Source organism: Vigna unguiculata, chromosome 7 (genome assembly GCF_037176805.1).
Source record: "Vigna unguiculata cultivar grain cowpea cultivar isolate G323 ecotype 2 chromosome 7, ASM3717680v1, whole genome shotgun sequence".
Classification (NCBI taxonomy): domain Eukaryota; kingdom Viridiplantae; phylum Streptophyta; class Magnoliopsida; order Fabales; family Fabaceae; genus Vigna; species Vigna unguiculata.
In genome coordinates this window covers 35932205-36076383 of record NC_140798.1, presented here as the reverse complement: position 1 = coordinate 36076383, position 144179 = coordinate 35932205, and the positions used below count along the sequence as shown (strand labels likewise).

The 144179-nt window shown below is 30.3% G+C and overlaps 6 protein-coding genes and 2 pseudogenes across 13 annotated transcripts; 3 read left to right on the top strand and 5 right to left on the bottom strand.

Moving 5' to 3' along the window:
* Positions 1 to 26781: 26781 nt before the first annotated feature.
* Positions 26782 to 36025, bottom strand: LOC114175315 (uncharacterized; annotated as a pseudogene). The gene is made up of 12 exons (XR_014996616.1): positions 35797 to 36025; positions 34425 to 34490; positions 34268 to 34324; positions 30138 to 33587; positions 29930 to 30056; positions 29560 to 29841; positions 29376 to 29480; positions 28830 to 29298; positions 28717 to 28739; positions 28542 to 28600; positions 27598 to 27741; positions 26782 to 26995 (listed from the first exon to the last, which is right to left on the bottom strand). The product of XR_014996616.1 is annotated as an uncharacterized LOC114175315 (transcript).
* A 12211-nt stretch (positions 36026 to 48236) lies between these two features.
* LOC114189786 (auxin-induced protein 22B-like) lies at positions 48237 to 49807 on the top strand. Its single transcript, XM_028078472.2, has 4 exons — positions 48237 to 48636; positions 48727 to 48917; positions 49039 to 49138; positions 49234 to 49807. The coding sequence occupies exons 1-4, from the start codon at positions 48428 to 48430 to the stop codon at positions 49307 to 49309; spliced, it is 576 nt and encodes a 191-aa protein (XP_027934273.1). The 5' UTR covers positions 48237 to 48427; the 3' UTR covers positions 49310 to 49807.
* Positions 49808 to 55736: 5929 nt separating this feature from the next.
* LOC114191597 (Glycosyl hydrolase family 47 protein) lies at positions 55737 to 68357 on the bottom strand. The gene is made up of 16 exons (XM_028080867.2): positions 67888 to 68357; positions 67702 to 67794; positions 67479 to 67565; positions 66613 to 66703; positions 64922 to 64977; positions 64561 to 64633; positions 63550 to 63659; positions 61154 to 61204; positions 59760 to 59848; positions 59544 to 59625; positions 59335 to 59448; positions 58262 to 58341; positions 57883 to 58018; positions 57281 to 57351; positions 56943 to 57192; positions 55737 to 56463 (listed from the first exon to the last, which is right to left on the bottom strand). Exons 1-16 carry the CDS (start codon positions 68119 to 68121, stop codon positions 56236 to 56238), a joined length of 1845 nt encoding a protein of 614 aa, XP_027936668.1. The 5' UTR covers positions 68122 to 68357; the 3' UTR covers positions 55737 to 56235.
* A 3079-nt stretch (positions 68358 to 71436) lies between these two features.
* On the bottom strand, positions 71437 to 74778 carry LOC114192340 (uncharacterized). 2 transcript variants are annotated; one of them, XM_028082033.2, is made up of 7 exons: positions 74532 to 74778; positions 74195 to 74455; positions 73947 to 74085; positions 73605 to 73719; positions 73238 to 73301; positions 72858 to 73124; positions 71437 to 71651 (listed from the first exon to the last, which is right to left on the bottom strand). In XM_028082033.2, the coding sequence occupies exons 1-7, from the start codon at positions 74670 to 74672 to the stop codon at positions 71646 to 71648; spliced, it is 993 nt and encodes a 330-aa protein (XP_027937834.1). In that variant the 5' UTR covers positions 74673 to 74778; the 3' UTR covers positions 71437 to 71645. The 2 variants fall into 2 exon arrangements, with proteins under 2 accessions (XP_027937834.1, XP_027937835.1); XM_028082034.2 differs by having other exon boundaries at positions 72858 to 73118.
* An 889-nt stretch (positions 74779 to 75667) lies between these two features.
* On the bottom strand, positions 75668 to 90540 carry LOC114191641 (ion channel POLLUX-like protein, putative (DUF1012)). Of its 5 annotated transcripts, XM_028080940.2 has the most exons (24): positions 90281 to 90533; positions 90040 to 90116; positions 88180 to 88301; positions 87349 to 87635; positions 86670 to 86741; positions 86425 to 86500; positions 86215 to 86313; positions 85985 to 86139; positions 85791 to 85895; positions 84766 to 84852; positions 83793 to 83877; positions 83574 to 83721; positions 82606 to 82682; positions 82439 to 82519; positions 80456 to 80635; positions 80242 to 80355; positions 77391 to 77486; positions 77175 to 77298; positions 77033 to 77109; positions 76874 to 76921; positions 76724 to 76793; positions 76573 to 76646; positions 76124 to 76234; positions 75668 to 76041 (listed from the first exon to the last, which is right to left on the bottom strand). In XM_028080940.2, exons 1-24 carry the CDS (start codon positions 90364 to 90366, stop codon positions 75934 to 75936), a joined length of 2559 nt encoding a protein of 852 aa, XP_027936741.1. In that variant the 5' UTR covers positions 90367 to 90533; the 3' UTR covers positions 75668 to 75933. The 5 variants fall into 5 exon arrangements, with proteins under 5 accessions (XP_027936741.1, XP_027936742.1, XP_027936744.1 ...); XM_028080941.1 differs by lacking the exon at positions 76874 to 76921 and having other exon boundaries at positions 90281 to 90540; XM_028080943.2 differs by lacking the exons at positions 90040 to 90116; positions 90281 to 90533 and adding an exon at positions 89965 to 89989.
* A 5725-nt stretch (positions 90541 to 96265) lies between these two features.
* On the top strand, positions 96266 to 98856 carry LOC146884841 (uncharacterized; annotated as a pseudogene).
* A 17874-nt stretch (positions 98857 to 116730) lies between these two features.
* On the bottom strand, positions 116731 to 118348 carry LOC114192003 (CBL-interacting serine/threonine-protein kinase 4-like). The gene has a single exon (XM_028081505.2). The coding sequence runs from the start codon at positions 118280 to 118282 to the stop codon at positions 116951 to 116953; it is 1332 nt and encodes a 443-aa protein (XP_027937306.2). The 5' UTR covers positions 118283 to 118348; the 3' UTR covers positions 116731 to 116950.
* Positions 118349 to 138504: 20156 nt separating this feature from the next.
* On the top strand, positions 138505 to 143482 carry LOC114190867 (U-box domain-containing protein 44-like). 2 transcript variants are annotated; one of them, XM_028079928.2, is made up of 4 exons: positions 138505 to 138717; positions 139436 to 140770; positions 141122 to 141434; positions 141790 to 143482. In XM_028079928.2, exons 2-4 carry the CDS (start codon positions 139541 to 139543, stop codon positions 143280 to 143282), a joined length of 3036 nt encoding a protein of 1011 aa, XP_027935729.1. In that variant the 5' UTR covers positions 138505 to 138717; positions 139436 to 139540; the 3' UTR covers positions 143283 to 143482. The 2 variants fall into 2 exon arrangements, with proteins under 2 accessions (XP_027935729.1, XP_027935730.1); XM_028079929.2 differs by lacking the exon at positions 138505 to 138717 and adding an exon at positions 138758 to 138848.
* The last annotated feature ends 697 nt before the right edge of the window (positions 143483 to 144179 follow it).

Below are 144179 nucleotides of genomic sequence, written 5' to 3'. Positions count from 1 at the left end.
GATCGATTTATCACGTAACAGGCAGTTTTAACTGCTTCTGCCCAAAAAGACTTGGTCAATCCTGCCGTACTCTGCATAGCTCTTGTCTTCTTCTCTAGGAGAGTTCTATTCATTCGCTCTGCCACACCATTCTGTTGAGGAGTATGCGGCACAGAAAATTGTCTTATAATACCCTTTTGCTTGCAGAATGCCAAAAAATCTCCATCTACATATTCTCCTCCATTGTCTGTCCTCAAGCACTTGATTCTTTTCCCAGTTTCAAGCTCTACTCATGCTTAGAATTCCTTGAATACTGGAAACACATCTGACTTTCTCTTGATAGGGTACACCCACAATCTCCTGGAGTAATCATCAATGAACGACACAAAATATTTTGCACCTCCTAGGGATACCTCTGGTGATTCCCACACATCAGAATGAACCAAGTCTAGTATGTTTTTACTTCTAGTAGTGCATCTAGCAAACTTCAATCTGTGTTGCTTACTTATCACACAGTGCTCGCAGAAAGGTAAATCAACCTCTTTGAGCCCGGGTAAGAGATCACGTTCCACAAGAATCTGCAACCCTCGCTCTGATATATGTCCAAGTCTCCGATGCCACATCATCACTGCTTCTTCTTGACTCATCGATGCAAGTGTTGCATTAGATTCTTGTAATGTATCTCCCATAAGCACGTACAAATTCGCCATGATCTTCTGAGCTTTCATGACTTACTAGATCTCTCCTCTTCTTTGTAGAATATCTTCGTCCTCCGAGGTATTTGCCATACAACCTTGTGAGGTTGATGCCTCAGAGTTCTTTCCTCCATTCTTCAAATGCCAACAATCTTTCTTAACATGCCCTCTTTTGTCACAATGGTAGCATTTGAGATGCTTCTTACTTTGACATCTATCATGAGACTGACTCCCACTAGATCCACGTTCTGTTGATCTACCTTTTGTCATCACCAAAGCTTCTATTTGCCTTGCACTTTCCACCATATTCTCTTTGTTCTTTCGCCTGGATTCTTCTTCAAGAACAGCTTCGGCAACATCCTCAAAGTGTAAGAGGTCAACAACGTTGTAATTTGTAAGGTTGATGACAAGCTGATCATACGAATCAGGTAAACTCTGTAGTAGAAGCTCCGCACGTTCATTTTCAATTATGTTGAAATCTGTCGCTGAAAGTTGGGCAAACAATGTATTTAGATTGTTGATGTGGTATGTCACCGATGTGGACTCACTCATTCGAAGAGTATAGAGTTTTCTCTTCAAGAATATTCTTGTGTGAAGTGACTTAACATCGTATAGGCTTGTGAGAGTATCCCAAATCTCCTTCGCTGTAGTCTTCTCCGCAATGCTGGATAAAACCGCATCTGCCAATGCTAAGTGAAAATTTGCTATAGCATTGTTATCTATTTCCTTCCACTTTTTATTTGTAATGCCCACAGGTTTTTCTTCAATTGCTTCTAGACAATTGTCCTTTCTCAAAATTGCCTTCATCTTCAGTTTCCACAATGAGAAATTTTTCCCATTGAACCTCTCTATCTCGTATCTTGTTGTCATGGCTTTAAAACCGACTTATGCACTTATCACTATGAATAATACTGTCTACTGGAACAATGGAGGCAGAACGTGAACCAGTGCACCAGGTAATTCCCAGGAAAGAGAGGTGGGTCACTAATGGACACGCTTAAGTACCAAGTCTTTCCTAGCCAGAATTTTCCTAGACATGCACTTTCACACTATCACACTTTATCCACTATCACAGTACTATTCTAATGACAATAGCAGCGGAATATAATCATACGAACCAACAGCTCTATACCACTGTTGGGTATCAGAGTACTAGCACAAGTACTCACAACTAAAATACAAGATGAAAATAAAGGAACAAAAATAGATAATAGGCAACGAATATAATTTATTCAAGAAAAGGAAAAATTACATATCATTCTCTCTAATCCCAAGGAGAAAACAATGACAACCTCTCTCTTGGAAATAGAAGAAACTAACCCAAGGAGAAAACAATGACAACCTCTCTCTTGGAAATAGAAGAAACTAATACAAGGAGAACCTTAAAGGAGAAACTAACCTTCTCTCTTAGAGGAGAAACTACTATTCTCTCTTAATTCTTCTCTCAAGCAAATAAAGCAAAAAGGAATAGAAAGGGAGAGACTTTGGGACGATTTCCTAAGGAAACACTGGGCTCCTTTTATAACATTAAAAGTAAGCCCCAAAGTAAGTTCCCATCGATGTGGGACTTCTTTTCTCACAAAATATTTGAATTTAAAGGAATAAATAATATCATATTTAAGAATATTAAATCTGATGTTCAAAAAGTATTTATCTTAGTATAAATCAAAAGTTGGGTTTTAATCGTAAATTAATATTGGAAAACAACATTCTCATACTCAAAATGGTGTTTAACCTAATTTTATGTTTACAAATAATGCACTTATGAGTATGTAAGATAGTTTAAACATATTTGTTATGTATGATGAGATATAAAGACTATGTTTAGTGCCGTGGAGTATCCGATATTAATATATGCATAACTCTAAATTTTGAAAGTTGTCTTAAAGAAAGTAGAAATATTATGTGTATGGATTTCGATAACTAACCATTTTCTAGGTTGCAATTTTGAGAAAAACCAACAACCGTCAGTTACAAATACAATGCTAACACATCTAATGTTGGAAAACAATAAATAGTATAAGTGCTTCATCTTTTTTGAGGGGTAAAGATTATGTGAACAAAGAAACTAAGAGTCTTCCTATATTGTAATGAAAGAATAAAATAGCCAAAAAATGAATATTTATTATATTGTGTTGAGTTTTTCTTGAGGACAACTAAAAAGTGTTTTACTATATTGTATTTTCTTTTTTGTGTTGATCTTATTATATATGGGTTGGGGTAATCAATTATCCTCATTAATATAATGGTATAATAACTGATTTGATACCCCAACTTTTTTCTTAAGTTCAATTTGGTACCCAAACTTTTGGTTTGTTCAATTTAGTATCCTAATTTTCTAAAGAGATTCAATTTGCTTCTCTCCGTTAAGTTGAAGTTAACACCGTGTCCGTACAGGACACGTGTCAAGCCATGAAATTTTTAATTTTTTTTAAAATTTTTTTTTTAAAAATTAATTTTTTTTTCAAAAATTTTTTTTTTTTCAAAAAATTTAAAATCTGCCATGTGTCAGTTTATCATCGTGCCATGTGGCAGCTTACAATCATGACACGTGGCAGTGTAATAGTTGTTTTCAATTTAGTACCCAATTTAAATTTTTGGTTCAATTTAGTACCCAATTTTGTAGAATGATCCAATTTCGTCCTCTTCCATTTGAGACCAAATTAGTAAATAAGCTTAATTATAATCTATATATACATGTTACAATAACGTTCTCTAATATATACATCAAATCATTTCACCTAAATACTTAAATTATTTTATTTTTTTACATTTTAACCTTTGTAATTTTTTATACATGAAATTTTTTACACTCATAAAAAATAAAATAATTTGAATATTTAGGTGTAGTGATTTGATGCATAAATTCAAAACAATTATTTTAACATGTTTATATAAGTTATAATTAAGCTTATTTACTAATTTGGTCTCAAATGGGAGAGGACGAAATTGGATCATTTTAAAAAATTTGGGTACTAAATTGAACCAAAAATTTAAATTAGGGTACTAAATTGAAAACAACTATTACACTGCCACATGTCATGATTGTAAGCTGCCACATGGCACGATGATAAACTGACACGTGGCAGTTTTTAAATTTTTTGAAAAAAAATAATTATTTAAAAAAAATTAAAACAAAAATAAAAATTCCATGGGTACCAAATTGAACCTAACGAAAAAGTTGAGGTACCAAATCAGTAATTATACCTTAATATAATTGTTTTTGCTAATAAAGAAAAGTACTTCATCACTACTATCTATTTTTTTCTTTTTTATCCACGATATTAGTATTTAGTTAGTGAAAAAATTTCAATCCATTTATTATTGTATATATATGAGTTTTTTATCCACGATGTTATAGTTGTTAATTAGTATTTGTTAGTGAAGAAAGTTAAATACATTTATCAGCGCGCACACACACACACATATATATATATATATATATATATATATATATATATATATATATATATATATATATATATATATATATTACAGGTACTTACTATATCTAAAGAATGATGTGAGAATTTATCCAATTTTACACAATTTATGTAAATGATGCAATTTTACACTCAATTTACGTAAATGCACAAATAATTTAAAATTTCTTAAGGTGGGTAAATCAAATTCTGTTATGGTAGCACGATTTTTTTTTAAATATATTTTATAATAGAACAATTTTAAATTAAAAGTGAAATCGTTTTAACATACGAAAACTAATCAACTTTTAATATTTTATAACGGAAATAACGAATCTTTAACACGACAACTCCCAATTTCCAAAGATATTGATTTTAGGTGAAATTGTGACTAAGCAGTAAAAATTGATATTTAAATTGTAAAATGATAAAATTTTACCATTTTATATAATATGTACAAGTCAGATTTCATTACACAACGTAATATAATAAAATTATTAAACAAAATCTTAAAAACGTGTAAATCGTTGTTTTTTTTTCAAATATTGTATTACATGTTCATATTTTTTAGTGAGTAAATTCAACTTAAATTAAACATAAACTTAACTAAAAGTTAATGTAAATAAAATTTTACATTGTTATATGGATTTGTAGTCACACAATCACATTTTACCTCAATTAAAATTTAATATAATTATAGTTTTTTAGTTTTACAACCACAATTTTGTATGGAAAATTATACTTTGACTTTCATGTTTTATTCTCTGACATGATTTAGTGTGGCTTATTCATTCCTTCAAAAAAAAATATAGTGGTACATTAATCAATGATCCACATTAAGTCACCTTAGAAAATAAAGGATGATAAAAAAAAAATAAGAATCATAATATCATTGTCCATTTTGTATAAATCTAAAACATAATAACATTAGTATTTATTAATTACAAGTATATATTAATTCTCGTGTAAAGAAACATAATAACTTGTTTTTTATTATTTCTTGTATAAAATAAAATTTATATCAATATTATTTATGAAAACCGATAACAAAATTGATTCTTTTTTAACAAATGCATTTTCTACTCTTAATTTCATATCTTAATCTTATTTTATATGTTAATATTGTTGAATTTGTTAATAATTTTATTTTTATAGAATAGCATTTTCATATAAATAGTTTTAACTGCATTTTCTACTCTTAGTTTATATCTTAATATTATTTTGTTGAATTTTCAATCCCATTCAACAAAATCATTCTATCAAATATAAAATTATCAAAACTAAACCAGAGTTGCACAACTAAAAGCATGCATAAGTAGAGAAAAATAAGTTATATTAAAATCATAGAATGTTTTCACAAATTCAACTAATGATTTCTAGTGTTCCATTGATGTCACTTAAAATTAAATATTGTTTACTTTTAATCTAAGTTATACATAACTTGCACAATGTTTACATTTTTACACATATCATCTTATGTAGACTACTTACTTAATTGAGTCTAAAATTATCTTATCATGGGACGATGTGACTTATTCACTAATAAATTTTAAATTTTCTGTCTATTTATACATATTGAATTTAAAAATGCACGTGGTTACAAATGACATATAAAGGTCAAATATAGAAAAAAAAAAACAAAAAGAAAAGTTTGATACTGTTTCATCATCTATATAGTTGTTGAAGTTTTTTTTTTATTTTCACTTTCTAAGGTTTGGAAGAAAGCGGGAGGGGCAAAATAATCTTGTTGGGTAAAATACAGAATCCAAATTATTGTAAAAAATGAGATGGTCTACGGCTTGGAAAAACCAGCTAAACTCAATTTAATTGTGTTTTCATTATATCTCTTTTATTTCACATGGTATATATTGCTCATAAAATTATTAATTTGTTTTTTCTTTTTTTTTCATTTCTCCTAAATAAGCACCATATCTATTGTTTATTGTATTTATTTAAAACAGAAGATGATAACAAAAAAAAATTGCTATTATAGTTTATTAAAAAAATATAAAAGAATTAATCTTTGAAATTAAAATTTAGATTTATGAGTATATAAAAAGTATTTACATTTAGTGCGCATTACTAGTATAATTTTAAAATTTTAATTTTACTCTTTAAAGTAAAAAAATACAACAAAAGTATAAAACTGAATGGTTAATTATTTATTATTTAAAAATAGTATTTATAAAAATATTTATGATATACTTCTAAATATTTTATTTATGTGGAAAATAAGACTATACACTTGTTTATTTATTTACTTTTTTAAAATATGTATTGATTTTTATTAATTTTTAAAATTTTAGTTTTATGTTTAATATTTTAGCACTGTACATTAGATTTATAATTCATTAGGTAGAATATATAATTAGGGATAAATTTTTTTTTTCTGATTTTTAAGAAAATGTTTTGTATTGGTGTATGTGATATTTGATTCTTAAATTAATTATATGGGTAATATTTTATTTTTTAAAATTATATGTAAACAGAACAAGGATGAATATATTTGTTCAGTTCTTGCTTTTATTTTATAGTACTAAAAATGTTTAATTTATTAAACAAAAAAATTACATATTAACTTTTCTTTGATTTTTAGTTATGTAATTTATTTCTATTGCACACATTTGATATTTATTTATTTATTTAATTATTATTTAATACTTTGATTTAATATTTATACAATTATATTCTTTTATATTTGACATTAGGAAAAAAAAAGTATTGCTTGACATTGAATACTTTATTTTATCATATTTTCTTTGCTAAGACTTCAATTTTCCGTGAAAAATTATTATTTGAAATGGTATGAAAGGAGGTATAAATGTGGGTATAAATAACTCACTATCTAATGTTAAACGAAATGAATATAAGAAAAAAAAATTGTATACTTATTTTTCAATTAGGGTGAAAATAAAAATAAAGCAAAAGTTTCATATTTATTGAATTTGAGGATAAATATAATTTTTTGTTTTGTGTAAGGCCCCTTTTTATTCTGCTTCATTTTAAGGGCTGTCCTATAGTAGTGGGCCAAAAAGGGCTGGCCCATGGGATAAAAGCCTCTCGTGTTGCCCTAATTTTTCACGCTCCATTCACTTTCAGAAACCAATCGTCACCCCCTTGCTCTCACAGGACGCTCTGCTAGGATTTCTTCCCAAGCTTTCTCGAACTAGCTTCGAACCAGTTCCTACTCTACGTAAGTGCCCCTTTTCTAGATCATATGAGTTCCAATGCTTTCCTTTGTATTTTCACAGTTAGGGTTTCGTATTAATCCGCCCTTGTCCTGTGTACCTCTTGTTTTCAGCTCTTTAGTGCGTTCTGAGGGCTGCAGTGCTCGTGTCGTGTCGTCAAGGCTTTGGTTGACCGTGTTTCTAGGTAGGGAAGCTAGAACCCACTTGTGTACTTTGTTTTTGCTGCTGTTTTACTTTCGTGCTGAGAGTCTTTGGCTGGTTTGATGTTCTGAATGCGTGTAATGGTTTGATGTGTTGTATTGGACTGGTGGGTGCGACTGTTTCAGGAAAACAGTGGCGACACCTTTTAATCTCGCCCAAGCGAGCCAATCTCGCCTAGGCGAGATGAACAGGGAGCTCGCCCAGGACTTTTGCACGAAAGGTCACCCAGGCGACCAACTCGGCTTTTTGAGCGAGCGAGCATCTCGTCCAGGCAAGAGGGGTCTCACCTAAGCGAGATCCCGTGTGTGCTCCTGCTGCCTTTTTTGAGCCCTCGCCTAGGCGAAGGGGGCTTGCCTGGGTGAGAACGTCTCGCCTGGGTGAGAACGTCTCGCCTGAGCGAGACCCTCCAGCCTGAGCGAGGTGCTGAGCGAGACAGTGCCATGTGAGATTGTTTTCTTGGCTTGGTATGGGTAATGCTTGCTTGGTTTTGGGTTTTGTGCTAAAGGTTTGATATGAATGAGTATGATTGAGTGATGCAAGTCATGAATTATGAATAATGGGTTGACATGAGTTTCGCATGAGATTGTAATGAAATGGTTGGTATAAAAGAGGCATGATAACGATATGATTTGGAAATCCTTGGTACATGGATGGTTTATGATGAGATGAAATGAGTTGGGTCTGGAACATGAAAGGCATTGGCTTTAAAGGTTGGTACAATTAACGTATACATGCATGGTGAATATCATTTTGGCTACGTGATTGTGTTTTGTATGTGTCAGTGCATAATTCCCTGGGGTCTCTAGGTGAGACTTCCAGGGTCGCGCTTCAATGGTCGGGACGTAATTCCATGGCCCCTGTTAGTGGGTGTCCATGGTGGTGCCTCATCTGTATAACTAGGTAAGGATTCAAGGTAAGGTTGCATCCTGACACTCTGAGGAGTCAGTTAGTCTCACCTAGAGCGGACTGACTCCTGTGGTGAGAGTAGCAGGAGGCCTGAAATTCATTAAGGGCTAACCTTGTGGTGAGGGAAAATTGATCCATCGTAACACTTGTAACACATAGCTTGGGGGTGAGCAGCTCGGGGGTGAGCAGAGGTATCCACCACAAGTGCAAGCATCCGCTGAATCCGACTAAGTTATACGTATCCGAATGAGTCGAGTCGAGTCGTAGTGTATTGATTGAAGGGTCCTAACATGTTTGGTTGTTGTATGGATATTAGATGGTGAAATTATGTTTGAATGTATGACGAGAATGTTGTTGGCTCTAGCTTACCCTGTTTATTGTATGGTTGTCTTGTATGTGGCTCTTCTTTCTTGCGATGATCATCAATGTAATTGATGGGAGCAGATGGGCGAGGTTCTTGTGGTCAGCAAGGGAGTGGAGATTCCGCTGCTTAGCCATCGGGGCTGGATTTTATTTTCCTGCATGGTTTTTGTTAGGGCTATGGCCCATGTTTTGTTTTACGCCTTGCTACTCTTTTCCGTTTTGTTAGACTTGTATCTAGTTTCCTGTTGGCATCGTGGTGTGCCCAAGGTCGTGGGGGTTGTGTTAAAGACCCTAGGACTACGCTACAATACTATTATTGTGTGACGTTTCCTTTATTTTCGCATAATATTTAAATGGGACGTTACATTTTGAATATGAAAATAAATATATTTAAACTCACATTAAATAAATTATTTAAAAATGATATAGATAAATCAACATTGTAGATTATTTTAGTCAATTTTATTTAAAAATAAAAGAAATATTCATTATTTCAAAATTTATTTTAAAATTAAATATTAAATATTAAATAGTTTATATATATATATATATATATATATATATATATATATTACATATTTAAAAATTGTTGTCAACAAAAGATACTAAAATTACGATGTGTAATTATATATACATATGATATCTTAACTAGAGCTGTCAAAATGGGTTGAACCCGCGAGCCAATCCGGTTCACCATGGGTTCGGACTGAGTTGGGTTGAATTTTTTTTACAAATTTTAATACGGGTTGATTTTTGACCCGGCTCATCCGGGTTAAACTCGTGGTGAGCCGGGTTGGCTCACCAACCTGCAGATAAAAGGGTTACACAAGTATTTTTTATTTTTTTTAAGTTGGGTTTTACATTTGGGTCATGTTAGGTTGTTTTTTTTATCCAACACATAAATAATTTGTATTTTTTTTTGTTTGTATTTGGATTCTATTAAAGTTTATTTAGATTTTAATTAGAACTACAATTTAGTTTTGACTAAAAAAAAATAAAAAATAATATATTTTTTAATTAAGTGAACCCGTGAGCTAATCTGTTTAATCCGCCAACCCGTGGTAGATCGAGTCGGGTTCAAAATTTGTTGACTCTTTAAAAAGTAAACCAGGTTGAATTGGCTTACTAAATCATCAACTCGTGATGGATCGAGTCGGGTCAAGCCAGATTATTTGTTTTTACATCTCTCATCTTAACATAGGATTATAGTGTAAGGTATATATTTATATAGAAAAAGTACTAACAACTTTTAAAAGGTACGGCCATCCTTTACTATATTTCCTTCCTTTTTCTTATCCCACTCAATTCAGCAACAATTTATAAATCTAAATACAAATTTTTGCACTTTCCTTTAAATTAGTTGAAAAAAGCAAAAATTGTGGTATTAAAAAAAAAGGTAAAAGATATTATTTTTTTGAGTTAGTCCAGCCAGAACACAACCTGCAAGACTGGAATACATGTCAATTTAAGAAAGAGCTATTTTTTGTTGATAAATTTTTTTTAATAAACTTTTTTATTTAGGTAAAAAAAATTATTTTATTATTTTATTTTAATTAAAAAATAAAAATTTAAGTTTGTTAATTTCATTTTTAAAAAAATTTGTTAAGTTTGCAAATCTTTTCTTATCAAAAATAATTTTCCTTTAAAATATCATATCTGACTAAAAAGTATGTTAATGACCACGTGGTCAATAACATACTACTGTTTAATCCATATAAAAAAGAAAAACTTATTACCAATCTTCTCTATCCAGGAAACATCCAAATGCATTAACAACTGCATTTATGATATGTCGGTTGAGTCATACAAACCTCAATTTCAACCTTATGAGGGGAACACTTAAAACCTTTTGTCCACCGTAGGATACAGTGAAGCAACATCTGATGGAGATCATCTATTACGAATATTATAAATGATATCAATCCAACGGTCAATTTTTCTTGCGCACGTGGACCACCTACCAATAATAAAATGGTAAGTAAGTGGTCCATTCTAGCGTTCACCTTTTCATTTACTATTTATTCTAACTTTTTGGAGAATATACCAAAATGAATTTAATAACCCTACCAAAATAAAATTAGATTAAATTAAAAATGAAATCAAACTCATAAAATGATTTTTTTTAAAGGACAAATTAAGTTTATTCTGTGGATGATGAATTGAAGTAGTAAAGCGATGTATTGTAATTTGCAAACACGATTTGTCATGATTGATTAATTGAAAGATTTGAAAGTAATAGCCCATTATAGAGGAGCCCGGTCCAACATGGGAGGACAGTTTTGATAGACATGTCTGTTTCTTCGGAAATCTCATTAAAATCTATAATATGTTTATCATCTATGTCCTTTTCACCAAACCTAGTCACCACACTTCTTATAAATATATATATATATATACAAGAGTTTCTCTTAGAGCCCTGTGTACTAAAAAGTTAATTAGTGTTGTTAATGGTGCCTAAAGTTTCAGTTTTATGGGTAGCTACTATAGCTTTACTATTCAATTAAAGTGATGTTAACTATTCAACTATTTATCACTTTCTATTATTTCATTCTCAAACTTACTCAAAGTATTTCAAAATTTGAATTTTCTAAGCAGTTAATGTGAAGTCCTTCAAACATTATTATTATATGCAAAGTTCATTGAAAATGTAAAATTGGTAAAATATAAGAAACCCACTCTAGTTTTAGGTGACGAGCACAATTCATTTTTTTTATGAATTTAAGGAAGGGTGATAATATATTTCTTTAATATTTTTACTAGGGTTTGATTTAAAATGCAGTAAGGGTAAAACAAGTTTATACGAGTATTTAGATTTATTCGATAATTTTATCATGTTATATGAAAATAAAATAAATTTTTGTTACATATTTATATACAAATATTTGTATAAATTAGTCTCCTGAGTCAACAATAATTAATAATGAAACTCGTACATACGAATGAGACTAAAGTGGAGTATATACGTCTAGGCACATCAATAGTTCGATTAAATGAGTAATTAAAAAAACTAAAATCTTTGTCTATTTAAACACGGATTTATTTAGCTCACTTCATTTCTAACTCGTGTGTTACATGTCTTCACTTTTTGTGTTAGTATGAGTTATATTGTAGAACATTTATTTGTATACTTTTTTATTGCAGAGGAATTGTTTAAATATTAATACTGAAATATTATTTATTTTAAAATATCTAATGATAAAATTGATTTTTTGATCTTTGAAAGACTTCATTCTCCGACGGCCATTTCACTTTCATCACAACACCAATACAGATGTAGCTTCATTCATATATATATATATATATATATATATATATATATATATATATATATATATATATATATATATAATTCATCATATTTCACCGATCCAATCTTTCGTTTCTGTTGTTGGTGTTGAGTTATGGGTTTGGATTATCACATTTTTTGTGGAGTTTGTCGTTTAGACATAGAGAATGAGTGGTGATGATTGAGTTAAGGGTTAGCTTGTGGAGTTTGTGAAGATTGTCATGTAAGGTGAGTTGATTAAACAATTTTTTCGAATTTTAAGTACATCTCCATTGCACTTTGAACTAGAATTGCTTTGAGTATAGGTTTTGTAGTTGATTAGTTGATGGGTTTTATTTTTGGATTAGAATTTGAATTTTGTATTGTAAGGACCGTCGGCCGATTGAGATCACTTTCAATAAGATTTCTTTGAGGAAGTGTGACACGATCCTTCTCTTATATTGTTCACCGGTTATTCTTGTTATTGTATCGGTCAGTCGATCACTGACTGATCGATCACTAAAAGGAATCATTTTTAAGTTCAAGTTGCAATGTTCGACATATATCACTACGATGTGTTGATCACTTCAGAGATTATGAAGATATGTGCAATGTCGATCGGCCACCAGTCGATTTCTCCTCCCACTGCCAACAGTTGGACTGTCCTTAGAATTTCATTTTATCAATGCCCTCCAATGCGATTAAGGTACAACGCCGTCCGACAAGTATAATCGAACAAACATCATATTAAATGTAGCAACTTCGTAATTATTGTAAACATGTTAGTAATCATGTTTAAAAAATGATTAGGCCAACCTTTATCAGAGACTCATGTAGAAAATTATAGATACATATAAAAAGTATGTTTGTTGGGATTCTTCTCTCGCATTTATTACAATATTTATTATTTTAGCTAGAACGAACTCTAATTGACTTAAGTATTAAAGCATCTTTAATAGGTATATCAATTAATAGAAGAACCAAACAAACTAAAAAAATATGGCTAAATAGACGAGTTAAGTAATGAGCCGAAGACTAAACAAATTATTTCTATATTATTTCTATAGACGTTTAGTCCCTAGAAACAAATTTCAATTATCATTCAAAAGCAAGTATTTAGTACAAATAAACACAGACTTTTTTATTTATCCATTATACCATCAACTGTTAAATTTATTTATTTTTAAATATCACCGCTTGTGGATAAACCGATGCTAGGATTAAATTTATTTTTAGAAACATATTAACGAGCTCGATTTTGCCGACCCTACCTTAAGTTAATTAATTAGTTTTCTTTTGTCTAGGTGGGTAAATTTGACGCTAAAAGTGTAGGTTTTCCTAACCAACATCAAACACCATTAATTTCTAGGTGTGGAGGGTCGGTTTTTGGCCGACTCAAAAGCTGACACTATTCATAACTAACATCAATTTTTCTTTATTGACATTAGTTTTTTCAGAGATGTTTCTTATACTTTTTCTTATAGTATTGTATAAACTTTAATAAATAAAAAGTGTTTAAAAATTGAGTTACAAATAATGGTTATATAAGAGACTATAACAATCTTTTCACCATTTCTAGATCCATATATACAATATATAATTTTTAATGTCCATATACTTACCACTGTATGAACATTTTAATTCATGTCCGTTGATTCGCAGCTAGCATTTTAATTAAATAAAAGCGTTTTTTGATATTTTAGTTATATATAAAAAGTTAGATCACTGACCGATAATGTTCTTTAATTAGAAAAATGAAAAAAAAAAACGAAATACAATGTTGTATTTACTAGGTCATTAAAGTTGTGAGCTGTTGATACATTTTTCTTTCTTAGCAATGTTCCTCAACCAACAAAGAAAACCAACTCTACAATAATACAATCACGAAGATAAAGATGTTTAAATGACAGTATTAAATAATTTCAAAATTTCATTTTTGAATGAAAACAAGATAATTAGATCTATGAGGTATTAGTCAATATATCTCTTTTTACCATACAAAAAATATATAAATATGAGAATATTTTGGATACTCCAACTTTCCGTATAATTATATACATAAAAAATATTAAAATTAACAATTAAAAAAATAAAGGAATCGTTACCAAAGTTCTTGACTTTACACTGTGTTTGGATGGAGTGTTTTACTGTGCATGGAGACGGATTAGCGGGTGACGAAATGTGATGACGAAATACAAGTAACTTCTGAGATACTCCACTCGCAAAATACATGGAAGGGAAAATCAAGTCATTTATGATAATTTACCAACTTAACCTTTTACAATTTAACATTTCCACGCAAGTTTTTAACCTTTTTTCCTTATGCACGTTGTCCAAACGCAAGATTTCCTGGTAAAAATTTTAACATTTTCCAATTTTAAGTAAAAATAAAATTTTCATTTTAAAGTAATTTTCATTAATTACTTTTAAATTTACTACACAAATTATTCCATGGAGAATTTGGTAAACATCCGATATTCTCTACTAAAACATTTGTTTAATCTATGGTACACATCACATTATATACAAATTTTTAAAAACTTTCATATCAAATTTACTTAATTACCCTATCTTTTTCCTAGTACAAGCAACGAAACTTCACATCTTTTTTCTCTCAAATCCACTCTCTCATTCATCTTCCAATCCAAACACACCCTTATGTGTGTATTTTTTTTTTTTTTTAAATTTAGGGATGAAAGTGAGTGAATTTAAAAATAAAGTTTGTGAGTGATTTGAATGATGTGATAGATGAAAAATAAATTTTTAATAGATAAAAATGTAAGATTATAATTTTGGCCATATAATTAAAATTAATATATTATTATTATCATTATTTTTTAATTTTTGTTATTATATCATAATATTATATATATATATATATATAAATTTTTATATTATATATATATATATATATATAAATTATAGGAATCGGTTCCATAATTAAAAATTCTTCCCACTCCCAAAATCTAACAATAATAAGAATAATAATAATAATAATAATAATAATAATAATAATAATATTATTATTATTATTATTATTATTATTATTATTGTACCCTCCTAGATGGAGAAGATCTCCAATAAACCGAGATATTCAATAGGTCAAGGAATCGGCCGAAAATTCAAGTCAGAAAACACGTTTCCACAGAGTCGAGGTCATTGCAAGAAGCCAAAAAGATGTCTTCATAGGACCGACGTCACTGAGGGTAGTTAGTTGATGGTTCAAGATTTGCGAGAATGTCACCCTAGGACTGACCTCCATGTAGGAAGCTAAGATTGAGAGGAGAATATTCGATAATATAAAAGAGAATCTTGGAGAAAAATCTAATCTACATTTGATAAATATAAAACAGATTAGGAGATATTATTATTATTATTTACTAATTATCTTTTGATTAGATTATGTGAGAATATTTGATTATATATATTTACAAAAATTGTATCCGACTTGCTTATAAATAAGAGTGTTACTCCCAAAATCAAAGAGGAAATTATTTTGGCCTAAGAAAATCATTAGTTAAGGTTAAAATACTTCATTATTTTTATCTTCTCTCTAAGTTTATTTTACAATTTTTTTTACCAAAACAATTATGTATATACATGAATGTTCACATGAACTAAAAAAAATGTCAAAAAAGTATGACACACAAGAATGATGCACGTGAAAAATGAAAGTATGATTTTAATGAGGGTGATTTCGTCATTCAAGCACTATCACCTTCAAATCATTCATGAGAAGTGAGGTGGAAAAAATAAAACATTTCTCAAATTCATTCTTTCTCGAATTTGGATTATTTACCGGATTTTTTTTACTTTTTCTCTCACCTTGGAATCCCTCAAAACGAACACGAAAAATCTATGCTTCTACCTCAAAAAATAAAAATAAAAATAAATCTATGCTTCACAGTGAAATCCACACAAGAGAGAACAATGTAAGAGATATTCTACTAAGGATGTTTACACAAAGGAATCTCTCTTCAAAACAATGAGATAAGTTTAAAATTGATTTTATAAAGAAAAGAAGAAAAATAAAAGAAAGGGAAAGAACGCACGAATGGGATTAGATGCATAGACGTGCATGGATGGAGACCAAAAGGACAAGGAAACAGAAATAAAGTGGGTTGGGTGTTGGAATTGGGTAAGTGTGTGTCTCTTTCTGTACCTACCCTCATCACATTCCCACCCTTTTTCTCTACTTTACCTTCATCATTTTCACTCATCACATTGCTCTTACAGTAACACTATTCAATTCCTAATAATATTTTATTTTTATAAAAATACGTCAAAACAAAAAACTAAAAACAATATTTTCGCTTAAAAAACACAGTGACAAATATTGTATTGTGTGCATGCAATTAATTAATAGTGCGCGTATATATATATATATATATATATATATATATATATATATATATATATATATATATATATATATATATAACATATTTCTTTATTTAAATTTCGCAAACTAGTTGAATTTTTAACGAATGGATATGAGAAATACACCTGCAAATTTTGATTGAGAGGAATTGAATTATAGAAGGAGGGGGGAAAGTGTTTGATGTAAAACAAAATGGTGGGATCAGTCTCTTGGAAATGTCATTAGTCATTTTGGTCGGATATCATATCATTATGAAATTATTGCTATGTCTCCAAACACTGTTAATTTCAAACCCATTTCAATCACCTAATCCAATGCATTTCCCACTTGCATAACATTCATTGAATGCTAATTCCAAATACACTACCTTTAAATCTACCCTCTTCTTTTTTTTTTACCGTAGCAAAAAATTTATAACTTTTACATTTATTATCTAAAGATACACGTCACCGATTATTTGTTATAACTAGTTAATACATAATTATTAAAATCTTTTTTTAAGATATATAATTTTAGTGTATATACATATGATGCCGTTTTGTAGCATTAACTGCAGAAGTACTTGGATGTAATGGAGCCACGATGTCATGTTGGTTATCGTTTGTTTTTGTTGTGAAAGTTCCACAAATAATGTTGTTTTGCATTAAAGTTTATTACTATTAAACATCACCTTCGTTTTAATTAGCTTTGTCTCTTGTCTCCAAAGTTATGTGACTTAAGCCGTTAAGCGACCATTATCAATTATGAATCTCCCAACATGTTTGACTTAATTCCGGGAGTTAAAGCAAGGTCCCAGATATGTTTCATGTTTATACGAGAAACACAATTCATTCATGCACGCATATTCAACAAACACACGGATAAGATAATTAATATGTACCACTTAGATAAACAAAAATATATATAACTAATCAAGTACTTAACTATGACACATGTCCATCTAGAGAAATACAAGAAAATAGTGGAAAGAAAATATCTTATTCAGAGATTAGTCAAACTTCTTAGCAGAGATCGATTATAGATCAAATTTGATAAAAGATCCGAGAGGTTAAAGTTAAATGAACACTTTAAATATAAACTCATCAAGGAATCATTTTTCTTTTTAAATATTATAACTCACTTTAAATTGTCTAAAATATACATGAAATGAGATAGCGAAGCGTGCAAACATGTCTTTACCAAGTTTCAACTCAATTTTTGTATATATATTTTTTTATCAGTAAAGAATAAAATTAAATTAGCAGAACACTTGAGGGGTGCTCTAACCTTATACAAAAAACATGTATGATTTGATGCATTAGTTTAGCATCATAACATCACTAGCCACAACCCAACCAAAACACTTGGTTACAGTCTATATAAGCATTATGATCCACAACCAAAAGGACCATAAGTGAGCATCTATATCATGTTAGAATTATGGTGCTTGATTTAGTCCCACATCGCTTAGAATAGTGAGATGTGGTTCTCTATTTTACTATATAAGAGACTCTATGTAAAGCTTTTAGATACACCAAAAATACAAATACTTCCTAGTGTAGTCGTGGACGTAGGCATACACATTGTAGCCGAACCACGTTAAATTCTCTGTGTCTATTTTTCTCTCCTTTATTCTTTCCTTTATTGCCTTGTTCCTAACAATTGGTATCAAGAGCCATTTTTCTTAGTATGCTCTGTGGTTGCAGCATTGTCTGATCTTCCACATCAGAAAAGATTTGGTTTCTATTTTTTCTTCTTGGGGATCTCAGTTTAGAGAAGTAGTGGGAGCTTTGGTCAAAGGCAGCAGAAGCTTTGGTCAAAGGCAGCAGAAGCTTTGGTCAAAGGCAGCAGAAGCTTTGGTCAAAGGCAGCAGGAGCTTTGGTCAAAGGCAGCAGGAGCTTTGGTCAAAAGCCGCAGGAGCTTTGGTCAAAAGCCGCAGGAGCTTTGGTCAAAAGCCGCAGCAGGAGCTTTGGTCAAAAGCCGCAGCAGGAGCTTTGGTCAAAAGCAGCAGGAGCTTTCGTCAAAGCAGCAAGAGCAATGGCATTGGAAGAAGGGAAGGTGAGGATTGAGAAGTTTGATGGCAGTGACTTCGGGTTCTGGAAGATGCAGATAGAGGACTACCTGTATCAGAAGAAGTTGTATCTACCCTTAACAGGGCAGAAGCCAACTGACATGGAGCAGGCGGAATGGGATTTGTTAGATCGGCAGACACTCGGTGTGATCCGGTTGACATTAGCCAAGAATGTTGCGTTCAACATCATGAACGAGAACACAACCGTAGATTTGATGAAGGCATTGTCAAATATGTATGAGAAGCCATCTGCAGCCAATAAAGTGTATTTGATTCGCAGGCTAGTCAACCTAAAAATGGGTGAAGGTAACTCGATTACTAATCATATTAGTGAATTCAATACAATTATTGCGCAGTTGACATCAGTGCAGATAACATTTGATGATGAGGTGAAAGCATTAATTTTATTATCATCTCTTCCGGAAAGTTGGAGTGCAACTGTTACTGCAGTTAGCAATTCTGCAAGTAATAGTAAGTTGAAGCTTGATAACATTCGTGACCTGATCTTAAGCGAAGATGTTCGCAGGAAAAGTTCAGGGGAATCTTCCAGTTCTAGTTCCGGTTCAGCATTGAGTACTGAAACTAGAGGAAGAAGTAGCCAGAAAGGTCAAAACCAAGGCCGAGGCAGATCAAAGTCTAGAGAGAAATCAAAACCAAAATTCCGGAAGGATATCACTTGTTGGAATTGTCAGAAAAGGGGTCACTTTACAAGTCAATGTAGGGCTCCAAGGAAGAACAACAACAAGAGGCAAGATGATGATCAATCAGCAAATGCAGCAACTGATGAAATTGAAGATGCACTATTATGTAGTCTAGATAGTTCTATTGATTCATGGATTATGGATTCAGGTGCGTCATTTCATACTACACCTTCTTTAGAACTATTATCTAACTATGTTCCAGGAAAGATTGGGAAGGTCTACCTTGCAGATGGAAAATCTCTTGATATTATAGGAAGAGGTGATATCAATATCAGAACCTCTAATGGAAGTGTGTGGACTTTGAAGAATGTCAGACATATTCCAGCCTTAAAGAGAAACTTAATATCTATAGGGCAGTTGGATGATGAGGGGCATTACACCACCTTTGGAGATGGACACTGGAAAGTAATGAAAGGTAATCTTGTTGTTGCTCGTGGAAAGAAGCGAGGATCTCTTTACATGATTGCAGATGAGGATATGATATCAGTTGCAGAAGTTGGCAACAGTTCCTCTTTGTGGCATCAGAGACTTGGGCATATGAGTGAGAAAGGAATGAAGCTCATGGTCTCAAAAGGTAAAATACCTAACTTGAAGCATGTTGACGTTGGACCTTGCGAACATTGTATCTTTGGAAAGCAGAAAAAGGTTAGCTTCTCCAAAACAAGTAAGTCATCTAAAGTTGAAAGACTTGCACTAGTGCATACAGATGTTTGGGGGCCAGCTCCAGTGAAATCTCTTGGAGGTTCACAGTATTACGTAACCTTCATTGATGACTCTACAAGAAAGGTATGGGTTTATTTTCTTAAAAATAAATCTGATGTGTTTTCTGTGTTTAAAAGGTGGAAACAGGAGGTTGAGACTCAAACAGGTTTAAAGATTAAATGTTTGAAGTCTGATAATGGTGGAGAATATGACAGTAATCAATTCAAGGAGTTTTGTTCAGAGAATGGGATCAGAATGATCAAGACGATTCCAGGAACACCAGAACAAAACGGTGTGGCAGAAAGAATGAACAGAACCTTGAATGAGAGAGCAAGATGTATGAGAATCCAGTCAGGATTACCCAAGGTATTTTGGGCAGATGCAATAAGCACAGCAGCCTATCTCATAAACAGAGGACCATCAGTTCCTTTAGGCTATCAGTTACCTGAAGAAGTATGGTCTGGAAATGAGGTAAACCTTTCACATCTGAAAGTTTTTGGTTGTGCTTCATATATTTTGTTGAACTCTAATAGTAGAGATAAATTGGACCCTAAGGCAAAGCGATGCTATTTCATTGGCTATGGATCTGACATGTATGGCTACAGGTTTTGGGATGACCAAAACAAGAAAATTATCAGAAGTAGAAATGTTACTTTTAATGAAAACATGTTCTATAAGGACAGGACTGCAGAATTTGCAGATGCAAATAAAAAGCCAGAGCAGGTATCATTAGAAGAAGTTTCAGAAAGTGATGTAGCCAACAGAAGGCAGAATATAGATGTAGAGCCTGAGTCAGAGCCCGAGTCAGAGTTTGGGTCAGAACCTGAACAGATAGTAGAGTCAGTAACTCCTGAATTACCGACTAGAAGGTCTAGCAGAACCATTGTAGCACCACAAAGGTACTCCCCTTCATTGCATTACTTGTTGTTGACTGATGCTGGTGAGCCAGAGCATTTTGCTGAGGCTATGCAGGGAGGTGAATCTATTAAGTGGGAGCTAGCAATGGAAGATGAGATAAAGTCTCTTCAGAAGAATAAGACATGGTCTTTAACCAAGCTTCCAGAAGGAAAGAAGGTTTTGCAAAACAGGTGGGTCTATCGGTTAAAAGAAGAACCAGATGGCAGCAAACGATATAAGGCCAGACTCGTAGTGAAAGGGTTCCAACAGAGACAAGGAATTGACTTCACAGAAATTTTCTCTCCTGTTGTCAAGATGACTACCATCAGAGTTATCTTGAGTATAGTAGCTGCAGAAAATCTTCATCTGGAGCAGTTAGATGTGAAAACTGCATTCCTACATGGAGATCTTGAGGAAGAAATCTTTATGGCACAACCAAAAGGTTTTGAAGTACAAGGCAAAGAGAATCTTGTATGCAAGCTTCATAAAAGTTTGTATGGGTTGAAACAAGCACCGCGACAATGGTATAAGAAGTTTAATGAGTTTATGAGAAACTCAGGATTTCACAGATGTGAAGAAGATCATTGTTGTTATGTGAAGAAATATGTTGATAGTTATATCATTCTTGCCTTGTATGTTGATGACATGTTGATTGCTGGTGCTAATATGGCAGAAATTGACAGGTTGAAGAAACAATTGTCAGAAAATTTTGAAATGAAGGATCTTGGTCCAGCCAAGCAAATTCTTGGTATGAGAATTTCCAGGGATAGATCTAAAGGTATTCTAAATTTATCTCAGGAAAAATATATTGAAAAATTGCTTAGCAGGTTCAATGTTGGAAATGCTAAAACCAGGAATACACCTTTGGGAACTCACTTAAAGTTCTCGAAAAGGCAATCTTCTCAGACAGAGGAAGAAGAAAATCACATGTCTAAAGTGCCATATGCATCTGCAGTAGGGAGTTTGATGTATGCTATGGTTTGCACCAGACCTGATATAGCACATGCAGTGGGAGTTGTGAGCAGGTTTCTATCCAATCCCGGAAAGGAGCATTGGGAAGGCGTGAAGTGGATATTGAGATATTTGAAGGGCACTTCAAAGATGCATTTGTCCTTTAAAAAAAGTAATCTCACTTTACAGGGGTTTTCTGATGCAGATTTGGGAGGTGATTTGGATGGTAGAAAGAGCACAACAGGTTATATTTTTACGTTGGGTGGCACGGCTATCAGTTGGAAGTCCAAACTTCAAGGAAGAGTCTCCCTTTCAACCACTGAAGCAGAATATATAGCTATCTCAGAAACAGCAAAAGAGATGATATGGTTGAAGAATCTTCTAAAAGAATTAGGAAAAGGGCAAGATGAACCTTCATTGTTCAGTGACAGTCAAAGTGCCATTTGTCTTGCTAAAAATCCAATTCTTCACTCTAGATGCAAACACATTGAATTGAAGTATCATTTTATCAGAAACTTGATAAATGATGGAGATTTGATTTTATTGAAGATTCCAGGTGCAGAGAATCCAGCTGATATGTTGACCAAGACTGTCACAACAACTAAGTTGAGGCTTTGCATTGCCTCAACTGGCCTTCGAGAAGATTGATGATGAAGGCACTACACTAGGTGGTAATGTAAATCAAACCCCAAGTGGGAGAATTGTTAGAATTATGGTGCTTGATTTAGTCCCACATCGCTTAGAATAGTGAGATGTGGTTCTCTATTTTACTATATAAGAGACTCTATGTAAAGCTTTTAGATACACCAAAAATACAAATACTTCCTAGTGTAGTCGTGGACGTAGGCATACACATTGTAGCCGAACCACGTTAAATTCTCTGTGTCTATTTTTCTCTCCTTTATTCTTTCCTTTATTGCCTTGTTCCTAACATATCAGATCACCTAACATAATATATACCAAACGCTAACAAAAACCAATTCTTTTTGATGCAAAATAATATTGCAGATTGTATATAACGCTGAAAGCATGAGCTTTGGATTCCCTGGCCAAAAAAATATATGCAGAAATTTAGCCTTGACAGAAGTCTTGCTAGTGTCCTGGTCTGTCTGTTTTCATCCTCTCACACAACATCCACCGGCTTTCCTTCAAGCTGTTTTATGGCTTCCTCCATCTTGTTTATTGATTTGCCTTTTTACTTTAGTTTATGTAGTCTTCTTTCTATCCTTCACTTAAGAATCCTAGCTCTCTTAAACACATATCCTTCATTTGTTTGCCTGAAGCACTTAAACACACAACAATTATCATATCAAAGAGATTTTAAGCAAGTATAAGGGGATAGACACCAATCACTATATGAGAACTTTACAGATGAAAATTTGTGTTTCATCCATACCCATGCATTTACCTGTGCAAGACCAAATATCTCAATAGGGTCTACTTTTTCATCGATTTTTGTATATAAGATTGAACATTTTCATTTTGACAAAATACTACTCAATTTCTTCAAGAATATTTTTTTTTATACTTTTACCCTGAAATATCCCGGTGTGTTAGAAACCATATAACAATACCTTAGTATTTTTTTATTAGCAAAGAATTATATAATTATACAAAAATATTTGAGATGCTCTAGGTTTAATTTTTCTGAGAGACAACATCAATGAAACCTGAGCCCAACCACATAAGGCATTGACATCACTCTCAACCCAAAATCTTAAGACAATGAGTTTATAGGTCTTTGTCCTTATATAGTGGTGCTCTACTTTATCATTACTATCCAATATGAGACTTAGACTCACACTTGAATTCCCAATAGAATATACATATATTGGAGGGGCCAAAATAATATAATTCTTTTATCATTAGATTGTTGGATCATTAGTATACTGTTTCAAAGGTTAGTTCCACTAACTGAATAATTTGTTCATTAGAATAATGTTGTGAAGAAATATAATCTATTTTGTTTCCATCTTCACGAATAACTTCACTTTTATTACTTTTGAATAACACCAACACAATAACCCATCTTTGTTTACGGTTTCAATTTTAATGAAAAAACATTGTCTGTCTTAATAAATTTAATGAAAATGATCAAATTGTATCAGTTTCTCAAAATTCAGAACCAAATTGAAACTAAAAAAATTGGAGAACCAACTTAACACTTTTGAAGTAAAATAATAACCAAAAGGGCAATTAAATTAAATATTTAGTAAGATGTTTTGTATGTCCTTTCTTGTTGTCATGTTAGTTTTACACAAATTGTACTCATCCATTTTTTTTTGAAGAAAAAGGGAGTTACATATAAACTCATTATTTTTTCTTTCATTTTTCATTTGTCCTATTTCTTTAATGAAGAAAAAAAAAGTAATTCTCTTTTATTTTACTTGATAATGAAATATTAATTTAATAGTTAACATTGTTTCTTTTATCTCATGAGCCTTTGGTATTTTCATTTTTTATGAATATAGAAGAAAAATAATGTATTATGTATTTTTTCATAATCGATTTTTAATTGTGACTCACCTATAATATATTTTTTCTTTAATATTTATGCCTCTCAATTTTTTATTAAGTTGTGATAAGTTATTTTTAATATTATGTAAAAAAAAGATATATTGATGAAGAATGAAATAATAGATTCATTATTCAAAAGTGATAAAAGAAAAGCTATTGGTGAAGATGGAAACAAGATAGATTATACTTCATCACAACTTTATACTAATAAACAAATTATTCAGTTAGAGGAATCAATTTTTGAAACATTATACTAATTAATAATCCAACAATCTACGGATTAAATAATATTATTTTGACCTCTCCAAAACTTGTGGTTAAGATCCGTCACTGGAGATGAAATTAAAATAATTGTTTTACTTGATATTTTATGATTTAAAAGTTGTATATTCATGGTATGATTGAGCTTGAAGATTAAAGTATAAGTCCGAAAATTTTTGTTTTTGATGTTTTGCTTGTGTGCTATTATATTGAAGAAAACATCTTCGTACTCAATATATTTCTACTTAGTCTATACTAATTTTGTTCCTTTACTTATTCACCACTTACATTTTTACAAATTCTCTCCATCTCAAAACTACTTCATACATTTTTTTTTTTGTTAACCATACTAATCCATACCCTAAATCACAACTTATGTTTTTTCATGTAAATACTTATAGTATCGCCTAATGGGCTAATTGATTTCGACCATATATTTTAAATCGACAGTCATAAATTCATAAATTTTACTTATATTGACTTAATATAAATGTAATTCATTAATATAAATCTTAATATATATTGCCCACGTTAATAAATTATAAAATTGCTAAGTAAACTTTCAAACCTCGAAATCTCGTGAAGTAAGGATCATATATACCTCCAACATTATAAATTAAACTAATTATTTTGTAATACTTTTTGTCAAATTTCGGCTATATTTTTTTTGGGCTTCTAAATATTTCAAGACCTATATATTTTTACGTTTTTAAAATTAAATTTTACCTTTTTGGTGCACCCTTCGAAAAGTTAACCTACTCCTCCTTCTTCATTTAAATTATTTATTTATTTATTTTCTAAATAAACCTTACAAATAAGCATTTTTTTTTGTTTTTTTTAATTATCAATTTGTAATGATAATTTAAATATAGGTTAAAAATATTCGGTTGGTCCTTATATTTATTCAAAAATCTTAAATAGGTTCTAATATTCTGATTGGTCACAATTGAGTTTTTATTTTTGAAAATATGTAACAATTAGGTTATTTTTCGTTAGTAATACACTAACAACGTTATATATGTATTACGGGTCAGTTCATAATTTTTTTGATTATTTTTGATTATTTTAATTTCTTTTAAATTGTTTTGTCATGTATCAAGTTAACATCGTGACACATGTCAAGTCATTGTCTGAATCTAAATTTTATCCCTATATTTATTATTTTTAATTCAATTCAGTTGTATTTTTTTTAAATCGAGCAATATCATCATTCTACATGTTGATATCACATCTAATTTTTATATAAATGTTATACTAAGATTTTTATTAAAATTGATATTTTTATTAAATATTTTTAACAAAATTAAGCTTATTTAAATTTCTATTTTATATTGGACTTTATTTAAATTTTGCTTTAAAATTTTAAATGTATTATTTGTGTTGATATTTTATTACATCAAACTTTGATATTATTATTTTTTATTTGAATTTATATTTTAAATAATTATAAATTTATATTTCAAATATTTATAAACATTATATGGCAATAATTTATATACAAATGATAGAGTTTGCTTAAAAATAACAATTTTATAAATTCAAATGTAAAATTTTGAAATAATTTTATAACGATTTAAAATACATACACTACTAGAATTTTCTCTATTTCATGGGAAATTTCTTGCAGATTTTTTACAAAAATTTGCAGGAAAAGTGTTTCCTGCCAATTTTCTTATAAATTTTGATCGGTAGGTAATACCTTCGTGGGTAATTAGTTATTGGGGAATTTCAAAATTCGCAGGAAATTTCTTGCAAATTTTTTTATGAAAAATATTCACAATAATTTTTCCTGCAAAAAAATCAATCTAAAAAATCGCAAGTACTTTTTCTTGCAAATTTACATTTCGCAAGTAATTTATTACTAAAAAAATTGCAGGTAATTTTTTTGCAAAAATGAATTTATATGTATATTTTTCTACCAATAATTTTGTAAGAAAATTCGCAAGAAACTTTTTATAAATTTTAAAAAATATATAATTTTTGTTTTCATATTATTTTAATTGACAAAATAATTTGTAAAAAAAATATTTATTTTATTATTATCAATACCATATATTAATTAAATACTTTCTACGTCTATTTAGCTTTTTGACCAAATAAATGATCCTGAATAACATAATTCATGAAAAGTTAATAAATTTTTACATAAGCTATTTCAAATCTTTAAAATATTCTTCAAAATATATCAAACAAATTGCAATAATTTCAAAAATGACATTATAACTTTATTCCTGCAAAATTACCTACGAGCATCATGAATATATAAAAGATTAAGCTCAAATGATCAACAATGTAGACAAAATAATGCAGAAAACAATTTTATTAATTTGAGCTTTAGAAATTAAAAACATAAAATAAAAGTAAGGCTCTCAAAAGGTCATAATATCTTTGTTTAAAGGAACTTTTCCAAGAAGCAACATATAATACTTTAATCTTTTCCAAGAAGCAACAAATTGGTCCTTGCCATCTGCATCAGACTGTGCAAATCTTGGAGAGAAGAATCCATGCCTATCATTCTGACAAATTAGTTTCATTCACAACAATAGTTAGACAAGAGTATAATTAAATTAAATCAAAAGCTAAATTGTAAGGTTCTCTAAATGGTCTACAGAGCCCAAGCATGTCTAAAGAAAAAAAAAATAGCTAAATGCACCTTCTAGATACAAAACAATAAATGTACAAGTAAAAGTCAGATGCACATCCAAAGTAGTTATGTACAAATATTCTAAAATCAACATCAAAACATTACTCATTATGACATAGGGTCAAAGAAAGTAGCTTTTAGAAAAATCATAATCAACATTAGATGCTACGAAAATATTATAATAGTTCATCATTAATCATTCGTGGTATAAACATAAAAGATATAAGTAAATGAAAAGAAATATTGAAATGAGCATAAAAACAAAGCTATTGAATGATTAAGGTAAACAAATTTGGAAGATGATATGAAAAATGAGTGACAAATGGTTACTTTTTCCTTCTCTCAATCATTGTGTCTAATACACGCCCAGAAACACAAAAAATAGTCAAAAGAACAGATCATACATGTAATAATCAAAATCAAATAAATCAAGACTAGTAATCAAGACCAGTAATCAAGGAAAGCATTTCATACAGGAAACATAGTTTTTTAAGGTTGCCTAATTCTTCTGGAATGAGACCAATAATTTTGTTCGAGTAAAGATCCAAGCTCACCAAGTTTGTCAAACTCCCAAGCTCAATTGGGATTTTCCCAGTTATATTATTACTATAAAGTTCCCTGTCAAAAGAAAGATATTCAGATTTGGGCAGAGAAAGATCCGGTGAATAACTAAAAGTTGCATGAATCATCTGAATCAATGCTATGACGGGTTAGAATATATAATAAAATTTAATATGATAAAAATTTGTGTGCTATGCAAACACATAAATCATCTTGAAGTCAAATAGTATCCTTTCACATCATCTATAGATGAAAGATGTTCTACTTTAACTGTAGATAATACAACAACATTTGATTGATGTATAACTTTCTAACTAATAGCACAACTACAAAGAATAAAGATATCCAAGAAAGAGATCTTTAATCAAGATGAATACCATAATCTAAATCAGTGCACACCAACCTTCTTAGCTCTATCTTTAGTCTTATATATCTTTACTCCATGCAACAGAAGCTAAATTAGGTTTAGTACATTCCATAACATACTTAAGGTTGTCGACTACTCTAGTATAAGGAATATGATTCACACTTCTTCACTCCCATCCTTTGTAGGAAAGGTCTGAAGCTAATAATGTGCAAGAAAAAGTGTAAAAATATTTACTCTCAAGAAAATTTTTAGCATATTGCTTTTTTGATAAGAATACTCTTCATGCTTGACTGACTCTGTGAGTCTTCAAACCAAGAATTTTCAAAGTTGAACCTAGTTCTTTCATTTCAAAACATATAATTAACATAAAGAAAAGACGGGAATAATATGAAAATAAACTTTGAATATAAACAGTAGTCAAACAAATCAAATAAGTCCCCACTATTATTCAAAGAAATTTGAAATGAATATCCAAGTAAATTGAAACTACCATTTGAGTAACCTGCAATAATATCAATACTCCAAATTTGCCTCCAATATTTCAATAACCTGCAATAGTCATAAACAAATTCAAATGTCATAAAATTTAATAATTTGCATAATAATAATAATAATTAAATGACTTTTAAAACTTTCTTGTACTACCAATTGCATCAAATTTGTACCTATAATCAAAACCTTGTATTCTCTGCAAATTCAAATGAAATATAATAAGTAATACAATAAATAACAAAATTAACTTAATATACTAAGTACAAAATAAAATAATAATTATCACCATCTTCTGTATGGTCACTATCGTTGTCATCCTCATCCTCATTGGTATGTGGAGATGATAAAGATTGATGAGAAGAGGATGCCACATATCCTAAATGTTGCATTAAAGCTATTACTTGATTTTTTGTCTCAGTCAACTCTTTTCTCATTTCTATTTTATCTTTTCTTTGTTTTTGCAACTCTCTTTTCATTTCTACCTTTTCTTCTTCTTGTCTTTGTAATGATTCATTTAATGCTTGAATCTGACTTCTTAAAGCATCAACTTCCTCAAAATGTAACTGTTGACTTGAGGTTGAAATAAACATTCTACCCACAGATCCAAGACCAAATACCCTTCCCTTTTTCTTACCAACTGAGTCAATCCATATATCCCAATCAGATGGATTTTCGTGAATGGATTGTTCACCATCACTAGCATTCTCCATATTGCCTTGAGATGTTAACTCACGTTTTCTTTGTTCAAATTTGTCCTGCAAATGAAAAGTACTTAATGAAAACAAAGACATTAATAACTCAATAAAAACAAAGTAAACAATTGAAAACTTACAAAGGCCAATTTTGCATGAAGACCAACCCAACTTTGGTCCTTTTTTCTTCGATGCGTACGAAAATAAAACTCAGTTAATGATGGATTTGCTCCTTTCTCCTCCTTCTATAATTGATAAAGAAATTTCTTTAATATAATTAATTTTGGAATCTAAATTATAAAAATGATAATAAAATAATATTACCATTCTCTTCCAATGCAAACGATGAGGAATAAATCCACCAGTGTGAAGAGATGCACCATCCATAGCTACACGGTTTCTTTTATTTGTTTCAGACTTACTTTTAAAGCTTGAGGACTTCCAATATGCCTTTAGTTGTGCTCACACATCCTCTCCCATCCATATTGGCTTCTTCTCTAGATCCTTCCGTGCTTCTTGCATTAATTGAGACATTTTAGATGCACCTCTTTTTTCAAAGTTACGTCGCACAATGTCATTATATTGAGGTGGCCATGAAAATTTTGACTAAATTATAACAAATGAAAACCAATTATTAGACACATTTCCAACAAATATATAGAACCCTTTTATTCAAAGTTTGAAATTTAATTACTTTGAACATATCAAACCACGACTCCCTTTGCTCTTTTGATAGCTTTTTCCATGATGGTTTTCCCTCCTCCAAGTTAGTGCGAATGATTGAAGCAATTGAACTAAGTACCAACTTATGTTGATCAAACCTATGTAAAACCAAAAAAATTGAAACAAAATCACAAACCCAAACAACAAAAATGTATATGCTAAGAAATTAAATTACTCACCCATCCGCCTCTGGGAGTATTGAGACTTTATTTTTGTTATTGTCTCCACTGATGTGGCTAGATGAAGAAGATGGATCTTCATTAACCATTGGAAAATCGCACATTTGATGGACTTGAATATGAATAGATGGAGGCCGAGATATAGGTGGAGGTGGTTGAGGGCCATATCTAGGTGGAGGAGGTGGAGGTTTAGATAAAGATGGAAGAGGTGGAGGGCCATATCTAGGTGGAGGTGGTGGAGGAGGTGGAGGTCGAGATGAAGATGGAAGAGGTGGAGGGCCATATCTAGGTGGAGGTGGTGGAGGTGGTGGAGGAGGTGGAGGTCGAGATGAAGATGGAAGAGGTGGAGGGCCATATCTAGGTGGAGGTGGTGGAGGAGGTGGAGGTCGAGATAAAGATGGAAGAGGTGGAGGGCCATACTTCAGTGAAGGAGGTAAAGGTTGAGACAAAGAGAAAGGAAGAGGTCGAGATATAGGTGGATGAGGTGAAGAGCCATACGTAGGTGGAGGTGGTGGAGGTTGAGATAAAGATGGAAGACGAGGTCGAGATATAGGTGAAAGAGGTGGAGGGCCATATTTAGGTGGAGGTGGTGGAGGGTCATATTTAGGTGGAGGTGGTGGAGGAGAAGGAGGTGGTGAAGGAGAAAAAGGTGGAGGTCGGAATGGAGATCGAAATGGAGATCTAAATGGTAATGGAGGTCGAGATACTTGGTTGGAATAAGCTTCCAAGCTAGTTGATGGTATGATATATGGTATATGAATTTGTGCAGTTTTTTTTCCTCTCAACTTTCCAATTGATTGCATTGGTCTCTTGGAATCTGACATCTTTTCAAAAAACAAAACTGCAATACTACATTACTAACACCATGATATCAACAATGGATAACAACTACAAACATGAAACTATAAGTAAGTATCATAACTGTAATACTAAAATAATACCATTCATGTAAACATATAATAAAAGACTATTATAATTCTAAACACATTTAAAAGAATTAAAAAAATTATGTCTTAATCTTCCTCTTCCTCTTGCATGGAATCTTCTTCTTCTTCCTCCTCTTCATCTTCTTTTTCCTCCCATTCTTCATCTTCATCTCCATCCTCATTTTCTTCTTCTTCCTCTTCATAGTCATTGTCCATTAAATAATTTGCATGCATTATATCCAAGTCAACCTCTTCACCATCAATCCCATCATCTTGTAGGTGATCAACTAGGTCATCCTCAATTGTTCCATTAACTTGGGATTCATTCACTTGATAAGCAACTTCTAAAGTATGTCTATCATCAACAACCCCCCTTGGCTTTGTCTTGATAACTACCAACCAATCAACCTTATCCTTTTGTCGCCCAGGATAAGATGAGTAGTAAACTTGGGATGCCATTTTTGGAAAAATAAAAGGATCAAATTTTTCATATTTTCTCGTTTTTCTAACTTCTACAATCTTATATTGCTTGTGTGTTCTCATCCCATGAATTGAAGGATCAAACCAATCACAGTAAAATAAAACTATTTTTTTTTCTGATTCACTTGGCCATTCCAATTCTAAAATATCTGTAAGAATACCATAATAATCACTCAAAATATCACCATGTCCAATTCCATTTACACATACCCCACTATTATATGTTGTTTTGCCTTTACCCCATGTTGTTGTATGAAATTTGTATCCATTGACAAAATAAATTGGCCACGACTTTGCTAGTCTTAAAGGTCCTTTTGCCAAGTCATAGAGGTCAGGACTCTGCAACCAATGGTTGCAAATACACATCAATTTTAGCTTTTGGATTGTGTGGGCCTGGAATGATCAAAGTCAAGAACATATAAGGAGTCATCATACATAGTTCCGGGGGGAGATTATATGGTGTGACAATTACTGGCCAACAAGAATACGGTATTGCTGATTGGCTAAATGGAGTGAATCCATCAGCACACAAGCCAAGTCTAACATTTCGGGGTTCTGAGGCAAATTCAGGATACAATTGATCAAATTGTTTCCAAGCTTCTCCATCTGAAGGATGACACAACACACCTAGCCTACGATTTTCATAATGCCACCTCATATGCTATGCAGATGTTGTAGAAGCATACAATCTTTGTAGTCTAGGAATGAGGGGCAAGTAATGCAATCTCTTATACGGAACATCTTTATATTTTTTCTTGCATTCGTTGTGTGCTTTATATCGAGGCTTTCTACAAAACTTGCATTCTTTCAAAGTATTATCCTCTTTGTAATACAACATACAACCATTCATGCAACAATCTATTTTTATTCTTGATAATCCAAGCCCCGCTACAATTTTCTTTGTTTCCCTAAAATTATAAGGAATGACATTATCAGGGTGGTTTGACTCTTTCATAAATTTCATCACATCATTGAAGCAAGCTTGTGACATATTATGTTTGGATTTTATACTCAACATCGTAATAGCAGTAGACAACTCTGAAGTATTCTTACATCCTGGCCACAATGGTTGTTGAGCTGAATTTAACATTTCATAAAATTTGGCAGCTTCCATATTTGGAAGTTCCTCTTCATTTTGTATAAAACATTGCTCTCGATTAAGACCAGCAGCATCAAACACCATGTCTTGATGTCTATTAACATCTTGAGGACCCCATTGTTGACTACTACCTAACATGGAATGCATATCAACATTAGTATGTTGGATTCTCTCTCCATGGCATGTCCAACACCAATATCTAGGTATAAATCCTTTTCGAAGAATGTGAACATTTACTTCATCTGGAATTAAAAATCTCTCATTTTTACATTCCTTGCATGGACATCATATTTTTCCTTCACTCAAATTTGGTTGTCGACAAGCAAAAGCCATAAACTCTTCAAGGCCACTTAAAAACTCATTTGTGTATGCCTCTCGACTAGGAAGAAGCCTATTATACATCCATTCTCGATGTGTAGACATTTCCCTGCTTAGCTTGACAAAAGCCTATATAACATGATTCGACAAACTATGTGATGAGTGATTTTTTAGTAATGTATAAAGCCCAAACATGTCTAAAGCAAAAATATGAAATTGAGAACTACAAGCTAACATCAAATGTAACAAGATATTTGAAAGCACATCCAAGGAGCAGTTAAATATAAAATTAATAGATTTGACAAGACATTTGACAAGTTAATAAATTTTAAGAAAGAAAAACTCATATAACTAGCAAGAAAAACAATCCGTTGTTATTTGCATCAACAAAATGTTGAATTAGCATCACTACTTAAATCATTAGAAGCTTTATTTTAATTTATGTAATAGTGGATTGGAACATTTAAGTGTCTGCACTGCAATAGAGTGGGACATGGTAGACTTACAATAATATTCGAAGAAAACAACCAACCTATGAGAATTCCAAGAGGTTTCCAGCCAAGCTTTAACTGTCAATATTTATATATGCTACCACTGTTGCTTGACGCCCAAATCCTATTGTAAACCCTGAACATCAACATATACAAGCAAAAGTCACAGTGTCAAGCAACTTTAACTATACCGAAGAGGAGAAAAACAAATAGAAAATAACCCTAAAGTACTATAAACTAAACATACAATTCAGAGAAACAGAGACCTTTGTATTAAGGAGCCAATAAAATTTTATTCTCAAATAGAGCATCATTATTGACGAACACAACACACACAACAATAAAACTGCAAAAAATTCAAACTTGTATCAAGGAGAATCCAATAATATGCAGATCATTATACATGGTGCAAATCCCCTGTTTAACATAATTTATTTGAATAACTACAAGTTGATAAGATTATTGGTATCATCTAGTTTAGGCCATAATTTCTCGATAGTTGTTAACAATCTAAGCAAAACTTATTGCCAAAGTTGAAAACAAAACTGTTTCTTTCAATTCTCATAATGAAATTTAAAACTTGCGAGTGAGCTTAGTAGGTGTATAATATATATTTTTAAAATCTACAACGTATTTAAATATATTTAATTTTATTTATTTTTAAATAAAATAATTCCAGTTTAGTAAATTTTAGTTTCTTTTATTGATATAAACATGTTTTAATTGCTATACTAAATTTAAGTAATTATTTAAATATTAAATCATTATCAAAAATTTAAAAATAAATATTAATATCTTGTACAACATTTGGCATACCTGATCATCAACTTCTGCATAAATTGAGCTTGTTATCCACCAAAATGGTCTTCGAACCTAACCATGATAGTTTTTCGATTTATTTCGCTAAGGTGAATAAAAATAAAATTTTCATGTGCATAAAACAAAACCAACTTTAAAAATATATGGTCCTTACCCTAAAGAGCTCATTCCCCAAGTCGTCAGTTATCTGTGCAACAAAAGGTCGCCTTAGACGAAGCAACTGCAACACGAAGGTTGAAATGGAATGAAAAAAAATTCATAATACATACATGAAAAGCACACACAAATCAAACCAAGACACATTGCATAACTTGCAAATGCATCCATTGGACTACTCCTTCCAGACCCCAAACAATGCACAAAGTGCCCAAATATGAACCCCAACACAACTTTAGAAATAACTCCTTTGGACAAACAAAGAACTTACTAATGGACACCAAGTTGATCACTCTCATGTAAAAGTTAGCAAATAAGATGACCCTTTCATAATCCAAAACTAGACTAGTCATGTTAAAAGAGTGTTTTCATTCCACATATTGTAAGACATGATTCTAATCATTCATGTTACAATTTAGAGTAAGTGTCAATAGGAATGTGTTGTAATAGGATATTTGGTGAACTAATATTCAAACAAGGTGTGTTTTTGCTCGTAATTTGTCTGTGTCTGTTAATACTACTTGAACTTATTATTTGTTGAATCTGATTTGGGAAATGAAGATTTGAATGAAAGATATAGGTTGGGAGGTGGATTTGCCAAATGTCATCAAGACAGATAATGTGATGCCCGTTTCCCTTTGGAATTTTTGAAATATGAATTGTATTTCTGAACCATATAAGGGACAACAAGTAAGGTTTCAGGGACTTGACTGAACAACTTCTCAGGGTGAATGTTGACCTGAAACTCTTCGGCAGCAGCGAAGTTGCCAGATTCGGTGCAATTCAATAAATAGGAATCAAAGAAGCTGCAAGTCAAAATGTCAAATGACAAGAAAGAAAGAAAAAAAAATTGATAGCTATAGAGTTTAATTAGCAAGATCAATTTGGAAGAAACAATTGAGATGACAATTACTAAACTGAAATCAGGACAAGAGTAAATATTAACAAGTGTCTAATAAAGTAGCTAAGGAAAACAAAAATGACACTCGTTATAACTTAATTTTTGCACCTTATAATACATAGTTTAAATATTATTAGATTATTTCAGTTTCACCAAATGTTCACATCTTTCAATTTCAGTTTCAGTTTATAACTCAAAAGGCGTGTTCTCCGATGACTCGCCGTAGTGATAACTCCTAGTGAGCCCAAACGACTCGTCGTCGCACTCCATGAACGTGTGAAACTCGTCCTCGAGGCGGAACATCGAGTGTTGGACCATCCGGTGAGAGATTTAGGTTAGAAATATTTCAAACGAAAATGAAAATGGAAAAGATTGTGTGCGAGAGGCTTAAAAAATGATAACCAAAAATGTAAAACGGCCACTCCACCGGGAGAGGGAAACTGAAAGTAGAAGTTTATAAAACCCTAACCTAAACAAGACAGGGAGGTCGTCGCTACCTCGGTGCTAGAGGCATATCTGGCGATGAAGGTGGAAAATTGGCAGTTGGAGACGATGCTGTTGAAGATGCTGTGACAGGGAAACGACAATGGCTGCTGTGCGGTGGTCAAGCCAGAGGAGATTGTGAAATTGTGAACCGCGAAAATGGCAGTACGAGAAATTGAGTGGAAGAACAATATCCTAATTAAATATTACAAATAGAAAACGTTTGAATGGGTTCTGTTGGTACGAGAAATTTTATTACTCACGTTTGAATGATTTTAATGTCTAAGAAAACGTTAACTATTATAGCTGCTTTTTTTTTAATTCGACAACATTTTCAAAATAATTTATTAAAAAACATTTGTTGATTATTTTTATAAGAAAATTTACATAATTTATAAAGAATAAAAAATCGAATAAAAAATAACATTACAGTAAAATTGGGAAGAACTTCATGCCAAAACAATTGGTAAAAATATTGACAATTTTTTTTTACAAATTATGATTCACAAATAAATTTACAAATAATCAATAAAATTGTGGTAAATTTAGCAAGAATTTTATGCTTAAAAAAATTGGTAAAAAAGTTGACAAAAATTTATTACAAATAAATTTGCAAGTAATTTTTTTTTAAATCTTAAAAAAAGTGGTAGGAAGTATTTTAAAAAAAAAATCCTAAAAAAAGTGGAGGAAATACAAAGTTTTCTAACAATAATGTTGCTGCAAAATTTTTTTGTAAGAAAAATTATATCATAAGCATACACGTAAGTAAATTGGCAAGTAATTACTTGCGGATAATTTTTATAAGAAAATTTGCATCTATTTTATGTGAAAAAAGTTTGTGTCACAAAATCTGCAAATATTTTTCTGCAAATTATATTTTGTATGAAAAGTCAAATGAATTTCCTGCCAAAAAATTTTCTAAACAAAATACACATCAATTTCTTACCAAAAAAAATTTATGAAAAAATATGCAGGTATAGAGCATTTTTCTAGTAGTGATATATTTAAAATTTTTAAAAAATTAAATAAATTTTAATATAAAATATAAATTTAAATAAACTTAGCAGTGTTAAAAATGTTTAATTAAAATATAAATTTTAATAAAAGTATTATAATATACTTTTATTATAATATTTTATATATAAAAATTAAATTTGGTCTCAATTCCGAAAAGAATCAATTTAAAAATTGAAATTGAGATTAATTTAGATCAATATAACAAATACATAAATTAAATTGATATTTAGATGATGACTCAACACATGACGTGATGCTGATTTTACACGTGACAAAAAATTAAAAAAAAATAAAATTAAAGTAACAAATTAAAATAATATTTAGAAAATCACAAGCTGGCACGCATATTTTATGCTGTTAATACAATATTAACAAAAATGACATAATTTTTACACAATTTCGAAAATAAGACCTAATTAAGATTAATCAATGACCTACTTGACGATGTTGCTTTAAATCTACTACAAAGTAAGTATTTGAAAATGTTGCTTTGAAACATCTAAAAAAACTCTTTCATTGTATTGTTACTAAAATTTGAAATTACAAAAAAAAAAAAAAAACCTTTCTTTCTTTTACTATACATGAGAGAACTGAACCCTCCCTCTCCAATATCATCTTTTTACCATCTATGAAGAATCAATATACAGGAGATGTAGCCCAAGAAAAGAAAAGTGGTGAGACTGGAGAAGAAAAAAAAAATGAATAAATAGCAACAGTTTCAATTTATTTCTTAAAAAGGTGATGCAATATATATTTACATCATAAAACACTTTCATGATTTTGAAATTTTACCAACATCAACTTTTCACTTTCAGAAACAAAGTATATAATATTTGAAGAGTTTTGTTTGGACACATAACTTTATGATTGAGATGATAGGAATGATGAGTGACAGTGGATGATGTTTAATGTTGGTATAATTTTTTAGTATTTAATTTAAAGTGTGACCCAGTTGATTTGGTTCACTTTTTTGGATTAAAGCAGAGGGAAGAAAACAGAAGTAGCCAGCCACCATGGAATGAGTCACCGACTTGTGACTTTTACTTGTAACCAACAAATACAGCTTAAACATTCTGTACAGGTCCTCATTGTCTGGGTTCCTAGGCTTGCAATGCCAGGACTTTGTTCTTTTGGTTTCATTAAACAACAACACCTGTCATGTTTGTTCCAAACGCTATGATAAATTCTTATTCTCTCTATTCAATGAATCAGTAAAACGATAATATACTGCTCATAAGGATAATCTAAAAGAACAACAAATTTTACAATTAATAAATTAGTTGATATGTCTGAAAAGAACAACAAACTCACAACATACATTTTTTTACATATCCCAAATCTTTCTCTGTGTGCTGCATGATTGACTTTGTTTTGTACTGTAACGTAGTCAATAAAAACTTCTCTTAGCATAAAATAATAGTGGGGAGATATAAAAATTGAATGAGACATATATTATGTTTTGTTGTAGTTTTTCAAAAACTTCTATTAGCATAAAATAATAGTGAAGAGAATTTTGTGTAATCCAAAGTAAGATTTTTATAGTACAAAGGTTATTCAGAATGTTAAATTTTAATGTTAGGCCTTGGAATAACAAATTGAGTGCTTGTGATTGTAGTAGTGACCACATACCTTTTGGTTTCTTTGGTGGTGAACATATCAACTATCCCTTGTTTTTTACTAGCTAAATATAACCTCCTTCTCCTTGGTTGAATTCCTATAACTTTTTTATGATTATGTATACATATTGATACCCTTATTTATTTATTTATATATATATATATATATATAATATGAATTAATAGTTAGTACTATTTTATTATGCATATATACATAAATTATGGTAGACATGACATATTATTAACATAATAGTATTATATGGTTAGCAATTAATTTTATACTTTGTGTAAATTATCAAATCTAAGAGTTGGTAATGTGGGTCAATTTGTTTCATTTGGACTTGTTTCATATTCGACATGCTAAAATTAATCAACTATTGACTTGCAATTTTATACTTATTTAAAAATATAACAAAGTTCACTAATGATTTTTTAAACCCAAATTTAAATATATTATAGAATAAATAATTTTATACAAATATAAAAATCATAAGAAAATTAAAGATAATTATTTACTTATAATTATTAAATAATGAATATTACTAAATATTTTTATTTATTATTTTACCAGCATTATATATATATATATATATATATATATATATATATATATTTAAATATGAATATAAATTTTATTATTATAAAAAATCATACTAAAGTACATGAAATAAAATTTACATTCATACTTATAAATATATAATATTTATAACATAAGGAATAAAAATATTTAATTATATTCAATTTTACACAACATTCAAAAGTTAAAAAGAAAAAAAAAATGTCAATTGTGAATACCAACTCACATTTTGGCTAATACAAAACCCGTTCCACAGTTTCATTTCTAATCAAATTCCAAAATTTGTATAAAACAATATATTGAGAAAAATCAATTCCGATCAAAATATCTTGATAGATTAATCTTTTAAGTTTCAATTATCAAATGATTATATCATCTTACCTAATAAAATGATATATAAGAAACATCTTAACATGATTATATAACTTGTACATTAGTGTACCAAACCAAATAAGTGATTAATTAGCAGCCAATAATATGCATCTTCTGCCTAAAGATATTAAATGTTGTGAAGATTGTTTCACTCTTCTTTCTTCTCTTTTCATTATATGATATCATTTCTCACCTTTTATCGAGCACTACAACTGAATATAACGTGTGTCGTGTGTCTAACGCGGTAGATACATACACACGTATACACGTAAGTTCAAAATTTAATATTGATATTATAATCATACGGATTTAATATATAAATTTTATTAACATCATACTAAATCTTATTTATACGTCATGTATAATTAAATTAACTTCAAAAATATTTTCTGTTGTTCTTACTTAAATTCTTGGAGGAGTTTATAAACTCAAAATTCTATCCATATATCTTGGAATCTGTTCTTATCAAAATTGTATATCCCACACAGTCGATTTTGAATTCTACAATTTGGGCCGAGTACTGTTAAAATAATGATAAGATTAAGAATATGAATACCCTAATGTTAGTGATATATTAGGGTTTAAAATTTGTTACAATAATTTAACATTAAAAAATGTTGACAATGACAATGGTTTAGCTAATAATGCAATGGGAGGAAACAAGAGTATTTCATGTGAGATAGGTCTTCCAATCCTTCATTTTCCGCAAGTCTGTAAGCTGCCAAACACAATAAATTAGAATCTTTGTTAGCCACTAGTACTGCATTGCAAGCCATTACTCATTAAACCAAACAATTTCAGATGAACATCCTCATAGTCCTACACATTAGACCATGACATTAATTTTCCAACCACTATTACATGACTCGACGATACTATCTTAAATAGAGATATTTTATAATTCCAGACATTCCCTTTTCACATTCCATGGTGGTAATGCCTTCCTCAACTCTCATAATAAATGTTTTTTCATGATCCGTATTACAAATATGTGCAGGCGAAAGTAACATTGATTTGTGGAATCAGATCGAATCCAAACCGCAGAAAATGATGCAAGAAGCAATCTATATGTGTGATTGGAATCATTAGTTGAGCATCACTATCTGAGTTCTGTTTTGAATTGTTCATATGCCAAGTGCCAAACACCACACGTCTCCTGTAGATATATTGCCAGCTTATAATACACAGCCATGTTGTTGGATTTCATGCCACAAATTCTAGCTTCATTCATTAATCACCGATAGTGACAAAAATCCGACACACCCAGCATCGAGAACCAAATAACTATGGTTCACAGCAACCAATGTTACAGATTGGATATATAATATAAACCCGTACTCTAGACGTATGAGCTTTTGTTCATGCTGATGATGTCACATGTTGAAACTGTACTTGAGAAAGTAGATCTTTGTGGTCATGTTATTGTAAATGAAAGATGGTAATAAATTTTAGGGCAGAAATGTGAAATGGAAAATGAAAAAGATAATTTTGTATTAGAAATGGTCCCATGGGTGTTTGACTAAATTGTGGTGATGAAAGAAGGATCTGATTTTCTGACACCTTTTGGTTTTGATTTTGTAAGGGAGAGTTAGTGGTCCTCTCATCTGAGGCGTTGTCGAGGTGGTACTCATGCATAAGCAGTAATGGTGAAGCATGAAATGGTCCTCCCCTCCAACTGTAAAAAGGTTTCGCCCGCTTTGTCCAGACATTCCAAAAATTTGCACCAGATTCATTTCTTCTGTGTTTTTTAGATGACTCATATTTTCTTTAATATAAAAATATAGCTTCAGTGGACAGTTTTTTTTTTTCTTTACTTTTTTTTTTTCTATTTATTGTTTTTGAACGCCTTTAATTTAAACCTGATTATTTAAATGCTTCGTAGAAGTCAACAAAACAAAAATAGAATTCGGTCACTTGGAAAATTCTTTTATGATGATAAATGTTTATGTTTTTGGTATGTGAGCGTGTATAAATATCTTTTTTTTTCATTATATTTTATTTATTTATTATTTCAAAATAAATAATAATTAAGACAGTGAATTCTGTGAGATGGGTATAAGATATTGTATCTTGATAAGAATTAAGTAATTATGTTGTGAAAAGGGATAAAAAAATAATTATTACATGTGAATATATGTAAGTAAAATCTGTTATTTATATTAAATTGATATTTTTAATGAATTAAATACGAAAATTTGTTTATCCACTTATTGATAGAATGAGTACATGCATCATGATATTATTCGATCCACAAATAATTCACTACTCGCTAATAATTATATTTTAAAATTTAAATGATAAAAATAAAATTATTAGTATAAAAATATTAATTATTAAAAGTTGTTTAAATCATATATTTCTGTTTTTTTATTTAGACTTATAAAATCAAAGTTATTTTGTAACATATTAACTTTTTAAAATTTATATCTTTATACAACTCATTTAAATTTATTTTTTTAAAAAAATTAAATGTATTTATATTAATATTTTATTAAGTAATTTTATTTAAATAAATCTTAAAAATAATTTTTAAAACCAAATTTAAATTTTAAAAAAATATTTTTAAATAATTTTGTTTAAAATTTATATTTTTGCATATTCCTTATGTATTCAAAAACAACCTTTTAAGACAAAGTATATAACAAGGAGTCACTATTTATATCTGAAGCAACTCATTATCATATGTAATTGTAAATAGGATAAACTTTTTGAAACACCTTCAACTTTGTCATAAGAATTTAACTTAAACATTTATCGCATGCCATCATCACTTTGGTAAAATCATGTGTGTGTTTTTCTTTTTGGATGTAGTTGATCTTTATTTATACCAATTTCATCGTCAATAAATACACATCTCCATAAAATTTGGACAAAGTTTAATTAAAGTCAGCAATTCATCACACACATCACTTCTAAATTTTGGCTTTAATATTTGAAATTATATAATTATTATTTTATTTGAAAACTTTAGTTTGTCAAATTTGTGTACTTGTTTGAAAAGTTTTAATTTAAAATGACATTTAGAATATTAACCCTTACAATTCACTTAAGTAAATAGACTTGGAAGTTTATTCTAAAAATCAAACTTAAGTCTTGTAAATTTAACAATATATTGACTTAATGCTAATTAAATTAATATACACTAACACAAAAAAGCGTTATAATGTCACCCCTATAACCCCTATAACGTCTGTCCAAAAAAAGTCCAACGTTAAAAATGACCGGTGGCATTTTTGTAAATTATCGGACTTTTTTAACGTCTGTCTATTCCAGGTCAGACGTAATTTAACGTCTGTCTGTTCCAGATCAGACGTAATTTAACGTTTGCCCAAAAAAACCCAACGTCATTTAAAAAAGGACGTCAGACTGTTGTTCCCCCGACGTCACTTAACGTCAGACTCCTTCACCACCGACGTTAAGTTTTACTTATCTCTACGCGAAACGCAGAAACCCTACGCTGTTTCACTGTTTCCGCGAGCGTTTTCCACCGGCGACCCCCATTTCGACTTTATCTAGGTGAGTTTCGAACGTTTTTCACCACCAAACTTGTTGGGATTTGATTATGAATTGATTTTAGGCATTTTGAACCGAATATTTTGCGTTTTCATCCCCATTTGCAGCGTTTTGAGATTCGTCCCACTTGCTCTTCATCCCCATTTGACTAACAGCGTGCAAAGACCTTAAAGCCACCTTCTCCAAGTTCGTCTTTCATTTGCTAGAAGGGGTTAGTTTTCCATTTCTAAATTTAGGGTTATTACTAAATTGAGCGTTAATTGTGATTACAATGGCATGATGCATACTGTAGGTAATTCTTTTCATATGTGTATGATTATAAGAAGTGTACCAAACACTCTCATGTGGATTGCCTCCTTTTAGACTTTTAATTATGCATGCCGTTTGAAATTGAAATTGAAATTGAATTAATAACCCGTGTATCTAATTTGGAAGGTAAATGAGCGTGATGTGGTGATCAATGTTGTGAACTCCATACGAAAATGAGTCATAATGAATTTAGGGTGGAGTGAATAATGAAGGATGACTCATTCCATGAACTATAAAGTTTATGTTTTCATTACATGAGAGTTCTTAGTATTTTTCTTTTTTATGAATGATGTTGAAGTGCTTACATTTCTTTAAACTGACCTCTAAGTTGCCTTGGAGTAATATTTAGGTGGTCACTCCTTGATCTTTAATTCTCCATTAAGAGGGGTGAGTGAGGTAAGGTTAAATCAAGGACCTCAAAACCAGCAAGTAACTAAGGTAATGTTCTTTTTCATGTCTTTTGTTTCTCTTTGGTCTGATTTTGTTATGAGACATCTCTTGTAATCTGCTAGAGTTATTTTCTTCTCTCGACATAAGATTAAGGTGATGGCATGAGGATAACAAATACCTAACATATTTATGTAGTATAAACTATCATAGCTATGCAATATTGTTGTACTCATTTTTTTTAAACTACAAGGCATTTGATTCAATGGCTTTTTCTAGTTATTGATTAACTAGTAGTTCTGGAATATAGAAGTTAATACTCTTAAGAAAAACGTTTAGAAACTATTATGAATTTTTTTCTGATTTTCAGGTGTGAGAATGTTGTAAAAACAACAAAACTTAAAAAAAAAAAAACAGCACTGTTTGACGTCTGGTAGAACCTTGACAAACGTTATTTGACGTTGACTCTCCTGGACCCGACGTTAATTAACGTCTGCTCTGCTTTCCGACGTCAATTTTGACGTCACCCAATACGACGTCGGTGTTTGGGCAGACGTCAAAGACTGAAAATACCATACGTTAAAAGCCTTTTTTATATTAGTGATATATGCAGAAAAAAGACCTAGTTTAATATGTAAAAAATGGCACGTGTGAGCATGGGCATTTTGGGCTAGAATGAATCCAATGGTATATGTAATTGTTAGCAGATTTGAATTCTCATGAGATAAAAGTGAAAGGTTATGTTTGCAAGAGTTTAAATTTACAGCCCGATGAAATACAAAATTGAATGAATTCTACCTTAAACAATAACAATTAATATTTAAAACACATTCTAAAATATTTTAGAAAACTATAAATTAACAAATATTCCATATTAATAAAACAATAATGAAAATAGAAAAAAGATAAACTTTAGTATGTTAACATAAAATGCAAGATTAACTTTTTCTGGTAAAAATGTTCTCTCTCCGTATATGCTAAAAAAATAATTGATGGGGAAGGGCCCCCTGTTCCTGCTGTACGTGTCAATAATTTAAATAATAAGTGCACCATGTTTAGTCAATTAAGACCATAAATCTTTTAAGCAATGTGCTTCTCCTTTTCGATTTTCGTACAGAGTACTTGGTCTTCTAAACTTAAATAAATAAATAAATAAATAAATAATATATGCTAAAAACCATATAATTTCTATAAATTAAAAAAAATTAAAGCATAAGTATAATGCAAGTTCAAAGTTTTTGCTTGACCCACTGGCCAAACTGAGATGTCAAATTTTTTTGATTAAATCCATGGACTGAACAAATTGAGCTAATAAAATCCCACAATGGTACAAAATTATAATAAAATTATATTAATAATAAATTATATAATTACAAAGGATTGTAGAGAAATTAGCAAGGTAATATTTAACATAATTAGTTACTAGATTGTGAGGCAATGTTGTAATAAATTTCATAACTAAACATAAATTCACCTTTGTAAGAGATTCAGAATGCATTCACATCTCATAGTGAAATGATAGTTATTTAATAAAGAAAATAGAAACCATTTTCTTCCCCTCACAAATCCTATACTAATCCTTTGTTAATTAATGGCAAAATAGGGATGAAATTACCCTTTAATTGAATTAATTGCCTAGTAAATCCGTTATAAAGGAAAGGAAACTAACTTAATCTTTTGAACCATATTTGACTTCCAAATAAATTTAAGATCTCAGAGAAACATATTTTCCGAGGTCTTTCACATTTTTTTTTTCATATTTCAAACAAAAAAATGTAAACGTATTAATATTTGTAAATATCTCTCCTAATCGACCCTACAAGATTTTTAAGTAATATATTTGTAAATATAAAAAAAAATAACCAAACCTATTTTGTTATCTTTTAATAATAAGGTGGAGGTTAAAACAATTAATTTCAAAAATTAATAATCGGAGTGAGTTAAAATTGGTTATGAATTTGAGACTTGCAAATATATATTGATATTTGTACATTAAAAATAATTTAGTTTATCATTTAAAAAGAAAGTTTTAACTCATGTATAAAATTGTTTTATAGAAGCAGAACAATCTCTTGCTTTGAAATTCTTAAAATAAACTTTACCAAAATAAATAAACTGGATCCGTACAATTAACCATCGCGGACTTGACCGTCATAAAAAAGTTTGACTTTTCCATTTTTATTGTTTTTAATATCACTTAATTCATCAAATTTTAATCTGAGTAAAAAGAAAAAAGTTGCCAGGAATTTTTTTCTGACCATAATCAATTAACCGTGTCAGCCATTTTTGAATGGTAGTAGTTGCGCTGTTTTTTACAATTATTTCCATTTCACTCATTTTACTGCTTCAATGTTCATGCATCTATTATCGTTATTTTTTTTTTCCTATCTGCTATTTATCCATAATCGTAACACACAATCTTGCAGGTATTTTTCTTTTCTGATTGTTGTTGAACTTTAACGCAGCAAACAGCCTTAAATTCAGGTCGAGACTCCTTCAGAAGAAATTATTACATGATATTGGCCCATCAAGTAATTTATAATGTCTATGAATTCACAAACATTAATTATTTTTACACCATTAAAATCAGTATTTAAAGTTCATTTAATATATGTTTCATTTTATAATAAAAATGTACTTTTGCTGAAACTATTCTTGATAATACTCTTTAAAAACATTATTTAGATTTAAATATAAAAAATATTTTAAAACAACAGCATCCGTGGAATTTAGAAAATTGAGGTTGGTTTGCATTTAATATATATATATATATATATATATATATATATATATATATAATTTAAATCTAGAAAAAAATACGTTTTAGTTTGAATTTGAGTGAAAAAGAAAACAGAAAAAAAATGTGGAAAATGAAATTATTTCAATTATAAGAGAGTAAAAAAATTTGAATGTCTATGAGTGATTGTGATCGATTTAAAAAGAAAGAAAAGAAATAATAGTTGAATTATTTATTCAATTATCATACGAGATATATTACACGACAAGAAATTAATAAAACACAACATCATCACATGTTTATAGTAAATGAGATGGAACACGAGAAAAATAATCAATTAAATGACTAAGATAATTGATTATGAGTAACTACTCATATGTACACCAATTGTGTTTTATTTATGTTTAATCTATTATACATTAAATTTTTTTAAAAACATCATCTATACAAATGAGAAGAAACTTATTTAGCAATAATTACAAGAATAGTAGTCACACTTGTGAATTTAGAAGTTTTTCACACGTAAATCAGAAAGGGAAAGACGATTGTCTTGTGAGTTGAGAGGGTCTTAACAAGTTGTTTAAGTTGATAGGTACAAAAGAAAAATTATATTTTTACAACTTCAAACTACTTAACAACATGTGAGAGACAATTTTTTAATAATAAAAATGCATGACAATTGACGATGGATTCTAAATAAAAGAATAAGTCACATGTAAATTAATTCTTCTAAACATTTTAAACATAATACGAAAGCCAATTGACTTTCTTCTAAAATCTTATGGAGACAAAAGAGTTACTGGTTGATGTAACTTGTCTTCTATTTCAACTTCAATCTTAATCTTCACAATCTTGCACTTCATCTTCTCTCATTCTTCTTACACATTACATCACCCAGTACAATAAAATTAAAATATATTTAACTTTTGTAATTTAAAATAAAATGATTAATCATATTTAAGTACGTATTATCAAGCAGGTCCATGCATAAATACTAATCCAGGACCACTTAATAATCCCTCTAATTTTATTGTAGATGTCTTCCACTCTAAACAAAAAGCAAAACTAAACAATTACTATATCATTATACACATCAAGAACTTACTTTGTATTCCTGTGAAGTAATGGATACAAAATTATTTATTCAATAATTAAGATTAGATCATGCACTTAACTGAACTGGGTAAAATCCTTATATATATGCAACCAATATTTAATTAGTTATACAATTTGTATTCAAACTAAGTTAAAATAATTTTGTACCGGTGTACTTCACATTTATTGATTTTTTTTTTTATGAATTTGCTCTAATGGATAAAATTATAAATTAATTTTATGAGTTTTCACACATATAGGTGTAGTTTTGCGAGTTATTTGATAAAGTTGTTAATTTGATTAAAGTGAAATATAGTTAAATATAGAAAACATATTACTAGGTTTGTTTTGTTTGATGCATGTTAGAAGTTGGAAGAAGAAGAAGAAGGTTCACATGTAATGAGGAATTAAAAAATGAGAGCCACATGGGCAAGAGTGCCATGACTAAGTCTGAGATATGGACCCTCCCTTCACATGGGCATGTCTCCTTTGCCTTTCCTTAAAGCCAACGCTCCTCATTTATCTCCCAAACCGCATCTTGACCCTCTTCCCTTATGGGACACTCACCCTGTCCCACCCTTGTCCTCCATTTGTGGGGACATCTTGCTTTAAACTTGCTGCTACTGCTACCGACACCTTACCCTGTCTTTCTCCATAATTTATTTCATTATTTTTTTATTTTTTTTATTTTTTTATTCTCCTCTCACAACTCATTCATATCATTCCCCATACCATACACAACAACACCACCTCTTTATCTTCCCATGTCCCTATAAAACATACCTTCTCACACTTGCATCACATCTCAAGTCTTATCATCATCATCATCATCATCATCATCATCATCTCTCAATCTACAAGAACAGATTCATTCCACTAACCAGACCAACCAACAAATTAACAACCATTTCCTTCTATTTTTCTCTTCACTTGTTCAATAACAAACCAGTCTTTCAGGCTCTTGCAATTGGATAATAGATTCTACCAGGAAGAGATGGAAAGCACTGTCACATATGAGACTGATCTCAACCTCAAGGCAACTGAGCTCAGATTGGGACTCCCAGGAACAGAAGAAACTCAGGAAAAAACACTGTCTCCAGCTGTTAGAATTACCAACAAAAGGCCATTGACTGAAACTTCTTCTGAGGACACTGTTTCTAATGCTAAAAAAAATGTGGAAACTGAGACACCACCTCCTGCAAAGTAAGTTCCATTAACATGTTATTATTATTGAAGTTCTGTGTGTGTGTGATAATTTTGAGTTGACTGATTCATTGAATTCTTTTATGACAGGGCAAAGATAGTGGGGTGGCCACCAATCAGATCTTATAGAAAAAACAGTTTTCAGGAGAATGAGGGTGCTGGGATTTATGTGAAAGTAAGCATGGATGGAGCACCTTATCTTAGGAAGATTGACCTGAAGGTATATGGAGGCTACACACAACTTCTCAAAGCTCTAGAAAACATGTTCAAGTTGACCATAGGTGAGAACAATTTTAGTTTTTTGTTTTGGTTTTTTATTATGAGATGAGATGAAAAGAAAGCACTTTGAATAAAATTTGATGATACTGTGAAAATGACCTGGGTTGTGTTATGGGTTTTCAGGTGAGTACTCTGAAAAAGAAGGTTACAAAGGATCTGACTATGCACCAACATACGAAGACAAGGACGGTGACTGGATGTTAGTTGGAGATGTTCCATGGGAGTAAGTGTTACATCTCTCTGATCTGCTTTTGTTTGTCTCATATGGTTAGGTTTGTATGAGTTGAATTCAATCTGACAGAACCGTACTTTTTGCAGCATGTTTGTGACTTCTTGCAAAAGGCTGAGAATCATGAAAGGATCAGAGGCAAGGGGTTTAGGTTGTGGTGTATGAGAAACAAAGCCTCTCAAATTACCATGAGCAGAGAAAAAGTGTTTTGGGGTGAAGAGAAATCATGCTTTCAGCTTGGGTTCTCGGATCTAGAGGGTTTTGACTTTTGAATCACTCTAGGGTATGCAGTTTGTTGGCTGGCATACCTAATATGGAGTTATAACTCTGAAGCAGGAGATGGAAGATACAGTGAAGTTTCTTCCTCAAGTTTGACAACTTTTATGGTTCTTTTTGGCATCTCTGGTGGGATGCTATGCTATTATTCTATGTTGTTGTTTCCACTGATCCTTTTTCAAGTTTCGGAATGAGAAATCTCAGAGAGATTTCAAATGAAACTTTGTGTAAAAGAAAGATAGAAAAGGTTATATGTAATATTAATTGTTTCCTCCATGTTTTTCTGTTTTATTGTTGATACAAGAATACAGTGTAATATACAGTTTTCCTATGTGCCTGTGTTATTGAATGGACTCAAGATTAAGTTTGTGAGTGCTTGATTATTAATATATTTCTCTTTCTATCTTCTGATAAGGTCTTCTTTACAGTTGTGTGGCTTCATTAGATCAGAGTTTTGGAATCATATTTAACAGATCCATTAGGTGACTAGCTAATATATGATTTTGTTCATTTGCCATCTTTCACAGTCAAGATCAAATTGTTAAAGGGCCTAATTTCACTCTTTACATACATTAAATTTCAGAATAAAATGAAAAATAACATGCTAAATTCTTTACATAACATTTCTGTTATAATCTTCTGTTTTCTTATATTATTTTTTTCTTTTTTTTCTTTGGTGTTTCTTAGAAAATGTTGCATAAAATCATTGTCACTGTTTATCGTTTCCCAAAACTACGCGGATGCAGTATTGTTGAAGGAAAATTTTAGATCCCTCTAAATTTTACTACACCCATTCAACACCCAGTTAAAAAAGATAATATTTTTTTTTTTAATTTATACTGATTTCATCGTAAATCATTTTATATTTTAACATAAAAATATTATTTTGTTAGTGTTGGATGGAGGTTGATGTAAAAATGGATTGTTTGTGAATCACCACCACCACTCCATTGTTGAAGTGGCCGGAGTAGCTTCCCTCCCATGTTTTTCATTTGTTAAAAGAAAAATCAACACAAAGGTATTCTAGGTACATGTAATGGTAAGTAAAATGCAATAGAATAAAAAGAATATTATTAAAATATTCATTCCATTATTTAAATACTTTATAATGGAAGGAAACTTGAAGGGGTATGTAATGGAATAGAATGCACTTAAGTTGTTATAAAATTTTGCAATGAGTTTTTTTTTTCTTATAAAATTAACATGTATTTTTTATATGGATAATTATTTTTTATAAAATTATAAAATTTGTAAGTATTTTTTTAAAAAAATTATAGAAAATATTTTGTAAAAAAATTGGTAACAATTTTTTATAAATTATTATTTATAACAAAATTTATAAATATTTTAAAAAAAAAATTAAAAGAATGTGTCTTTTTTTATAGTGGTTTGAGTTATTTACATGCATTCTAACTCAAATGTTAGTTTTAAATCATTTATGATAAACAAATTTAATATCATTAGGTTAAAGAACTTATCTATTATTTTTAAAGTTAAAAGTTAAAATATATCTAAATTTGAGATGATAATAAATTCAAATTTCACATATAAGTTTAGAAATTACAAAAAATATTTAACCCATATAAAAGTAAAGAAATTGATATAAATATGTATTTTCATTTTATTTTTTATTTTAATCATTGTACTATTTCCAATATTTGTTTTGCTATGTTTCACCTTAAACTTTAAGATATTCATATTGGTAGATGATAACTTTTTATATTATGCTGTTCTTCAACTATTATATTAACCTAATAAAAGCATCACATCTACCTAAACTGACGGTATTTTATTTTATTTTAAATTTGACTGAAAAATAGTTTAAATATAACCAAAGATTAATAGTAGAAAAAGATATGTGATTAATTATAAAAGTTTCAAGCCCTCCTGTCGTTAGTAGTGGTTTTATTTTGAGAATACTTTGTTTTATTCACATAATTTATTTATTTCCTCAAATATTATTTCCTAAATATGAAGATGTTTGTGAACAAACATATTCTAAAAATTGCTCTGAACCCATCTTATTTTTAATACTCTGGAAGAGTTAAAAATTGTTGGAACTAAAATAGTGAATGATGGAATTAACACACGTCAGATAGAAGGAAGAGGATAAGATCCAACTTTAGAAAACAACTTACCCATCAACACAAAAATGTACGGGAAACAAGGGTATTCAAATGCTAATGTTTGTCCACTCAAAATCACTCTATTAACATAGGAACTATGTAATAAGTTGTTATTTTAATTTTATAAAATTATTATGCAATTTATTAATATATATCATGTATCTTTCGTACTAGATTCTATCATTTATGCCTTTTATTTCATTTTCTCACCATTATTAAGAATTTGCTAAAAAAACGAATACATAATTGATTCCATAAAATACAAAAAGAAATACAAAATAATATATATAAAAAAAATTGGGAGCAAGAATGATAAATTAATGGGTGGATATATCTTTTATTTTATATAAACATAATGATATTTTGACCCAATTTTAATCTATCAGTAATCATCTTTTAATATGATAATTAAAAGATGATCTAAGATAAAAATGAGTCAAAATATTATCATTTACGCGACTTTCAAAATTTGGGTGTTTGACCGAATATTGTGATAAAACATAATAATTACGATGAGACTCTAAGATTAAACATTGACATTGCGTAATAAAATGAGAAGAGAAAAAAAAAGAAAAAAGATGATAGAAATGTCCTTCTATTTGATTTGAATTTTGGTACAAATGGGTCTTATCTTGAATTCCACCCACAGACAATGACTACATTTCCTGGCAATTGAGTTCTCACCCAAACCTGACCCAAAATTGTTGTGTCTAAGGAATCTGAATACCCTACAAATTATAGATATTTAGGTTAGATAACAAAAGGATCCATCTTCAAACAATTAATCTCGTCAAGGACAAATTAATAATAATGCACTAGACAGTATCACTCTTCAAGTTTATATGTCAAGACCTAATGCAGATATGTTGTTAGCAATGGACTCACAAACTTTAACAAATTCTGTTTCTCCATAATAATGCATCATGCACTGTGCTTTTACAAAAAACATGGTTGTTAGTGATATAAGACATTAATTATATTTTTATTTTTTTTCCATGCAGGGAATCTTTTAGTGCTGATCTGAAAGTTCTCTTGGTAAAAAAAAAAACATAAACAAGCATGGCGAATATTAATGGCAGTAGACAGGACTTTGCAAATCATATTTATATTGAAATATGTAAAAGGTTTGAGCAACTAAATTATTCATATTTTGTAGTACTCATAAAGTTCATGGACCAAAAAGCAAAACTGCCAAACTTTGTTGTTGGTTTTAGAAATAAATAAGAAAAATTTGATTGCATATATATATATATATATATATATATATATATATATATATATATATATATATATATATATATAATATATGAATGAATAATGGATTCAAAGCGTGTCTGCTTGCAACTATAACATAGACGAAACATCAACGCTGGCGGAAATTTTATAATGAGAAGCTGTTTGAAGGAAAGTCATTGATAGGTTCATGCATTGCACTGATCTTAATTAAAATATCACCATACTTACTTTCAAAAAAACTATGGAATAAAAAGTAAATTTATAATTAATCAGTATTTTCAGAACATAAATAATATAAAATACTATATACGTACTCAAATTCACCATGAATCATGTGTGGGCTCGGTACTTGATGTACAACTCAAATTATTAAAATATTTTTTCTTTCACATCTTCATTTTTTGGCAGAAAGAAATGATGTAAATATATAACCAGAATATGTACATGTCTTCACTTTACCCGTCAAGTATTAACATTCTGACGAAGAATTCATTATTTTCTAATTAGAAAATCTTTCGATTATTGAGAAAATCTGTTAACCTTAGTAAACAATGTTTTTATTATAATTAATATTATGTTTTATTGTTCCAATAAGAACCCTAGGCTTGACAAAGAAGATGCATCACTTTTAGACTGTATCTTAGTTCGTTTGCTTTTCTAACTTCACAAGATACAAATTATAAGTTACATATATCAGTGTCAGCATGTTGCTTCTTTTTAGAAAAGTTTTGGCTAATTTATGTGATTATATATATATAAGCATGTAAAAGGTTTGTTAAATAATATTGACCAGACATAACTTGAGTTTTATGGCGAGTTCGTAGTACGGTTTGTGTTTAGCCACTTGTTTTGCAAAGAAAAAGAAAAAGAAAAAGAACCTAGTTTATGATCTAAGTCTAGCCTGAAATTATACAATGAATGTGGTTAAGTTTTAGATCCCTCTTCCCGGCAAAGTTTAAGGAAAGGTAGAGTAAAGAAAAAAATGCATGTAGAATATTTTATTGGTAGAGCAGAAAGTGTCTTACTATTGCACTCTGCATAAGGGAACAATGAAATTTTAGGGCAGAAAAATAATCTGCAGACTTTGACAGTGATGTTCAATATACCACAAAACCACAAAATAAATTGCTTCCATGTGCTGCAAAATAACAACACGACACTGCTTCATGGGAGCCCACACCTCTATCAGAAAATTTTAATTCTAGCAAAATGTAAAAATTATATTTAAGATTCAATTACTAGTTTTAATACTTTAAATTTTGATTTGTGTTGTTTTCAAAATTTGTTTTTGATTTAATTACTAGTCTTATATATTAAATTGATTCAACGTGATCTATTCTTATAAGTTGGAGTTAAAGTTATTCAGTAGAAGACTACAATAACAAAATTTAATTAATAATTTTATCTGCATATTCTTTTTACGATTTTTGAATTCGTTTTTAAGATAAGGAGAGGTGATTATTGATAAAGAAAAAACCACATTAATTTCATGTAAAAGATATATATATATATATATATATATATATATATATATATATATATATATATAAAGTCAATTGAGTGAAAACAAAATTAATAGTTAAATATTTTATTAGACTGACATTTAATTATCTTTCGAATGATATTTACCATAATTTAACACATATTAAAACTTGACAAAAATAAAATAAAAATAAAGACCAAAATAAATCAAAACTTAAAATATAAAAAACAAAGTGATTAAACCTACTTTTAGCTATTTGGAAAAAGAAGAGAAAACTGTGAAATTATTTAAATAAAATTTTGTGTTTAGTTGTCTGTGACTCTGGAAAACTATAGGTGTGATATGGAGTTAAATTTTTTTTTTTTTTTTTTTTTACCTTTTAATCTTTTCAATCAAAGAACTCACACTTGGCCTTGACGTAAAGACAGCATCATGTGCTGTCATAGAATATTTTGGGGAATTCTAAGTTACCTCTACTCTTGCTCTAGGCTTACTTCAAGCACTCTTTTAGTAAATAAAATATTGGTGAATGTTTATATGTTAATTGGGAAGTTAAAAATATTCCCAAAGAAACAGTTTTTTTATTGATTTTTTGTTTTAAAATTTAAGAATGTGTTGAAATTTCTAAAAAGCACGTTTCCAACTTGTATCCAAAGATAGCCTCCTTCTTTACTTAGTTTTTTTTTTTTTGTTAATCTCAACGCCAGTTTGGAGAAACAGAAAAAAGACCTTTGCCTAAATCTCCAAACTTTGCTGTTCATTTTTTTCTTCATTCATTTAATGGGCACTGCTGATAGAACAGAAAGGCCAAAAATATGAAGATGTTATGTAAAGAAAATATAAAGTCCAAATATACTCAAAATTGGGCCTGGTGTGCCTTCCACAAAAGTATTCAATGGAGGCCCAAATTTATTTACTTTTTTTTTTTTAAATTATATGGCTAAATATTTGATTCAACTATGGGTTCAAGTTTGATGAAGTTAGAAAAGGTTCCAAATTTTGATACAAGTTAAAATCAGAATTGATCTAGATCCCACTCACAAACTTGTATTAAGAGAAGTGAATCAGAATTTTACAACTATTGTAAAATGATATCATGATATCGCGGTTAACGTAAATAATAAATTCTAATATAAATGATAAATTATTATTATTATTTTTATTAAAAAGATGTTAAATGATAAAAATCGCAAGTGTCACCTGATCAATGATAATAATTTGTTATTCAATGAATTTAATATATTTTCAATTAAAATAATAAATATTTATTATTTTATATTAATCACAATATCATATTATATTAATAAAATAATTTCATATTTTTTAATATGTGAAGAGAAATATACAAGATCAAGGAACAAGATTACAATCGCATTACTTAATTAATAAAAAAAAAATTAAATAATAATAAATTAATTAAAAAAATAAAATTTGTAAATACTTAATAGATTGATTTTTTTAACATAATGGATGATTGGAATTTTCAGCCATTGAAATTGCAATCTAATTTCAGGAATCCGATAATAACTATCCCCTGTACACAATGATTAGACCACTGACAATAAGTTTACATGTACCTCAGCAAAAATTATACAACAAAAATAATTATGTTACATTCGTTTACAAGTGCCCAATGATTGAAGGCAAGGTAATGACTTTGCCTCCAATATCACAACATTAGAACTAACAGGTCAGTTCATCCATAATTTACCACTTTCAGCTCCATGCGCAATGTAACAACAGCTGCCAAAGTTATCAAATGCATGCTTTCTCAATTATGGACACTAACAAAACTCAAATTTAAATTTCAGGTGGGTGAGCCTGCAGAAGTTTGAGAAGTGAAACTCTGTGAAGTTGAAGTTATAATTTCCTTCCTCACCAATCCTCTTGCTTAACTGAGATATTGTAATTCCTACTTTGCTGGGATCAGCAACTTGACTTCTAGCAGCACCACAAGTCCCCCTCTCACTTTAAGGGGTACTGTCTGATTGAGGTGTCTGACTATCATTACGGTCACTGCCATATTCTGGTACCAAATGCTCAGAACTCTGGCTACGAAGAACCAATACTGAATGGCTTTGCACGGTAGTTGATTCTTTCTGTTGAACTTGGTTGGTTTCATAATCACGACGTTCATCAATTAAATGTGCATATAATAAACCAAACTTCTGTCCATGATTTAATCCTGGGCAGAAACCCTGCAGAAATAACAATAATACTCATGTCATACAAAATAAACTTACTTGTTTTATTTGATTCGCTGCTGTGAGCACCTAAATACAATCTGCAAAGAACATTCCCAGCCCAACAATGTAAGCCAGAGTTGTCTAACATAACCTAGTGGCCATAGTGATGTTTCACAGTTTTAATTTAATTTTGAACGTTGAGGAGAAAATGGATAACAGACTCTGGAACACTACATCTCCTTTTTTCTTCTAAGATCCAGAATAAGAAATAGAAAATATGCAGTGAACCTCACATCCTAACCAAATAACTTGATTTCTAAACTTCTGTTTTAAATCAAACAAGTATTAAGAAAATTTTCCATCGCACCCTTATAGCAAAATGAATGAAGACGGAAATAGGTATTAAGTGTAATATTTGGCACAAGTAATATGCATACGATAAAAGGCGAGAAAGAAGCCCAATAGTGATGGAAGTAAAGACTACCAAGTACCTTAATCGAACCAGAAACGGCTCTTGGCTCGAAAGTGGTGTAATCTGAAGAATATGTATCTCTTTTAGTCCAACTATCATAAAATTTAGTATCATTGGGTTCTTTCTTATCTTTCTCAGACTCTGGTACAAAGTAAGTTTGTCTCAAATCACCACTTCTACAATAAGCCCCATAGTATAAACAATGTTCCCTCGCTAGGGAGATTTGAGGAGTAGCAGGCAGTAAATGACCTTCAGTGCTGAATACGTACCTGTCTCAGAAAAATGTAGAAACAAGTACTTAATCTTGTTGTAGCAAAAGTTCAGCTACTAATTGTAAATGCATAAGCTCACACTCACTTGTATGGCCCATTTTCCACAAGGTTGTCAGGACCCACAGCCAAATCAAACAGCAGCCACAGATACTTGACCTAATTGTAGCATAGGTTAGTTAGCAACATCTTTCTTCAAAATAAAGAATAGATTGGGGAAGAGGAGGGGGGGAAGCAGATAAAATATATTGAAGGCAAGAAGACAAATATTAATGGTTGTAAGAGGTATGGTTTATAAACGAAAGAAAAGTATAAACTTAACAAAGTAAAATTGATAGAAACATAAACCCATTCCCAAACTTCCACTTGACAACTTAAGCTTCCAAGAAACTTGGTCCTTGACGTTATCAGAGCCTCATCTAAAATTATATACCCCACACAATTGCGGACCCTAAATAAAAACCAATTTACCTACCTATCTTAATCAATGATCTTACCTAGAAAGAAAACTTTCTGATTATTTACAACAGTATGTACATAATAAGGGAATTTAAGAAAAAATAACTCTAATAAGGAAATATTCTATACATAGTTGCACTAAAACAGACTTCGATAAAATACAACTGAAGAGATTATGTTCTTTTGTTAAGGTTTAGGTATTTTTAAAATATGTCATAAATTCATTCTTACTGTCTCAGCTAAGAAGAAGCTCTCCATGTGATCTTCTTGTTTGTGATGCTCAACATCTGAAATGTGACAGTACCCACAAGGGCATCGTGTTCCATATTGCAAACTAGCAATCATGTCCCTCCCAGCATCAAGATATCTACAGAGAAACACCAATAACAGAATCAAGTTCTGTATTAAATTGTGAACGTTGCTAAATAAAACTTACGTCTTCAGAGAAAAGGGAGGAAAAAATATTACAAATAGGTAAGAAAGGAGAGGGTTTTTAGAGACAGAAAACAGGGCTATATAGCTCTAGCAAAATAATATTAAGAAACCAAACCAGACATAAGGAGCCAAATTTTACAATCATAACACAATTTAAAGGAATATATAAGCAAACCTAGGATCTCGGGTAGCTTTGTACAGCCAATAGGTGCTCTCAATTAGCTCTGGCCGCAGTGGGTAACTCTTTTGCCCATGCTGATGTAATGTAAGAAAAACACATAACAGTTCACATTAGAGATAATCAACCGAATGGTTACCTAAAAAAGAACATAGCAAGTATTCTACATTCCCATGGAACAATTATTTTATGACTCATAACAATCACAGGGTGTGTCTTGTTACAAATAAGTTCTTTATGATTCATTCAAATGCTTTACAAGTTGCAGTTTAAATATGAATTTTAACCTAACTCAACTCCTACTAGCTCAAAGGTGGACAATTTTCAATGTCTTGTAAAATGTGTTATGTCCATACTCCTAGCCAGTGTAAGACATCTTAAAGCACACACCTTACATACCAACTAGGGCACGAAGTGTGTAACACAGGACATCTTCAAATGTCCCAACATTAAAACCAGATAGACTCTTGTACTGTCAGAAACATAAGAAATTTTCAGCATTAACCATCCATATTAGAAATAAAGTGGGTCTAACTCGACTTGAAAAGCTAAGACATCAAATCCGGACACGCTCTTATACCTGACCAAAAATCAAGTGGACCCCAAAAGCTAGATGAAGGGAAGAAAATTATCCAAGTCTTATAAGAAGTATTTCAACCATATTCTTAGCCATGTGGAACATCTTAACCCCATCTAAGAATTGGCTTTACACTTGTGGATAGAGTTTATATTTCATTGCTTCTCTTCAGAGCCCTGCTTGTGTTTTTCCAAGAGCAACTTATTTCTTACATAGAATGGACAGCATTGTCGTGTCCTGTTTTTGAAGTTCCCTTTCCATCTTGACATTTCTATTTGAAGGATGTTCCCATAGTCTTTTTCCTATTTTCTTTCTAATGAGATTTATTAACACGAACAGGGATTTTGAAATATAAGTTTATTTAAGAGAACAAAATTTGGGTGCAACAAATCATCAATTACCCTAAACATGCAACTAATAGAAAGAAGGCTGATGCTATAATTAAGCATCATTTTACAGTTATATGGCCTCCAGGTGTTAGGAATAGTTATACCTGAACACTGAGACTTGCAAGATTGAATCCCTCAGGGGTAAAACCATATCTTCTCCAGACACTCAAGAAGGCAGCATGGGTGCGAATTGCAGGATTGATATCTCCAGCTAAAACCTTGCAAAGATACACATTTTCAATTAGCCCCTCCATGATATTATTATATCCAGAGTAAAAAAAATAATAAATATAAAAAACAAGCAAAAGGAAACCTGAAGACCAGGCCAAAATGCCTGCAGACTATTAAATAATGGCCAGACAATAGCAGCAGAATCCATATTCACTTCTACGTACCTTGAAGCATAAACAAAAATCTGAGTTTCAGACTTTAAAGAAATACATTTAAAAATATACATACTGATGCATTTCAAAGAAAAATAGTAGTCAAGTATATTTACAGGGTGGCACACATAGCCAAAAGCTTTTACCAAGGGTCATGGTAAAGATAATGCATAGCAGCAGCATAAGCTTCTTGGAATATATACAAGTACTCTTCGTCTCCAAATAATAAATATGCCTGAAGGTCATTAGCATGGAAAAAGAAATCAGAGAACTTGATTTATATCAACTAACAAAGTAATGCCCCAAAAGGAGAAAATGCCAAAAAAAAAAGGAATTCCAAACAAAATTAATCCACCTGGTTAATAACATTAAAATATTGGTCGACCAATTGCCACTAAAAGTCGTAGTTGAAAATATTTTAACCAATAATTCATCGTGCAATTTTCCTCAAAAGGTCTTTAACTAAGCACCTTTATATGTTGTAGAATCAATGAATCAACATACACCATATCAGTAAAAACTAGAGCTCAAAGTGAAAATAAGTTGGCACAAACAGGCAGACTAATTTTAGAAGATGTAAACATTACAGTCCTCAATGCTACCCCTCTCTCCTCTATAATGTCGTTTTGTTAAAGAAGTCCGTAGTGTATAAAAATAATTCTGGGGAAATCCTTCCAATGAATTCAAACAAGAGGAAGAATAGTAATAGGAAGAATATCATGCTGAGAATAAATCTATTTTTTAAATATTTTTTGATAAAAGACAAACTAAGTCATAGGTAAAAAAGTGCAAGTAGCAAGAGAGAAAACGTTTACAGGTGGGAATAATATGAAATTTGATAGTAAAGCAGAAAGATTAAAAAAAAAAAAGAAAAAAGTGTTTTTACACAAAAACATGCAATCAAATATCATATGTATAGAAAAAATCATGAAATATCTCAAGTAGGTTTTAGTTTATTACATTTGTTGAAAAGTTGTCTAAATTGCAGTCATTCCTATCCTACCTCAGTTGCAGCCTCTTTGAAAGTTTCCTCAATTGCAACTTAAAGGGTGGTAATTTAGTCTCGTATCAACTAGAGAAATAATTGAAATAGAACTCATCACGTTTGGAATGTCACCTAACAACGATTCCTCTAAAGTTGAACAAAGTTCCTAAGCCTAAATTCTATGATGACATCAATGTTTATTCTAAGTCTATTATTGTACCACCTGGATTGGCTACACTTTAGGCCAATAGCCATAGATTTGAGGGAGAGTGTTGAAAAGTGGCCTTATGGGCAGTCTTCCCAAGGCTGCCTCAGTTCTGGCCTCAAGATTGGTGATCTAGTCACATTGACTAAAGATACAACTTATATAAAGCTTATAAAATTTAATTGTTTTTATCTCACAAGCAGGTTTTGTACTATAGAACTAGGTCCTAAGACCAAATTCTAAGAAAATTAAATCAACTCTTGTTCTTTTATAATCATAAGAACTTAGGAATTAACTTTCCAGTACAAATTGCTCTAGAGGCTCCACCTTAGTAAATTTCTTATACTAACCTTCAACAGATACTCATAGAAAGAGTCAATACTAGTTCCTATCCCAGCATCCTGCAAAGAGAGAGATAGATGCAGTAGTTGTTGATAGATACACATAAATTGGAAGAAGAATATGCGTCATTGTTGAAAAGTTAGGCATATTCAGGCAGAGAACGGTCAGTAGGACAATGAAACACCAATGCAAAATCTATAAACTGTAAAAGAATATTAATTTCATATTTTGCATATTTTTAGCTTCTTCACATGGACAACTATACAAATTAAAAATAGGAAACAATAAATAATTATTAACATACACAAATCAAATGCTACAATAATAGACTAAGGCAATATCTAGTTGATTGAGAGGCATCACAGACCCTACAAATTAAGTAATTTACTTGCCAAAGAAATGAGTAACAGCAGTAGCAAGACTTAAGAACCTGAGGAAGTCAACCATCATCAATACCAACAACCTATTCTAAGCTCAACCTGAACCCTACAATCATTATGCACATTTTATAATCTTATTATCTTTTACTGGAATTTCTTCTCCGTTTTTAGAGAAATATGGTCAGCTATTTTTTCCTATTTATCCCTTTTTGTTGAGATTTGTCATCTTCATTTTATCATCAATCTCCTATATTACTGAAGGATTTCAGCCATATGTCTAGAATATCTTTTGAGGCAGTTTGCCTCGAACAAATAATAACATTTAAACCGAGAATTCATATGATGAATATCTATAGTATCCTATTATATCCACAAATTCTAACAATACTGTTCAGAGCATTCATCATTCTCCTTATTATTATTTTCTCACACCAAGGACCCTCTGGTTCCAAATGGCAGGAGAAAGTTCACTCATCAATTGTTCTAAATAATATAATACACAAGCCAAAGCTGAACCATTACTATACTCAAAGTGCATAATGACTCCTATACTCTTTCACACACTAGAAGAAACTAATCATCAAACCATGAAAATAGTTCCCCTGTTATTACATTATATCCTCAACACTCCCCTAAAGTTGGAAGCCTATTATTAAGCTTTCGGCTTGTCAAAAAAGGATACCCGCCTAGAATGTATAAACTTCGTGAACGATGTTACGTAGTTTGCAATAACACCTAGATAGGAGGCCTTCTTCAAGTTATTGTGTCCTTGATGGGGGGTACCTTGGTTTCATGAATGATTAGGAAGCAAGGTGAGGCAGCTATATTGAATGCAGAGTCTAAGACATAGTTATTGCTCACACTACAAGGGAGTTGATATGATTTTGTGAGTACTTGGTTAGAATATTGAGACTGGTTGTCGTGTGACAATCAAGCAACTCTCCACAAAGCATATTAAGACTGGTTGAGATTTGTTCATAAACAACACCAATAAAGACTTATTTCTTAGTCATGTCAAATATAAGTAACAGTGTGCTGATGTTTTCTCTAAATCATGGTTGTTACGATAAAACTACAAACCCAACCACAATTATGTAACTGAATTACAATGTTCAGTGTCGGTAGTTGTCAAGAATTGAAACATCTAAATAGGAGGATACCCAACAATATAGGTCTAACATACTAGCATTGATAATTAACATTGATTGGTGGCAAGATAATGTTAACCATCGGTGCAAGTATGCTAGACATATACCGTTGAGTATCTCCAACTTACATGTCTCAATTAACTCAGTCTCACACCACCAAATCAAGAAAAGTTAAACTATCTAGAATGGCAACACTCCTCTAAACGGTGGAAAATATTTGGAAAGGGAAAACAACAAAATCAATTAAGCCAGGGGTACAGCAACACAAAATCAGCTAAAACCAAACTTAGGTGGACTTCATCACACATGGAAATGCTCGACAAGTCACCTAGCCAAGTTGCAGCAGACTTCTACATGAGTCAAACCTCAACTCTTTAGAAAGACTCCATCAACTCACAACGCAAGGGAAGCTCATGCACAGCCCAGGAAATGATTGATTTACAATATATTTTAGTAGAAGGCTGAAGAGATAGGGTTTAATTCAAAAGTTGACAACCCATGCCTTGAGAGTTGACACCAGGATGAAAAATACAGAGAGAGAGAGAGAGAGAGAGAGAGAAGATTATACAGAAATCACTACGACAGCTTTAGTTTGGACTTAGGGTTCCCTTTATTTAGTTAGATCAGAGGAACAGAATATGTTAAATGCTTTACAAGGTAGTACACATTTATATAAAACACAAATAAGAGGCACTATGATTGGTACAGAAAGTAGAGTATCCAATTCTGTGTATCATGGCTCTATTATTTTAAAAAAATTGCTCTAAGAAAAAGGAAATAATGCCACAAAACAAATAAGACAATGTCATTACACACACAAATATGTGAGTATGTATATCTATATGAATATTTCAACAAATAACATATACTTTGTACCTTTTGTGTCCATTCACCTGTAAAAACATTAATATGAGCACCAACCAGATTAAGCTTTGAACGCCGTGCCCAAAGTCCACGCACTGCATTTTTGGTGACTTGTTCAAAAACTGCATGTCAAAGAAACATATAGAAATGATTATAAGTAATAAGATCATGTTAGCAGTACACCCTTCTCCAAGAAGGTGAAGACTAGAAAAATTGTAGAGTTAAAAATACAAGGCTAAAATTCAAAGCATTTAGTAAAACCATAATTAGAAAATGCAGCAATAGAAGATAAAATGTCAAGAGATAGATGCCTTCTCTGCCTATGACAGCAGCCACCCAAAACAACAAAACCGAATGCCTGTCTTCTCCCCTTTCTCTCCCTGGTATCCTAGCCTCTAAATGTTTCCCTTCCCACCAACAAGGTTCGTCAAATAAAAATCGCTCATCTACCCAATTAATCATGTTACTATTTCCCACATGATCTAGCACATGAATGACTAACAATAGTCTCCACTATTCAGCCCCCAGAATAGAAGAAGGAAGAGATGAAATACAACTTCTGGACCACAATTGCTTGCTCCATAGATGAGTTAGAAGGGGATAAAGCAAAATGGCTTGAAAATAATTGTCTTGCTATCAAAAGAGAGAGAGGAGTACAAATAAGTTTTGTGCTATCAAAATATAGTTGTTCCATTCTCCTTCACTGTTTTCTTTTATAGAAAAAGTAAAATGCAAGTGCAAACATACAGCAACTCTGAAGAAACAATCATAAGATTGGAACATTAAACTAAAGCCATCAATTCAATCCTGTCATATGTTGATCGACTACTTTAATAATGTTTTTACTTGGGAATATCTTTCATAACTTCTAGTTATTTTCACAGCAGATACCAGTTTGCACTTGGTTGGTCCTTCAGTTCTTGTTTGTTTAGAACTTTAGTTCATATACCTTTTCAATGACAGTAACTCATTCCTTGGATCATGTATGCTTAGAATAGACCAAAAGGAAAATGGTAAACTTACTAGGGTCATTTGTTAGACGACTTAGAACACCAAATTCAAGAGTCAAGGTCCCACCACCTGCTGTTGAAGTTATCTAAAGCACAGAAGTACTAATTTTAACACAATAAATTCAAATAGGTTGAAGACATATAGGATAAAGAACACAAGATGAGAGAATTAATCTCAGGAAATATTCTGTTTTTTCAAAAAGAAAATAGTGGAGCAAAGACAGTTTCCAAACCACCTCTGTGCTAACTTTTTTGCCCATTTTGTTTCACATATATCATTTGAAATTATCAGCTACGGTAGTGGGTCAGAGACCAGGTTGAAGACCCACATATTCTAAAAATAATATGGGAAGCATAGGAGAAGGTTGTGTTACCTTACTTTCATGTTTATCAACTCCATGTAACAAATTTACAGATCCAAATGGAATCCCTGCACAAAAACAAGGCACATGAAAGTCAACATAAGGTGAACTATTATTACCCTTTGTGCAGATGAGGAAGGAAAATAAGGGAAAGGATAAAATTATGAAATTTGAATGACAGATAATAAGGAGACAAAAAATTGAAATTTATTTCTTAAAGTCTGTTTCTCTCTCTTCTGTCCCTTCAACTAAAGAACATAACTTTTAAATTAAAAAAAAAAAAAAAATATTTCCTTCCTGATTCCCTTCCTCTATCCAAACGGGTAGGGATTTAAAACAACATTCTCTACAAGCTAAGCTAAAAGTGAGCAATTTTGCAAGATGGTAAGTAAATAACTCGGGTTGTGATTTAGGTTGCCTCTTCACTGCCGTTAATTTATACTGTAACTGCAGATGGTGAAAATCTTGGTTTCATGGCAAGAAGTTATGCAAGCAAAAACATGTCCCTTTTTATCCTAAGTCAAATTCCTTCTAGAAAAGGATCTCATCTCAGTTCCTAGAGTCGAGTAGGATAAGATGAGGGCTCAACCTTCAATTTTCTGAGTGATACCTCTCTTCTCAAAGAAGGATAGCAAAATTTTTGTGAATGTTCAATCTTTTAGTTTGTTGAAGCTATATCTGGTCTTAAGAATTGAGGGTGTGGGTGAACAACATAAAATAAATATTTTCTAGTTATTGCCTTGTAGGGAGGTTGGTTTTGCAGTTGTAAGCCATATTAAAAACAATGAAGAAAAAATTCTTGATATGATGTGCAGTTTATGAAATTTGGTACATTTGGTTGGAGCAGAAAGCATGGATATTTAAGGGTGTTTTTGCAATTAAATTTGCTATTATGGAATAGGATCACGCTTGCAGCTTCTATTTGATGTTCTTCCCATTGCTATTTCTTCTTTTTGCAAAGATAAGGAGCCTTGTTGAATTATTAGTTTTCTTCTTTTTTTAGATGTTTTTTAATTTGCAGAATAACTTCTACTAACCCTCACTGTACTTGCCAGCTTTTTCCCTGATTAAAATTTTCCCTTTCAAAAAATTTATGCAAATTTCGATGCTTGCAATTTAAACATCTTATTAACTAAGTATTATTCTCCACAAATCATTCTTCACCTTGCATGTCAATGTCATTAAATAGCTGCCATAGCAAAACTATGGCATCATTAGATTACAGGATTCCTTGGATTACTGAAAGTTTGCAACCTTTTGCTACTGCAGCTGTTATGGGTGTCATGGTTGCTGCTGTCATCCTCTTGTCTTGTTATCTCCAGAAAGTCTCCATCCAAATAAACTTTTAAGTTAAAATTACATCAAATTTTATGCACTTTACTTTTATTTGCATACAATATAATTTTTGTTATATATAATTGATATATACCATAAATTTCAACTTCTAACCAACTTCTAATAATTGCCTGCAACACTATTCTCAAAATGGTATGGCAGATTAATGGCTTTCTGCCATTTTCCATAATCCACGATTGATAACACTGGTATGGTGGTATAAAATTCCATCAAAAAGTGAGATTTTAAAATATAATATATATTAAATTCTAAAAACATGCAATACAATCCTTTTCTGTATCGAGAAAGATGATTATGAGAGCAAAGTTACTAAAAGACAAGCATAATTGTGTATGATTGAGTAATACCTGTAGGGGTATCAAATGCAGGTAACAATCTCCTGGCAAGATCTTCAGCTAAGTTTAGTAACTGATTATCATATGACGGAACTCTCATGCCCTGCAGACAACATATGTGAAGATAATGGTTGAAGACTATAGAGTACTATGTACAAATATGTTATAATATGAATTAGTAGGAAAAATGATTCATGACATGAGATACGAAATCAGAATGCAGGGAATGCATACATATTACAGCACCAACAATCAAGCCTATTCCCATCAAGTGGGGCAAGCTACATAGAAATCTATAAATATATTTTCAATTGTGAATCATATCTATAAACAAACCAATGACCTCTAAAACCTCTCGATGTTACCCGTACATGTATACCCTCCATCTGATATACTCTCTTTATTAGAGCATCTACAGCTCTTCTCCAAACATATATATACAGACCACCTATGATTCCAACACTGATCCCAGACGCCCAAATTCTATGATAAAATCCATGAACATTTAATAGGTGACAAACTAATTACTTTCACAAGAAGAAAGCAGAAAGAATCCAATAATCCAGGGTCAGAATCACCAGACCAATCTAATAAAAAATCTTTATCAATACAAATATCCTGAAAGCAGTTGAGAATAACAGAAGAGCAAAGCAAATATTTAAGAGAGTTGCTATCCAACTTCAAATCAGAGGTGAGAAAGCAAAACATAACCTCATCTTATCTGATCCTTCTATAGAAGGTTCCTACCAACGACATCCAACTGAGAACAACATCAGCCTAAGGTGTCCTCACCATTAACTTTTAAAATTTTACAAAATGTAAGATAAGCATGAATTCTAAATGCAATCATATGATTGTACAAAAATTGACATACTAACCGTAGCATAATCAGAGGCAATAAGATGAGCCGAAAGTAATCCTCCGAGAACCCTGATAGTGGTCTCAAACACAGAAACAGTTTTATTCTGCAGCCCAACCAAAATTAAAATAAATCATAAGCAAATAAAACCATTATATGAAAACTTTAAGAGCAATGGCACATGTTAGCATTTGCCTAAAAAAAAAAAGTTTGACTTTTGATTGGATGGAGTGAATACTCACTATATCAAAGCGGATATTTTTACCAAGCCATTCAACAGAGGTGGCAAAGCGTTGGCGGTCACCAAGTAATGCCAAAGTGTCTAAAGAATCAATCTGATATGATGAATACATTAGAATTAGAATCCGAATAATGAATAAGAGAGATATGATAAGGAATTTGATTAGCGATTGAATGGGAATAGGAACCAATGTTAAGGCATAGCCACCGAGGGTATCCTCTCCTGCACATGAAAGGGGCCTCAATTCGTCGAGGGGAAAAGCGTGGTCCATGTAGCCATTGAAAGCGTGATAAAACATTTCACGAGCCTCGTCTCGCAGTTGTCTCACCTCTTCCGGAAAAACGCCATCGGCGAGATAGGCATAGGCTGCTAAGAATAATAATACCCATAGCAACATTGAACGGATCTGAGCCCCTCCCATTTCCCCTCCGTCCTAAGCTATGCTAAGCTAAGCTAACTGCACTTGGATCAATTCAATTCTATCATCAAATACATCTACCAATTTACTCCCTCCAATCCTAACTAGTTTAGTACTAACTATTGTTCATTGTTTCCTCCCTACTCCTCCTATTTCTCCCTCCCTTTTCTACTCAATTCCTTACTCTTTTTTGTTAAATATAACCCTCCCTCCACAACCAATTACAGATCAATAAATCTCCCTTTTGTTAACATCAACATTTGCCACTGAATCAGGTCAAATTCACATCCTTTTATTGCAGGATAAATTACCAGAGTGAATGTTAAAAAGTTAGTACAGGATGCATCGTGTTTCGTTATAAAATTAATTAGACAATATTATTAAAATTATAATATATATATATATATATAATACTTTATAAAAATAATTATAATTAAAACATTTGCAAATTTTGCCATAAGGAAAATAAGAATTTATAACAAAATATGTACAAAAACAATTATAAAACATCCTTTTATTGCAGGATAAATTACCAGAGTGAATGTTAAAAAGTTAGTACAGGATGCATCGTGTTTCGTTATAAAATTAATTAGACAATATTATTAAAATTATAATATATATATATATATATAATACGTTATAAAAATAATTATAATTAAAACATTTGCAAATTTTGCCATAAGGAAAATAAGAATTTATAACAAAATATGTACAAAAACAATTATAAAACATCTAAAAATTATTATAATTTATACTATTATACAAAGAAAAAGTTTATTTTTTGTGTACATAATTTTTTCTTCTAAATTTATCCTTTTTTAAGTGACTTTTTTAAAATTTATTCGATTTTTATATATAGTATTTTTTAAAATTTAATTATTTTTAAAATAAAATAACTATTTATAGTAAAATATTAAATATGAATAAAATAAAAATCATCTGCAATAAATTTATTAAAAGTATTTATATTTATTTTTACAATTATTTCTACTTTCATTTATAAAAAAGGTGAACACATTTGCACATATTATACAATCAAACTACTTTCAATTTATATAAGTAATTCTTTTAGATAATAGAGATTTATGTGTAAAGAAAAAAAATGCACTCCTAAAAAGGTGCATAACTAAATTTGTATTATTAATTAATTATTATAAACATGATAGAAAAAACACTTTCAATTTTCATAGGTAATTCTTTTAGGTAATAAAAACTAAAAGTTGATTAATATAGTTAAATTTAAAAAAGAAAATAGTTAAATTGATAAAATAACTATTTTAATTTTGAAAAACTATTATTTAAAAGATAAAAGTAAAAAATAAATGCGAATAAAAAATAAATGCGGATAAAAAATGTCTCCTCTATATATAATATAGAATAAACTTATTTAAAAACTAGTTATGATTAACTATTTATACTTAAAATACATATATATTAGATGTAATGTTAAAATCAATAAGTTTTGTTAATATTAGTTACATATTTTTTAATTCAACTAAATAAAAAGGATCGACATATTTTTAAGTTCCTTAACTCACAAGAATTCGATCCACCCAACTTATGTTGTTGAAAAGAGAATCAAATGTGGAAGTAAAGTTTAATCAAATTTTTTCTAAATAAATAATATGCAAAACAATAAAATACATAAAATAGAGAAGAAAGAAACCAACAAACACAAAAACTTGTAACGTGAAAAAGTCTTAATATGAATAAAAAATCCACAGGACTTTAAATAAATAATAGAGTGAACCCCGATACATGAGAAAAGAATAAAAAATTTTCTTTAAGGTAGCTTCTCTCCACATACTTGCACAAGATACATTGATTGCTCTTTTCTTCTTCACTCTCTCTGATAGCTTCTTCACTCATTAACTGTGGTTTGACCCATTACACATTAATTATGTCTGTATATTCCTATATTTTTGTAGAGAGTGTGAAAGCTATGAGTGTGAACATCATGAGACTACAAACATGAATTCCTTCCACCCATCTTCTTCTCATAGTCCAATTTCATATAAAGATGGCAAAAAAATTGAATAAAATCCGTGACAAATACTAAATGAATATTCTTAATGTATACCTACAAATCATGAATGGGAACTAAGGACAAAAATTAGGATGTTTGTGAATTAAGATTGCAGCAAAATATCTAGATAAGAGAAGAAACGGATGGGCAACTTCTAAAAGGAGAACATAACATTCATGATAGTAAATCTAAGCTTCGTCTAATGATGGAACGAGTTCAATCTTTTAATCCATTTAAATTAGGGGTGACAATTAGGGCATGGCCTGTCGGGCCAGCTCGCAGGACGCGGGGCGGGCCAGAGTAGTGACCCCGCGGCCCGTGCGGACCGGCCCGCATAAAATTAAAAAAAAATCTTGCACTTGTATATAATTACTTCTTTTATAGACTCTTGCATTAAATTTGAAGAATACATTACGTATGTCATAGTATGAATATGATGAAAATGTTGAATTATCAATTTATCATCTAATTCTTCAAAGTCTTGAATTTCTTAAAGTTTTCCAATTTTTAAACATTGAAAATTTTATTATAAAAATAAAAAAAAAACAAAAAAAAAACGAACGAGTCCGCAAACCCACGGGCCAGACCAGCCCACGTTGTGCAAGCCTTATGCAGACCAAACCTAAACGGGCCAAACCAGCCCGCATTGTCACCCCTAATTTAAACTCAATTTTGATAGATCAGCAACAAAACAGGTTTGAAGGAATCATGTCTAACCTATTTTACCACCTCTAAAAAAGAGTTTAAATTTCCATGAAACAGTTTTAACATAAATCATTATGACATAAAGGAACCTAAATTTTTTTTCTAGAAAAAAAAAATTTCACTCATATAACCTAAAACATGACTGTTTTATGAAATAAAAAAAGAACTTCCACTCCATTATTCCAATCAAAATTTTACTTAATCCATACTACTATATTAAAAAATATACAATTTTTTGTCACATTATGAAATAAAGGAACCTAAACAAATTTAAGAAAAAAAAAATTCCACTCATAACCTGAAACATGACTGTTGGCATAGTTATCTCGATAATTTCAATAAAAATTTCATTTAATCCATAATACTATATTAAAAAAAAAATTGTTAGTCACTGCCATTGGTTTTGTATGTTACCTCTCAAAGATCTATTTGATTCCATTACTTTGCAGAACAGTTTGAATCGGAAACCATGTATACTTTGGTACAATCAAAGGAAAAAGGAAAAAATTACATGAATTCAAGTAAAAATAAATTGTATTTTAAACCTAAATTTGTTTCGCACCATCTTTGCCGAGCCATCGTGACAGTAAGCCGAAAAGGTAAAATATCATCTCAGATAAATCAGAAGTTCAATATAATTTACAGTAAGCCATAGTTAAATATGAAGAGCCCACAGTAAAAGACAATCTACAGTAACAACTCTTGATCTAACCTAACAAGTCAATACATATGTATGATCGTATTGACCGGTGTGATGTGACGATAAACCAATTGCTTATGGTGATGCTCACCGCGCCTACAGCTGGAAAAAAACACCCCAAGTATCACTGTTAGAGACAGATTGAAGGAAAGTAAATATTGCAAAATTATTTCATGATAAAAAAACTAGCACGTGTAGAGACAGAATGAATACAAAGGAAAGTAAATATTGCATAATTATTTGATGATCAAGAAACTACTTGCACTAGACCCGCTATGATGCATAATTTTATTATGTATTTGAAGAGTATTCCCTGATAGAAACAGGATTGTCAACCTTTAAGTCAGTACAGAGCAGCAGCCAAAAAAATGCTATGGGCACAGAGGAATGAATGTTGTTCTAAAGATTATGAATACAACACATAAATGTTCAGAAAATGAAAACAATCAAAATTAAAGGCATATTCTCATTTTTAGTAAAAATGTAATGATTTATGCAAACAACCACCATCAATCTAGAGTCAAGGAGCATAAACGAGGAGAGGGAAAGAATAGAGGTAGAAATTAAAGAGAGGAAAAATAATGAAATCATGAGCTCAAAATTATTGAGCTGTGAACTGTGGCATACACAACACAAACTGAGATTTGTATGAATCACACCTACAGCAGATAAGAGAGCAGAGAACAACTATGATCAGAAACAAACCAGTCTGATAGCGTGTGTGAATAAAGAGATGGTGAAAATCAATGGGTTGCAGCCTGCAGATACTCCGAAAATTATCTGACCAAAAAACGCTCATACAGCCAGATAATTAGAGACTAAAGAAAGATGTCATCCTAGGCCCAAAAAACTTTTGCCAAGCACATAATCGACAAAACCACTGGCGCACACAGCCAGCAGACAACCTTGCTGCTAGAATTAGGAGGGGTTTTCTGCTTGAAGTTCAAAAGTGAGGCGGAGAAATTATTTTTGGTCAAAGGAACATATAGCAGATAGATCAACAAAGTGAGAATTTTACGACCCAAATTGGTGCAATACTGCAATTTGCTGTAATTCATGCCTACTCCACCATAACAGGACTTGGGGAGAGGGACCTGTGCAACTCACAGTGGCAGTGGGATAGCACCATAATTGACCGCTATGAACAGACTTAGTGCTCAATATGTGCAAGGAAGAAACTAATATGAACAAGGCATGGAAGCGTGTGTAAAGATGCTTCAAAACCTACCTATCAGCAATAGAATAGGAGGCTAATTTTCTATAAATGAACAAGGTTAATAAAACTCAAGCTAGGCAAAGGTAATAAACCTGCTTCTTTTTCTTCTTAGGTCTTCTCTTTCTCCGAGGCTTGTGAGCATCAGAGTTGGAGCTTAAACTACTTCCATGGCCTGTCCCTGATCTCGAGGGTCCCCTTACTTTGAAGTCTGAGCTGCTTCTGCTATTTGACGTGTTGCTAGACGTGGAAATATCAGATCTCTGTATGGATGAATGTTGGCCAGAAGATGACCCAAACCTTGACAATTTCATATTTGAAGGGCGAGGAGGAGGCATCAAAGCTCTAGCAGAAATCTGCCTCTATAAAAAAGGGGCGGATATATTCAAAATTTGAAAATATTCTGTAACTATCTATTTCATGGTATGAACTATTGCAAACTAAAACAGACAAAATTGCTACTCTTACTACAGACCTGGTTTTTTTCATCACTGGACATGCCAGACACGCCTTTCCCAGAAGCACTAGAAGCCTGCTCTCTGCAACCAACGAAAAAAAAAATTAATACTGGTAGATTTCATCAAGATAAAACATGCTAGCAGCATCTTAATTGTTAGTTCCAAATTCCCTGGCATAATGCTGGACAAATGCCGGAGTTTTCAGAGCAGAAAACCTGGCTTCCTCTTCACCAGTACCAAGACCAATATCAAAAACAACGAAGGTTGATTCTACTACTCTCCTTTTAACATTCTAATTCCCCTTAATGCACATGCACACAGCGTATATATGAAATTCTCATTGATATGATTGCTAAAGTAGTAAAACATCTCCCCTCCACTGACCTTGCACTTTTGTCTGTCCATTCATCATCTGCATCTGCTTCATCACTAGAACTCCCAGCAAGGAAAAAATCATCATCACTCAGATCCAACAGACCGTCATCCTCACTACCAGTCTCTGCTACAGCAGCACGAAATCTTGTTGACATTTGATCGAACACAAATGTGCTTAAATAAAAGGCATATTAAAAAGTATACAGCAGAGCTTCAACCTAGTTTTCCTTATTTTATTGACAACTCATATCAACAAGGTCTCACACAGCAAAAACCAAGCTCTTGAAGAGCACCAACATTCTAAATTCATTTGATGCCAATCAGTATTATAAAAATTCACAATTAATGAACCTTCTAAATCCTTGCCACTTGCAGCAGCTGCAATCAACCTATCTTCAATCTGTTTGCGCAGCCCATTCCTCCTGTCAACTATCTCTGAATCATCGCCGCCGGTAAACAAGGGAACATATTTTTCATTCTTTGGAAAGTACTGCAAATTGAAATTGATTTTGAACAATAACAAGATTTTTGTTTTCGGTCAATATTCGTCGTGATGTCAACGCAACAAATAATAAATAAAAAGTGCGCAGAACACGGACCATGACATATTGAAGATCTTGTTTTAGAGCGGAAAGTTGGTCAGAGTAAGGTTGGGCAGAAGAAGAAGATGAAGAAGAGGCACGGTGCAGTTTCTCGAGGCGTCTGATTCGCCTTTCAATTTTCCTCCTCTCGAAGAACTTGATCTTCCGGTCACGTAAAAAAATTTTGCGTTCCGCAGCGAGGCGCGTGTGAATCTCTTGCTGCTTCTTCAGTGCTTCTAACTTTTGCTCTTGCGCCTCTCTGACCTCGGGAGGCAGATTCTGCTTCACCAATTCCGAAAATGAATAGAAACGAATCGACAAGATGAAATAGGGATAGGAATAGGGTTAGGGTTACCTTTCGGAGCATACGCTCTAAGGATCGAATCTGGTTTTTGAGGGAAACGGAGGGCTTGGGTTTCTTGGCAACTCCGAGAGGCTTAGAGTTCGATCGGCGCGTTGCACTCACGCGCCGCTTGCTATAAGCGCCGTGAGCCATCTCTCTTTTCTGAGTGTGTTGCTTTTGTTGTTCCGTAGTCTCGCTCGCCTCTTATCTTACACGCCCAAACCCCGTGGAGGGATTCCGTCTGAAATTTGAGATTGAATATTATTTGTAACCATTTTCAAATTTAATATTTCTTTTTCAACCTATTAAGTTATAACGTTTGGTTTTCAAGGCGGAAATTGTTATTACTAATTAAAATTTGTTAAAAAATTAAAATGATTTTAAATTGAGTTTCCTTATTTTCCTTTTCAAACATATTAAAGGACAATTCTATTAACTAAATTGTGTCGTAATGGTTTTAAACTAATTTAACTTGCTTAATAGAAATGAAAAAAAAAAAAAGTTTAGGCTGCAAAAAACTTATACTCATAGATTTCTCTCTCAACATATATCTGACTTGAATTCCCTCAATTACATAAGATTATACTTCAAATTTTGACCAAAAATTAAATATCGATTTTCTTATTCCATTTCAAGCATCACCCAATTTAGACTAATCACGCAAAAGCTCACAAATTATTTTAATTTTTTCCTTTTGTTTTTCCTTATTACTTACAGTGAAAAGTCTTACATTAATTTAGTAAACTTTCAGAAATAAAAATTTACAATTTATAATAAGTTTTAAATGTAAAAAAAAAAACTATAAGTAAAAAGTTAAAAGCAGTTTTCATTTAAAAAAAAAAACTAAAATTCATCTTGAACAAAACCAACATTAAAGCAATAATTCTTGATTTTTAATATTATAAAATTTAGACTTCAATGCAAGTTTAACCCTCCGATTTAGATATTTTCCCCATATTTAAATTTACTTTTTGAATTCTTGAACTTAGGAAATTATACTTTTTAATCCTTTCAATACCTTGATAGTACAAAGTAAATAGTTAATTTTGAACCTGCAATTGGTTACGACATTTGATAGCTAGAATCTAATTTTTAATTTAAATACAAATTCGTTTAAAATCTCTTCAAATAATTAAAACAAAAACAAATAGAGGAAGAATTTTATATTAAAGAGGCCAAATGTAAAATAAAAAAGTGGGAAACAGCAGAGGAACAATGTGACCAGCAAGACTTAGACACAATTAGTAGATAGCAGATAAACAAATTCCTAGAACGTGTTACTAAAAGTCAAATCCTAGAACACATTAATACTGAATCATCCTGATTAGCAATCAATCACCTGGATGCAATCATCAAATCAATGGCCCCAAATTTTTGGGATCAGAATTTTCAAAACAAAAAATCTTGACATGATTCAGCATTTCAAAACAACTGGTTGCTCTCCTTCAAGTTCAGATATGACTATCAAGGAGTCAGTCATTTCAAGAGAGAGAGATTCAGACTTGGGAACAGGGTTGATAACCTGAAAATAGAAAAGTGTTCTGTGAGTAGCATGTTGATTCAAATGAAATACTAAAATTAAATTTGTACTATTGATGGCATACATTCTTTTTGTTCTTCACATATCCTATGGCTACTTCTCTCCTCAAATGTGCCCTCTCAGAAAGCTCAGAAAATGATGGATTCTCTCCTTCTTTCATGTATAGGCCAATATTCTGCAATGAAAAAGCAAGAGTCAACTGCACTGCTACAACAGCATTGCTTGTTTTCTTTTTTATAGAGTAGGTTGGCGTTCATGTTCTAATTTAAAAGACAAACTTTTATGATAAAATGTTCATCTCATACCACAGAGGTTGATGCTATGTACGCAAACTGGGACAAAATCAATTTATATCATTTACTCATTTCGTAAGTTGCATTATTTCAAAAGGAATGCTGGGGGATAAAGGAAGGAAAATTTAAAGAAAGCATGACACCAAAGTCACACGCACATTACCTTTATGGGGAGGAATGTTTACAGAAAAGAAGTATCAAAAGATGAAGAAACATTTACCTTGACATATATTTCGTCTCCATCTGCATCTAGTACGTCTTTCCAAACATCATTTAGTTCGCTGTTCTCGGCCACTGATTTCAAGTTTGAAAAATAAATTTAACGTTGATACATATATTCAAACAAAATCAAGAGATTAAAGATTAATGACCTTGTGCTGTTACAAGGCTCATTATTTCCTCTGCTGCAATGTATGTCACTGATGGCTTGATTCTACTAATCTGCAGCATTTTATATAATGTCATAATCAAAAGTTACCACAATATAAAATTTGAAAGGTTGAACAAAACAAAAGAATTACTTGTTTCCCTAATTTTGAATCAACAATTTCCGCAACTAGATTATGCACCTGCAAAACATCCATTCGATCCAACTATGCTTTATCCATCTAGTAAGAATAACTAATATTTCAAAATGAATATTTGCTATCATCACAAGAAATAGAAGGTAAAAATATCACCTTTACTCCAAGTTTGTTGCAGATATTTTCAGCAAGGAGAAGAGAGTAAGCAGACAATTTGTCTGCCTTAGTTGGATCTGAAAAAAAGTCATATTGGTCAATCAAAGGCCATTTTCAGTCACAAAATTTTACGCATGTTTACCTCCAAGCAGCCATTCTCTGTCAGATATGACAGCAACTGATAAAGGAAGATCCTCGTTCTTTAACGAATTCTGAATATTCATAATGGTTTCTTTTAAGGTGTCATAGTCCATGGGATTTCCAATCTGCCAAAATTGAAATAAGTGAAAGATCTCATAAAAAACAGCACCACCCTGAAAGAAATTTGAATACATTAATTGACTTCACAAGAAAATACCCTGTGAGAAACTCGGACATTCTTGAGTTTGTTATGACCATTGGTGTTGCAAGACTTACTGATCCTGTCATCTAATGGTGTGTCTGATAACACTTCCTGCATATTATTTGCAGCCAGAAATGGTAAATATAGAACTTCCAAGTGAATTCATAAATAATGTAGAAAGAGGAAAACTTAAATATAACACCACAAACCTTATACCCTAATCAATCTACAATGTCATAACTCTGCTATTAGTTCAAACTCAAGATGAATACACATCAGTAGCACAAGTATGTAGTTTGGAGGGATAATGCATTTTATATTAACATAAATATAGTAGCAGTAAACCAGCTAAGATCCTTTAAAGTGATAGTCAAACTTGATTCACAACATAAATGTGCAACAATGCATCATTTGATAGATATGTTAGAGTGGGATTGGAACATATTACATGGGTTATATTATATGGTTTTTTGAAAAGGACATACTAGAATCAAATATAATTAGATATTATATATAACCAACTATTCTGTTTTCTTCATTGTTCAGTTTGATCGTGTAAAACCCATTTCTTTTTAATATATGTGCTTCAGTAAAAAAAAAGAAAAAAAAATCAGTTCCCTTCTAAAACCCTTTCAGCTCCTCTCTACCTTTTTATCTCAACTTTTCTCCATTTTTCCAGCCACTGTCCTACCCTTCCTCTCTGCCCTTCTCCACTCTCACACAACTTGTTCTCCCTGCTTCTCATCTAAATTTCTCACCTTTTTGAAACAGAGGCTAGAACAGAGATCCGTACGGAGTACTCCTCAACCTCCACGTAAGGCAACCTTCAACCTTCATTCTATTTCTGATTTTAGTTCTGGAGCTATGGTTCCGCTTTGCTCTCGTTTAGAGTGTCTTTTTCCTCTCCTTGTGTTCTTGTGATTTAGTTTCCTAAGCTGTTTAGGAGTTGTGGTGCTCTTTTTGCTTAGGACTTTCTTCGACTCCAATTTGATATCAATTTCGAAGTAAGGGAAGCTAGGGCTTTAAAACTTCTTTTTTTAAGTGTCTTACATCGTGCTTAAAATGCTGGTTTGATGTTTGTGATTGTGTTTTCTTTTGTTGTTGTTTGGGATTTTTGGTTTTTACTTGCTAAAATTAGTGAAAACCTGTTATTCTAGCTTAAGCGAGAATTTGTAGCTTAAGCGAGATCAGTCTAGCTTAAGTGAGAATTTCTAGCTTAAGTGAGAATTTCTAGCTTAAGCGAGAATAGCAGAATTCCGCGAGAAAAATCTAGCTTAAGCGAGAATTACTGCAGAATTTTAATTCCTTATTTTAACTTATGATTGATTGAGTTAATGTTAAAAGTATGATGTATGAAGCTATGCATAAATGATGTGGCATTTTTTTAGACCTGTACTTGATGTGTGTAGCATGAGATGATAATTATTCTGAGATGGCATGTGGAATGTTGATGATGAAAGAGTTTTAAGGGAAATTCTTGGTGATGGTGTGGTTAGTGTATGCCTTAATATAGGAGATTTCTAGATAAATGAAGGTATTCTGAACTCTGATAATCATTCACACTCATATAGAATAGAATATGTGGTGAGAGAGGCAAGAGATCTTAGTCTTGGGACATGTTTGGGCCCAAGGCATAATGGGATTAACCTTGTGTATGGTTAGGTGATAACCCCTTGTGTCTAGGCTCTACCTTTAGAATTCTATATCAAGTGCATAATCCAGATAACCGAATCGAGAATCCATTAATTTTTTAGATGAAGATAAGTATGTGAATTATTCTTTGGTTGTATGTTGCTTGTGTTTCATAACTTGTTTATTTAACTATTAAAAATTATTTTCACTAGCTTACCCTTCTATCTGTGTTCTATGTTTTGTTTGGATTTTCTTTTTGTGATGATCACCATTATTGGTGAGAGCAGATGATGAGGCACCTGTTGATCTGGATCCGGTGTAGCGCAATGCCGCGTTGTTTAGCTTAGTCGTTGTAGCTAGTTTCCTTCTTTGAGCACCATTTTGTAGGAATTTCTTATGTTTTGATTTAGTACTCTATTTTGAGTAGTCTTTTAAAATTCCTGCAATGGTGATTCTTTTATACTCTCACTCTTGTTTTGCTCAAAATATCAAATCATGTGATGTTTTATTTCAATAGCTTTTGTCTATTGAATGGGATGTTACAATTCGTACATTACTATTATTATATATAACCCTCTCTTCTTTGCAAACATACGTCTTGATTCAATGATTTTTTTATTCTTTCCCCCCGACATGAGAAGGACCAAAGGTTGGAAAATACAACTGTTTAATTCTACCAAAAGGGTGCAACAGAAGAGAATAAATTAAAATGTTCCATTCCGTTTTATGTGCCAAACACCACCTTAGAATCACATGGTCTAAATCGGTAGATGTATTCACCAATCACAGTGAGGTTCCAAGAACTTATTAGCAAGTGGGGAATGATTGACATTCATTCACCAACTTGAGAGGTTGTTGTAAGCAGGCACTAATTTAGGATAGATTATTCATGTATATATTCAAAATTTCAAATTATATTTGTTATTATCAGGATAGATTTTATGTTTTGTATTTTTCTTTTTTCCTTAAATAACTTTAGCCTATCAATATGGATTACACCTTGTACTGGAAAAGTTATAGATTTGTATTCAGTTTTCTTCTCCAAGTTAGAGATTCAAATATATGAAACCTACCAAAACATTCCAAGCCCAATCAAGATTAGTCATTAATTATTACTATTATTATTATTATTATTATTTGAGGGGGTGGGGGTAAGGGGAAGAATTTTTTTTTTCTCCCCAATTAGAAACAAAAGTATATATCAACAAAGATTCTCAGATATTTAAGAACATACCAAAACACTTCCAGGACCAAGATAGTTATCATACTCTTGGATCATTTCTACAGCATCCGGCCGCCATCCAAGTAAAAGAACGCATTCTTTTGGGCCAACATTCCCTTCTGATGCCTACATGATTATAACCAATAAAGGTTAACATTTCAAATAGAACATAAAGTATCATGCTCAATCAAAACATGTATACAACAGAGTTCTGGAAGTGTAATACCTTGGAACCTGATTTAGCAGGACGTTTTACAATATTAGCAAGTCTAACTTTACTCAATTTGACGGCATGTTCCACATCCTTTTCAGGTATGTGCTCATCATGAATTACATGTGTTCCTTCTTTCCCATTTAGGGTTACTTCAGGATTTTTAGCACTCTGAAGGGATCCAATAAACAATACCTAACAAGGAAAGGTAAGCGGTATCAAAACTTTGTAGGCTCTGACAATTGACTAATGTAAAATAAAATTTATTCAACATGTCATTGTCCTGTCAGTGAACTGGTTAGATCCAGCCGTTATTGATTTTTTTCCTTACACAGTCTCTCTTCCCTATCCCCTTCCCCAATTCCCAGCAAGTATTTCAGGTAAGCAACAGTTAAGTTTGAAAATAGTATCTGTAACGCATATCCTTGTTCAGAAAATCAATATAGATTACTAATCCAGTTGGAACTACAAGAATCTACTGAATTAAAGATGCAATCTAAAGCAATGAAAATTTAAGCAAAATAAATTTAAGATATAAAATCAATTATTTTTCACTTTTACACAATCTTGATGTACTGAAAAAAGAAAAATTATAGTAAAATATGACATGAAACTCACAAAAATACATTTCTACAACCCGAAGACAGACTAGGGTTTAAACTGTCCGGCATAGAGTAATTTAGGCATAATTAGAATTTGGCTCCTTCTAGTTTTGAAATTTAAACTTTGATCGATTTGGATTGGACCAATTTGACAACTCTAATTATAACATGTAAATGATTCAACTCTCTCACTCTTTTTACATATTTATAATGTATAGATAGAGCAAAGTTAATTTTTAATAAAAATTCAAGCCTAGGTGAATATCTATTTGAAGAAGGCAAAAGTGTAACAGTGCAAGGAGTCAAGGACATAAGATGTACTGTATCCTAAACCAATACAATTTCTGATGCCAACTCTCTTCTTCCAGTTTACCAGCTGTTTGATAGTTTAATTTCTTGAATTTCTTGTTATTGCAACTTATACGCATAATTGTTGGTGAAAAAGATATGGAACAATAACATGTTCCCTTTGTTGAAATTATAGAAAGAGGAAGTGAAAGGAGAGAATAGAGACCAAATATCATGAGATTGATTTGATATGATGTAATGTACTACAATATGCAGTAACAAGATTATAAAACCAGTGCACTAGCTCTTATTTGTACTAATGGTGCTCCTGACCAAAAAGGAAGCAAATTGTGAGATCAGAAAATATGATTACCAATCCAAAGAGATGTAAAGAGAAATCTAACACTAAAGAAAAATATAATATATTCTTCTAATTTATATATTCTAAGAACACTCTTGCTTATTCAGAAGAACAACCATTTAGTGCCCATTTGTTCAAGGTTTTTTTTTTAGAATAAGTTTTCTTTCAACAAAAGGATATGTTTAAAAGTAGTTATAATACTTGCATAATTTTTTTAAGAAAAATAATTTGCTTAATGTTTTCTCATAATTAAAACTTAGTAGTTTCAGTAAGAGTAAGTCGCGTTTAAGCTTTAGAAACAATTGGGTCATTAACCAAGCAACTCTCATAAATTTCATGCCAAAACAGGTAAAAAGGAAATATATCTATACATATTTATAAAGAGATTCTCTTTGCAACAATTTTATAACCACCATTTTTAGTGTACAGAATTTATTACCATTTTACCCTTATCAATATATGTCATTTTATTATTTCACCCTTGATGTTTTATAACTATTTCTTTAAAACTCAATTAACTACATACAATAAAAAAACTATCTATGATAAAATTATAAAAATTATTTATTTCATAACTACTTTTTATGAACATATTTCTTTTAAAATCTAATAATGTTTTTTTTATTTTAATAATTATGATAAGAATTAATTTTCTACTTTTTATTATCATAATAGAAAAGTGGATACATGTGTTTCCACTAGTCATATATAAGAGAGTTAGACTAAGTTATATATTAGTCTACATACTTTGTCAGTTTTCTGCAGAATTTCACCATCGTTTGGGTGAAAGTTTAATTTCCCACACCGGTAAAGGCCACATACAATGACCTGAAATAGAAGGTAGAAAGCAAGCATTAAAAAGTCTATAATGTAATTACTTCAGTCTAGAGATTACATTTGAATAAAGTAATTACTTCTTGAAATTTATGTCTTATTTGCCTGTAAGTCATTCCCTCTAGGTCAGGCAAGCTGCGAAGATTGAATACATTTTCTGCAAGTGGAACTAAAAATTAGAATTTGAGAATAAATACATGTAGATCAACTGAAAAAAAATATCAAAGAAGGTTTAACCATTTTTCAAATTTAAGGAAAATATCTCAGTCTACTTTAGTGTAATACCAAGTAAACTAGGAAATGGAACTCCAAACCAAATTAGAGGATGAAAAAATATAAGAAATAAAAAACACTTCAATATGTTCATCTTATCTTAGAATTTGAAACTAGGGTCAAAATTAATTTTCAAAACCAACTTATAGAAAATAAGGGTTGTTCAAGCTTTATACGCTCTATTTTAATAAACACCCACCTTGAGACTGCAATTAAGGTACCCAAAGAAACCACAATTAACGCATGACTTTGTGTTATAATATCATCTTAGAAGCTGGGGAATAGCAATATGAGTGACCCTGCAATGAATCTAATATAGACTCCAATATCATCTTAGAATTTTGGCTTAGAGCTTTACTCCGTAAACTCGGACAACAAGGTCATAATTGCTTAAACTTTATACACTCTACTTAAGTCATATCTCTAAGCAGTGTTAGACTAAACAAATCCCTTCAAAACTGCAATTAAAGCAATCTTCAAAAATACCACAATTTAGGCAGAATAAGAGTACCAACAGTTAAGGAAATTTCCCAACAGTTCATTTTCATTGATAACAACTAATTAAAAAATAGAAACCTGCTAAATGTATAATTTGGTAGCTGCTAAGTCCAATTAACAAACTATCAAAAAAACATTTTAAATTTATATAAAAATCTACTCTGAATTGTTTTGACAGAACATAAAACAAATACCAAATAAACATTAAAGAAATAGGAAAACAAGCAATCTGTATGAACATGACATGCATGAAATGTAGAGAGCATAATTGCAGTACTTCGATAATTTAGCAAGTGTCTGTAGATCTTTATAAGTCCCTTCTGCCGAGAGCATTGAACAAATAGTTTGGATGCAACATTTTCTACTGGCTCTACTTTCAATGCTGAGATTGACTTCATCAACTCACATGTCCTGGAACTTGAAACCTATATTCATTAATTAATAAATTTTCTGCTGATTTTTAGTTTCACTAAGGAGCTGCTCGTAAGTAACAAACCTCAACTATAGTGGGGACAGAATCCATGTTTGGAATTGGTTGAAGGGCTAAAACAGAAAGAAATGCATCTGTGTCAACTTCATACCTAACATACAAACAATATCACATCCATTAGCTTGGTTAAAGTGAAAGTCAGCACAAGATAGAAGCCAAATTAAGTAAAAAGTAGTTTGTCTACTAAAATGGTGCTATCTATATGAACAAATGAACTTTGTGTGGCTTGTAATTTGTCTGCATTGAATAGATGAAAAGTCAGAGAAAAAGCTCAACTACAACAAATGTCAACCAATTAATCCATTTGAAGAAAAGTGTGCACATTAGAAAGGGGAATAGAATTGCCATATACAGGATGCATAACTCAATAGTTAATGTGACAAGTGTCTTACAGTTAGTACAAGTCTAAGTAAATAAGTAAAACACTCTTAATATGATTATCTAACAGAACAAATTTACAAACTGTTCCATTCCCAATATTTTCTCATTGATTAAAGTCCTTAAATCCATTGAGAAAATCCTCAACAAAATTTGTATCTGTAGCTGAAGATGAAGAACAAATAACATACTTATGTCACATTGTTGAAATGCTTTGATAAACATAGTTTGTGAGATACCGACAGAACCATGTGAAATTTACAGCAGATAATAAGACAGAACTTAGTGACCCAAAGACATACAGGAGGTTTCAGGAAAAATTTGAGTAATTTGACAGTTATCCGGTCAGACATTATTTTCCCAGTGACTTTCTCACCCTTTCCCCTATAATAACTTTAGCAATCACTAATAATTAAAATTCAAACCAGTAACCACTATGCCTAAGATAATTATTGTAAAATTACAAATAGCAATTTTCTCTAACATCATTATCTACCCAAATGCTTTTCAATAATAAATTTGTGGAAACAAGTCTACTGATTTCAATTTAAGCTGCTCTATAACCACCTGACAATAACAAGCTAAGTAGATCAACTCTTACCGTTCCCCTTTTGTTGGCAGTATAATTATTGCACGTGCCTTGTTGGCTGCTGCTCTTTCAAATGATTTTGTTAAACTAAGACTGCAACTGTAAAGCCAAAAACATTCAATTTAGACCTTAAGAAATTTATGCGAGAAGGAATAAGAAGCAATCCAAGAGACAGTAAGCCCGAAATATTAGCCTTTGTGCTTTGTTTGCCTTTAGGTAGTTATTTAGGAAGTTAGGGGTCTAAATAATTAAAGTTTATGTAGTATGTCTTTGGGCACTGTTCTAGAAATGTGGTCTATAAACCATATTATTCTAGTAAAATTTAGGTATTATGGTGTGTTCTTAAGTCTAATTAACATTTGAGACATGAAAGAAAAAAAGTTTCAAATCAACTCAACATACGAGAATAACTTATGACTTTTGCTTCTACACAACAGTAATAAACACTCACAAGTTTACGTAGTTCTGTAACCAAGTGTGAGCAAAATTGAGAGCTTTTCTAAATGTTGGGTTTGTGAAGCGTCCAATGAATTGTTTAATGCAATTATTAATTCTTATTAACTTTGAATGGCTTGGAAGGGCCAGAAAAAGGAAAGTTCCATGATGTGCAGTGTTTCCGTGGTTTATATGATTATAGCAGACTGCTTGGATTTTCTAGAGTACATCGTTATTCTTACTGTGGTGATGAGATATAATAATGTTAAAAGCTTCTTTTTGGTGCTCTATCTCAGTCAGATATCAGTGGAAGTGCAGGGCAGAATATTATTGTGTCGATGACCTTGACTTCTCTAATTGAAAATAGAAGCTAAAGGAACTAAGTTGCTCTCATAATAAAATGGAATTAAACAGAAATAATAATCTTATAATATTAAGACACTCACTTTCCAACTCTATTTTACATTCTCTAAACGGAACATGTACCAAGATCAATCAAATGGAGCAGAAAAGTCTCTGGCTGGCTTAAGAGTAGAAACAAATCATAATTCCACAAAAAGGTCTTTCCATGATTAAAATAGGAAATTACCCAGCATTGATACCTCTTGCTAAGGACATCAATATGATTTAAATCTTTTGCAATATTGTCAGCTATCCTATCAATCTGTTTTCTTGGAAGATCAGACATAAGAAGGATTCTCTGCCTCCTGCATAGAGATGAAAAACCATATTGCAGAAGCCAGCAATGAGGACACAAGATAAAGGCAATGACAACTACCTTGTCTGAACCATTTACCTAGCTGTAGCCGTGCCTAAGCGAACAGCAAACTCATGATACTTATTTAACTGCTTTAATATGAAGGGAAGATGACTATTCATCCCACAGATAATGATATGATCAGTCTCCAGAACTTGCATTTGGGCACCCTCCCTGAGCTTTTGCATATTACTCTGTTATGAAGACGGTAAATTAATAGCACACAAAGAAAATATTGCTTAATGAATGCTTAATGCTTCAGAATTTACCCTAAATTGTTCAGTCATCGTACTTAGAAGTCGAGAGTAAAACAATATACCCCATATTGCAAGAAGTAAACCAACAACACGCTCAACACGTGTTCTTTGCTGTAGATCAACAAAAAGTATTTAATTTGGTTGCACAGTAAATGCTTATAAACAATGTAAAAGGGGTGAATAAAAACCCAGATTGTAAAGTCCACAACAAAACCAACATACTTTTAAATGAGTAGATGATGAACACAGACATGCCCAGGCTTCCCAGAGACAATCTTCCAGAGAATTTTGATTACCCCTGGATAATTTAAAATGACCTAGATTAACAAATATAGATAAGAACAACAGATAATAGTTCACCATAACTTAAGCTGCCACGATCTAATACAGCTATTGGCAAAGGAGAGAAATAAAAATTGAACTTGTAAGTCAGAACACTCTTAAAACAGTGACCTAACTATGATTACCTTAACTTGAAGAACATAATACCACCAACAATAACAAATGAGAAGCATGCCACTATGAGCACCACAAGGAACCTGAAAGAGTCCATATGATTGTTTCAAACAAGTATGTATATATCCTTAGTTTTTTAAATAACTGGTAGTTGGTAACATAAACAAGACCCACTAGCTCCATTCATAAAATGAAGCCACTCATTTTACATACTCTAGAAAGTGTTCAGAAAATTCAGTTAGCCTTGTTGGCCACAAATAAGTAAGCTCCTTAGTCCTTTGGAATAGGTGCAATAAAGTAATGCAGGTGTTCGAAAGCAAAGCACCCAAGGAAGAAGCAATGCAAAATTTCCTCTTGAGAGCTATTTTTGAAGAATGGTCCTGCAACACTTTTGTGTTCGTCTCCATCCCTAACCATATGCACTACATCCCTGAAAAATAGTCATGTTCCTCCAGAATAATCCAGTATTCTTCCCTAGGAGCTCAATAGTTTTACCAAATTCGTGAACATGATTCACCAAAACTAATGATAAAATGGTAGCCTTAGTTACTTCGTGTAAAATAAATCATTTTAGCACACCAAAATATGTAAGCAATGCTAGTAAAAGGATTTAATAAAGTGAGGAGCTTTAAATTTATTGACCAGTAAACATACAAATTCAAAGACATATAAATGAAGTGATTGACTTACGTGGCAACATTTCTTTCAAGCTGGATGTTAAATAAGTATAATAACCGTGCTAAGCTCCAACCAATATCATGAAAAGAAGGCAAGGACACATCTAAATTAAGAGGCTTAGGCTTATTCAAGGCATTAGAAACACAAGCAAGTGGCAGGCTTGTTGCAATAAGAGTCTGACGCAAGTATGGAAGAAGTGCATGGCCAGCTTTTATCACCAGATCACACAACTGTTTATGGGTCAGTCTCAGTATGATGTAAAAAGACATAAATTGTATCATGCTTCCAGCCTGTTGACCCTGCAGCACAAATTGTACTTTGAGAGATTTAGTTAGCACTAAGTGCTGCAAAGCCTAGCAAGCCAAATCCAATAATACATCAATTTATCCAACATAATTGAGCATGCTACAACCATGATATTGACTTAACAAATAATGTGTAAAAAACATATTTCAAAAATCCTTAGTTGCACAAAGAAACAGTGATCCATTGAATACAAGGATTTTCTTTTAGCCAACATCACTATCATTGATTTTACTTACCCCATTATCAAACATTATTGACAGGAATAATGTAAAGGACTTTTAGTGACTAAATTATAGTTATTCTCATGCACAACAAGCTTCAAAATAAGAAAAGGAGAAAATGCAGTAATATTAACACTTTAACAATAAATAACATCCATCATAAATACAACCTTGAACTGCTTGTTTGAAAAGAAAACTGAAAAAGGTATATATGAAACATAAAAAGAAGGAAAAACGCGCACTTAATCAGATGAAAGTAACATTGTTACTATAAAAAATCTATACCATTTGCCAAGTTTTATCATAAATTTCTCACCTGAGAACTACTACTATGTTTCTTCATCCAAAAAAACTTGGTGCCCAAATTTTCTGGGACATGTTTGTAAGTGTTCGAACTTGGCTTAACTTCTGACCTGTGAGAATCAACCTCCCGTCTCCCTACAGGGATTTCAACAATTCAGCTTTAGTTCTAGGTAAAAACAGCCAACAAAATTAATCCACAAGTTTTTTTTTCAAATCAAACAAAAAAGAGAATAGATCACAGGAAATAGAAAGATGGATGATGAAAAGGAAAATATTTAAATATGAACCAACAAAATTAAGTTCTCCCAAAAGAAAAGAAGGGTTAAAAAATAAACATAACTGATTAGAGATAAAATAACCTCCAATAAGACAGTGTTGAAACTCATGGAAAGAACATTCTAGAAAAACAATTTAAACTTATAAAAAAGTAGATAGATATCAATCTATAACCATCGTGAAAAATTCACTAAGATCTACATACCAAAAATAAATAAATATAGCCCAATATATGATGGAAATGAAGGTTTATAGTATTGTCAATGTAAATCACTAATCTTTTCATACTTGCATGAGTTTCTTGGTGTGTTAATGTATATATCATGAGCCCAGTCTGAAAGCAAGTGGAAGTAATCTTCTTTCTTTTCTTATGAAGCTAGCATTGTAAGCAAAAAGATAAAGGCTCAAGCAGGATATTTCAATATCAGTAAAAACAGCAAAAACATGTGTGTCTCATCACAAATGGACAAACAACCGCAACAAACTAAAGTTTAAAGTACAACATAGTTGACGACTCAATTGAAACCTTTGATAAAATAAAAATAAGAGATGGAAGTACGACTACACGATTTAACAGATGTACACAGTTTAAGAATGTGACCAAGTTGGATCACTTGTTTTATAGTTTCACAAACAAGAGAAGAGAAAAGAAGAGTACAATACATCAGAACTAGTCACAGAACAAGTAACTAACTTATCAAACCACATGCAAAAGCCTTCACAAAAAAATAGAGGTCGAATAAGAAGCATGTAAGCAGAAAAGTGATAGAGTACTACCTCTGCTTCAGACTAAATTCAATAATTTGACTTGGTTCTGTCATATGGCATCAGATATTAGACTTGACTCTATCCTATGGTTTTCAATTATTAGACTTGACTCTATCCTATGCTATTCAATTATTAGACTTCACTCTATCCCACTGAAGTCACATGACATATCATCTACTTCACATGATGACAATTAATGTCATTTTAATCCCAAGTGTTTGCAAACACTGGAAAGCTGAAGCCATCATCCTAGATGAAATATGAAATTATGCATATCAGAACTATCAGTTGTCAAAAAAAAAAAAAATCTGTATTCATGAAACTAAAAGTTCTATATAAATATTTGTTGAAAAAAGAAGAGAAGAGCAGAGGAAGAAAACTATGTGTAGCGGCAGGTTAGAGAGTTAAATGCCGACCCCAGAAGCAGAACAGGGTTAAAGAAAGTGAAAAAGAATCTCATCAGCCATTTACAAGAAATACCAATGATTAAGAAATGAGCAACATAAAAGAAGTGAACAACAAACCAAGTCAAACACTAAGTTTACAAGTTTGAGACAAAGCGGTAACCCGTAAAGTGGTGGCAGAAATGATTAAGAAAAATGAATTAGGCCAGTTTAGATATACAAAATTTGAACTAGAGCTTTTTGGTTGGGTGAAATTCAGTGCCACAAATGACATTTTTAAGTAGGTACATAAACCTCCATTCAGTTTAACCCATTCAGTTTAACGGCAAACAAAGTAAAGAACATCTTACCCTACAGAAACTTAACATTGACAAGTTTAAGATCTTGTATACTCAATAAAGCAGCAGTTGATTCATGAGGCTCACCTCCAGCTTGCCCTCTAGGACCACGCATGTGTAATGCTGAGGATTTGATCCAACTGAAGTGACAGGGCATATACCTCCTGTGAAGCATCATCACAAGCAATTAAACAGAAAACTCTCCATATAACACACTCATCTAAAACCCATATGATCAATTCTAAGGTAATCCACTTTGAGGACATGCAAATCCATTTTTAGATATCTATGTGTGTGTGGGGGAGAAAGAGAGAACATAAGGGTGTGCCTGGAATTGCAAGTGATTGAAGAGAGATGGGTGTAAGTTGGTGGTAAAATCCATGGCTGACAGCTTTGCAGGTGAAGGAGAAGCATTGTTCCCTATTCCACTGGGAGAGATCAGAAAGGTCTGACAGAACGAACAGAGGAAAACGTTGAACGTCGGATAGTTAGTAAAAGCGAGAAAGGACGGAGGGAGTGAAATACTATGTAATAATTAATTATTTAATTAATAATATATGAAGAAAATCTGAGAAGAAAAAAAAAAGGATAAAATAAGCCAAATAGAAAAGGTGAGTGGCAATGGTAACTACAGAAGGAGGAAGGAGGAGTGTGGGAGTGTGCGTTATTGTGAAGTGGGGTAGCAAAGGAACGTAGTACCAAAATTAAAACATCATTCAATTAAACGAATCGAAAACAACCACCTCACAAGACAACAAAAATCTGTGACTAAAAAAATGAATAATCCCTTTCTGGATTTGGACATACTGAACTTGGTGATGGTCCTGCTTGCTGATTCCTTTGGTGTTTTGTAACAACTCAATTGAATCACAATAGCTGTATTTTGTAACAAACGAATCTGAATACAATATCTTCTTATATATTTCATCACCGACAAAATGATTTTATAAAAAAATATATATATTCAGAGATAAAGATCGAAAATATGTTAAAAAAAATGAATTTTGAATAGAAAAAAAAAATAGTTGTTGGAGTTTAAAAGAGCAGTTGGAGTTGAAAAGAGCAATGATAATTATGAGGTGAATCCCCACACGTGCCCTAACATTGCAACTCTTCAATTAAGAAGAGTCTTGAATTGCCAACTCTTGAATTTCAGTGGTTATGTTCGACCCTACCATCTACACTTTTGTTGGTACATCCACGTTTTAGTGTGCTTTTCAGCATGTTGTTCGAGTTGGTGTGCTTTTTTACCACCACCACTAACAAATGCGCATTGCAAAGTCAACACTAACCACTACACTAAATGGTACACACGTTTGGCTTGCGATACTATAGCATCGTAATTCCTTAATATTTAATTGATATTGTTAGTGTTTTATTTATTTAACGAGTAATAGGAAACAAAGATTTAATAACAAATAAATAAGGATATATTGAGAGAGACGTGTGTGAATTCTATTGTATTCAAAAATTACAAGAAATGCAAAATCTTTGTTAATGTAGCAAAGTAGTAAAGTGAGAGTCGAGCACTTACACTATAGTTGTCAAAATGGGTTGAAATTCTCGAGCCAACCTGGCTCATCACGGATTTGGGTTGGATTGAATTTTTTTACAAATTTCAATACAGGTTGAATTTTGACCTGATTCACCTAGAACTTGGCTCATTCGGGTTAAACTCGTGCTGAACCGAGTTGGCTCACTCGGGTTAAATCCATGATGAGCCGAGTTAGCTCACTAACCCGCAAATAAAGAGTCACACAAGTATTTTTTATTAATTTCGGCTTTGTATTTGGGTCATGTTAGGTTGTTTTTTTTAGCCAACACATAAATAATTTGTATTTTTGTGATTTTGGTTTGTATTTGGATTGTATTAAAGTTTATTTAGATTTTAATTAGAATTATAATCTAGTTTTGGCTGAAAAAAATAAAAAAAATGTATTTTTTTTAATTAAGTGAACCTGTGAGCCAATCCGTTTAACCCACCAACCCGTGGTGGGTTAGACCGAGTTCGAATTTTTTTGACTCACTAAGTGATCAACCCGTGGTGGGTCGGATCGGGTTACCCATTTTAACAACTCTGCTTACCACTAACCAAAAGTTATAATCATTAGTCATAATACAATTCTTTTTACTTAAGAGCGTAACAGCCAAAACATCACGATTGACCTGATCCACTTGATCTTTGTCACGGGACAATTGATGTCATTTGTAACAATTTCCCCTTCAAGCAATTGTCTCACCAGAAATCTCACTCTTATATACTAATAGCCTCCCATAAACTCAATGGAATTATAAATACACTCAACAACAATGAGTTTAGAACCTAAAAGTATAAACCAAATTGGAGAAAGAGGTTTAGTAAGTGTATATCTGCATTGATTCCTATATGTCACATTAAAAGGCTAGAACAAAGAGGAGATTGTGTGCAGAAGAAACAATTTAAATACGTATGTGCTTGACAACTATTGAATGAAAATATGAAAAAGTCAATTTTAAGTATAACTCAACCTTACAAAATTAACTTGTAAGATAAAGTTTGTACACATTTATATCTTTCAAATAGATCTTATCACTAACAATATGAGATCTCTAATATACTTATTGTCAAGACACATATATCTCAAATGTGAAACTAGACGTTAATAAATGATTCGATAACGATAACACGATAAACTTAACTAACAACAAATATCATGAAGATATATAGACTTTGAATGGCTTTGATACCATAATATAAAACAAAAAGGAAAAGAAGACGTATCAAGGTAGAAACATAACTGAATTTTATTGTATGCAAAGATTAATTTACAATAAATAAATGAAAAGTCATATATAGAAGATTGTTAATGTAACAAAGTACCAATTATCTTTAACTTACCGTTGTTCTATACACTAATAATTAATAATAATAATAATGAATTATATGTAGTGTTGATTTAAATAAGTTTGAGCAGAAAATCTCCGCAACAAAAAGAAATTGCAGTGTGTTGATAATGTTTAGAGAAGTGGTTCGAGATTTACATAAACCACTACGAGGACATGTTCCAATGTGTGTGATGCTATTTGTTTTTTTTTAATAAGAGGTGAGGAGTTATTTTTCTTTGATGCAAGTGTTATTCCAATGAGGGAGTAATTATATTCAAGCAATAATCTTCCTACACATTTATAATTGTCACCTAAACATATAATGTCATCTGCTTCTTGACCAATAAAAGTACATACATAGAGTAATAAAATTTTTAAATTTTTTTATCAAAAATAATAATTTGTCAAAATTTATCAAACCAAACTTTGTCAAAATATCATTTAACTTAACAGTCAAATCAATTATGTGAAACCTACAAAATTACAAATTTCCTTAAAATATTTTTCCAACCAAAATATTTTTTCTAACCAAAATCTAACTATTTTATATTATCATGAGTACACAGTTTGTTTACTATAGTTGATATAAATTTCTCTGACTATTCAAACTAAATTCACATTTAAACTAAAAAGACTCTCAATGATTTATCTTATCAAAATGTTTCAAATTGAAATCTCAACCATCCAAATACGGATAACATTGAACAAATTTCTAATACACAATACCAATTTTATTTAAAATTGAAAATATCTTCTCTCATACGACAGTGACACATGTTTTTCTAAACAATGTGAAAAGAAAAAACTTAAACCACACAAAACTCCTAAAAATTTAAGAAAACGTCATCAAATTAATCAAAGTATTATTAGAAGTTGAATCAATTGAGAGAAGCACTCTCGCAAGTTACAGAAATAAAACATTGAAACACTCAAAACAAAAAAAAAAGGAGATTTAAAAAAAAAAGTTACTTTAAACCATCTACAATAATAAAATTTATTTATAATAAAGATTTTATCTTATAATTTAATAACATTTTTATTTTAATAATAGTTAAAAAATAATAATTTTACTTTTTTTATCATTATAGAACAAGAATAAACATGCATACACTTAATCACATGTGTTTCTACTAAGAAAAGTAAGATTTTTTTCACAATAGTAGTTAAGAGCAGCGCGATATTTAATAAAAGATAATTACTAATGATATTTTCTGACATCTTCCTTCTTCACTTATCCTCAACAAATTCATATTACTTAATTATTTTTATCTATTTTCATTTTTAATTTATTTATTTCATGTTTATAATTTTTCTGTTTTGTAATAAAATCCAAATGACTGGGTTTGTTTGGTTTTTTGGAGAGACGGCGGTTTCATTTGGGTGAACAAACACGTTTTGGACGTGAAAGTTGCGTGAACAATGAAGCTATTCCACTCTCAGTACGGTACCCATCAAACTTTGGATGGAATCTTGTACCCCGTGACCAACACTGACTCACCATTTTGTTTTCTCCTCTGCCACAGATGTATATATACTAAATTTTAAAGTTTTGGACCATGTCAAAAAAAATATCTTTAGATAACAACTCTTTTGAAGATAATTATTCCACACCTTTCTAATAATCAAATATTATATTCAGGCAATAATAGCGATATAAAATAATAAAAATGTTAAAATATCACAATTCTGTTGTTTTGTTTCATCATTCAAAAATCGCCATACTATATATATAAAGAGTAGAGATAATTTGTTTGGAAACAAAAATAAAGAAGAATGTAGCAAAAAAAATTGGGACTCCTTGAGAGTTTTGTAAATTATTTTCTATTACACCGACAGAGGTTATTTGGGTAAAAAGCAATTTGGTTCGCATTGATTATTTGTTTGTTTGGTTTTTAACACATGCATCATCAATGTTATTTTGGATAATCACAATACAATTTTCATGTAAGATGATATTCTCAGTCGTAATAAGTGTAATATATCTTTTATTATTAATATTTTAACCACTTTAAATTTGGACTCTTAAATTATTAGTGGACGTAGGATTAGACTGCTACATGATGTTTTTATAACGTCAAATTATATTTTTAGAATTGTACTAAAATATTAAAGAATTGTACACTAGAATATTTAATTTTAATTTTTTATCTTTTAATTTAGCATAATCCTAAATTAGAACAATTTACGTTTAAATATATTAAAGAATAACAAAAGTAAATTTAAAATATTTAAGATTAAATTTTTTGTAAAACTTTATGGTTGATTGAGAAAGGTAGGATGGACCTTTGTTTCTGAAATTGTACGGAGAATAATGATTTTTTCTTTCTTCGTCGTGATATTGTTGTTGTTCATGGACTCTCAATCTTGGTGTTAATGCGAATGACATATTGAAACAAAAATTTATTGTCAGATAATTTATTCCGATTTAACTTGGTCCGTCACGGATGAGACAATCTAATTTAGTTTATTTATTAATAAATAAATAAAAAATGAATTTGATCTGATTTATCACACAGATTAATTTATTATTCACTTAATTAAAAGAAATATATAGTTTTTTTAATAAAAAAGAATATAATTTTAATTAAAATATAAATAAATTTTAATAAGATCTAAATACAATTCAAAAAATGTTAAACTCCAACTATAAATCAAAATCATAAAAATATCAATTTGTTAGTTAAAAAAACAATCTAATTCGATTTAAATGCAAACATAACAAAAAAATATTTGTAATCTTTTATTTGCGGATCAGATTGGTGAATCAACCTGACTTATCACAAATTCAATCCAGGTGAGTCGGATTCTAGGTGAACTGGATCAAAAATTAACCCGTATTTAAATTTGTAAAGAAATTTAAACCCATTTCATTAATATTTAAATTATTTAACATATTTTCTCAAATTTTGTTTTTCCTTAATATGACCATTTCATTATACTACTTAACGTTATTAATAGAGTGATGAGTTGACAAATTCACATAAACACATGTAGATGAATTAAAACAGTATAATTTGTTCATCTTAGAAGCTATAAACTACATTATTGAGTTTGGTGACGAGGCCTTTTGACGTGAAGGCATAATGCAGTTGTGGGAAAGTAGAGGTGGTGTGGGATTTTTTTCTATCCACGTACGTTAATTGTTAATATTTTATTTGGAAAGAGAGAGTTGATACGTGAGACAATAAATGTTAATTATTTTCATAAATGTGATTTATTTGTCAATTAATTTATAATTTTTATATAATTTTTTATATTGTAATGTCATATAATTCGCAACAATTTAATATGGTAACTACTTTGTGATTGACATAAAATTCTATAAGTTTCACATGTGGTGCTATGTGCTTTGAGTTATCAAATATGCTCTCTTATATATTATATTATACCATCAAAATTATAGAGGAAAGGTTTGAAACGAAAAACACATTAAAGGATTCTCGTGACAATGGCAATGGCTGAAGGTTAGTCCTTACTCTTTCTTCCGTATTAGTTTTACATATGTATCAAAACATGGTTAAATACATTTGCCTTGTTTTTTAATCTGTCATGGTTATCCTTTTGGATTCATTATTTGTGTTTTTCTTGTGTTTGATATCAAACATAATATTATTGGTGTTGGAGGTATCACTTTGATGAGGTGATGCTAAACACGGTTTGGACTTTGCAGTTACGAGTACAGAAAATCTCGGAGCATCCGTATTGCGGCCCTTCGAGACTTTGTCGGAATTGCTTTAGGAATCCAAAATTTGTTTTGTGTACTCATGTAATGCAAAATGTGGTCACCTGCTTATGGCAGTTTACACCATTATTTGACAGTGTGTTGATTATTTTGAAGTTGAAGATGAATTGAAAATGCATCTTTTATTTTGTTAAAATAATGAGGAGTATATAACTTTATTTTATATTTATATTTTAACGTGACATATTTTATGGTGTATGGTGTATAAAAAAATATTTTGTTTTTCAAAAAATTTAAAAACTGTCACGTGTCAGTTTATCATCGTGCCACGTGACAGCTTACAATCATGACACGTGGCAGTGGTAATAGTTGTTTTCAATTTAGTACCCCAATTTAAATTTTTGGTTCAAATTTAGTACCCTAATTTTTTAAAATGATCCAATTTCGTCCTTTCCAATTTGAGACCAAATTAGTAACTAAGTTTAATTATAACTTATATATACATGTTAAAATAATTGTTTTGAATTTATACATCAAATCACTACACCTAAATATTCAAACTATTTTATTTTTTACAAGTGTAAAAAATTTCATGTGTAAAAAATTACAAAGGTTAAAATGTAAAAAATAAAATAATTTAAGTATTTAGGTGAAATGATTTGATGTATATATTAGAAAAAGTTATTGTAACATGTATATATAGGTTGTAATTAAACTTATTTACTAATTTGGTCTCAAATGGGAGAGGACGAAATTGGATCATTTTAAAAAATTGAAGTACTAAATTGAACCAAAAATTTAAATTGGGGTACTAAATTGAAAACAACTATTATCACTGCCACGTGTCATGATTGTAAGCTGACACGTGGCACGATGATAAACTGACACGTGACAGTTTTTAAATTTTTTGAAAAACAAAATAATTTTTTTTGAAAAAAAAAATATTTTTTTTAAAAAAAATAAAAATTTCATGGCTTGACATGTGTCCTGTACGGATGACCAAATTGAATCTTTTTAGAAAATTGGGGTACTAAATTGAACAAACCAAAAGTTTGGGTACCAAATTGAACTTAACGAAAAAGTTGAGGTACCAAATCAGTAATTATACCTTAATTATATGTGATGTGATGAATTTTACATGGATCTTTCTTATCTGTATGATGAAATATTTGATTATATTCCTCAACTTGCCCACATGAGTTGAGAGAAGGAACATAGTCTAATAGTTTTATCATTTGGTTAGATGAGTCAAATTTTCACATGCAAGTTTTATGTCACTAAATTCATTCATTAAGACGTGTGTTACATTAGTAAAACATAATAGTTAATAGTTTTATCATTTTGTGATGTGAGTCTAATTGAGTAGCCCACAAACAAGTTTTATGTCACTAGATTCATTAAGACACTTGTTTACAATAGTAAAACATAGTTTTATCGTTTGGTTATGTGAGTCTAAATGAGTGTGACTTTGACCCACAATCAAGCTGTCACTAGATTCATTTATTAAGACATGTTTGTATTAAAAAAACATTATTTTGTTATAGTCTCAAATTATGATAATGAGCATGTATTAAAAAAATTGTAGTTCCATATTTCTGATATCCATTATGGTATTCCTAAATTAAAAGGGGATAATTGTAAGTTTTGGAAGGTTGGATGGACATTAATTATGTTATTAGAAAACTAGAAACATCGTTATTACTAAGACCACTCTGGATGTTAAAAGTGGAGGAGGTTAAATTGTCTCTTTGTGACACTAATAAAGATAAACTTTTATGCTGGTATTCAGGGTTCTATTGATCAACATGACAATGTGAGAGATTTCCTAAAGGTTATTGATGAACAATCATATTTGATAAATCTCCTACCAACACTATTATCATGTATTTTTCATCTTTAAAGCTCATCGGGACTAAGAGAGTGCATGATCAACCATGTGCATAGGGGACATTATGGCTCAACTAAAGACATTAGGGGTTACCATGTATGATTCCCTTCTAGTACATTATATTTTGTATATTTTAACTCATCAATATGTTGCATTTAAAATTACTCATAACACACATAAGGATAAGTGGTCTATTAATGAGTTAGTGACCATGTGTGTTTAAGAAGAGGAAAGGTTGTTAATGGGGGAAGGTCAAATTGTGAACTTGACTACTTCTCTTACGAATAAGAAGAATCAAGTTAATCAGAAAGGAAAGATGTATACTAAGCCAGTTATAAAGAAGGAGTCCTAGTGTTTCTTTTGTAAAAGAAGGGACATGAGACACATGAAGAAGGATTACACAAAGTTTAAGAATTGGCTAGTGAAGAAAGGTACTTATTTTGCTTTGTTTGTTATGAATCTAATATGACTAGTATTAATCATCACACATGGTGGATTGATTCTAGAACTACAATCCATGTTCGTAATACCATATAGGGTATGCAAAATCTTAGGAGACCAATGGGTAGTGAACATTGCATCTACTCAGGAAGCAAAATGAGTTCACATGTGGATGCCATTGGGACATGTAATTTGGTTTTTAGCCGTGGTTTTATTTTGTGTTTAGAAAATGTTTTTTGTGTTCTTAGTTTTGATAAAAACTCAATTTCCATTTTGCAATTTGCACCTTTGGGTGTTTCTTTTAATTTTATGGAATATAGTTTTACTTTATTGAATAAATCAAAAGTTGTTGATTTTTGTGAACGATGTGATGGTCTTTACTCCATTAATTTTACAATATACTATAGACAAGTTTTTTCATACACTTATTATACGAGTTTAGCAATACACAATAGACGAGTCTATCCATGCACTAGTTAGACAAGTATTTTGTGCATAAAACATAAAACAAGTCATTTCATGCACTAATTATATGAGTCTAATAATAATACACATTAGGTGAGTCTGTCCATACATTGATTAAACAAGTATTGCTAAACACATTAGGTGAGTTTGTTCATACATTTATTAGATGAGTATAGCAATATACATTAGTCGAGTTTGTTTACACACATATTATACGACTTTATAATATACATTAGACAACTCTATTCATTCTCTGAATAAATGTGTCTTGCAATGCATATTAGACAAATCTGTTCATACAAATTAGATAAATGTAGCAATACACATTAGATTAGATGAGTGTGTCCATATATTAATTATATGAGTCTAGTAGTAAATATTATCCATGCATTGATTATACAAGTTTAGCAATACATATTAGATCAATATATTCATACACTGATTTGTTTATAACGAATATACTCTATGTATTTTTCAAAGTCTATCTTTTGTAGTTTTAAAGAGTTTACTCTATATTTTTTGACATGTTATATTCTTTATATTTCTACAAATTCGACTCTTTATATTTTTATATGTATTTTCTAAACTTAAAAATTTTCATATTGATTTTATTCAAAATTTAATTATAAACTTTAAAAATATTATTATTATTTTTCTCAATCTCTAAATATTTTTTTAATATAATACATATTTATCTACTTTTTAATATAATATATATTTTCTAACGTAAAAGACACGAAAAAATAAACATCAATCAATTCGTGTGAAGGCTATGGTTTCAAACTAGTCACAATAGAAAACAAGGTCCCTTGTTGAATATACAATACACCATCACACCACACACAATGAGAGACTCATAAACTAAAAGTAAAACCTTTCTTTCTTCTATTCGACTTTCTATTTATCGCAAGAAAAGTCACTTTCCATTATCTTCTATTTCACTTTCTCTCTCTCTCACAAGAAAAGTCATAATTTAAAATGTCACACTCTACCACCACAACACATCATGAAAGACCTAAACATCAAATATCAAATCTTTCTCTCTCCCCCCTTTTTCTTCTATTTCACTTTTTTCTTTATAATTCCACTTTACACTCTCCATTACATCTAAATAGTGACAGTAGTAATATAATTTTATAGGAAAAAACCCACTAAATTTTTTTAACAAAAAATAGGGACCACATTATGGAAAAAAAATTAATATTTTGAAAACTTTTTATTAAACTAGGAATACCAGTCAGAATCAAAACTATTTATTGATCCAATTATCATTTTGTAATTTATTATTAATTAGTTAATTTACTATTTGTCATTTTAATTAATAAGTCACACATCTTTAAAATTAAAATCTAACTTATAGATCTCATTTTTTTGGTCTAATATTGTTAAAAGAACAGAGCTAACTAAATAACACAAAAGATAAGAATAATGTGTACAGTATTTAAACAACTAAATTTGTTTAAAATTCAGGCTGTGTAATTTCAAAAAAATTATATCTCTTTAAATTTTGATTTTAGAATTTTTTAATATTATAAAATCATTTTAGTAAATTAAATATTAACAATTTAGTTCTTCGACATTTAAACTCGTTAATTTTTTTTACTTTCTTATGATGGACGATTCCATGTAAAGATGGCAAATAAACCCGTTCCCGTGAGTATTGTCCGAACCCGTCCCCGTTTTGACGGGAATTTCCGCATTGACTGGGTATGGGTATGGGTATGAGGAATTCCCGATTTTTGGGAATGGGGATGGGGATGGGGATGAATATATCCCCGCCATAATATCCGTCCCCGCCATATTTCCATCATCGTTTAAATTATTAAAATATTCACAATTAATTAAGTAACTAGGGATGGCAACGGGGCGGGGACGGGTTTCACTATCCCATACCCATCCCCGCATAAAAAATTCATCCCCATCCCCATACCCAAACCCAACGGGTATCAAACTTTTTTCCCATCCCCATCCCCACCGGGTAACGGGTATAATCTCGTACCCATACCCGTACCCATGTTCTAACTACTTCAATATTAATTTTTATAAAAGAAAAAAAATTACGGTAAAGAAAACATAATATTATGAAATATTTAATATTAGGAGGATTTTCTTCGATGCCAAATACATTAAAATAAATTATAATTGTTTATATTTTATATTAGAATACCAAATAAAATTTCATGTGAACCAAAACATTTATTAAATTTGCAAACTACAACATTAATGAACTTAGTTGATAAAATTAAAAAATATTTCAAAAAAGTATAAAAGGAAAACAAATATTCAAATTAAAATATATTTTAAATGTTTATTTACTTCAATTTTTTAAATTCTAATGAATCTCTTTTTTATACACTAATAAAAGTTATAATATATCACTTGATCAAAATGACACAAAGAACAAATATTCAAATTAAAATATATTTTAAATATTTGTTTACTTCAATTTTTTAAATTATAATGAATCTCTTTTTTATACACTAATAAAAATTTATAATACATCACTTGATCAAAATAACACAAAAAACAAATAATAAACATAATAATAAAATTTTGACATAGATTTTGTATCTTTTGAACTTCAATATATGTTGCATAGTGACAAAAAAATATTCATAGAAATTACATTAAATTTTTATATTGTAGTAAATAAAAGTTATTTATACAATTAAAGTAAAAAAAATTACAGTATGATTAATAGTGAGTTATAAAATAACAAATAATTAGATAGAATATATCGAAATATTTTATTCTACATGATGAAAATAAACAATAAATAAAAATATTAAAAAACTAACAAATGTGTGTTTTAGAAATAATTTGAGAGACTATCGAAAGAAATCGCACAAAGGAAATCAAATGTATAATTAAGGTATGATAAAATGAAAAAAACCTTAGAGAACTAATTATTAAATTATGTTTGAAGTGGTTAAAAATAAATAGAAATATCATTAGTGACCAAAAAATTTATCATTAAATTACAAATAAATTAGTAATTAAATTGGTCACTAAATCAAGTACCGATTCGATCATTGAATCAGTCACTAATTTAGACAATAAATCAACTACTACCACCAATGACGAAAAATAGTGACTGATATGGGTTACTGACTAAATCAGTCACCATTTCATTTTTTCTTGTAGTGAATTATCATATACTATTCCTAAATATCATTATATATATATATATATATATATATATATATATATATATATAATTTTAACCACTTCAAACAGAATTTAAAGTGAAACAATTACATTATGATATATTATTCTACATGATGAAAATAAAAACAATAAATAAAAATATTAAAAAACTAACAAATGTATGTTTTAGAAATAATTTGAGAGACTATCGAAAAAAAATCACACAAAGAAAATCAAATGTATAACTAAGGTATGATAAGACGAAAAATATCTCAGAGAACTAAGAAAACTTTTCAAATATCAACATATATACTTAATGGTTGAAAAATAACGAAAATTACTTTAATGAAACAAAAGAGTTCTTCAAATTAAACAAAAATTAATAATAATAATAATAATAATAAGTAAAGAATTTTTTTTATATTACCTTAAATTGAGAGTATAAACATTCTCATGTGAAAGGAAAATTTATAATAAATAAAAATATTAAAAAATAATATAAATATTCAAATGTAAGGCATAATTTTTTTTATTAACATACATTATTTTAACATAATTACATAAAGGTTATGATAAGATAAAAAATATATTGGAGATGAGAATGAGTTTAATGACAAATGAAATAATTAAAAGAAATAAAAAATAGAATATATATATATATATATATATATATATATATATATATATATATATATATATATATATATATATGGGTTACTTGATTAATTGTGAATATTTTAATAATTTAAACGAGAATGAAGATATGGCGGGGACGGGTATTATGGCGGGTATATGTACATCCCCATACCCATCCCCATACCCAACTGAAAAAGTCGGGGATTCCCCATACCCATACCCATACCCAGTCAATGCGGGGATTCCCCGTCAAAACGGAAACGGGTTCGGGCAATACCCACGGGGACGGGTTTATTTGCCATCTCTATAAGTAACCCTATATTTTTTTTTTATTTTTTATTTCTTCTAAATATTTGGTTTGTCATGAAACTCATTCGCATCTCCAATATATTTTTTATCTTATCATAATCTTTATGTAATTATGTTAAAATGATGTATGTCAATTAAAAAAAATTATGTCTAACATTTGAATATTTCTATTATTTTTTAATATCTTTATTTATTGTATATTTTCCTTTTTCACATGAGAATGTTTAATACTCTTACTTTAAGTGTTTAATAGCATAAACATTTCATTTATTTCATTTACTTGGTAATATAAAAACAAATCTTTACTTATTATTATTAATTTTTATTTCATTTCAAGAACTCTTTTATTTCGCTAAAACAATTTTTGTTATTTCTCAACCATTGAGTATATATGTTGATATTTGAAAAGTTTTCTTAGATCTCTAAGATATTTTTCGTCTTATCATACCCTTAATTATACATTTGTTTTTCTTTGTGCAATTCTTTCCAATAGTCTCCAAATTGTTTATAAGACACACATTTGTTAATTTTTTAATATTTCTATTTTTGTTTATTTTCATCATGTAGAATACTATTTCGATAATTTTTATCTAATTATTTTTTATTTTCTAACTCATTACAATCATACTTTAATTTTTTCACTATAATTGTATAAATAATTTTTATTTACTATAATATAAAAATTTAATGTAATTGTCATGAATATTTTTTTATCACCATCCAACATATATTGGAGTTTAAAAGATACAATATCTATGATAAAATTTTATTATGTTTATTATTTGTTCTTTGCGTCATTTTTTTAATCAACCATTGAGTATATATGTTGATATTTGAAAAGTTTTCTTAGATCTTTAAGATATTTTTCATCTTATCATACCCTTAATTATATATTTGTTTTCTTTTGTGTGATTCCTTCCAATAGTCTCAAAATTGTTTATAAGACACACATTTGTTAATTTTTTAATATTTTTTTTGTTTATTTTCATCATGTAGAATACTATTTCGATAAATTTTTGTTAAAAACAGATATGTCTAATTATCTTAACCGCAAAGGGATATGAATTGATTAACAAGCTTTTATATGGTTTAAGATGAATCTTGAATAAATATTTAGGTTTTAAAGCTCAATTAATCAATTTCGCAGTTCTGGGTTAATGGACTGTTTAAATTAATCAAGAAAGATTATGAGAGAGAAGAAAGAAGCAAGACACACAATTTATACTGGTTCGATTCAAAAAGAATCTACATCCAGTCTTCTCCTAAGTAACACACTTAGGAGGATTCCACTAAACAGAAAGGTTCCAAGAATTACAAGCACACCTATGTAATTCTAACCCCCAAAATCCAAGAACTTGATTCAACAATCAAGAACTCCCCCTAGGAGCAATGCATCCACACAATTGCACCTAGGCCTACACTTCAAGCATTGAAGCAACTGTAATCAGAAATACAGAAAACAAAACAAGAAACGAATACACCTAAGGTGTGCAGATTTGACTTGATGCTCCTTGAATCAAGCAAGATCCATCATGGTAGAATCAACCATAAATTCTTCTTGGATCTGTACTTGAGTTATCTTGCAGAATTTTCTGAAACTTTGTGTCTCTCAGATGGCTCTATCTCAGATGAAAACTGCGTGATCTTTCTGATTTTTTCCAGACCCAAAACAGATTCCAAAACAGCTTTTATACAAAGGTTTTTGCTGTCACTAATTCGATTAGCAATTTACCTAATCGATTATCGTGAGTATATTTTCACTTACTTTGTACCATACTTACAGCTAATCCATTAGTTAAAAAATTAATCATATGCAGAATTACACAGTAGGCCTGAAATACATTTGATAAAGAGAAGCTAATTGCCTAATGTATATCCTAACTGGACCAAGCTATGTTTTATCCTAGATCAGTAGACATCATCAAAACTGTTCTTCATTTATGGATGAAAGGCTCCCCTTCCAACAATTTTATCTAATTATTTTTTATTTTCTAACTCATTACAATCATACTTTAAGTTTTTCACTATAATTGTATAAATAATTTTTATTTACTACAAAATAAAAATTTAATATAATTGTCATGAATATTTTTTATCACCATCCAACATATATTGGAGTTTAAAAGATACAAGATCTATGAAATTTTTTTATTATGTTTATTATTTGTTCTTTGCGTCATTTCTTTATCAACCATTGAGTATATATATTGATATTTGAAAAGTTTTCTTAGATCTCTAAGATATTTTTCATCTTATTATACCCTTAATTATGTATTTGTTTCTTTTTGTGTGAATCCTTCCAATAGTCTCCAAATTATTTATAAGACACATATTTGATAATTTCTTAATATTTTTATTTTTTGTTTATTTTCATCATGTAGAGTACTATTTTGATAAATTTTATCTAATTATTTTTTATTTTTTAACTCATTACAATCATACTTTAATTTTTTCAATATAATTGTATAAATAATTTTTATTTACTATAATATAAAAATTTAATGTAATTGCCATGAATATTTTTTTACCACCATCCAACATATATTGTGGTTCAAAAGATACAAGATTTATGTTAAAATTTTATTATCATGTTTATTATTTGTTCTTTGCGTCATTTTGATCAAGTGATGTATTATAACTTTTATTAGTGTATAAAATATAGATTCATTATAATTTAAAAAATTGAAGTAAACAAACATTTAAAATATATTTTAATTTAAATATTTTTTTCCTTTTATATTTTTTTAAAAATATTTTTTCCTTTTATAGTTTTTTAAAAAAATATTTTTAAAGTTTATCAACTAGGTTTCATTAATGTTTGCAAATTTAATAAATATTTGGTTCTCATTAAATTTTATTTGATATTCTAATCTAAAATGTAAACAATTATAATTTATTTCAAAGTATTTGATATCAAAGAAACAACCATATTCCTAATATTGAATATTTGATAATATTATGTTTCCTTTACCGTAATTTTTATTATTTTATAAAAATTAGTTAAAATTAATATTAAAATAGTAAGTAAACGGGTACGGGTATGGGTACGAGATTATACCCATTACCCGGTGGGATGGGAATGAGACAAAAGTTTGATACCCATTGAGTTTGGGTATGGGGATGAAGATAAATTTTTGTTACGAAGATAGATATGGGATAGTGAAACCCGTCCCCGCCCAACCCCGTTGCCATCCCTAATTCCATGCAAATAATGTCCACGCTCGTTGACGCTTTCTAATTTCCAGCAACTATTTTGTATACTTCCTCTCTAGATTGATGCTCTCCTCTTTTTATTTTTTGTTTACTCTTTTTCCAAACTTGATTTCCGCAAATATTAAATTGATTATGACAAATAAAGAAATTGAAAAAGGAATGTTTATAGAAGAAAAAGCATGCATAAATTAATAACATTTACAACAACTAAAGGATTCCGCAAACAAAAAATTCCAAAAGAAAATAACCACGTAAAGCGAAATAGCAATATTTCGGAATAACAAAGGCGCACACTGAAAAAAAAAACAAAATTTGAAATGCAAGAAAAGAGAAGCGTAATTCAGTAAAAAAAGGACTTGAATGTTGTACTTAGTGAAATGAGAGGCATAATTAGGAAAAGCCCAAGAATTTAAACCCTGTTTGTTCCTTATTCCATCATATAGCTCCATGCCAAAACTCCTGCATCCTATAAAATTTCTGGCTCCACCTCCATCAAAAACTTTTGGAGAAATTTGATAGGGTGTAGAAATCAATAGCCTAGTTCCATAACCTTAGAGGAATATACACTAACTAAATGTAAAGGACAATTACTTTTTCAACCTCTATGTTCTCTTCTTGTGCTTCAATGAAGGTGTTCGAAATGAACTTGAATTGTGAAATTCAAAAACATGTTCAGAATTACATATTTAAAAGTATTTTTCAGATTGAATAACCTGAAAATGTATTTTCTTTCAATGCAATGTATTTGAAATTATATAATCTAAAATATATTTTCATATTTCTATATTTCTAATACTCCATTGCATATATGAAAAATGTAAGAGCCTACCAATTTCTCAAGCCCAGAATCGTATGTTGGGTTAGAATAAGAACTTGTTATGGAGTTTCTTCCTGCACTCCTTGTTTTTCTAACTGCACCCATAATGTTTTGAAATGGCTAAATTAGTCTTTGACTATTGACTAGGTAAAAACCCCATTTCTCCATGCAGCATCCCTAAGCAGCTTCCTTCCACCTTTGTTCAGCCGTGATTTTTCTCTCCATTATTACTGCGTTCCACTAAAGCAAGCACCTTCATTGTCACGAAAGCCTTCATATCCTTCTCTTTTAAAGGTAACTAACTAACTAACTAACTAACTATATATATATATATATATATATATATATATATATATATATATATACTATTTACTTGGAAAGCAAATCATTTCATTACGAGACAGCAAACACGTAGTTCAACTTGTTGTTCCTTTTCATCTTTCTAAGTACCTTCTCTTTAAATTATTATTATTCCAGATTTCATGTGGTAACATCCCCTTTCATTAGACTGATAAATTTATCACGAAACAATCGAACATAAAGTTATCTAAAGGATAAAACTTTGCTCAAGAGTATAATATGAAAATATATCTCATTGCCGCAACTTATTTATTTGTTTCTTTATCTTTAATATAGACTTATTTTAAATTTTGAAAGTATTTTAAAGTTTTGTATGAATGTACCTAATATGAATGACAAAAAGAGACATCGGCGGGTCAACCCGCCATATACATAACTTAGGCCCAATTATCTCTAACTTGAAAATTTGTAAGCAAACATATTAACAATGCACTACTTATAGTTAGAGATGGCAATTCAGGGCGGTTAGGCGGGCTAGTCTGCAAGCTCACACAAAAAGATGCGAGGCGAATTGGGATGTTGAACTCGCTGACATATAATGACCCGTCCCGCATAGGCTTGCAGCCCGCGTGGGCTAGCTCGCTGGCCTGCTTACAAAATTATATGTTATCATTTTTTTAGTTTTCACATCATTCATCATGTTCTTTCTTTAAGTTCCTTTTATTTTATTATTATTATTTTTTATTATTATTATGTTTATGTATAATCATTGTATATAAGATAATGATTTTAATTTTTAAATATGAAATATTTTTTTATGCATTTTGAAGTAGATGTCTTGTAAGGTAACATGTTGTTATTCTACTTTAGCTATAATCTTCGTTGTTATTTTTCTTGTCTTTTATCAGGTAAACTAACTAGAATTATTTCGATAGAAAATGAATATCAATTATTATGAAAAAAAAAATTATTTTGCTCAACACAAAAAAAAAATCACTTATCACAAATGCGGACTAGCCTGCGGGTCGGGACAAGCCAGAAGAGTGAATCTAAAATTAAATTGCGAGACGAACCAAAATGCAAGACAGACCAAAACGGGCTGGACTGACCCGTTTTGCCATCCCTACCTGTAGTTGGCGCAAGAGCCGTGGAGGATGAAGATGAGAAATGAAAGTGTTGTTCTCATTCCTTTTAACTGTTTTGTTTTTTATATTTAATAATATATATATATATATATATATATATATATATTAATTTTAAATTAAAAAATATAAATGCGATAAATTATAATTATTTTTTTCTTTTGTAAAAAGAATTTTGTTTAAATATTATTGTTGTAATTAATTTGACTGAACACGCACGCATATCCTGCAGTTCGACTCCTTTTCATGACTCCGTTTTCTGATAGGGTGAAAAATGACCCTATTCTCTCTAATTGGGCCGGGTCAAAGCCCAAAAAGGCTTTAAAAAAAGTGGGACATTGTAATCGGTTATCCGCATATGTTAACTGCTTATCAGTATACGCTAATCACATACTTGTAAGAGGTAATCACATATCTTTACGAGATAATCGTATATCTGTATAAGTAGATCGGTTTCTCAAAATACAATAGTCATCATATCATTTTCCTAATTAATAATATGTTTGGAAGTTATTTTTACTTTATTTCATTAAGCTTTATTGGATAGCTGATGACAAAACCTTACGATTTATATAACAATGGTTTAACACCATTTGAAACTTCAGTTGTAAAAGCAATTCATACACATGTACTTAACAAAATCTTGTTTAACAAGGAGTGATGCTAAAAGGATAAAAACGTAATTTCCCGAGGTTGCATTTCTTCGGTTACGCTTATTCGTTTTGTTCATTTTCTTTCTTTTCGTTCTTCCGTTTCGTGGGTGTGAGCATAGGGTTTTTTGTGGTTGTACTCATATCGCCGCGACTATTTTTTGTTGCGTCCTACAATCAATCTCGTTCTTGCGGTTGTAAAACTAATGTTTGTATGATATACAATACAACAAATTTGATTAACATACACTGTAGTTATAATTTGGAAAAATATATAACAAATTGATTATGTTATATTTTGGATTAAAAAAATAATTTATTGATTTTAAATATTTGATTATATTATATGCTAGAAAATTTTATCTATTCGATTTAAATTTTCGTCTTTTTCTTACATGTGATGGATACATTTATTTTGAAAGGATACTATATTTTTTTGGTAATTTAAGTTTTAATTTGTAACATCCCAATTTAGTAGAATAATTCTAATAAATAAAACGTTGCAGGGTTATAGTATAAAATGAAGCACCAACATAAAACATATAAGAATAATCTTCTAAAGTTATCCATAATATTATTAGAGGAAGAGTACTAAGGCACAAAACATTGGCCATAAGCTTAACTTGAGAGTGCTCACAAAGCAAGGAGTTGCAAAATAAATAAATAAATAAATAAAATGGTATGACAAAAGTTGCTCAAAAGAACACCAGCTATCATGCCCAAAACAAGACAACAACATCACTATCATCAGAATGATCTTCAGGAATCTCCACGTCTGCTCACACCAAGGATTTGGTGATCATCGCAAAAAGAAACACCACATAAGAAAAACACAAGCAAAAAGGTAAGCTAGAGATCAAATATTTAACATGTTATTGAGCAAGCATATTATAAAACAATATAGACAAGCAAAGCAGTAAGTACCCAAAACATGTGAAATCAAACAATTGAAGGACTCTCTAACTCAATATCCGGATCATACTCTTGATATAGAATTCTAAAATTCTAAAGGAAGTATGCACCTGTGCTGGTTTCTAAACTCTGCAGAGTCTAGACGCAAGGGGTTATCACCCAACCACACACAGGGTTAATCCTCTAATGTCTTGGGCCCAATATGTCCCAAGATTAGGACCTCCTGCCACTCTCACCACATAAATTATTCTACTCCATGTGAGCATGAATAATTTGTAGAGTTCAGGATACCTTCCTTTATCTAGACATCTCCTATATCAAGGTATACACTAACCACCATCACTAAGAGTTTCCCTTGAAACTCTTTTACCAACAATTTTCACATGCCATCTCAATCATTCAAGTCTCATGCCAAACCACCACCAATCAAACAAGTCATGTTTTCCATTTCATACTCAACATAACAAGATTTCATTTAATCTCATACTTTATAAATGCATACCATGACATACATATATCACAAAATAGTATTCATCCCAAATAAATGAGTGCCAACATTTAAGTGCCTACAATTCCATGCATAACACACAACCATAATTCTTACACCAAAATTTTTAAGTAAATTTATTATCACAAAACCAAAATTACTGCAGTAATGCGTGACACATTTCTCGAGCTACACATATCTAATCGACAATCCAACCGGTCAAACCATAAAATAACATGTTACGAATCAAATGTCAAAATTTGAGCTCAATCCAACGGTTAATGAGTCGGGAAAGTCAATTTTATTAAAACTGCGCATATCAGAAAAATACACCGTCACCCAGCGATCCAAGGAACTCGTCCAACGACTGTGCGATGCATCAGACTACAAGAAATGACGTCAAACATCACAGTTTCATGAATATTTGAACCCCTAACTCAGAAATATACCAAAACTAAAGTTTTCCAATCATTTAAGCATGAAACAGAAATGAAAACAAACCACATATTTCAAAAACGCAAAAAAGAACCTAGCTTCCCTTACCTGAAAAAAGAGGGCTAAAGGAAACGATAGCCCTAACAGAAGCTCACCACAGCTCAACAACAGCTTAGGAAACTGAAATAAGAGACATAAGAGTATGAAAATAACTTAGACTTATAGAGATTGATGTGAGACTAAAGCTTAGGAGCTGAAAACGAAAGGAACCAAGAGGAGGGATCAACTTACGTGGTAGAAGGATGGTTCAACTTTTGAAATCGGGGGGTTCGTTCAAGCCCTAACAGAGCTTTCTACTTCAGCACAGGAGACACAAGAGGGAACTGTTTATGTGAAATGAGGTAGAATAGAGAAGTGAGTGACTGAGAGGGGTCTTGGGGTGCCAAAGTGGGCTGAAGTTGGGCCCTCGAAAAGGCCAGACCCAACCCTTTTTACAGAATAGGGGTGTAAAAGAAAAAGAGATCTCATATAATTTATATATAAAGAATTACTTTTTATATTCAAATTATTAATACACATTGTATATTGCATATTGATATTAATATTCATAATTAAAAATTAATTTTAACGATAATTAAAAAGTATTTATTTCTATTATATTTTTTGCTAAATATTTTATATTTAATGTCTCAAAATTTTTTTTTGTAAATAATTTTTCTAAACTTTTTCTTAAATTTATAATTAAAATAATAAAATATGGGATTATTTTTTTTTCTGAACTTTTAAACTCTGCCTTGTAGTAAAAAAGCTCATCTACATATTTCGTGTATTTCCCTTTGTTATTTTTTAATCAAAGCATGTTGTTTAAACTATATTTTTTTGTTTTCAATTAACATAAGTCCTTTTTATGTTTTCCTTAAAATTATTTACTTCAATTTTTTATATTAGTTAAAATATTGATGTGATTAAAAGTAAGATATTCACTAAATGCAATTATTTTTAAAAAATTTGTAATATATTTATCATTTAATTTATATATATATATATATATATATATATATATATATATATATTCCGGCAAATAAGGTAAGGTGTTAATTCGATAGGAAAAGAAGATAATAATGTTGAGTTTTTGGATTAAAGTGTAAAGAGAAAATAGTCACAAAAACTACTGGTCTCCTTCACCAAAGAGAGGCTTTCAATTTATAGTAAAGAAAGACACACGTACCAATTTTTTCTAGACATGTCAAAATGAGTCAATCTGATTCATACATGTTCGTTTATCACGAGCCGGGTTAAAAATAAATGAACCCAACCTGACTCATTTTATAATAAGCCAAAAATTATGTAATTTAGTTCAACCTGGTGGATTGGCTCACCAACTTAAATACAAAAAAAAAATAGTTATTTATTTATTTTAAGTATTTAAATATTTAAATAATTTTTAAGCAACTCATGAGATGACAATCACAATAAAAACAATCATCAATGTCTTCATTATGCTCACCACTAATATATGATGAATTGTTTCCAAAAAAGTGTCCATTTAGTTCAATAAAACATGGCTAATATTACACATTTTTTGTCATGTTATTCAACAAAATATAAATAAAAAACTACACATTTTTGTCATGCTAATTTAGAAAAAATTGTTTATAAGATGGTTGCTCGAGTAATTTACTATAAAGATTATAGTATCCTTTTATATCTATTTGGTTGCTCGCGTCGTAGTGACATCCACATCCACTTTCAAATAAGTTTAAAAATAATATTAAAAATTATGAAAGATTCAAAAAATGAAAAAAAAATATTAAAAGAAAAGAATTTATTTTGAGTGTCTGTCCAGCCTTTCGCGTTCCGTGACACCAATTTTAAAATAATTCAAAATACTAAAATTTAAATAAAAAGGTTTTCAAAATTATCAACAAAAAAAATCAAATCATTTTTCAAATAGTTTTCGGAATAGTTTTATCACAAAGAGCTGTGTAACCTGATTCTCCATTGTAAATGGAGATACGTAGGAGCGAGGATTAATCCTTGTCGGACACAAAAAATCTCAAAAAATTATTTTTGTTTCTTTTGTACATTCTGTTATTATTATTTTTTGGGATAAATAAACATTTTGAAAAAACTACATTCTTTTGCAAGTTTAATTAAAAGTATCTTCTTATAACGGACGTTGTTGGATGGTAATACTTTTCCCAGTAACCGACTCTCGTACCCAAAATATATTTTTTTGCATAACTTTTCTTATCTTTTTTGTTTTTCCGTAGTTTTCAAAAATAAACTATGATAACGACTCCAAATTATAGTTGATTGAACTTTTATCTTTGGTTCGTCGTTCGTCACGATTTTAGTTGCGACACATGCTTAAGCTCAAATACAAATATTAATTTAAATAATAATCATAGTAATTATACCGGTAATACCAATTAATAATTAAAGAAAATATTTGAATTTAATATAAATATTAGTAATAATATTAATATTAAAATTAATAGTTAAAGAAGTAAGATAAAATAAAGTAGAATCGGTTATCAAATAATAATAAGTAGTAATTGATGACAAATCTTGACCAATAGTTTTTGGGACCAAAATAATATATTCACAATTTATCATTCTTAAGTTGTATTTGATATCGGCTCCATATTAAATAAGTTTTGGTAATTTGATCATTTTCATTAATTGGACATTCTCATATTTGAGAATGTTTCTTGTATCTAGGGATGACAAATAAACTTGTCAAGTGGGAATTATCTGAATCCGTTTTCGTTTTGATGGAGAATCTCCACATTGACTTGGTATGGATATGAGAAATCCTGACTAACTTTTTCGATTGGGTATGAGAATGGGTATATGGATGTACATATCCTGTCCTTGTTTAAATTATTAAAATATTCACGGTTAATTAAGTAAACTTAAACATATATATTATTATACACTTTATACTTTTTTATTTATTCTAATTGTTTGATTTGTCATGAAATTCATTCGCAAATCCGATATATTTTTCATGTTATCATAACCTTTATACAATTATATTCAAATGATGTATGTCAATTAAATATTTTTTATGTCTCACATTTAAATATTTTTATTTTTTTTTAATATTTTTATTTATTGTATATTTTCCAAATTGAAGATATATCAATATCATACATTAATACATTCAAAGATTTTGTACAGGTAACTTATTCCATCATCTCATAATCATCAGACGTGAAAAATTTGGCATTCATTTCACTGATATATTTAATGAAAAAAAAAATTCATCGATATTTGGAATTAAAAATTATCGGTGAAATTTACTCATAGAACTTACTGACTGACGTAATTAACCATTAGATAAATTACTAATAAAAATATTTGTCAATAGTAAAAATTATAATTTACAAATAGATCTTACCAATAAATTTAAATTTTACCGACAGTTTTAATTATTGACAAAAATATCAGTCAATAATTTAAATTTTAAAATTCATCAAATCAATTAATATTAATTTTTTATTGACCAAATTATTTTCTTCTATGTTAAAACGAAAAAGAAAAAAAATTAAGAAAGAACTTCGACTAATAAGTTGTACGAGTAAATATATAATGCTAAAACACGACTCAGTACGAAAAAGTTTTAATAAAACTTTAATAAAAGGACGGTCCATCAGCATGTTAGAATTTGGTATATTTCCAGCAACATTCTATATAATAATAGGAAATTAAGGATATGAAGATAAGTGGTCCCTTTTGAATTAAAGCCATAATTGTGGTTTAAGAGAAGGAATGCAGGGATAAAAAGGGAATTTACTACTTCATGCATAATCTTCTACTTGTAAATATTTTAATGCTGTTCTTGAAATCACTAACACAAACAGACACATTTCTATTTATCTATTAATATTTAATCTTCTTGTATCTATCTTCTAGAGCTACATCCATAATTTGTTGTTTTCAGCCAAGCATTAACATTATTTCTTCTTTGTTCAATGTCAGCACCGAAGTAAGGTTCGAAGCATTCAGAAACTACACACAAAACAAAATCCTAAATCTTCACATAGATATCTCATTTTCTATATTTTTATAACCTTGACCATCTTTATACATTTTTTTTTGTTTTAAATGTTTGAGGCCCTTGCAAGTCTATCATTGTCTACTTTTTTTTTGTCAATTTATGTATTATGAAAGTATTTGGCTCTTACATTTTTAATGGAATTTTTTTTTCTGTCCCTTATATCACACGATTTCGCTAGTGTGCTCTTAGTGTTATGTTTTTCAAAAATTAAATCATCAATATTAATTTTTTAATGTTGAGATTTAAAATTTTTAAATCTCGACATTAATTATTTATGGGAAAAACTTTATATTTTCTTTTTTCCCCAAAATTTGATTTTGTAATACAAAATTAATTGTAATTTTCTCTTTCCAATGAATGTAAAATAAGGTTGCTAGTTGTAGAAAAAGAAAAAAAAGAAAACTATCTTTTGTTATATCTTTTGTTATTTTGGGAATCTTTCATATCATTCATGACATGCAGTAATACGGTGATAAAATATGTATGATTCAAAGATACAAAAAATGCGGTTCCCCCATTCGTTTACACTATCATGAGTTGCTTCAATATATACAAATTGACTATTCTGACTTCCTATATTCTGTGTATTTGATTGAGTAGGGTAACATGCATCTTTTTCAACCATTCTCCACCTCACACAAGCTGCAGTTCTTGAGGCTTTTGCTTTATATTGCATCCACATGATTACACTTCCTTTCAAATATTGTATTATTATGAACAGTACTTCATTAACAATTATTTTATACATGCATTCCTTGGAGCCTTGGAGCCGTTGAAAGTTGCTCAACTTGCCCTTTAGGACCTCTCCACTTTGTAACGCAGGTCCCAATAATTCTTGGATTCAACCGACTACATGGTTTTCAATATATATAAATATTATTGTGTCTCTTTCCCGAGTAACTAAACTCGACGGTGCCCTTGGAATCAAGAAAAACAATATGTGTATATAAATAACTCTTATGTATAGATAAAGACAGAGAGAGAGAGTAGAGCTTAAGTTTTGTAAAGTTTAAGGATCCACTCTCTTCTTCTTTTTTTCACTGATTATTCATATTTGAAACAACTTCATTTGCCTGGGATTATCTTGCCCTTTAATAAATTGTTTACTTTTGTTTTGATTTGGTTTTGTTGTAACAAAGACGTAGATTTGATGAGGCAATAGATATTTATGGGGGAAATGATTTGTTTTTGCATGGATAAGCATTCTCCATCCAGATACCATCCAGATACGGTCTGGATTAAGGTGATAAGTAGTTTTCATAGTTAATAAGCACTACCTAGTGTGGTACAGTAGCAAGTAGGCAGGAAGAGACCGTTCCCATGTAGATGATAAGAAGTAGTAGTATTTTTTGTTCTTTTACAAAACATCATAAATTAATACACCAGTAACTAAGCTACAAACAAGCGATACAATGAAAATAAAAAGAAAAAGGATTTGGTGACAAGGCAAACATCTAAGTTGTTTAGTAAAAAAACAGAACAGAGTAGGAATGAGAATAGAGCTGTACATATGCATGTTTGATTGATTGATGGTAAGATTAGTTCAGGATTCATCGTTGTGCCAAGAGAGAACGAGATCTTGCAAGGCATTTTTCCAATCACCCCAGTGATGCTCTTCGAACTCTAAGGCACCATCCACGACCTTCACCGCCACCAGAAGAAGCTGATCGGGCACAATCTGAAGCACCTCAAACACCAGAGCCACCTTTCCTTTCAACAACGCAATTGCACCGTTAATGGTTTTGCCAGCCTCAACCTTAAACCCCAAAACCCCACCCACTTCCTTCACCTTCTCCTCCACCACCTCCACGCGCGCACTCGAAGTGAATCTCTTCTCCCTCCTACTACCACCATCCGCCGTCGTTTCGAACAGCCTCGTTAGATTCAACCCCGAAGACATCGATATTATATCAAACGCGTTCACACCAGAACACTTAGCCCCTTCGTAGTAACAACCCTTCACATAAACGTTATCCCACCCGAACGCGCTTTCCTCCGCCGTTTCCGGTTTCAATGATTTCTTGAACCACGGGTTCCCAAACAGAGCCTCCAAACCCATTCTCGTTTCCGGGTTCGGGTCCAGTAATTTATATATAACATAGCGTGCCGGTTTTGTTATCCAGTCAGGGAACTGGTAATCTCGCCGGGAAATCTTCTTGTACATCGCCGGAATGTTCGTGTCGTCGAACGGGAGGTAGCCCGCCAGGAAGACGTAGAGAATAAGGCCGCACGACCAGGCGTCGGCCTTGGACCCGTCGTAGCCGCCGTTCTGGCGGAGGATCTCGGGCGCTGTGTACGCTGGCGTACCGCATGCGGTGTGGAGAAGGCCGTTCTTGAGATGCTCCGGCAGAGCGGAGAGGCCGAAGTCGGAGACCTTGAGGTTTCCTTCGCCGTCGAGGAGGAGGTTCTGCGGCTTGAGGTCGCGGTGCGCCACACCGTTGCGGTGGCAGAACCGGAGCGCGGAGACCAGCTGCTGGAAGTACCGGCGCGCCGTGGATTCCGGCAAACGGCCGCGACGGGCGATTTTGGCGAAGAGCTCGCCTCCGGCAGCGAGCTCCACGATGAGGTGAATTTTGGTCTTCGTCGCCATAACCTCGTGGATTTTAAGTATGTTAGGGTGGTGGTGGAGGCGGCGCATGGCGTCGATCTCGCGGATTATGCGTGGCTCCATGCCGGCGTCAACGGTTTTGGATTTGTCGATAATTTTGACGGCGAAGGTTGCGCCGTCAATAAGGGATCGTGCCTGGTAGACCTTGGCGAAGCTGCCACGGCCGAGGAGGCGCGTCAGCTGGTATTTCCCGAGGATGGTGAGGGAGCGCGGTGACAGTGGCGGTGATGGTGTTGGTGATGGTTGCTGTTGCAATGGCGGTTCCATGGTTGTGCGTTGTTCAACGGAAGAGTGTTGTAGCCCACGGACAGAGTGTGTGGGCGAAAATTTGGGTTTATATAGAAGTTTTGGTGTAGGTTTGGGATGTTTCGCTTTCACCGGGGAACTCTAAATTAAAATTTTTTTTTTTTTTCTGAATGACAATAAAATCTTTCGTAAAAATAGAGATTTGGGAAATAGAGAGGAAATTATGGTGAGAATCTAAACTTAGAACAGCGTTTTGAGCGTAGTATATTATTAGCTGGGGCTTGGTGGTGAGTCTATTTACCAACTGTTACCAGAAAACACTATTGATCCTAGCCGTAGAAACAAAGTCCATGCTTGACTACATCACTTTCTACATTTTAATCAAGTGGAGGACGTCACTCACTTCCATATAATTCCATATAAGTTCTTAACCCAACATGCTAAATACCATTTTACTTTTACTTTCAAATATCTCTACACATTAACTGAAATACACGTCTCTCCCATTGGCATGCATTTCTAATACTATTAATCATTTTTAATGTAAAGGGATTATGAAGTGTGAACTTTTGCAAGTTGTTTTGGACTAAATCATGGAAGATAACATTGTTTTAGTTTCCAGGATGAAATTTTAAGTTTTACATAAAAAATGACTTTACAAGCTTAAATTATTTGATAGAGATACTTTTTTTCTAAACAAAATAAAATAAAAGATACTTTATTTTGAACCGAACTAGGTTATGCATTCCCAAATGTTGATTGAAAACTCTCAAACAAAATTAGTTCTTTTGTTAAAAATTAAAGACTCAATCTTGGATTCTCGGTATCAAAATCTATTTAAAGAAAGATATATTTCTCCATAAATATAATTTTCCATAACTATATAATCTAAAATCAGACTCTTTAAAGATTTAGCTTAATTAATGAAAATGAAAAAAAAAAAATATATATATATATATATATATATATATATATATATATATATATATATATATATATATAAAACGGGTAGACTGTTTGCACAGAGTTGATTAAACTTGTGTAATATTTTGATTAAATTAATATCACTATTGGTTAACTATACATCTAATATATCAATTAATATATTAAGACATTACATATCTACCACAAGACTTTCTGAAACTTCTATAATCCCAACCAACATTGCAATAACCAAAAAGTGACTTATCCTTAATTCAATTATAACCAGCAAAAAGAGTTCTTTTTCTTATTCAAATAACACTACTTTTATCTACATCTATCAATATTTAATCATATCATCCTAAAAGTGTCCATCAATTAACTGTGGTTCAATTTTTGATGACTTTATTTTGTTCTTGATATCAAACTTGAGCAAGAATATTTAAGAAAAAAATATATGAAATTTAATTTGATTTATATTGTGAAATATTTTATAAATAAAACAATCATAGAAAAAGTGGGAATAGAATGGAACAAAAAAACAGAGGCAGAGAGTGGCAGAAATTAAATAAAGAGTTGTTGGTGTATACAAGTGCCGACAATGTAAACCGTAAACAAAAATATCGTGTAATGTGCCATCTTTGTCAAGAAAGAATTATTATGAAGGCGAAGGCATTCGTACCGTTCACTCTACACACAAGAATTCCAACTTTTCGCGTTTGGTTGCTTTTCTTCTTCGGATAGCCAAGAAGCGAGTGACAAATTGGCCACAATGCTGGAAACAGAATATGCAAGCAAATCATACACTGTCAATCATTATACATATTTTATAACTTCTCTTTTCACTTTTCTATCAAAGCTTCCACCAATCAAACTAGCTAAACGGGAGAAGCACTTATTGAAACCTACCCTATTTTGCGTTCATTTCTTTCCCATAGCGTTCACGGATTTACCATGCATGACAGACTCTGTGAACTTTTCTGACATATTTTTGTTCGTTTTAATGAAACTTGTTCAAGTTTGTTTGTTATACAATTAGCGGTATTTTCATCATGGAATCAAATTATTCCTCCATGTCCATTAATGGTTTATATTTATATAACAAAATGAGTATATAAAGTATTACAAACCGATGTATGATATTCTAAACCGAATGACCAAAAATTAAGTTGAAATTGTTCATAATTTTTAGATGGTTTGAGAAACATAATTTTTATTAGAAAATACAACATATGGTGAATAAGTTACAGACAAAAGCTGGTTATAACAAAATATATAACATAAGATATTATTTTGTATTTTTAAAATGAAAATTGATACAAAACTTTTTAAAAAACAATAATACATAATTAGAGTGTCACAGTTTAAAAGATAAAAGCTTAGTACAAAAAGTTGTATAATATACAAAACTAATATTTCACTCTAAGAAAGATTAAAAGAAAGTTACTTTTTTTCTTTATTAAAAGAACAAACAAAAAAAATTCTATATTTTATTTTCTTTAAAAAACAAAATATATGAAAAAATGAGAAGAAATAATAATGTGTTTAAGTTTTATTATTGAAAAAAAAAATGAACTCAAATGAACTCATGAAGAAAAAACATATTTTAATTTCATTTTTTATATATTTTATTAACTTTTTATTTTTTATTATTTTTTATTTGATGGGTTAATATTTATTAAATTAAATGTCTTATCCTATAAAATAAATTGATTTTTTTTCTAATCTAATTTCTATTATTATAAAAAGAAAATTCTGAAAAAGACTAGAGAATCAATAGAAATTTTTTTTACAGGTTTTGTCTTTAAAATATCTTCAATTTCTAACTCCAACTGCCTTCTATAACACGGTTGCAGGAACTGTGAGTAAAAATTATGAATATAATAGAAAAGATAACAAATGTATTTTTGGAATTCTAAACAAAAATATAAACATAATTTGTTTTTTATATGATTGAGATATATTTTAATATTTTATGAATAAAATAAATGTATTAGTATTTTATTTCATCATCTATATTGATTAAAAGTTCATTTATTTTATAGGATTGAGATATTGTTTTTACTATTTTATTATATTTCATATTTTGTTTAATAGTTTTTATATGGTATTTTATAAATATAATTTTCTATTTATTTATCGATGGACAAAAAATTTTATAAATAGTTACGGACAATTAATTTTTTTTTTAATTATTTGTTGGTAAATATCATTATTTACTTTTTTTTTCTCTTTCTTCATATTTTTTTATCCTCTTCTTTTTTGTGTGTCGTTGTTGTTACATTTATTGTTGTTATAGTTTATAGTGTCTTTGGTTCTTTTTTCTTTGCTGGTGTTGTCACTATTATTATTGCTTTCACATGCCACTACTAACTCCTCTTCATCTTTATTCTTTTTTTTATTATTATTTTCTTATTCTTTTCACTCATTTTCAATTAATTTACAAAATAATTTTAAAAAAATAACACATATGTTACTCATTGATTTAACAATGAAATTTGTACGTGATGGGAAAAGAGGATATCCTAAACCACCGAATAGGCTGTTACCTAAAAAGGCGAGGATACCCCAACTTTATAAGAAGGGCAAGGGGTTTTAGACCAGAGGCATTGAAACCAGGCCGAGTATACTCCACCAAACCAAGCCAAGTATACTCCATTAATTTAGGCCGAATATATTCCAACTAAGCTAGTCTGGATATACTCCAGCGAAGGAACCTTCATCACCTGGATATTACAATATAATGATCAACTAAAAGAGAATCAAACTAATTAATCATAATTAACAAAACCTAAAAACCAGCTAAACATGGCAAACCCTAGGCCCATAGGGTTAGGCCCATTAAAGTACTATAAAAGGCACTATTCACGAGGTAAGAGGGACAATGCTATTTTTACTATTACAGTCATTTATTGTTCTGACACTGACTTGAGCGTTGGAGTGGCTTTGCAGCACCCCACACATTTGGAGAGGACACTTCGGCGGCAGTGGGCAACACAGAAGGCTCCTTGTCCAGATCATCGCACACACCTGGAGAAGACACTTCGGCAGTGGACAACATAGAAGGCTCCCCGCCTAAATCATCCCACACAGTCGGAGAGGACACTTCGGCAGTGGGCAACATAGAAGACTCCCCGCCTAAATCATCTCACACACTTGGAGAGGACACTTCGACAGTGGACAACATAGAAGGCCTCCAGCCAGCGGAACTCTCCATCGGAAGGAGATACTCAGGCCCTTGGAAGGAGATACTCAGGCCCCTGGAAGGAGATATTCAGGCCCCTGGAAGAAGATATTCAGGCTCTTGGAGATACTTAGGCTCTTGTACTTAGAAGCTGAAGCGAAGCAGATGGACGTGTGCATTTAATAGGTTATTGGTCCCTACATAACTTGTGTTCGCGGGTACTTCAGTATTCGATAGGAACAAAATTATTGAAAAATTAAAAAAAATACCGACAAATTTTCAAAAATCCAATTATCAATGAGTGACAAATTTTCATAAAATTCAATTATTAATAAATTTAAAAAAAAATCATTACCAACAAATTTGGTGATAAATTTTAAAAAATTCAATAAAATGATGTCAATTATATAATAAGTTTATTATAATCAGCACTTTCACACTTTGGAAGAAAGAGTTAATTACATTGATTTCATTATTTATCTAGCCTTTGAGATAGATTGGGAGTATACGAAAAACATTATGAAAATTGAATTATTTAATATTTAATTATATAAATAATCCATATAATAAAAATTTGTGTTTTTAAATAAATTTGTTAAAAAGGTTGCTAAGATAATTAACTTTATTTCCATGTGACGAAAGAAAACCTAAAATTTTACCTTAAGAAAATGTGAAGCTGTAATATAGCTAATTATAAAATGTTTAATTTTATGCAAATGTTCTTTTAACAGAATTTCTGATAATCTTTTGAAAAATCAGTTTATAAACATCATAAACAATTCAAACCTTTGAAACTTTAATTTATAAATAAAAAATATTTTTGAAAAGTTGAATTTATATAAATAGAAATTTCACAATATGGAAAAAATTAGTTCTTTAAATAATTATTGTATACCTGAAGTTTAAGATTATTTTTTTTAAGTTTAATTAAATTTCTAAATATTTCATAAATGTAATTATTTTAATTGAGTTTTTCATCACTGTAAAAATTTAATTAAAAATATTTAAATATATAAGAAACTTAAAATTTAATTAAATTATCTTTTAACAACAATTAGGTCCCTTCATTTAGAAAAATTTAAATAGTTAAAAATTTGATTAATAAGCATGAAAATATGAATATTTAGTAATGTAATTTATGTTTTTACCACGTTCAATAGTTTTATATTAAGTACTTTAAATATTTATTTTTCTTCTCTTACTTTTTAAAATCTCTTAAAGACAAAAATATGATGGATCACAAATTTCATAACGAATAATACTTTAAATAAATATATATTGATTGATAGAATAATTTATATCTAAATTTATAAAATAATACAAAATTTAATTAAATATTCATTTCATATTATTTTGACAAGATTTTAAAATAGGAAGAAATCAAATATTATCTTCAAACGTGTTTGAAACGTTAAATAAATCTATAAATTATTTAAAATTTTAAAAAAAATTAATTTTAATTTTCAAAAAAAAAAATTAAGATACCAAAATTATATTTAACTTTAAAAAAATATGTTTTGAGCTATTTTCAAAATACAATATACATAAATATAAGTTACTTTTCTAGTTTTCTACAAAAATTAAAAAGACAAGTAACTATTTTCATACAATACAACTACTACCTAATTCAAATAAAAATAATAAACTTTATTCTAGCATAATATTTCAAACTCCATAGTTGATTCCGGAAGTCCGCGATAGAATGACGACAAATAGACCTGTCTGCCCTGAATAGACAGTTACGTTAGTACAAAGTACTAAGACGGCTCCTTTATTTTCGTATTCATAGTAACAAAACAATTTCGTGTGTTCTTCACCAACGAATCTCATACAACATATCTTCAATAAAAACTAATCAAATGCTTCAAACACTAGTTTCATTATCATTCAACTTACTTTAAAATATTTTAACTACTGGCACTTATATAAACATTATACACATGAGAAATTGTTCACGTTTTCTGCTTACAGAAGCAGAGAATATGACCTTAGGTTGTTGTTGCGAAGAAGAGCATGAATAATTATCCAAATTCAGGATATGAAATCAATAATAAAGAAAAGAAAAGTCAGAGAAAAAAAGGTATAATTAGCACGCGCATGCTTAGAAATACAATAAATTAATGAAAGGATTGAAGACAAATTAATTGGGAGTTGGAAGTTGTGAGCAATGTTCGTTGAATAATACTCACACCATTGATTTTATATCAGGTCTTCAAGTCTATCTTTTGCAACAACTCATAGTTAAATATAAATTAATTCAATCTTATATTAAGATTTTGAAGCATAGATCAATTTATACTTAACAAGCCAGCTTATATAATGAATATTATTACTATTTAAATATTTTGATTTGATCATGTGTATTTCACAGCCATATACTATTGTATAAAACTTTTTTATATTATCATTCAATCACATTTTTTTAATTGTATGATTTTTTAAAACATAAATTTATCGTACATAATAATTTGTTAGAGAATAGTGTAAAACTATTATCGATGCATGTTTTCTCACGACTCTCGTTATTGCACCATTGTCAAATTTTCTTTATTCATCCACATACAAATCACATTTATTTTTGGAGAAATAGGTAGAAGGATTTCTTCGAACATAATGTGAAATCATCTTTTTGAGAAAATGACAAGCCCTTATCAATTGAGAAGAACATTATTTTGAAAAAAAAAATAATGAAAATCGCGAAATAATGTAACTCCGCAAATTGTGGGACGAGTCAAATTTTAATTTTTTAATAATTTTTCTACAGTTTTAAATCATTGAAAATTAAAAGACGTCTAATCAGTAATGAAGATTAGGAATAATGATCAAAATCCAAACAACTAATCAGTATTGACCCATAACTTCTTTTAGGCCGTGTGTTCACATGTGTAGACAGGGTGTAAAGGAGAGTGTGAAAATGGATTTGTATGAATTTAAGTGGATGAATATATGTATTTTTTTGAATGGATTTAGAGGTGAAAGTAAGTAGATTTGAAGATAAATTTTATAAGAGTTAGTGAATGATTTGAGTAATGTGATAGATTATTTTTTTTTAATAGATAGAATTTTAAAATTACTAAATTGCCCCTAATAATAAAAATAAAATTAAATAATTATTAGAAGAGTTAAAAATATTAAAATTTAACAATATTATATATATATATTATTAATTATTATACGTAAATTTAAATAATAATAATTATATATATTATTATTTTTTAACAATATTTTAATTTATATTAATTATTATACATATTCATATATATATTATTATTAATTATTATAAAAAGATATTATTAATATTAATTATTATTTTATATATAATACTAATTATTAAATATAAATATATTATCATTTATTATTATAAATTATTAAATACATTGAAACATCAATAATAAAAATAAAAAATATTATTATTGAATAAAATAAAAATATAAAATCTTAATAAAATTTATATTACTATAATTAATTATTACAGACATTTATACAAATTTTAGTTTTGTTAAATATTATATACATCATTATAAATGATTATTATATATTTATATATATTATTTATTACAATCTATTATTAATTTATATATATATATATATATATATATATATTTCAAAAAATATATTATTAATTAGAACATAAATTTTTAATAACTAAAAACCATAACAATCATTATTAAATAAAATTGTTTATTATTATTAATTTATTATATAAAGTATATATATATATATTATATAATAAATTAATTATATATATATATATATATATATATTAAAATAATAGTAAATAAATAATTAAAATTATTAATAATTAATAATACGCAATAAAATATTTATTATAAATAAATTAAATAATAATATATTATGATTAATAATTATATTATTAGATGTATATTTATATAAAATGTACAAAGGTATAAATGAGAAGTGGCCGTTCACCTATTCAAATCTTTGCGAAATGGGTGAAATAGATTTTTAATAGTTATTTGTAAATCCATTCTCGCTTTCTCTTTTAAATCATGCCATGCGAATTCAAATTTATTTTAAATTCATCTTCTCAAATTATTGTATACAATACCATCCATCAAAACGAACATAGCCTTACGGAATACAGAAAAACAAATGTTAACTATTAAATATCATCATAAACAGTTAATACTGATAAATTAGTTTTTGAAAATATTTTTTAACATGTGCAGATAAAAAATAACTTTTTAGAATTTTTGAGAGATTTTTTAAAATACTTTGGTTTCATTACAACCAAGTTTTCTCTGATCATTGATGTTCTTCAAAAGTTGGTAAAACCAAATTGCTTTTGTAAAATTGTTACTAAACATATATTAGTGTGTTTCAAACAATTTAGTGACCTTTTAAGACTTTTTAACATAGATACAATACGATAATCAGATTCCCTGCATATTAATTAACTCCCAAAATTAATTATGGCGGTATCAAAAGTCAATTAGTGCATGTACGAGTGCATTAAATTTTATACTGTTTGATGTAACAACAAATTAAACAAAGGTTTTAATCTTTTCCACAAGTATGAAACTGCAAGTTCATAACAGAAGCGCATGGATAGTTCTTCATAAATGAAAGAGGCAAAGTCAAAGAATAATGCAAGACTAAACCATGTAAATAAGGTGTTATTTTAGTTATTAGCGAGTTAGATTAAAAATGAGTTAATTTTATCTTATTTAATTTTTTATGAGTAAAACATTCCTTAATTTAATCTGTGTCGGTAGATTAGTAAGTTTACTCATTTTAAGATGTTTTTTTTTAATTTATTTTATATATTTATTGTAATATAATTAAAATAAATTAGTTTGATTTATTTATTTATTTTATAATTATTATGAGTGAAAGAAATTATTGATAGAGATAGCTAGGAACAATTGTCGACAAGACATGCAATAACTACAAAATATTTGTTTATCGGTAGTCATCAATATGTAAGTGGATGAACTAAGGCTGTGTGATTGTAGCAACATATAATTTATTAAGAAACATAACACCCCATTTTATTTATAGTTTCTCATTATTTTTATGCAGTGCTAAACACAATTATACATTTTTTTTTTCTAAATTTATCCACCGGGCGGGTCAAAGATAAAGAAAACAAAACCCTCGTTTTAGAACTTAATAAAATAAGGTCTCCATATTTTTTTCGTATTATTATTATTTATTTAAATTAATTATAAAATTATGTTTTAAAAAAAAATAAATTTATTTTAGTATTAATATACTTTTATTGATTAATCATAAGTTTATATTTAAGAATAACATTTAATTCAATTATCATTAATGTCCGTTAATTTTTATTGATATTAAAAATGTTATGAGTTAAAATCTTTTTTTAATAATAAAAAAATAATGATTAATTATTTTTTCTTACTTTTTTTTATTCTATAATCATTTTTTTAGAGTATTGACATATTATATTTCTTGTATTTCATGTTGTTTGTATATACAAATATTTTTATCCTCATTTCTAGGTAATATGTTTTTTTTTGTCTATTTGTGTTACGTTGTTTTTATTTTGTTTGTTGAATTTGTATTAGAATTAGAAATCTGTTTCTTTTTACTGGTTTTATTTTTTCTGCATGTATTTTGATAAGGAGTTGGAATTTTGTTTACAAAACTATTAATTAGTTAAGGATTTAGGACTTGTTCGCTTCAAAAGACTTGCTGTTTGAAATAAAATGAGAGGATGAATTAGCAAGTTATTGTGATGTTCGTTTCGAATAAAATAAATACGAGTGATTGCAGTGATTTGCGGGATAGATGCATATTGTAATCTCGCGATTATATAGCAGATTTGAAGGATTGTTGTGGCAAAGACAGTTTTACCCACTGTGTCAATCATGCATAAAGATCTATCTATAGGTGTTTGGATCTGATTCCATTTTGTTTGGAATAGATATGGGAAATTTCAATGTATAATGGATCGATTCGTGTAAGCTTGGAACCAATCCCAACTTCATATATTTGGATCCTTCTTCTTTGGAACCAATCTCCTCTTCTTTGGAACCAATCTCAACTCCATATTATTCTTATTATTTAAAATAAAATGTCATTCACAATTGCTTCGCAACATTTTTTGCAATAGTATGAAAAAATTAAATTATTTTATTAATTTTTGTAATTTATTTCTTTAAAGTATAATATTAAAAAAATTAAAAAAAAATTATAACTTATATAAATAATAATTTTATACTACATATTACATAAATGGCAAAATGGTAATCTCTCTTTTATGTATATTAAAACATTTTTTTATCTATTATATCATTCAAGAACTCTCACAAATTCTACTTCCAAATTCACTCCCAATCGCCTCTAAATTCCTTAAAAAACACATATTTCACTCTTAAATTCACTCAAACCTATCCATTTTCTCTCCTTAAAACTCATCAATCCAAGTGAACAAAACATTAGTCTTTAAGTAGATAATAAATTATTTGGAGCATAAGTATTAAAAGACCACAAAGGTGATAGGAAAATATAATCTAGGTCTTCTACATTCAAAATTGTGTTTTATGTAAAAAAAAACTATTAAAGTTTAAGAAAAAAAAAGTCTTGCCTTTTTTTTTATGATTCTTAATGTTTAGATTAATTATTTTATGCTTATTTTTACTTTCAATTTTGTAATATTTAATGGATTCTCATTTAGTCATGGATGATTTTTATACAAAAGGAGAAATACATGGTTTATATATATATATATATATATATATATATATATATATATATATATATATTAATAATTACTCTTAAACTAAATTATGAAAAAGTTGAGACTTAAAAAAAAATACTTAAAACTTTAAGATATTACAAGTCCATTGTATTTGTTTTATTGACAATTAGAACCATGATTTATTGTTTTAACTCATTATTTTTATATAATTATCTTGATATATTATAATTTTTTGTTACATTTACAAATATGGATATATCAACTAAAAAATTTAAATTAAACTATTCAATAATTCAGTATAAGAGAAAAGACTTTAATTACATCACAACAAAAAACTATGACTCAATTTATAAAAATAGATAAAAAAAAAAAATATAGATAAATGATATTTCAACGAATAAGATAATAAAAATTTAAATATAGATGAAAATAATACTAAAAAAATAATAAATAAATAATCGTAATAATTTAATAAATAATTGAATATAAAAAATACTTAAAAATTAGATTTTAAATAGAAAAACATTATTTTTAAAATTTATTTTAAGTCTCCTAAATTTTAGAACCGCTCCTCTCCACTAATATCTTAGTTTGTTTCCCTACTATGTTTCTTCGATAACCATGGTCTGTTGGCTTTATGGTATAAATGGCTCCCAGATATCACCAGCGAGAACATTCATCACATAGGACTTGTCTATTCATTCATTTATTCAATTCAACACGTCACTGTCTATCTTTTCTACAAAATAAAGTGTTCTTTCTTTGCTACGTTCTTTAAATTAATTTCATACAGTGAAGTAGAAGATATAGGAAATGACCCCAAAACACGATTAGTATTTGATCATAAACATCTTATCAATCCCTTTTGAACGTTAGATTTTTAACTAATATATGAGGACAAAAAATGAGTTGTTTAATTTTTTTTTTTATGCTTGTTTATTATTTTATGAATTATACATTACGATGGATACAGCCAAATGTCTCACATAGTGTTATTTTAATAATTTGTGCCTTTTAAAATATAAAGTCTGAAAATATAAAAAACATAAAGTGAATAATATATAAGATGAGTAATGAACTAATGGTGAGATTAGGAAGGATAATGAGAGGGCACGAAAACAAGTTTTATCTGTGCTTATTTTCTAAGTAAAAGTTCATTTCCATCGAGTAGAAAATTATTATCTTACATTATCTTCATCTAATAAAGAGTATTGTATTCATATTCATATATTTTTATTATTATTTTAATATCAATTAATTATTATTTATAAATGAAATTACAATAAAAAAACATAATTTTATAAACTATTCAATATTAAAATGATGTATTTTCTCTAACATTCCATTTAATAGTTTTTCTCACTATCAAATAAAACATTATATCATGATCAAACATAGCAGATAGTAGAGATAACAGTCATATACACATATAAGTATATAATGTTGGTACAGTCATCCAAAAACACCACAAAAACCCTCCTGATAAGAGTAGTAATACAAGGAGGAGATCTCAAATACAAATCTCAAGACTTAGTAGAATCTGGCCCAAAAACTAACACAACACCCAACAAAAAGTCAGCTCCTGTTCAACAGAGGGGTATCATCAAGGCTCGACTCTGCTCACACCAACCGTAGGTGATCATTGCAAAGGAAGAAACACAAAGACATGCAAAATATAAACAAAAGGGTAAACTAACTGAATTGAGAAAAAAAAAAGAATGATACAATTCAGAATGTAAACATCAATCATAACACACAACTCAATTTCATAATTATAGACTCGATATCCGGATTGTGTAAGTGACATTGGAGCTCTTGGTGGCTTGCACCTGCAATGGTTCTTAGACTCTGCAGAGTCTGGACACAAGGAGTCTTCACCCGACCGTTCCCAGGGTAAGTCCCCTTCACGTCTAGGACTTGATCAAGTTCAAAGACTAAGACCTCCTGCTACTCCTCACGACATAATCCATTCTGCTCTATTTGAGCGTGAATGATTATTGGAGTTTCAAGATACCAACCAATATGGATTCCACACCTCCTTACACACACACACACACTAACAATTTCACATGAAATTCCCTTGAAATTCCATTCCAACACCACTCCTCATGATACATACTCATCCAATTTCATCACACAACATATTAATAATGACGTCACAGGCATATGAGATACTAATTGCACAAAACTACCTTAAAACATACAATATCACACTTTATAACAGAAACTAGAGCATCCCACTGCAGTGACTCTCGCTCAAGCTAGACAATCTAGCCCAGGCGAGAGGTTATCTCGCTTAGGCGAGTTAGTCTCGCCTGAGCGAGGCTCTAACAGTGGCAAAAATTAAAAACTTCGCGAACTCTCGCTAAGGCTAAGCTGGCTCGCTTAGACGAGATTGTCTTAAGCGACCTCAGCTCGCCTAGGCGAGACTTCACGCAGGATTAGGGGTGGGTTTTCTGGTGTTTTCGCTTGGGCGAGAGCCACCCGCCTTGGCGAAAATACCAGATCACTCATTGTTCCCACATGCTAGAGCATTGTATTCATGGCAACCACACATGCAATTTTTAACCATCAATTAGCACTCAGAGCTTGAATAAGACTCATCAAACATGATTCATGGGTTTAAGTGAGAAAAATTTACAGTTAGCTCCCCTTACCTTTTTAAAATCACCACAAGCAAGACTCTATCACAAGGGCACCTCAATTCCACAACCTAAGGGGCTGAAATTCATAAACTCAGAGTGAATACAAGACCTTAATTCGTTTTTTGTAAGCATTGAACTCCAGAAATGCCAAAATTGGAAAGAATTGAGGAAAACCGAATTTGGATTACCGGGAGGAGAAGATGACTCAGCTGGAGGAGGAGTTCTTCTTCTAGTTCCAGGTCTAGTAACTGTAACAGAAGGGAGGAATGATTAGAAAGGGAAAATTTGAGCTCCTATTAGAGAGAAGGTTGTGTAGTTGGTTCTGAGGGAGGAAGACAGTGATGGTGGAATGTGGTTCTGTGTTATGAGTAGGAGAAAGAAGAGAGTGTATAGAGAGGGGAGAGATAGTGGGTTCTCACATTTCCACTTTTTTTACTTTCTAATGTGAAATATTTTAAAAAAATTATAATTATATAAATTTAAAATCATAGTACCAAATAATAATTTGATAAAAGTAAAAACATTATATAAAGTATTTTATAATTAAACATAAATAAAATATCATGACAATAAAAACAAAGATATATTAAACTAACAATAATTCAAATTTAGACATAAATATTATATCTTTTCAACTTTAATGTATTATGTATATTAGACAGTGTAAACATGATTTAAGACAATGATATTAAATTATTATATTATAATAAATAAAACATTTTTATAAAAATATGATGATAAAATTACATTTTTAAAAATAAATAAAAAAAATTATATAGAAAATTATCAAAGTGGTATTCTCTATGTATTATATATGATAAAAACAAATAACAAATAAAAGTGTTAAAAAAAGTAAAAATAATTAAACATGTGCCTATAAACAATTTGATACACCTTTAAATAAAATTATACAGTAAAAAGATGTATAATTAAGGATATGATAAATTATAGAGTACATTAAAGATATGAGAAAACTTTTCAGATATTAAAATAGTTGAACTTTCTAGAGATAATGAAATTCTTTTTAGCAAAATAAAAGTTTTTTAAATAAAATAAAATTAAGCATCAAAGAATAAGGAAGATAAATTTTTAGGGTTAAATATGCTTTTGGTCCCTTAACTTTCAGTGAGTTTTGAAATTAGTCCATTTTGAAACTTTGGACCAATTTAGTCCTTCATCTTTCGAAATACATGTATTTAGTCCTTTTAATCAAATTTTGTTAGGTTTATTAGATGTTTCATACACATTTCATGATTGTATTTGAGTTGTTTATATTCTTTAACACATTTTTGCTTTAATGTTAAGTCAATACTATTCTCAAACTCGTTTGAAATGTTAAATAAACTTAATAAAATTTGATTAAAATGACTAAATTCACGTATTTCGAAAGATGAAGTACTAAATTAGTCCAAAGTTTAAAAATGAACTGATTTCAAAATTTATTGAAAATCAAGGGATAAAAAGCATATTTAACCCAAATTTTTATATTAAATGAAGATACTAAAGATAAAAGATAAAAAAACTGGAGTATAAATAATTGAATGTGACACACAAATTTTATTTTTCTCCAATGAAATTATTAATACATCATTTGAATATTATGTGCACTAAAAAATAATTTAGAGATGCGAGAGAATTTTGTAAATATAAAAAAGTCAAATAATTATAAGAAAGAAAAAAAAATATAACAAATATAGAAGATAAGATATTTCTCTATATAAATATAAAACAAGTGGATCGATAATCAATAGAATAACATATCCCCAATTTTATATCCAATATAAAAAATAAGATATTTCTCATATTTATACTTATATTTTCTCATTACAGGATTTTTTCGTAAAAACAAGAATAAATTTGAAAAATACTCAATGAGACAAATCGATTTAACTTCTTAATGTTTTAAATATATATAATCTGTGACAAAAATTCTGGTTTAATAATATGTAATAACTTGATTTTTTTTTAAATATCCATAAAATGTCAGTTGTTATGAAATCAATTTAATGAATCAACATACTAGACTTGTTTATCCTGCAAAAATCAAAACTACATATTAAATTGAATATTATTAGCTCGTGATATAATTTAAGTGGTAGCAGTTCAGGTTGAGTGTAAGTTGTATTTTATTAGATATTAAAATATATGCACGATCTTCATTAACAATATACTAGATATTTTTATTCATAAGCTTTTTAAAAGTACTTGAAACGTACTAAGTTTTCATAATAAGATAATGCAAATTGACTGTGTAGTATTTTAATGGATAAAATAGTTTAACTCACATTTTTTACAGATTCACTTTTAATTTATTCTTTCAATTATTAGTACATCATTTATTTTGATTCTTTCAAGTGATGTGATGTGAATATGATGATCTAATAGTGATTAAATGATGGGTTAAAAATAAATCATAAAAAATGAGTTAAAATATCATTGTTCTATTTTAATATATTATTCTGTGTTAAATTTTAATGTAGAGAAACAATTGTTTAAAAATAAAGCACTCTATAAATGGAAACCTAGGCTGAAATGATAGGAGGATTGAATCATAGCACCTAAGTAACTTCTTTAACAAGATGAAATATTTGTCATGGAAAGTGAAGATTTTGGAAGCAACAATGACGTTAAGAAGAGTAAAATATCTTGATTAAAGAAAGTGATTTGTTCTAGGTACGCTTGATTAAAAGAAAGTGATTGAAAAGTGAGGACCTTGTTGCTGTTTTATGGTTGGAATTATTTGATGATACATTGAATAACAAGAAGATTTTATTTTACGAGGATAATATCCACTAGAATCAGAGCAATAGATATTATGTCATGTCTGACGCACCCATTTAGGTTAAACAATGCTCATGCTTGAAGTTGAAAGATAACACCAATAATTCACTGCAGAATAAACATTAAAGAGACAATTTTTTTTTTCTTTTTAGGTTTTGCATCAAACTAAATAAATTCAACATTTTTTTTATATAATAGTTATGTTTTTTTACAATAAATGTGAAGTTAATTAAAAGAAAACTGGTGATAAGATGCCATTGGCAAAAGACGAAGAAAATCACAAAAACAATAAACAACTAGCAACGGTTTTTTGTGCCCAAACAATCGACACGAATCATGACAAAGAAAGTGAATGGAGTACATTGCTTTTGAGATTATTTTATGTGATACATAATTTATTATGGACGGATCTGTATCTATATTTCTATATTATATTATATATAGAGATTTTTTTTTTGTCCCAAATTGTTTTCTAATTTTATTTTTTAAATATATTATTTAATTAAAATAATTATTTTATTATTATTATTATCCTTTAAGTGACCATTTATTTAAGTATAATTTTTTTTATTTGACATTTTTTAAATTTAACAATTTTTTTAATTAAAATATTATTTTTAAAATAAATAAAAACTGTTTATAATAAAAGTATAAAAATTATTTACACTCAATTTTATAATTATAATAATAACAATAATAATAATTTTTTTATTATTATAAAAAAAGGAATACACATTGTTTTCACTAATTAATATAATTTATATTATTAACTATATTATTTATAAAAAAAATATTTGCAACAAATGATAATTATTTTTAAAATTTTATAATTATAATATTAAAAAATGAAAAGATATATTTATTTTATAACAATTTTAATTTTGAAAGTATGCTAAATGATCACAAAATGTTGTTATTAATAAGTTGCACTTATCAAATATTACAACTTTTATTAAAATTTAATATTTTTAAAGATTAAAATATTGTCTGTGTTAGAAGTGGGCTTTAAGCCTAACTCAACCCCACAAAACCAACTTGTAAGGTGAGGTTTGTACCTCACTTATATATTGTGAATTAGTCTTATCTCTAGTCGAAGTGAGACTTCCAACACACACCCCTCACGTCGATGTATATTCATCTCGTGCATGGAACAAGAAATTAGTAGGTAGCCCGTTAGCGGCCCGATATCGGGTGGAATAAAATGTCCAAAAAAGTTCACTAGGATAGGCTCTAACTTGGCTCTGATACCATGTTAGATATGTGTAAGCCATGAGAGAAAGAAGAAAGGATGCGTACAAAAAGGCGCACAAGAAAAGTTTGGGTGAAAAACAACTCAAAAAGAGCTTGTTTGCTTATTGATTTATTAGAACCTTTGTTCAATATATAAAGTACAATGTCACATCATATAGAAGAAAAAGTAAAAACCAAATAAAATATAATATTTGATAATAATAGAAGAGAATCAAATATATGATATCTCTATCATTATAAATAAAAACAGGAGATATATAATAGTTTGAATAGTTTGAATATTTAATATATTAGATTATTCAATTATATAGGTTAAATTCTTACTTTTTAACAACGATCTTTATAATAATATATATGATAAAATAGATAAACACTTTAATTACATTGAAATAAATAAAAATTGAGTCAGTACATTTTTATTATATTTTAATAAATGTATAAAACGAATTAGGAAAACAAAATATATGAGTTTATTTATTTAATCTACTAGTTTAGTTCGCGGTTGATTTTACTAATTTTTAACTTGATAGTATGAGACACTCTTAGTTATCTATAATTTGATGAAGCTATTTTTTCTTTTTTTAATTTTAAGTTTCTATATAAGTGTTGGTGAGTGACAAAAGATAGATAAGGTGATAAAGCTTTTAAAGAGAGAATGGAGCAAGGTTCGAACAAAAAATACAAGGGATGTTATGATGGCATGCTATAATGTTGCTAAGTGAACAATTATATAAGAAGATTTAATTAGATTCTTTGGTCTTTTATTTGTAATAATAATTTAATATTTTTTCTATTTATTATTAACTCAATATTATCTCAATGTGGTACTTATATTTAAAAAAAAAAATAATGTAATTCTTATGTTACATGAGTTAACACCATCGTCTTATTTTGCCCTTAAAATTGATAATAAACGTGTAAATAGTGAATGATTATATTAGCATACGTGAGAGCTCATTGTTTTTTAAACAATGTTAAGTTAATCCTACAAAAGGAATCACCTTGAATTTTTTGAAAAATAAAATATCAGACCACGTTGAATCAAGAATAAATAGAAGAAAAATATTAACTAACTGCTACAAATATCTACAAATATAGGGAACGAATATCATCAAGCTTGTATAAGAAACATAAGATGTATACAAAAGGATACTTAGATTGGAATGTGAGTTTTCAAATTGAAAAGGCTTAAAATATTATTTTGGAGAAGAATCCTACGAGTGAAAAACAGGGGAAAATATTAAACAATAATATGTATCTATAAAACAGAATAATATTTTGATTATACATTTTATAAATTAAGAATTTATTTTTATTGTAAACTTAGGTGTAAATAATAATTTTATAACTGGACCTATAAAGCTCAAATAAATTTGAGTTGAGTATAATAGGAAGTAAAGAAGAAAGGAGGAATTTGGAGTCGATCAAACCCAATAGGATTTATAATTTTGGAATGTATTTTTACATTCAGAAATACATTTTGAGTCTAAAAATATATTATGGATTAATATAATGTAAATTAAAATTTAATATTATGGAATTTATATATTAAAAAATATATTATAAATTATACAATTCAAAATATACCGAATTACAAAATCAAAAATAATAAATAGATAATTTACACTTTTCCAACATCCGGTAGAGTGCATGAAAAAGCCATGGGATTGAAAGAAGAAAGAGCCCTATTTGAAAGGATGATTAGGCTCCTTTCAACAAATATTGAAACTGGCCCATGAAAAAAATTAAAAAATAAACTGGGCTGAGAAAGCCTTTTTTGGGCCTGACTAAAATGTTGTCGGTGGTTCAAGGTCATTTCTTACTAATGTATAATGTAGGATATCTTTTTAGAAATAAAAAATATATTTTGAATTTATATTCCACAATACAAATTTTACTTACAAAATTTACATTCTGGTTGAAATTGCCTTGGTTCAGTTATTAGAAGTTCTAAAGAAATTACACCTTGTCAAGAAAAATGAATAATATATTTGCTTGTGTTTTCGAATGTTTTATTGGTTAAAATTCCATGTCAACCTTTTAAAAAAAGAAGGTTATACTAAATTACTGATTGAGACCTATATAAAATTTCATTCAACTATATTAAAAAAATTATTAAAATAAATGTATCAATGTTACTTTCGTCTAAGCTATATTTTTTAAAACTAAATAATTCTATATCAATTAATTTAATCCATAGCAAATGGATATCACCCTTTTCTTTTTCAGTCTCAAATTAGAAGTGATGTTGGTTTCTTTTCATAATTCTCAACGTCCATTGTAATAATTATTTAAAGTTAAAATATTCTGACAGATAGTGTGTTGCCAAACATTCAGAAGAGAGAAATTATTAATGGAAAGGTAGTTTGAAAGAAAAATAAAAGTTTAGGATGAATTTATTTTTATCAATTAAATTACTTATTTTCAGACTTGTAATTAGAAAACAGAAGAGTTTAATTTCAAAAATTAAAATTTTACTATTATTAATTCTCTTCATACAAGGTTATTAATTAAATTAGCGGACTTTTAAAAAAAATGTGAATTAATTATAAGTTCTTATTTATTCATAAACTTAATATATTTGAGGAGGAAAATATGAACAGTGTTTTTGTTTTGGTTTTCACCGTTGGTGTTTTGCAGTGCAGAGACTTTGAGGTCAACTCTACTCAACTTTTATAATCTCGCACGACCAAATCAAAGACAGTGTCTGCTTTTTCTACGCTCTGGACCGCATTCTACGTAAGCGTAATAACCGTGCTAACTTTCCAGGAAAATAATGCGTCACTGTCACTCACTGCACTCATCAATTTTCCAACTCATATTAGCAACACGTTAAGATATGGAAAAATGCAACTTTCTTGGTCTTTTCCTCACCATGTATCTTTCGTGCATAATGCCAATGAAAAGAAACCAGTAACAATCAACTTTGCTTCCCACTTCTGAGTTCTATCTAACACTAGCTTGGAACTTCAGTTGAGTATAAAAGGTATGCATTTCACTCTTTTTTCTTATTGTTGCTGCTACTGTATGAAATTGATTTTATCCTAATTACAAGAAATTCTGAAAATCTACTCTACTTCTTAATTTTTCTGGAATATGTTGACATCTTGTATCTGGGTATATAAACTCCCTGATCGCTGTGCATATTGTCATGGTCCTGTAATTTTCGTGAAATTGTTTCTTTATGTTTATAACTTGAATGTCCATCAAACAATCCCCTAATTGAAGCTCTTGGTTCTTCGGTCCTAAAGCCTTATTTATTTCCCTAACCAAAGCGAGAGAAATATTCATGGAGAATTGCTGCCCAATATTAAGAATTACATACCCAACCCAAGCAATTTTACTTGTCATTTATATTTTTGTATTTTCCAGCTGATGGGATAAGAATTCATTGCGTCAGTTTTGTAAACACAAAATACCCTTTTGGATAAACTTCACTTTTAGAAGTTTGAATTGAATATCATAGTTCACTTTTTATTTTCCTACAACAAGTACCCAAAAGTTCAATTTTACAAGTTAAAATCATATACTCTTAATATATTGAGCTTGAGCATGATGTTTGCTGTATACAGAATGATCTAGATAGTTGAATTAGTATTCATTTAGTTAATATCCTTTTGTTCATTCTGTTAAATTGCCTGTTCTTAATTTAGAAACTTTTTTGTGCTTTATAAGAGGATTGATTTAGAGGAATTTGATTCCAGGGAAAAAGAGATACGATTTGCAGGTTCATTAGTTTAAACTTTCTGGCGATAGAAAGAGTTCAGTTTATACTGTTTGAGTAAAGAATTCAGTATAGAGTTTTCAGCATGGTTGGGTTGGAGCTCGTTCCCATAGGTACAATTCTGACATTGGTAACTTCACAAATCTTGAAAACAGCTCAAGCAGCATCTGATGTTCTTATTGGAAAAGAAAGTTTCAAGGCCCTTTCAAAACATCTATTTGATATTGAGCCAGTGCTGAAGGAATTGCAGCTTCAAGAATTGAATGACTCTCAAGCCGCAAGGGTTGCTCTGGAGTCTCTTGAAGCTGATGTTAAGAAGGCAAATAATTTGGTGGAAAAGTATAAGAACCGTGGCCGTTTTTACTTACTGATTAAGTGTCGATCAATTGTTGAGGAGGTTGAACAAGTCACAAGGGATATCGGAAAGTCTCTGGCTGCATTGTCTATTGCAAACACTGAAGTGCTATCAAGAATTTCTGATCAGGTCAATAGATTGCAAGATGAGATGCAAAGGGTGGAGTTTGAGGCTTCCCAGTCCCAGATTCAAATTGTTGACAAGTTAAACCAGGGACTCAGAGAACAGAAACTAGATCAGGCTTTTGCAAATGACATGTTAGAGGAGATAGCAAGGGCAGTTGGGGTGCCAGTGGAACCCTCAGAGATAAGCAAAGAGTTGGCTAGCATTAGGAAGGAAAAAGAAGAAGCTTCTGAAAAGAAAGAAAGAGCTGAATGTGTTCTTTTGGATCAGATCATTCAGTTACTCTCTCGAGCTGATGCTGCAAGGGATTATGAAGAAGTAGAGAGGCAATACTTTGAAAGGGTTAAGGTGATAGAGAAATATGATTCAAGGGAAAAATATATCCCCCCACTCAATTCTTTCCATTGTTCTATAACTGGAGCTGTTATGGAAGATCCTGTCAGCCTTTGCACTGGTACTACATGTGAGAGACATGCTATTGAAGCTTGGTTTTATGATGGCAACAGGAAAGACCCAGAAACTAATGATGTTCTTGAAGATACTACCTTGAGGTCTAACATTCCTCTAAGACAATCTATTGAAGAATGGAGAGAACTTAATTATTGTCTGATAATAAGGTCTATCAGAGAAAATTTATTATCATATTCTGACCTGCAAGAATCCCTGACCCAAATGCAGGCTCTTGTAAGAAAGAATTCTATTAACAAGGATTGGATTTCTATAGGAGAGCTTACTGATATTGTTATCTCTATCCTTGGGAGCTCTGATGACAAAGAAGTAAAGAGGAAGATTTTGATAACTTTGAAGGATGCTGTTGAGGGGAATACAAGAAACAAGGTAAGCAAACTGTTTCTTTTTCTTGCTTCGGTCAAACCACACACTTCCTTGAGGATTTGCAATTTATGATTTAGAGGGACAAACGGGAAAAACATAGGTACGACAAATGTGTGAAAATATTTTCTTGATTGTATTTTTTTGAACATGATGTTCTTAAAAGTTCATATGCCGCTCTTGGCTCATTGATTTTATTTTATGTTACCATTTGAAGTTTTTCTCGGTTCTTTCCTGAGTAGAAAGTTGACTGATTTTACCGTTGAGATAGTCCGAATTCCTTTTAATTGCTACACACATATCGTACATGCAATCTAAAAATCAATTTAAATTTAACACTTTCATTAAATTTTATAGGAGAAAGTGGCTGAATCTCGAGGATGGGATCACGTTCTTTCCTGCTTAGGCAGTGACTCCAGCATTTCCAAGGAAGCAATTGATCTGCTATATGAACTGCTTCAAGAACAATCTGGTTGGAATCAATATCTCTGTAAAAAGCTTTCTGAAAATCGCACTGCAGTTGGGTCCCTTGTTGCCATTCTAAAGAATCTCTCCGGTGCCGAAGTAGCCGAAAAGATTTTGGTGAAGCTTTTTGAACTAAACGAGGAAACAATTACCAGTGCTGCTAATTTTGGTTGGTATAAACCACTTGTTGATCGCATGATTGAAGGTAAGAAGATTGATTATTTTCAACTTGTATGTGATATAATGAATATTTTTCCATTATATTGAATATATGTGTGTATGTATATGTATGCGGGTAGAATTAGCCCTTCCCACCTGCTGTGGAAGAAGACAAAGATGTCATGTCATCTAGCTAGCTAAGGAAATACAGAATTATGCTACGTTGTTAACTAGTATGCTTCAAGTACTTTTGTTGAAAAAATGAAATGGGTGATTATTAGAACCTCAATGAAATAGTTTGTATATATCATTAATTTACAATCCATTTGACAGAAAGAGCACTTGTATAGTAACCATTGAGTTGATCATAATGAGTTATTTGTTCTTCTTTATCTTCTCAGGACCAGATTCAAGAATATCAATGACAAAAGCCATTGTTAATTTGGAGTTGAATGCTTCAAACTTGAAACTCCTTGGCAGTGAAGGAGTTATACCTCCTTTGCTAGAAATGCTGTCGGGAAGCGCAGAATCAAAAGACTTGTCACTGTCAGCCCTGATTAAATTAGCAGGATCTCATGCCAATAAAGGAATTATTGCTGCATCTGGAGGAGTTCCTCTTATTCTAGATTTAATGTTCTCTCCTCGGACACGGGCATTCATCATCACTAAATGCTCTGAAATCATTGAGAAGCTTTCTTCAAATGGTGATGGAATTGATTTCTTCGTTGATGGAGAGGGGAAACAGCTTGAGTTAGATTCCATCATCACCAAAGTGCTAGCTTTGCAGCAGAGTTCAAGCTTAGGTCCTAGCATCCGTAAGCCTGCACTGCGTGCACTTCTTGGCATTTGCAAGTTTGAGACTGATTTGGTGAAGAAAGCAATTCTTGCAGCCAATGGTGTATCTCTAATTCTTCCACTTCTTGATGATCCCGACTCAGAAATCAGGGAGACTTCCATAATTCTACTGTATCTTTTCTCTCAACATGAGCCACAAGGAGTAGTTGAATACCTCTTCAAGCCTAGAAGGCTCGAAGCCTTGATTGGATTTCTTGAGAGTGAGGAGAATGATAATGTACAGATGGCTGCTGCTGGTTTACTTGCTAACCTGCCAAAATCAGAACGAGAACTCACAATGAAGTTGATTGAGCTGGGTGGACTTGACGCAATCATAAGCATTTTGAAAACTGGCAAAATGGAAGCAAAAGAAAATGCTCTCAGTGCACTCTTCAGGTTCACAGACCCTACAAATATTGAGTCACAGAAAGATTTGGTTAAACGCGGAATATATCCTTTGCTTGTAGATTTTCTCAACACTGGTTCAGTCACGGCAAAGGCAAGAGCAGCAGCTTTCATTGGTGATCTTTCGATGAGCACTCCAAAGCTCATAGTTACTCCGAAGCCAAGTGGTTGCTGTCTTTTCAGATCATCACGTGGTCCTTTGTGTCCAGCACATGTGAGTGAATGCAGTGTGAACAGCACATTTTGTCTTTTGGAGGCTAAGGCTCTACCTGGCTTGATAAAGCTATTACATGGGGAGGTTCATGCAACTGCTTATGAAGCAATACAAACACTTTCCACATTGGTTTTGGAAGACTTTCCTCAAAGGGGAGCTCGTGTCTTGCATGAGAACAATACAATAAGATCCTTATTAGACATTTTGAACTGGGGAACTGATTCTCTCAAGGCAGAAGCTTTAGGACTGTTAGAGAAGGTGTTTGTGTCAAAGGAAATGGTAGAATACTATGGAACAACAGCTAGATCACGTCTTATTTGTTTGACTGCAATGAATATATATGGAGATGGTCACCTCAGGAGAAAGGCGGCTAAAGTACTATCATTGCTTGAACGCTATTCAAAGTCATCATCATCTGCCATCTCCGGTGTTCTAGAGTGATATTCTAGTCCTTAAACACTGTAAAGTTCGCATTTTCATGGATATAAATGATAGAAACTTTTGAATAAGGAAAGCTTTTGCACTGCGCAACTTGTAAAGAGTAGTATTAAATCTCCAAACTTGAAAATTGTAACTCATTAATGTTGCATCATGTGTTGAAATTGTGAGTCTCTAAAATCATGCTAGATGCCAGTTATGAATACGTGTGTGCCACCTACCTTGCTTATCCTGTTATTATCATTATTTGATTACTATGGGACCATGCCCCTACTTGCATACGTAGCCCGTGGGAAAAGGGAGGCTTCTATTCCACATGATAAACTAAATCTCACGAAAGGGTGAACTAAAAATTTCTCATTTTCATAATTTGAGTGTGCAGTGAGTAAAACATGTCAAGTGAAAGATGTCTGAACTTAACTCTCTTACCGGTGCTTGGACTTGGTAAAGCTAACATGAAACTTGACGAAGTCCCAATCATTGGTATAAAACACGAACCAACACTTCCCTGGATATGAAAGATCACAGTGACACGGAAAAATTCAATTTTGTCAGCAAAACAGCTATCAGTTCATAGATTTTAATAGATTCATTATACATTTCACACTGATAATGGGGTGGCTGAGTCTCTACCAACGCCAACGCGTTGTGCTTCACATTGGAAATTTAATGAACTTAGGTAAGACATAAATCAACTTCTGGCCCTTGTCGCCTTTTTCACCTTCAATCTATTAATGGAGATTATTTTTTTGGAGCCTTTTGTCGTTTTTTGTTTATGGTAAGTAGTAGCAGTTTATTTATGCAGCCCCATTAAGACCTCTACATTAAACTTGCCAATTTGACGTGTTAAAAGGGAGATGAAATAATTAATGTATATAAAAAATTCTATGAATGTATACA

Excerpts from the sequence above, each read along its gene's own strand:
- LOC114189786 (XM_028078472.2), top strand. The coding sequence starts at position 48,428 with ATGGAAAGCACTGTCACATATGAGACTGATCTCAACCTCAAGGCAACT. Across the intron at positions 48,918-49,038 it reads CATGTTCAAGTTGACCATAG|GTGAGTACTCTGAAAAAGAA; the intron begins GTGAGAACAATT and ends ATGGGTTTTCAG. Across the intron at positions 49,139-49,233 it reads GTTGGAGATGTTCCATGGGA|CATGTTTGTGACTTCTTGCA; the intron begins GTAAGTGTTACA and ends TACTTTTTGCAG.
- LOC114191641 (XM_028080940.2), bottom strand. The coding sequence starts at position 90,366 with ATGCTTCTCCTTCACCTGCAAAGCTGTCAGCCATGGATTTTACCACCA. Across the intron at positions 90,117-90,280 it reads TCAATCACTTGCAATTCCAG|GAGGTATATGCCCTGTCACT; the intron begins GCACACCCTTAT and ends GATGCTTCACAG. Across the intron at positions 86,140-86,214 it reads CGATGACTGAACAATTTAGG|AGTAATATGCAAAAGCTCAG; the intron begins GTAAATTCTGAA and ends TCTTCATAACAG.
- LOC114190867 (XM_028079928.2), top strand. The coding sequence starts at position 139,541 with ATGGTTGGGTTGGAGCTCGTTCCCATAGGTACAATTCTGACATTGGTA. Across the intron at positions 140,771-141,121 it reads AGGGGAATACAAGAAACAAG|GAGAAAGTGGCTGAATCTCG; the intron begins GTAAGCAAACTG and ends TAAATTTTATAG. Across the intron at positions 141,435-141,789 it reads TGTTGATCGCATGATTGAAG|GACCAGATTCAAGAATATCA; the intron begins GTAAGAAGATTG and ends TTATCTTCTCAG.
- LOC114192003 (XM_028081505.2), bottom strand. The coding sequence starts at position 118,282 with ATGGAACCGCCATTGCAACAGCAACCATCACCAACACCATCACCGCCA.
- LOC114191597 (XM_028080867.2), bottom strand. The coding sequence starts at position 68,121 with ATGGGAGGGGCTCAGATCCGTTCAATGTTGCTATGGGTATTATTATTC. Across the intron at positions 67,795-67,887 it reads GTGGCTATGCCTTAACATTG|ATTGATTCTTTAGACACTTT; the intron begins GTTCCTATTCCC and ends TCATCATATCAG. Across the intron at positions 57,193-57,280 it reads GTGGAAAATGGGCCATACAA|GTACGTATTCAGCACTGAAG; the intron begins GTGAGTGTGAGC and ends TTTCTGAGACAG.
- LOC114192340 (XM_028082033.2), bottom strand. The coding sequence starts at position 74,672 with ATGGCTCACGGCGCTTATAGCAAGCGGCGCGTGAGTGCAACGCGCCGA. Across the intron at positions 74,456-74,531 it reads TAGAGCGTATGCTCCGAAAG|AATCTGCCTCCCGAGGTCAG; the intron begins GTAACCCTAACC and ends TTGGTGAAGCAG. Across the intron at positions 73,125-73,237 it reads CCAGTGATGAAAAAAACCAG|AGGCAGATTTCTGCTAGAGC; the intron begins GTCTGTAGTAAG and ends CCTTTTTTATAG.